The sequence below is a fragment of the Babylonia areolata genome, chromosome 1 (genome assembly GCF_041734735.1).
Source record: "Babylonia areolata isolate BAREFJ2019XMU chromosome 1, ASM4173473v1, whole genome shotgun sequence".
NCBI lineage: Eukaryota > Metazoa > Mollusca > Gastropoda > Neogastropoda > Buccinidae > Babylonia > Babylonia areolata.
The window spans coordinates 24,720,993-24,833,751 of NC_134876.1; the positions used below are offsets into that span (position 1 = coordinate 24,720,993).

Consider the following 112,759-nt stretch of genomic DNA (forward strand, 5'->3'; position numbering starts at 1 on the left):
AAAAGGACATTATCTTATGTACAGATGGCTCACACATCAAAGACCAATCCGGCTGGGGATTTGTGTGTGTGTGTGTGTGTGTGTGTGTGTGTGTGTGTGTGTGTGTGTGTGATGGGAGACGCGATATGTAGGTGTGTTTGTGTTTGTGTGTGTGTGTGTGTGTGTGTGTGTGTGTGTGTGTGTGTGTGTGTGTGTGTGTGTGTGTGTGTGTGTGTGTGTGTGTGTGTGTGTGTGGTGGGAGCTGCGATATGTAGGTGTGTGTGTGTGTGCGCGCGCGCGCGCGCGCGCGTGTGTGTGTGTGTGTGTGCATGTTTGTGAGTCGGAGTGTGTGGGGTAATGTGGGAGATGGAGAATATATATATATATATATATATATACACACACACACATATACATCAAGGCCTGACTGAGTGCGTTGGGTTTCGCTGCTGGTCAGGCATCTGCTTAGCGTATGTGGTGTAGCGTATATGGATTTGGAAAGTGAACTGCAGATGATGGGGGCAGAAAAACAAAACAAAAACACAATCCCCTCCACCCCCCACCCACCCACCAAACAAAAAAAAAACAAACAAAAAACAAAAAATCAATGGTCATCTTCAGCTTCAAGGAGGTCACAAGAAAAGCAACGACCACGCCCACAGCGCAAATTGAATTGGATTTAGTGAAACGACGCGGAACGGGGTTTAATCCTGTTTCAAAAAAGCATTGACAAGACCACCATCAATAGCTTAGACAAAAAGGTGAATCAAACAATCAAATCAAATACAAAAATAAGCAAACAAGCAAACAACAACCACAAGACACGTTTTAATATCTTAGATGGGGGAAAACTGAGCAGAAGCTTTCATGTCCTTGTCTACCTGACCGTCTGTAGACAGGTCTCGCTTTTATCCGCCATCAACGGATTGTATTTCTATTGATGGGGCCTCTTGGACTGACCGACAGAATCAGATACCTGACATCTATTGAAAACAGCTCGGCTGTTGGTCTGCAGCCTGGGGCGATTGTTTTCTCTCTCTTTTTTTCTCTCTCTCTTCTGGACTCTTGGATGCGAAATGAATAAATGAATAAATAAATAGATAAATGTTGGGTGTTTTGTTTTTTTTTAAGAAGCGGCCCTGCGTTCGGTGAAATCCACATGCGCTCTACTACATCTGTTACGCAGATTTTTGACCAGCAGCATAACCCAACGCCGCTTTAGTCAGGTCTTCGGTGCATGCATATTATGATATGTGTACCAGAGTGAATTTCTTCGACATACTTTTTGCCAGAGGACAACACTCTCGTTGTCCACAGGTTCTGTTCTTTAGTGCGCCAAGTGCGTGCTGTACACGGGACCGCGGTTTATCGTTTCATCCGAATGACTGGACGCTCAGTTTGATTTTCCAGTTTAACCGTGGGAGACAGGGTGAGACCGAGATACAAACCCAGACCCTGTGTTGACGGGTGAACGTCTTCACCACTCTGCCACCTCCCTTCTTAAACAAACAAACAAATAAATGAATAAATAAGTATATATAAAAAGAATAATAAAATAAACTTCCCATATTCTACCTCCCATGTAATTGATTAAAGTGAGAATAAGGAAGATAAAGTAGCTGATAAAATCAAATCAGGATTACATCCAACTGGACGTGATTTTATCAAAATGAAATAACACAAAACAAAATAATATAGAATGAAATTAAATAAGATAACATAAAATAAATGTGTTTTTGAACGAAGGTCAATCCTGTCCAGTCTTCGAAAACTACAAATATTAGAGCTATTTCAACTCTGACAGTTTCAGTTTTCAGTATTCAGTAGCTCAAGGAGGCGTCACTGCGTTCGGACAAATCCATATACGCTACACCACATCTGCCAAGCAGATGCCCGACCAGCAGCGTAACCCAACGCGCTTAGTCAGGCCTTGAGACAGCAAGTTTGTACTTCAGATACCATTAACTGTAATTCCTTCAATGGGGGTTTCAGTTTTCTTTCTTTGTATCTTTTGTATTTATGTGTGTAGCCTCTCAGAGCCGTAATAGCTTGAAAATATGGACTATTAAAAAAACATTAAGTTGCTATTTTTGTTTGTTGTCATTCACCATGTGTGTGTGTGTGTGTGTGTGTGTGTGTGCGTGCGTGCGTGCGTGCGTGCGTGTGTGTGTGTGTGTATGTGTGTGTGTGTGATGGAGAAAAGTTAAGCTAATTCTTAGAACCCCTCACCCCCCCCACCCCCCACCCCCCAACACCCCGCCCCTTGCTTTCCGTCGACGCAACACGAAGTTGAAGCAAGGAGTGTGCATGTACATGCAGACACGATCCGCCGAGCCACAGAACACACACCAACAGTCTGTGACCCCTACATTTTTCAGTATACCACCAGACTGGGGCAGATCGAGCGGCCCCTCCAGATTTCTCATCAAGCGCCATCGTGGAATCTCAAGCGGTGGTGACATGTCCCATGACTGACTGAATCTTGTCTCATCACCCCGCCGCCCATGTTGTACACCTCACAGCACTGTACGATGAAAACAACACATGACCGTCTAGTAGCAGACCTCCTTCGGTCATGGCTGACAATGGATAGAGTATATTCGACCTAATGTCTAATTGGGCTGTCTGCTTGGACCAAGTATCGTCGCCTGTGACTGTAGAGACCGATGCAAGAGAAACAGTCTCTGTCGCAGTGGTCACATGTGTAAGCTGATGCTGGTCAGTTGGCTGCCGTCCCTTTTCTGCAAGCTCCCTTTTCTGCTGCAGCAGCTGACAGTTTGTCTTCACCAATCCGTAGCTGATTCTGGATTCTCGTGCTTCTCCATCTGTTGCGGTCATCTGCAAGGTCCTCCCAGGACTCAGTAGTGATCTCAAGCGCCTTCATGTCACGTTTGCAAACGTCTTTGTATCTCAGCTGTGGCGGCCGATGCTTCTCTGCCGTCTAAAGGGATCAAACTATCAAACTCATTGACACTGTTTTTCGTATTCAGATTTCACATCGTACCAGAGATAATAGAAGTTTTACTATATTTGTTTTGTAGTTTTGTCTGCCTCTGTTCTGTGTGACAAATTTAGGACAGAAAGGTGTCGTAATTAATTATGACTTGAATGAATGCTCATTTGTGCTCGCATAATTCTTCTGCTGTAAATGGTGTTACAAATGATATCAAACAAATGACAGAGGTGCATGAACGGACTTGGAAGCTTGCTGTTTGGGGTGGTGGGGTGGGGGTGGGGTGGGAGGATAGGGGGGGTCCTCCCCCCTATGTGGGGTTGTTTCTCTGTGCTTCTTATTTACCTGTCTAGCATACAAGCTCATAAGAAGCGCTCAACAGCAATGGTTTACCACCGCCACCACAACAACAATAACTACTACCACTACCAGCACTACTACTACTACTACTACTGCTACTGTATTTAAAGAGTATTTGAAGCTGTGTGCCTTCGTATAAAACAAAACAAACAAACAAAAAACCCCAAAACAGTCAATGCTCGAACCTGCGTGAGATGCCCAGACCTGAGATCCCGCTAACCACACGGAAGGTACAGCCATGGCCATTCGTTTACTCAGTTCCGTCCGTCCTCACATGGAGTGTGTGAAATACTTTTGCCCAGTATCCACCTGAAAGCAACCCTGACGAGCTCCAACTGAATAATGAAACCGCTTTCCGATCGCACTCCGTGTGAGTACCGCACTGGTCACTTTTGAATAATAGTTGCTGGGTGATGTTGATAAGCTTTTGCAAAGGCAAAGGTAAAATGCCCGATGTTAATTTTCTTCATTTGGACCAATAGTGCTTCCTGCCAGACTGTCAAACGCTTTTGTGAAGTTCATGATGACATGGTAGATTTCCCTCTAGCGTTGAAGCTGTTTTTTTGCAAAGGGTACGCGGTTTAAAGATCTGTTCGATGGTACTTCTGCCTTTGTGGAATCTATCCTGTTCTTTAGCAATGATGGTATTCGCTTGCAGATGTGATCTGATCAAATGATTTTGAGCATTACTTTGTTAGCATGGCTGATCAAACTTCTGGTGCGGTAGTTCTGGCCGTGCTGGAGATTTCCTTTCTTGGGGAGTGTGATGATAAGTGACTGGTCCATAGCGTGGGCCATTCGATCACCTGTGTGCCAGATCCTGTTGGAGATGACAGAATGTTAATCACTGACACTCCACCACGCTTCAAACGTTCTGCAGGGATGTTGTCGGTGCCTGCAGCTTTGTCACCCATTAGCAACCTCACTTCTGTACAATCTTAGAGAATTTTTTGTGACCTTGCCGTTATGCTTTGGTGGTGGTTTTTGTTTGTTTGTTTTGTTTTGTTTCGTTGTTTTCTTTTTTGTTCATTTGTTTTTGTTTTGTTTTTTTTTGTGTGTGTTTTTTTCTCAATGTCTTCACACTGCTGTTCAATCCAATTTCCCTGTGCGTTCTCCATTTCTTGACCAACCTTCCTGTTTGTAGCACATGTCAGCACACATACACAAGACCAAATACAGCCTTTACAGAACCTATAATCCATGTCAGCGTTCGGTTGGTTATGGAAATAAGAACAAACTCAGCATGCACACCCCCAAAAACGGAGTGTGGCTGTCTACAGGGCAGGATAAAAAAAAGGTCATGCATGTAAAAGTAATGCACACTGATACACACGAACGAACGCGGGAGTTGCAGCCCACGTGCGCAGAACAAAGAGGTAGACGTATGGTTTGGGAAGAGAAGGTGGTTGGTGTATGGGGTTATGGGGAATGAAAGGGAGGGAGGGAGGTGGCGGGGAGGTTGCCAGAAAGTAGGGCGAGAGGAAAAAAGGGAGGGAGCGAAAGGGTGAGGGTTGGGGTGGGGACTCTGGGGATGGGAGGAAGGAAGGAAGGGATGGGGAGAGAGGATGCAAGGCTGGAGGATGCTGACTGAACCTTTTGGACTGTTAATTTGGGTTTGTGTGTCGCCTGGTGGCACGGAGCGTGTGTGCCCGGCCAAACCCGTGTGCGGCGAAAAATGAATTTTGGGGTCACAGACTGGTGAGACCGGAGACTGAGAAGGCGTTATTGTCGCCGTGTGTGGCCGGCCGGTCCTGTTGAACGGTAAGTTAGTATGCTGTTGAAGAAATTAAACATTGTGTAATGTTATATGGGAATGATTTACTTCGGGTGGAATGGTATGTTTTGTTTGTTTGTTTGTTTTTTGTTTGTGTGTGTGTGTGTGTGTGTGTGTGTGTGTGTGTGTGTTGTTTTTTTTAATTTAATTTTTTTTTAGGATATATTCAAATGACATATACCTGAGTTGCAGTACCTATTTTCACTATTATGTACGTCGTCATGCCTTATGTTTCATTTATCATATACTCTTTCTTATCCTATTTATGTATTTAAGTACTTATGTTAAATATATATGTGTAATCAAAATTGAAAATGAAAAAAAAAAAAAATTTAAGAAAAAAAAATGTTAGTATGCTGTTAGTACCTTGATCATGAAATGATGTGAACTTAAAAATTTTTTAAAAAAAGTTATGATGCTATACTGCTTCGTCTTGCTGTCAGAAAAAAGGTTTCCAGGCAGGCCTGGCAAGAGCGCTGGGTTCATGCCCAGGTCAACCATGTATCTGCTCCTAATTTTTATTGACTCACTTGTGTAAACAAAGTGAGTCTATGTTTTAACCCGGTGTTCGGTTGTCTGTGTGTGTGTGTGTGTGTGTGTGTGTGTGTGTGTGTGTGTGTGTGTGTGTGTGTCCGTGGTAAACTTTAACATTGACATTTTCTCTGCAAATACTTTGTCAGTTGACACCAAATTTGGCATAAAAATAGGAAAAATTCAGTTCTTTCCAGTCATCTTGTTTAAAACAATATTGCACCTCTGGGATGGGCACAAAAAAATTTAAAAAAGAAGCCTAATTATATGCAAACTGCATTTACTGTTATATTTATATTTTTTGTATTCTCTGAACTTGGCACTTTGACCTCTTACTCTGACACAACAACAAGAGAAGTCATTATTATCATTTTTTGTTCAAACAGGAACTTCTTTTGCTAAGCATGGAAGTTTTATTTATTTTGCAAACGTTTTGGTGCAGATAGTAAAAAAGGGAAATTACTCTGTAATTAATGCTAGGGGACTTAATTTATCACAAGTGAGTCTTGAAGGCCTTGCCTCTCTTGTTATTTTATTTTTTTAATCTTTTACTTTTGAGGCAGATGTTGCGTAGCGTATATGATCAATTAGTCCGCACGCTATCATAGCTGTTTCAAACTGACATTGAACTGAAACTGTCACTGCGAGAGAGACAGACAGACAAACAGACAGAGACAGAGAGACTGAAATATGATGAAACAAGAATAGCACAGAATAAAACAAAATAAGATAAAACAAAATAAAACAAATTAAAATGAAATGAAAAATAGAATAAAATGAAACTGAAACAAAATAAACAAAGTAGAAATATTCAGTCACTTTCTTGCTTTGATAAGTTTCGCGATAAAAGATGAATTTTTTTTTCTTCTTCATCTTCTTTTTCTTCTTCTTTTTTTTTTTTTATTTCTTTTAATTTTTTTTTTAAAACCAACGGTCTTATTTAATTTAATAATGCACGCATTTGTAAACCGTGTTGTAATTTGTTTCCAAGCATTCGTTTCAAATGTTGGTGAAACTGAATAACTGTTAATGGGGGCTTTGTTTGCTTTTGCTTTGTTTGTTTGCAATTTGTTATTTTTGTTACGTGTGTGTGTGTGTGTGTGTGTGTGTGTGTGCGTGTGTGTGTGTGTGTGTGTGTGTGTGTGTGTGTGTGTGTGTCGAGGCTTGCAAAATTAAAGGTGCTCTATTTTTTGCTTCCCCGGGGCTTTTTGTCAGTTTGTTTTGAGCTATTTTTGTAATGAAGACGGTCACGTTGTGTGATAGGCAAGTGAGCAGGTGTTGTGCTGCTCTGTTCAGTTCTCGGTATAAGCGATTCCCCCAAGGGAAAAGAAACTAGATTGTCCAAACTGAGCATATGTCTTCTTCATCATTAGCTTATTATCATTGTCTTTCTTGCTTTCTTCTTTCTTTCTTCTTCATTTTTTCTTTCTCATTTTTCTTTCTTTCTTTCTTTTTTTTTCTGTAATTCTATCTTCTCTCTCTCTCTCTCTCTCTCTCTCTCTCTCTCTCTTCTTTTTCTTCTTCTTCTTCTTCCAAAATGTCAATAATAGATTTATAGAAGATCACGCTTATTCATTTAAAGAGCACACACATGAGGTGATATTTGTAGGGGTTAATTGCAGTACTGCATATGTATAAAATAATAAAATATAAATTAAAAAAAGAAAGCTGTCACGACTGGCATTAGATAGCAGGCAAGTTAGCTCTACAAACAGGCAGACAGACAGACAGAGAGGAAGAAGAAGAAAAAGAAAAAGGAGAGAGAGAGAGAGAGAGAGAGGTTATGTAAACTTTGGAAAAATCAACTTTGCGATTGTCATATAGCTTGTGCATTATACTTCAAAAAGATTATGAGAGCATCGCAAATGTAATCAACAATTGTTGTGAAACGAACAGGAATGCAATGTCATCATTTAACCATACAGGTTTGCACTGTCTGATTCAGCACGAACCAAGAGCACTGTGTAGCCCAAATTTGCCGCCTGCCGAAATTGTCGCCAAAACGAAAATTGTCACCCTTTGCGACGATTTTTCAATTTTTTATTTTATTTTTTATCATCATTGATTTGGGAGGGATGTGAAATATTTGAGAGAATGGACAAGTGGGTTGAAATCGCTTTTGTACGGATCTTACCTAACACTATCTCATTCTTTTACTTTAAAGTATGTCTACGTCTCTGCCTGTCTGTCTGTCTGTCTCTCAGACTCTCTCTCTCTCTCTCTCTCTCTCTCTGTCTCTCTTTCATCTCTCTCTCTCTCGCTCGTTCGCTCGCTCTCTCTGTCAGTGTTGATGTGTGGAAGTCTCTCTCTGTATATATATCTGTGAAGTCTCTCTCTCTCTAAATATATATATCTGTTTTTGTGTGTGTGTGTGTGTGTGTGTGTGTGTGTGCTTCCTTGCTTGTGTGTGTGTGTGTGTGTGCTTGCTTGCTTGCTTGTTTGCATGCTTACAGGGGTAGAGAGGGGAGAGAAAAAATTTTCGCTGACAGTATTTTTCGTTTGGGCGACAATTTTGGGAAGGAGGCCCGCCAGAACTGAAAGTGTCACCGGTGGCAGTGTTGGCAGGTGACAAATCAGGACACGACAGAGCGCCCTGTGAAGCAATCATTGTAATGTTCGCCCTCAGCCCACAACACTTCAACTGGAAAACCGCCACTGATATCCCGTGCTGAACGTGTGGACGGCAAAACCACTACACTCCAAGCAGAACTGTTGCGTGGGCACGTGATTACACTGCTAAACACACACACACACACACACACACAACAAAACAACAACAGATGGACAGTCATTTCAGAACGGGTTTGAAAACCATTTGCATCAAGGCACAGATATTAACGGGCAGAGTATGCATTCCAAATGAGCATAATGACTGGTGGCACGGTGATAAAAGCAGCTCTCTCTCTCTCTCTCTCTCTCTCTCTCTGTGTGCACTTGTCAGATTATATTAATAGTTCTGCTGTAGTAAAACAAGGTGATGTATGTAGCCCGGTATTATTTTCTATCTTCATAAATGAGTTAGCATTGCACGTTATTAATAATGGGAGACATGGAGTTACTTTGATGCCGAATGCTTTTGACTCATTCATTCTTTTGTTGGCTGGTGATGTAATTTTGTTTTCAGAGACAGTTGTGGGTTTACGAACTCAATTAAATAACTTACATGTTCAAGACTTTAATTAAAAGTTAATATGGGGAAAAGTAATATTATAGTATTCCGAAAGGGTGGATAATTAGGTGCAAGGTGGGTGTATGATGGTGTTCAAATGCCTGTAGTTAATGTCTACAAATACTTGGGAATATTTTTCTCCACCCGTCTCAGTTTTGTTGTCGCTTGTAAAGATATTGCCAGTAAAGCTAAGAATACCTTGCTATGTATTATACAGAAGTTGTATTTACTCAATAACAAATCCTTAGAACTGTTCTTCAAGCTCTTTGATTCAGAGGTACAACCTATTATGCAGTATGGGTCGGGATTATGGGGCTTGGATAAAGCAGCAATTCATTGTGAATCTGTTCATCTGTTTGCTATTGAAAGGTTTTTGGGACTAGATTCGAGAACGGCTGATGATTTAGTTTATGGTGAAACCAATCGTTATCCAATAAATGTGAATTCTGCCGTTAATTCAATTCGGTACTGGTTAAGATTGGTACAGACAGAAAATCATAGACTACCATATAAAGCTTATAAGATGTCATACCACTTAGATGCAGATGGCAAGAAAAACTGAGTTTCAAATGCACGCCTTTGTGTGAAAATAGATTTAGACATGTATGGTTAAATCAGGGTGTCGGTTGTTTTAAAAGTTTTATACTTACTTTTCGTCGGCGTCTAGTTGATTGCAGGCGACAAACTTGGGATCTAGCCTACATACTAGTACAAATGAAAGGTTTAGTCTTTATAGAACATTTTGCAGTAATCATGATATGAAGCCCTATCTGTCGTTAAATATTGATAGACATCTCAGGTGTATTACAACAAGATTCAGACTCGGTATAACTGATTTAGCTGTCCATCGTTTAAGATACAAAACATATAAGGAATCTGATTTATTGTGTCCATTATGCAAGAAATCAAAAGAAGATGAAGTACATTTTGTCCTTTGTTGTGAAGCACTTAGTAATGTTAGAGAAAGACTCATTCGACCTGAATACTACAAACAACCCTGTGTTTTTAAGTTGAGTTTATTGTTGTCAAGCACTGATGTCACTGTTGTTCGTAATTTATCTCTGTACCTGTACAAGGCTTTTAAGTTTAGAGAAATAGCTACTTCCTAATCTGTTCTATTACTGTTAATTAATGCTTAGTTTTTGTTCTTGGTTTGATTATTATATGATTCGCACTTTATGTTGTGTATATTTTGCATTGTTCGTGCACTCCTTCATAAGGGACCATGGCCTATAATGAATAAATCATCCGTATCCGTATCCACTATGATAAGTACACAAACATATCATATGCAGGCACTCGAGACCTGACAAATCGCGTTGGGTTATACTGCTGGTGAGCAATCTGCCTGGCAAGATGTGGTGTAGCGTATACGGATTTGACCGAACACAGTGACGCCTCCTTGAGAAACTGAAACTGAAACCGGTTCTGTGCTGGTCTCGCCAGTGACTGGTCGTTGTGTCATGTGACTTCAAGCGGTCCACCTGTGCATCCATAAAACGATCCACGCATCCACCTGTGTGTTGGAAATGGCGAAGGAAACGGAAAGAACGTAATCAAAATACGATTGGGTAAATGATTCGCTAAATGTGAGATTAATGTTAACTGTTAAACGTTAAATTTCCCATTGCCTTTTACACCCGTAGGAATAATGAATTCATATTCAGTGTCTAATGTTCGGTACAATCCTCTCACTTCCGCCGCCTTAACCTACCCCAGATTGAAGTGAGGTAGACTTTCCTTTCAGACCTGGGTAGAATAAGGGAAATCGTAGGGAAATCCCTTTCCCATTTACAATAGAACGTCGAAAGGCGGCCTCGAACTTTGATCACTGATAAACACTGGATCACAAGGCCAATGCCTTACCAACTCTGCCACCTTCCCCGCCCCCGCCTGCTCCCACCCCCCCTCCCTTCCCCACAATCCATGAGCAAGATCTGGCATCTGATCCAGTGATTGCACAATTATATGATCTCCAGTTTCAGTTTCACTTTCTCAAGGAGGCGTCACTGCGTTCGGACAAATCCATACACGCTACACCACATCTGTTGAGCAGATGCCTGACCAGCAGCATACCCCAACGCGCTTAGTCAGGCCTTGAGTGCATGCTTACATATTTGTGTACCTATGAAAGTGGATTTCATTTTACGTAATTTCGCCAGAGGACAACACTCTCGTTGTCATGGGTTCTTTTTCAGTGCGCCAAGTGCGTGCTGCACACGGGACCTCGGTTTATCGTCTCATCCGAAAGACTAGACGCTCAGTTTGATTTTCCAGTCAAACTTAGGAGAAAGGGCGAGAGCGGGATTCGAACCCACACCCTCACGGACTCTCTGTATTGGCAGCTGAGCGTCTTAACCATTCTGCCACCTTCCTCCTTGATCTCCGCTCGTGGCAACAATCATTGTTTAATCTGCAAACAAGGATCTGTAACACACAGCTGCTGTCTTCCTCTGTAATGTTCCCCCAACACGTTAATTAAAAATAAACGATAGCAGTGGGAAGGGAAGAGCTGGACCATTGATGTGTGATGGAGGGGGAGGGGGGGGGGGAGGAAGGGGAAGGGGGGGGGACATGGCAGTGATTGGATCATTCCCTTGTTTCCAGTTTGCTTTGTATGTGGATTGCAGAAGGCGATGCAAAAAAAAAAAAAAAAAAAAAAAATTAACGGGCAGAGTACGAATTACCAAATGACCATTGTGACTGGTGGCGCGGTGATTCAAGTAGAGCTCTCTCTATCTGTGTGTGTGTGTGTGTGTGTGTGTGTGTGTGTGTGTGTGTGTCTCTCTCTCTCTCTCTCTCTCTCTCTCTCTATATATATATATATATATATATAAAGTATGTACATATGTATATAGCCAGAGCGTCAGAATCAGTTGGCCTTTTGACACACTGATTCGCTGGGGATATCCTTGTGATTCCTTGGTATCAATGTTAGGTCATATCATTGTTATCATTGTTATTTATATGTTTTTGGTTCTTCATTATTTATCAAACATTTTGTTATTTTTCTTGATGTAAATTGGATTACTGAATAATTTCACTTGTTAGAAAACTCGTTTCTGGATTGTTTGGTGATTGTTCATTTCCACTCCCCCGTTTTTTTTTGTTTTTTTTTGTTTTTTTTGTTTTTTTCAAGGCCTGACTAAGCGCGTTGGGTTACGCTGCTGGTCAGGCATCTGCTTGGCAGATGTGGTGTAGCGTATATGGATTTGCCCGAACGCAGTGACGCCTCCTTGAGCTACTGAAACTGAAACTCATTCAAACGATAAAGTGTTATAATTATTTGTATTGTCAAAATATGTTCCTTCAGGTTGTGCTACTTAAGTTTGATGCTGCACATTACAAATACAGTTTATGTTTATTATATTGTTTTAGGAATACTTTTTGTATGTTTTCTTAAATGGCGGTGATGTATTTTTTTTGCAGAGGTTCACGCACTGTCGCGCACTGTCACGCACTGTCACGCACTGTCACGCACTGTCACGTACTGTCACGCACTGTCACGCACTGTCGCGCACTGTCACGCACTGTCGCGCACTGTCACGTACTGTCACGTACTGTCATGCACTGTCACGTACTGTCATGTACTGTCACGTTCTGTCATGCACTGTCGCGCACTGTCACGCACTGTCACGCACTGTCACGTACTGTCACGCACTGTCGCGCACTGTCACGCACTGTCACGCACTGTCGCGCACTGTCACGTACTGTCACGCACTGTCACGCACTGTCGCGCACTGTCACGCACTGTCACGCACTGTCACGCACTGTCGCGCACTGTCACGCACTGTCGCGCACTGTCACGTACAGTCACATACTGTCACGCACTGTCGCGTACTGTCACGCACTGTCAAGCACTGTCACGCACTGTCAAGCACTGCCACGCACTGTCGCGCATTGTATTTGAAGAGACCAGAATAGAGAACCTCTCTGAAAGGACACCCCTGTGTGGTCTTCATTCCCCTGTCTTCCCCCTCTTGTCCTCCTCACCCTGTTCTTGAAAGTAGTTGACTAGAAGACAGAACCCACCCTCAACAATATATATATATATATATATATATGTGTGTGTGTGTGTGTGTGTGTGTGTGTGTGTGTGTGTGTGTGTGTGTGTGCGTTTTCCATTAAAAAAAAGGGTTAGAAGCGTCAAAAACAAGTCTGGTTTAACTTTAACCTTCATAAAATTTATATATATGTCTATGAATATGTTGCCATATCATTCTATTGTCAGTTACGGCGCATCAGTTCCATTCGGAAATATATGTCCGCCGACGCAACATCTGGACTTGTCGTTTCTCTCATTCTCTCTCGCCTTGACTACTGTAACTCTCTATTGTCTGGTTTGCCTGCTTCATCCATTCAGTCCCTTCAGCGCATACAAAACTCTGCTGCCCGACTCGTCCTCAGAAAGAAAAGATCTGAGCACATCACTCCTCTTTTCCAACATCTTCACTGGCTACCTGTTTCACACAGAATAAAGTACAAGATCAGCACTTTATGTTAGAAATGTATTCACAAAACTGCCCCTTTCTATCTCTGAGGCTGCCTTCACCTCTACACCCCATCTCGCTGAACGATAGGCTTCGGATCCACTCTGTTTGCGCATACCCAGATTCAAACACTCCACTGTCGGCCGCCGTTCTTTCTCTGTCTCTGGACCTTTCATTTGGAATGAACTTCCTCTTTCGCTTCGTCAGGTCTCTTCACTCGGCTCTTTCAAGTTTGGTCTTAAAACCCGCCTCTTTCCCAGATAGCTCACCCACCCTGCCTTTTCTGTGTCTTAAGTTTCTCAAGTTTAAAGTTGTGCATGCGTGTGAATGACTGGTGTGAAAGCGCTTTGATTTGTCTCTGCACAAAATCCAGCGCTGTATAAATACTTATCATAATGATTATTATGAAGAACACTTTATTTCAGATCAATCGATCAAATCAAAAACACTTTAACAATCCACGAGGTAATTGATCTGTGCTGAAGCTTCGCGTCGTTCCTTGGCATCGCATGGGAGGATCATTTCTGTGTGTCTTCTTCTTCTTCTTCTTCTGCGTTCGTGGGCTGCAACTCCCACGTTCACTCGTATGCACACGAGTGGGCCTTTACGTGAATGACCGTTTTTTACCCCGCCATGTAGGCAGCCATACTCCATTTTCGGGGGGGGGGTGCATGCTGGGTGTGTTCTTGCTTCCATAACCCACCGAACGCTGACATGGATTACAGGATCTTTAACGTGCGTATTTGATCTTCTGCTTGCATATACACACGAAGGGGGTTCAGGCACTAGCAGGTCTGCACATATGTTGACCTGGGAGATCGTATAAATCTCCACCCTTTACCCACCAGGCGCCGTCACCGTGATTCGAACCCGGGACCCTCAGATTGACAGTCCAACGCTTTAACCACTCGGCTATTGCGCCCGTCATTTCTGTGTGTCAACAAGCAGGTTGACGATCATGGCTGGTATAACAACGTCCACAGTGACCGTATCGCTGTCCCCTGCCCCGCCCCAGGCTGACGGCACAGTGCTGACCACAGGCACCAGCACGGCCAGGAAATACGAGGATTTCACTGAGGTCAAGGTGGCTGTGCTGATTGACAGGTAAACAGGGATCAAATGTCAGCACCAAATAGACAGTATTGATCTGACTTTTGATACAGTCACACACAACTTCCTTCCCTTCTTTCTTTCCTTTTTTCCTTCTTTTTTTCTTTCTTTCTTTCTCTTTCACGCACAAGTTCATATATTGACATGAACATGTGTCTCAAGTTCTACTGTATGTGCGAATGATTTTCGATTTATGTTTGTATCTATATATGTATTATCCCCCCTCCCCCACACCCCGCCCCCCACATCCCCAATATTCCTTGTGACCCCGGTACACTTCGTAATAAACACAAATTCTATTCTATTCTGCTCTATTCTATTCTTTCTTTCTTTGTTCATGGGCAGCAACTCCCACATTCACTGTACATAATATACATTATATATCTACAAGAGATTCAGACACGTGCAGTGAAATTTGAGTGGCACTCCCACAGAACGCTTCCCGCGGGAAGTGGATCACCTTCTACTGAGTGGTCCCAGTCTTCTCGTTACTCCGTGTCACCATGTCCCAGTCTTCTCGTTACTCCGTGTCAACATGTCCCAGTCTTCTCGTTACTCCGTGTCAACATGTCCCAGTCTTCTCGTTACTCCGTGTCACCATGTCCCAGTCTTCTCGTTACTCCGTGTCAACAAGTCCCAGTCTTCTTGTTATTTCGTGTCAACACGTCCCAGTCTTCCCATTACTCCGTGCCGAATTGTCACAGTCTTCCCATTACTCCGTGTCAACACGTCCCAGTTTTCCCATTACTCCGTGTCAACATGTCCCAGTCTTCTCTTTACTCCTTGTCAACACGTCCCAGTCTTCCCATTACTTCGTGTCAACACGTCCCAGTCTTCCCATTACTCCGTGCCGAATTGTCCCAGTCTTCCCATTACTCCGTGTCAACACGTCCCAGTCTTCCCATTACACAGTGTCAACACGTCCCAGTCTTCCCATTACTCCGTGTCAGCATGTCCCAGTCTTCTCGTTACTCCGTGTCACCATGTTCCAGTCTTCTTGTTACTCCGTGTCACCATGTCCCAGTCTTCTTGTTACTCCGTGTCATCATGTCCCAGTCTTCTTGTTACTCCGTGTCAACATGTCCCAGTCTTCTCGTTACTCCGTGTCAACATGTCCCAGTCTTCTCGTTACTCCGTGTCAACATGTCCCAGTCTTCTCGTTACTCCGTGTCAACATGTCCCAGTCTTCTCGTTACTCCGTGTCAACATGTCCCAGTCTTCCCATTACTCCGTGTCAACATGTCCCAGTCTTCCCATTACTCCGTGTCAGCATGTCCCAGTCTTCCCGTTACTCCGTGTCAACATGTCCCGGTCTTCCCATTACTCCGTGTCAACATGTCCCAGTCTTCCTGTTACTCCGTGTCACCATGTCCCAGTCTTCCTGTTACTCCGTGTCACCATGTCCCAGTCTTCCCATTACTCCGTGTCACCATGTCCCGGTCTTCACGGAGACGGCATTCTGACAATACAGCAAACAGTCCAAGCATACCTTTTTTTTTCTGTCTGCGAATATTCTATCTTTTAAAGTAATTTTTTTCCCCTATACATCGCAGTTGGCTAGGTTTATTATTATGCCGCTCTCCCCCCCCCCCTCCCCGCTCCCCCCCTTTTCTTTTTGGTGGGGTGGGGGATATAGAGAAGGGGGGGGGGAGAGGCGGTGGTAGTTGGTTGTGAACCCGTTGTGTGTGCGTGCGCGCGCGCGCGCGAGTGCGACTGAGGTGAATGCTTTTTTTTTTTTTTTTTTTAAACCACGACACCTGTCACTGTCACGCAATCGCCACATTAATATTAAAAACCATGCTCTGAAAACCACGTATCAATGGATCCGGCTAGCTCGTGAGGATACACTGACTTGGTTTTGTCGACGTGGAAATGATTTCGTGGTGCATTTCGTGTGCTGGACATGACTGCCTGTCTATCGGTTTGTCAGTCTGTGTTTGTCGTGTGTGTGTGTTTGTGTGTGTGTGTGTTTGTGTGTGTGTGTGTGTGTGTGTGTGTGTGTGTATCCCCATGATTTACATCCCTGTGGTGATAACACTGGGTGTGGTGGACAACACGCCATATGTTTGTCTGTCTTTCTATCTACCTGTCCATATATCTCTCTATCTATCTCTCTGTCTATCCATCTATCTATCCACTGTCTATCCTTCTATCCCCAGGATCTACATCCCCCTGGTGGTGACGTTGGGAGTGGCGGGCAACACGCTGTGTTTCCTGACCCTGGTCTTCTCCCCCCTCCGCCACACCTCCACCTGTGTCTACATGGCCGCCATCGCCGTCCTCGACTGCGTCATCCTCGTCCTTGACCTCTGCGTGCTGCTGAGGGGCTACATGGGCCACACCCTCTTCTACCTGGCCAATGACTGGGCCTGCGGCTTCCACAACTTCCTCTTCTACTTCGCCATCCACTACGACGTTCTGCTCCTTCTGGCCATGACCGTGGACCGGTTCGTGGTGGTTCGGTTCCCCTTCAGAGCCCACACCCTGTGCACTCCTCGTTCAGCGCTCAAAGCCATCGCCGCTGTCGGGGTGTTCTCGTTCGCCCTAAACTTCCAAATCTTCTTCACCAGACGTCTAGGCGACTCCGGGAAGGCGGACGACCCGCTCAAGTGCTGGTACCCGGACCCGGACGTGGCCTTCTTCATGCGGAAGGTCTACACGTGGATCGACGCGTCCATCTACAGCTTCATCCCCTTCGTCTCGCTGCTCGTGCTCAATGTACTCATCATCAGGCAACTGAGGTCCTCGCGCAAGTTCAGCAGGCAGTTCACTGAGGGTCCCGGGAGCCGGAAGAATGCTGATCACAGTTTGAAGTGTGAGCCTAGGCAGAGTACGGCCAACAGCGAAATGGAAACGTCCAACACAGAGCTGAACTGCAGTGAAGAACTCACCAACAGTTCTGACAAAACGTTTCCCAGTAACACGGTGAACGCCAACCCCGAAGGTGGGAAAACTAAAATCTTCACCATCAGCCAGAGGGGAAAGAAAAGCTCAAGACTTGACCCCGGGTCTGTCCGGAGGAAAAGAACCAGCAGCACCAACATCACCGTCATGTTCCTGCTGGTGTCCTTCACCTTCCTGCTGCTGACGTCGCCCGTGGTGATCGTGCTGCTGTACAAGCGGTACTACTGGCTGCCCGACACGCCCCAAGCCCTGGCCTCCGCCAGACTGACCCACGCTGTGGTGGACAACCTCATGTACACCAACCACGCCGTCAACTTCCTGCTCTACTGCATCAGCGGCGCGCGCTTCCGGCATGAGTTGAAACGGCTGCTGCTTGCCATGTGCTGCTGCTTTCGCCGTTGACGCATTTGCTCTCTTTGTGTGTGGAACTCCCACGTCCACTCGCATCTAAGCGGGCTTTTAAACGTGTAGCGCCGCTTTTACCTCGACATTTAGGCAGCCGTGCTCCGTTTTCGGGGTTTTGCACACTGAGTATGTTCGTGTTTCCATATTAATCCATTGCATAGTGATACCCATTATGGGGGATATGCATAGTTGATGCTCTGCGTGTGTATACATACGTAGGGGGTCCGGACACTGATGCTGACCTGAGAGAGCGGAAAGAAGTCTGCACTCCTTACCCACCAGAGTCTGTCAGGATTCGAACCCATGACCCAAAGATTGGAAGTCCAGTGTTCTAACCACACGGCTATCACGCCCGTCAGTTCAGTTCATCCCCTCAGTCTGTGCTCATACAATTGTTTGTCAGTCTGTCTATCAGCCGGTTTACGCAAATCGGCGTGGATGAATTTTCCAGAAATTTTGAGGAAGTCTTGACCATGGAAAAGGTCCAGCAGATGATGCTTTGGGTGGTGGTCCGGATCGGTGTCAGGATTCAAGGAGTTTTAAAGGATTCTCCAGCACTGGCAGAGACAGGGCCACAGAGAAATAGTGAATTAGATCACTGTTACACTCTGGCACAACGTGTGTGCGTTCTATAATGGACTTTCACTAGTTTATCAGTAATTAAAACAAAAGTAGATAACATTTAAAAAGAATAAGAATATATGGTTTACACACTGATATTATTCTGCGCAATGATACAATCATGGTGGAGATAGGCATCAGGACAGTAGCCTACATGGACAGAACAACACAGAACGGGTCGTTGTTCAGCTTGCACACTGCTGTTTCAGTAGGTTCCAGTTCTTTAACATGACTGGATGTTCATGCACTGTGGTTCGAGAGTGTGTCGCATTAGGTCGCCAAATTGATATATAACTGCCAAATTTTCAGTAAGATCCTGCCAAAATCTTGCTTTTTTGTGCCATATCTATGACATTTGGTATTTTTTGTTTGTTTGTTTACTTATCTTATTCGTTTCCGGTGTTTCTTGCTGAGAATATGTGTGCTTTTGTTGAGGAAATGGGGGCAGGTTGTGTGCAATTAGTTTGGTGAGAGGGAAGTATTGTTGACAAGTGCACGCTAGGTGGATACAGATTGTGTGTGTGCGTGTGTGTGCGCGTGTGTGTGCGTGTATGCTCGCACCCGTGTGTATGTGCGTGTGAGTGTGTGTATACATGTGCGCACACTGTATGCCTGTATGTGTGCATGCGAGCGTGCTCGAGTCTGTGTACACAGGTTTATGTCAGAAAAAAGGCAAACATTTTGTAAATTATATTTATCCCTTCTGTTTTATTTAGAGTTTGTTTCCATTATTTACCTGTTGTTACGCTCAACTGGAACACTGATCAGGGTCTGCATAGGCCTGTGTTACCTGTATAGCCCATGGACCAAAAAATATGCCTCATAGATGTCAGAAATTGCTTTCGAAATCTTCAGAACATGTAGTGAAAATGTCTGGAACACCGCTAATAATAATAGACTAAAACAGTATGTGAACCTGAAACTATTTGTGTGTCCATTAATAGAAAGGTTGTCATACAAAGAGAGAACGAATGAATAAGTATTTTTAATGATGGAAGTGGAACAAGCACAGAGAGAGAGAGAGAGAGAGAGAGAGAAGGAAAAAGAATTCTGATCCACCTTCTCCACCTCATTTTAATGCTGCAGTAACATGTAACTCACCCGGTTGATGTATACATACATATTCATGACCATTACTTTTTAATGTTCCATTTGTGTGCATCTCATTGTACTATGGTTAAATCATCTATTTGATGTCATCAGTTCAACTACTGGGAATGCTCACCCCTCGATAGCCGCAGCAGCTAGTTTAGTTTCAATGTTTGGTGAAAATTAAAAAAAAAACTGAAATTTTAAAATTATATGTTACTGATTTATTTGATTATATGTACTAAGGTCATACATCAAATCGATGACAGGGTTCTGTCATGAATGTTAATTTGATATGGGTCAAACACACACACATACAGATTTGTTATTGTTGTTGTTACACAGAGAAGCATGCACACACACAAACACACATGCACACACAGAGATTTGTTTCACTTTTATTAGAAGATAGACAATGCACACTCAGACATTTCTACGAAGTCATCTACAACAAACTTCACTTTCTAACTTCAATCAGTCTTGCTTTATTTCACACCAAATCAGGTTCTTTCATGTACACATACACACTCACATCTTTTAATCAATTATCATTCTATATCTGTTTTTAAAATAAAAGAAGTAGATAATATAATGCAGTGTTATTCTAAACATTTAACCTGTAAAGAAAAAAGTTTGAAATGGCCAGTCAGATTCAGTTTGCTCATTCAATTTCTTACTGAAGTGCCTGTGTGTGGTTTGGCATGCTTCCGGCTGTGCTTGGTTTATAAATACAGCCAGTCTTCAACTCACTGAATCACACAACACAAACTCTAAAATATTACTCTCCAACTCTTCATCAGTATAAAAAGCAGTGGTACAATAATGCACTGAACAAGGAGCATTTGAAAACACATCCTGCAAAACAATGCATTTTTCCTCACAATCACTCACAACCAGCAGAATCATAGAAAGCAAGCAGATTGCCTTATTGCGGTGTGGGTATAATCCTGAGTTGATTCTGCTAAACTGACACTTCATCTTGTGATTTACACGTGCATAGAAATCACCCTTTTTTCACACCTTAAATTCTGTCTTGACATTTGCAACATACTTACTAACTTACTAACCAGCAGATTGTTTATCCTGAAGAAATAAAACAAAAACAAAACAAAGAGAGAAAGAAAAACACAAAATATAAATTATCATATTCTCATGTAAAAAGAACCATGTTGGCGTCTTATCAACTATTACTTAGAAAAAGAAAAAGAAAAGAAAAAAAAAGAAGCTTTCAAACTTTTTATCAGTTTCTCCATCTTTCTTCTTTTTCTGCATTTGTGGCCTGCAAGTCTGCACTACCAATGTCTCTTACAGGAGTTGCAAGCAATGTCTGCAGCTGGATCACCAGTGTTTCAATCTTTCAGAGAACTGACATCTGAATATCGAGAACCAATCAAGGTCTGAATCTGAAGAATCATACAGCATCTGAAGCCAGTTTGCTTGGAGAAAGATGAATTCCTATGGAAGAAAATAATGAAATGATTTTAACTCCCACTGTCCTCTCCCATTCCCCCTACCTCGCCAACCCTCACCTATCAGAGAAACTGTTTGGGCAAAATCATCAAACATGAAAAACTATCAAAAGAATAACATTAAAAAAAAAAAAACCCTGAAAAAACATCATTCAGTTATTTTCCTAAAATTACAGGCAGTGAGAAAGTTGACACTTTCAGATGTGTGTTACCCCTGCACTTCCTTGCTCTAGATGTTTTTGTGTCGTTTTACTGGGAAACAAATTTTTTAAATAAAAATGAATGGATAACTTGGAAGTTGCATTTTCCAATGTCTGACCTCTACGGCATATGAGGCATGCCCCTACACAAACAAAAGTTGTACAACAACAAAAATGACTTTTAAGTCATGAATTTACATTGCCTGTGTTCATGATCTCGCAGTCTCAACATCAGAACTGTTCCTAAATGAGATCAACCGAAACTCAAAATTACAATGACTCTGAAACCAAAGTCACATTACTGAATAGAAACAACTGCGAGGAAGATAAGCAAATGTACCAATAGTCAAACAAACATTTCTACACATATGTGCACACACACACACACACACACACACACACACACACACAAATTTTCTACCAGATAAAGAAGATAGAAATGAAACATATTTAATACGCAATGAATTATAAAAAAAAAATATAGCACAAACACTTACATGACATATCAGTGACTACAAACAGCAATACCATAACTTGCACAATTACCATTCTGCATGAAAATTCCACAGCTAATACACATACACCCTCACACAGCTGCACTGCATAATGCCATGTTCACAAAGTATTCAGTCAGGGAAAACAAAAAACAAAACAGCAAAATAACAAAAAAGGACCTTACAGTTACACTGTTAAATTCAGCTTTACAGCTTATGAGAAAAACAGCATCTCTTGCACGATGCACTTCACAATAAAAACAACAACTAAACAACAACAGTAGTTCTGTAACCTTACAGGAACACACACTTTTTGATCAATTTTAGCTTTACACTACCTCATCAAATACTTATCACTTTAAAACAGTGTATATTGCCAGACAGTATGATATGAGAAAACAGGATCTAGATTCTTCACCAGAACTGTCTGTAGCCAGAGAACTCTCAAAGATGAACAGACAACTTCAGATAACATACAAACAATACAGAACATACACACACACACACACACACACACACACGAGCAGACAATATACATTTTAAGGTTTCAAAATATAGGCCAGGGGTAAGGGTAGTTGGGAGGGGGAGGGGGTAGTTGGAAGGGGGAGGAGAGAACAACAGAGAGAAAATAATAAATTCTTTCATGCAGTTAAAAAAAAATCCTTTCTGCAAATTGATACCAAGCACCTAGAGCCCTATTTGGAGAATAGGCACTTCATAAATTCACATTATTTTCCTTATTATTATCATCATTATCATCGCTACCATATTCAGTGAACTCCCCATAACCCAAACATAATCAAGCAAAACGATCAAATACAGGGGAGTGAGAAAGAAAGACAAGAGAAAGGACACATGCAACACTGACAGGCACACTGAAGACAAGAAAGGCAGACAGGCCAATGGGAATACAGACAAGAAAGATGGACACATAACTACAAAAAGAACACAAATCAGCTAAAGCCTTTTATGGCAGTAGGGACTGTGAACTCATATTCACTGTGTCTAGGGCTGGGGCACAGGAAGGTGGGGCCTCATATTCACCGTGTCTAGGGCTGGGGCACAGGAAGGTGGGGCCTCATATTCACCATGTCTAGGGCTGGGGCACAGGAAGGTGGGGCCTCATATTCACCGTGTCTAGGGCTGGGGCACAGGAAGGTGGGGCCTCATATTCACCGTGTCTAGGGCTGGGGCACAGGAAGGTGGGGCCTCATATTCACCATGTCTAGGGCTGGGGCACAGGAAGGTGGGGCCTCATATTCACCGTGTCTAGGGCTGGGGCACAGGAAGGTGGGGCCTCATATTCACCATGTCTAGGGCTGGGGCACAGGAAGGTGGGGCCTCATATTCACCATGTCTAGGGCTGGGGCACAGGAAGGTGGGGCCTCATATTCACCGTGTCTAGGGCTGGGGCACAGGAAGGTGGGGCCTCATATTCACCATGTCTAGGGCTGGGGCACAGGAAGGTGGGGCCTCATATTCACCATGTCTAGGGCTGGGGCACAGGAAGGTGGGGCCCAGTCCTCTCATTCCACCACTTTAAAACTTCCCCGACTGAAGTCAGACACCCATTCACACCTAGGTGGAGTGGGGAAAATCAGAGCAATGTTCCTTTCCCAAGGACAGAACCCCATGCCAAAGCTGGGCCTCGAACCCTGATCATTGGTGAACACTGAATCAGAAGTCCCGACAGCTAACCAATTCTGGCATGGCGCCCGCCCCCACTCCAAGCAAAGCCATCAAATATGAGGCAGTGATAAAAACAGACAAGAAGCAGAACACATACAATGACTGTTCAAATGTCTGAATCAAAAAAACGATAAAAACTGAATTGTCAAAGAGGGTATTCTTGATGATAACTTATGCTGAAAATGAATAAATGTGACTTAATTTTGCATGAAAAAACATTGGTTCCTGCTCTGCTGCACTGTAAACTGAAGTACTAAATCAGGTTTCTTATTTAACAAAAGAACATGTTTGTCGATTATGAAGTGTGCATGTGTGTGTGTGTGTGTTGTGTGTGTGTTGTGTGTGTCTGTAAGTGTCTGTGGCTATGTGTGTCTGCACCTGTATCAATGCATGTCTGTATGTGCACACATCCATTCTCTTCATATCATGTCTTTGTTGTAAGCTTGTGAGTAAGCCTCTTAAACAAATGTTACCAACATTAAATAAAGTTCTTTGTACAGTATGAACAATCAGCACAAAAAGGGTAAGGACAGAAACGTCTGTACTTCACATTGCAACCCACACACACACACACATCCTGTTCCCCCCACACCCCTCCCCCCCCCTCCTCTCTCACAGCCACCCCCCCCAACCCCCAACCCCAACACACACACACACCGCAAGCATGCTCAGCAACCAGGTGCAAGTTTGACAGCAAACCATCTGAGTGTCATTCAGCGATGCACAGCATCAGAAGAACTTCACGCCTTCGTCCATCACAGCCGCTTTTCCGGCCACCTCCAGTGTCTTCAATGCCCTGACCAACAACCATTTCTCCATGCCATGGAACTCTGCACAACACAAAAGTTTCGGTTTCAGTTTCTCAAGGAGACATCATTGTGTTCGGACAAATCTACATATGCTGCACCACATCTGCTAGGCCGACGCCTGATCAGCAGCATAACCCAATGCACTAGTCAGTCCTTGAGTGCATGCATATATAGTTCTGGATCTATCGGAGTGGATTTTTTATACAGAATTTAGCCAGAGGTCAACACTTACGTTGCCATGGGTTCTTTTTCAGTGCGCCAAGTGTGTGCTGTATACAGGATCTTGGTTCATCATCTCATCCAAATGACTAGAAGCTCAGTCTATACTAGGATTCAAACCCAGACCCTCATGGACACTCTTGGCAGATAAGCATCTTAAGCATTCTACCACCTTCCTCCTCCAAAATTTCAGACCATAGAAGGAATGGCGATAAAACAACAGATGACTGCTGACCCTATAGAAATTAACGCAAGTTTTGTTTTGTTTAAGACTGTGGCAAGAAAGCCATGTTCCACAACATGCAAAGTATTAAAGAAGTTTCAAGTTGTTTTTAATCCTGAAAATGATATACAGAACTTTCCTTGTAAACACGGACAGGTCAGGCAGTAAGTGAGAAGACCTATGCAGATTGTCACTCTTTTAATATCTATATCATCTAAAGATTACAGTTAAAACCTCCCAGGCGTCAGAGGCTGTGCAAACCAAAAGCTGTCACCCCCACAGTGCGGAAAGGGTCAAACAGCATGGGAAACAACCACAGTTCACTGCTGGCTCTTCTCTTGTGTCAAGATTGCTTCCCCTTGAAACTTGCCCCTTTTTTCCACATGAATTCTTTATTATTCCCAAGTGGTGACAGATGCCTTGCTGTCTCTGGCACCAGTGACAATTGGTTATAATGAATGTGCAATATGTAGGAAGAATAATGTGCAATATGCAGGATGAATGTACAATGGAATATGTCAAATGCAGGTGTGTGCTGATTATCTGGTTGTGGTTTTCCGCAATTCATCTTTATTCTGATCTTATCTGTTATAATCAATGTGCAGTATAGTAGGCTATGTTTATAATTATATTCAAATAATGTTTCTTAATTCTTTCTGTTTTTACATTAAGAATACTAGTTATTACCTGCAGTGTGTGTATGTATGTATGAAACAATGTATGTGATATTTTTTACATTTGTATCTTCGTAATATTTGTAGGGGCTGTTGTTGGCTTTTACAGTTATGGTCCCCATGTTGTTTACTTGTCTATGTTGTGATAATGCACCTGACCAAATTTCTCCAGTTGGAGATAATAAAGTTATTCTTATCTTATCTTATCTTCCACTTGTCACAACTGTGTTTACTTCTTGCCATAGATTTTTTTTTCTTCCCCAATTGAGCTCGTTTTCGTTTTATGGCACACGTTTTTTTCTTTGTGAATTTTTGGCTGCTCTTTTCCGCGAAGTTTGTAAACTATCCTTGTTCATCCACACATCATATTTCTTCTTCTTTTTTTTTTCAAGCAAAATATTCTTCACAAACCATAAACAAAACCTATAGAAGTATGAACAAACAACAAAGTCATCTGCAAATCTGCAGCAGTTAACTGGGAAACAAAAAATAGACAGCAACTTTGTACTGCACTGATCATTAAGGCTTCAATGAACAAAATGTAGAACAAACACCTATTCCGTATTTCACATCATTCAGTATATCAATCTCATTAAAACTTTTTTTTTCTGCATTCATGGTATGCAACTCCCACATTTACTCATACTCACAAATGGGCTTTAACATGTATGATAGTTTTCCCCCATGATACATGGGTAGACATACCCCATTTCTGGGGAGTGCTTGCTGGGAATGTTTGTGTTTCTGTAACGCACAGAACACTGACATACATCATGTGAACTGTTTAACATGCCTACCTGATCTTTTGCAAGTGCATATACACAAAGGAGATTATGACATGGTAGGTCTGCTCATGTGCTGAACTGGGAGGTCAGAAAAATCTCCCCCCACTAACTCACAGTACCCTAATACCGGCACCGGACCAAGGACCATCAAATCGAAAGACCAACACTTAACCACTCAGCTATTGGGCACTATCATCATAACGATTATAAATCTAATGGATCAGGTGCTACCTTGATCAACTGAGAAGTCGCCGTCAGTGAGTTCGTAAAATGTGCACACTGTGTTGTTCATGGCATTTGCTGAAATCTGAAACAGACATAGCAGTTGTCATTTCCTCAGCTTTTGCTGATTCTATAAACTGCACTGTACATAAAAAATAACAAGAAAAACTTCCACCACTCCCATCACTTAAAACAAATTGAGAACATTCTTCTTCTTTTTCTTCGTTCATGGGCTGCAATTCCCACATTCATTTGTATGTACACAAGTGGGCTTTTACGTGTATGACCATTTTTACCCCGCCATGTAGGCAGCCATACTCCGTTTCCAGGGGGGTGCATGCTGTGTATGTTCTTGCTGCCATAAACCACCAAACGCTGACATGGGTTACAGGATCTTTAACATGCATATTTGATCTTCTGCTTGCATACACACACAAAGGGGGTTCAGGCACTAGCAGGTCTACACATACATTGACCTGAAAGATCGGAAAAGTTTCCACCCTTTACCCACCAGGCGCCATTACCGAGACTTGAACCCGGAACCCTCAGATTGAAAGTCCAACACTTTAACCACTCAGCTATTGCACCCATTAGAGAACATTCCTTTTCAAGCAGTCTCTTCACACTAAAAACAATCCATTCTACATCTGAATACTGTGGATCCACGTCTGTTCCTTACATGCATAACATTTGTGTGTTAGTGCCTGCATGCATATGTGTAAGATCTTGTGTGCTTAGTGCCTGACTGATCTGTTACTGCGAAGTTTGAAAATAATTCATACATGCACTAAACTACCATCTAAATTTTCTTATTACCAAAATATTATTGTTACATATAATGTGCTAGAGAAAGTTAATTACTTCATGCAATGGCAAAATGAGTCTCCCATTACTGAGGAATAGGTAACAAATTCTGCTCTCACGTCAGTAGTACGCATAGCCACTGCATGTGTGTGTGTGTGAGTGTCTGTGTGTGTGTGTGTATGTGTGCCTGTGTGTCTGTGCTTGAGTGTCTGTGTATGTGGATGTGTATGTGTGCATGGGTGTGATTGTGTGTATGTGTGGATGTGTATGTACATGTATAGTGTATGTGTGTGTGTGTGTGTGTATGTGTGCGTACTTGAGTGTGTGTGTATGCGTGAAAAGTCCAAGTGCAAACTGTGTGAAAAAGGCAATACAGCTAAATAATGCAATTATAGAAATGATAAATGACTTGTATCTATTATTATTGTTGACAATACCATCATCAAAATTATTATCATCATCAACATTATCATCATAAAGGAAGATATAGTACCGACCCAGGAGTAAATCACTTTGCCCCACTCGTCAGGGGTACGCCACATCACTAGACACTGCTTGCGAACCTTGTCCTGCCACTCTATGTGGCCTGCAACAAAGGAGCAAGATGGCACAATGGTTAAGACGTTCATCTGCAATTACAGAGAGTCAGTCAGGGTCTGCGTTCAAATCCCGCTTTCGCCCTTTCTCCCAAGTTTGACTGGAAAATCAAACTGAGCATCAAGTCATTTGGATGAGACGATTAACCCATGTCCCCTGTGCAGCACACACTTGGCACACTGAAAAAGGACCTACAGCAGCGAGAGTGTTGTCCTCTGGCAAAATTCTGTAGAAGAAATCCACTCTGAGTGATAGGTATAAGAAATACATTTATGTATGCATTCAAGGCCTGACTAAGCGCGTTCAGTTAAGCTGCTGGTCAGGCATCTGCCTGGCAGATGTGGTGTAGCATATATGGATTTGTCTGAATGCAGTGATGCCTCTTGAGAAATCGAAATTGAAACTGAAACTGCAAAAATAACAGAGACACAGGTCACACAATCACCATGCAGAATTTTTTGTACCACACTAAGAACACTCTTTTTACTTCACAAGTTGACCATCATACATGTACACAACCAACTCATGCTCACAAACACATGCACTTGTAATGAAGCACACACACACACACACACACACACACACACACACACACACACACACTGCTTGAAATGGAGATCATTTTCATGTTATGATTTTTTTTCTTCTTTCTTCTTCTTCTTGTTGGTATAGTGTCTATTAATTACGAGGTGATTTAGATTTGTATGCAGTCATCCTTTTCAACACACACTTACACAAACCATACATGGGTCTGGACAATGGGGGGTTAGATGGAGTTGTTGAGAAAAAAAACACAAAAACCGAACTAACAGTGAAGTGGTGGGGCACTGGATGGAGGGGTCATCAGTCTGTGCCGGTACAAGAAATTACAAGCTACCCACCACTGAAAGGTGTACGACCTAGGCGACTGATTCAGTTTGATGTTACAAATTGCTAGGATTTATACAAAATGCCTGGAATATCGCCGCATCTTGCACTAAAATCTGTCCCCCTGTTCATAGATTGGGTAGTGAGATTTGGACAGTGAAATAACAAATGATATACTGAGATTAAACTAGGGTAACTACAGGCAACACTTTTAAAATGTTTTGTATTCCAAGCATTTAGTTTTAACTTAGCGATAGTAATTTCTACATTTCATGGAAATGAGAATGATTTAAAGTGACTTTTCGCTTTCCTTTTCTTTAAAAGATAGTCTTTTCAGTTTTCTTTCTTTTTCTCAGAGCAGGATGCAAAAAAAAAAAAAAAAAAAAAAAAAAGGCTGTCAAAGCTTACTCTTTTACCCCAAGTAAAGATCATTTTGATCTGACTTGACTGCATGTGAATGCTTACTTATATAGAACACACACACACACACACACACACACACACACACACACACACACACTTTTCTCTCCCAAGAGGCTTTTACATTCAATGTGTTCTATAGTGACATCATTTACACGTAAATTGTATAAACTTTACTGGGATGGAGAACACAAAAATTCAACATTAATTACAATCAGAAATTTTCACAGAGAGGGATAAAAGCAAATAGTCTTTGATGATTTTTTTCAGCACACACACACATATATATATATGTATATGTGTATATATGTGTATACACACACAAACACACACACACATATATATATATAAAAATATATATATATATAAAATAATATATATATATATATATATATAGAGAGAGAGAGAGAGAGAGAGAGAGAAATAAATGAATAAACTGATAAATAACACGGACATTTGAATGGTGAATCAATAAATAAAAGCTTAACCCCCTACAGGCATTAAAAAAATGAATAAATGGGGGCAGGGAGGTGAGCAGGGGGGCAGGGGTGGGGAGTGGGGTGGGTGATGACTGTGAAGATGTACTACTAGCACTTAAAAATAATGAGGCTGGAGACTGCAAACTTCTATGCACACAACAAAATTCATTTTGACAGCAAAAACAAAACAAAACAAAACAAAGGAGCTAAATCATACCTCTCTTCTTGAGCTCATCCAGTATGGTGTAAATGGCATCCAGTGACAGTTTTCCTGTTCTTATTTAAGGAATAACCAAATGCCATCAACACATAACTAACTGTCTTAATTCATCTTTTGAATGAGATAGTCACACTCACAGATCCTTTTACTTCCAAATGAATATCATAATCAAAATAAAAATAATTATATAATGTTTAAAGAGAAAACAGCCACATATCTTTATCATTTTTTCTTGTTCTTCTTTCCCCATTTTGAAAAAAAAAGAAAAGAGAAAGATATAACTAAAAATCTCTCTCTATACATACATACATACATACACACACACACACACACACACACACATATATATATATATATATATATGAAAAACCAGTCAGTTACAGTTCACACACACACACACACACACACACACACACACACACATCAACATTTTTTTTTCCAGCTGGTATGAAAAGCAGATTACTTATGAACACTTCTGTTCTCTCACATATTTCATACCCAAATAATTACAATAATTATATTTTTAAAAAGTCAATGAATATCACTGATAGTATCAGACTCATTCCTTTGATATAAAGAGGCAGCTGTTACACACTGACACTAAGAGTCATTGTGTTTCTACTACCAACTCAAGCAAGACAATGTACAAATGTATGTTGTCACCAACACCTAAAGTTTGAGCTTCATCAAAGTCCAATTCACACTGCACCAATTTCAGAGTACAACAGCTTGCTGATATGGAGGCTATTTGGTTGACTCTCTTCATGAACAACTCACTGTAACTGTGACTGTAACAACCAAGACTAAGAGGGTTTGAATGATAATCTTGCTTTTGCATTCACAAGAACACACAACTAGTGATTCAAGCTTTCAGTTTTAATCTTTTAAACTCTTCTTCATAAATTACTCTTTTTTTTTCTTTTTTACAATTTGTCTCCCTGCTCCTGAAACTCACGTTTTTACAGCTCTTTTTAAACCTTTCAATGTACAATCTAGCCTGCATGCACACCCCATCCCCCACGCTCCTTTTGTCACCAAGAATGTCAGTGAACCTTGTCAGCTCTGAGGTACTTGCAATATAGGGGAGTCAACCCTGAATTTAGAACACTGAATGCTGCTGTCAGCAGTTGTTTCCCTTATGGTTGAAATCTCTTCATGAGCAGAGGGAATTATGGGGTAATATGCAGAAGATCAGATTACCATGGATGACTAGTATGGAAGGTAGCCAGGTTCAAGGAAAGCAATTCTAAAGCTTTCAGAAATCATAATATTGTTGTAATCCAGTAAGGAAGCCATCCCCAGAAAGACATGAAAGCAAACTGTGAAACAGATGCACACCAACAAGGAAAGGATACTGCTAATAGCTTTGTTGTAAAACAGTGGTGAGTTCTGAGCTTCAGTGACATCCAGACTGTATTTCTTGGTGTGGCGCTGGTAGGATAGCACCAAGGTGCACCATGCTTCCAGCTGTTTCTTGCGGGTTTCAAGGTTTGGCTGAATTCTGAAAGTGCAACATTCCAACATAGATAAATTCATACAACTGTTTGATCACAGTGGAACTGAAATATTGTTAAAACTGTTAAAACTATTATGGAAGAATTCAACTGAATAAGGGTACTTGGGGAAAAAAATAAAGAACAGAAAACCATAGTAAATCAAATGACGTGGTTTGGTTTATTGGAATGCAAAAAAGGCTCATTTAATGATAGAACTGCTGCACATGGTATAAAAAGATATCATGTTAAAACAAACTGTGGAGTCAAAATATACTTGAAATCCACTTTCTAAGTTTCTTTCAGTATGTTCATTGTTATACTTATAGGTCTTAATGATTTACATTTTCATGCATCTTTGTGTGTGTGTATGTGCGTGCACGCGCGCGCTTAGAGTTGACTTATTATTATTATTATTAGTAGTAGTAGTATTTTTATGTATTTATCTATTATTTTTAATTATTCATTTAATTTAATTTATTTATTTATTTATTTATTATTTTTTGTTATTTTATTTTTACTTACTTTTTTTTCTCAAGGCCTGTACCAAACCAGTACCAAATCCTGTATTTACAGTCACACCAAAAATTCTAAAATAGGAATAATATATCATAGTGACCAGCAGTTCAATAGAGATGATTGATTTAATTTATCAAAATGACTAGTATGCCGTGGCTTTGGCCGAAATAAAAATGGAAGTGAGGCGGTCAAGGAAGCAGACGAATTCCAAAACAAAAATGATGGATAACAGGGGATAGTCAAATGGAACGGCAATCAAAAACTGTGTCATATACATTTGAATCGACACCGCGGTGCAAACGGTTTATAATATTTCAACATGGCAGAGAATGTGATACATACGTGAAGAAAGGTGGAAACTTGTATTGCCACGGCCATTCGAAGTCCGCCATTGCAAATATAAAGATACATGGGAGATAATTTGCAATAGCTTGACAAACGTTTCCAACTGACTATACGTACAGCATATCTTTTTGTTGAACGAACGTTTTGCAACACGGAGAACGTGATGAACACAGATTGACCGTGCTTTTGAGTGTGTGTGTGTGTGTGTGTGTGTGTGTGTGTGTGTGTGTGCGTGCGTGCGTGCGTGTCTGTGTGTGTGTGTGTGTGTGTGAGTGTTTGTGTGTGTGTGTGTGTGACTTGACTTGACTTGACTTGACTTCATTTATTGTCATAAAATCCCGAAGGATTAATAGACACAACAAAGAACAAAGGGAACAAAGAAATAAACGGTCATCTAATACGCATGCACTGAAATACATACTTGGCAAGTGTTTTTTGACAGTCATCGCAGGTGAATAAATCACTTGGTTTTAGTATATTGTTTTGTATTTTTCTAGAGATCACATTTGATTGATGATCATACTGCTGTGTGTGTGTGTGTGTGTGTGTGTGTGTGTGTGTGTGTGTGTGTGTGTGTGTGTGTGTTTGTCGTAACAAGCAGCAAATGGAGCTGTAAAAACTGCTTTAAAAAACAACAACAACAACAAAAAAACAAAAACAAAAGAAAACACACAAAAAAAACACAACAACAACAACCAAAAAACAACAACAAAAAACCCCAACAACAACAACAAAAACAAAACAAAACAAACAAAAAAACACACAAAAAACCAACAACAACAAACAAACAAAACACCAATGTCGTTTACAAGAAAATCCCCAAAATGTAGGTTATAGGGGGCCTACCTACTGGTCACCAGTAGGTTTGTATTTAATGAAGTCTGCCGAATGCACCTATCATATTGTTTGGCAATGTTCTCAAACGGTTGGTTTATAATGAAAATTTAACTGTACGAAATAAGGAGGTGGTCAAGTTATGGTTTCGCACAGTTATAGCGTTGTAGCAAGGAAGAACCACAAACCTGATCTGATGTTCGTCCTTCGGATTTGAAGATGACCGTGGCTTAAAAAATCAGATGGAAAATCAGTCGGTGACTGTGGGCCCGGGGGTGACTGATGAGGTCAACACGGGCCCTGATGGCTCGCTCACATGTGGGACTGACGCAAGTGAGTGCCGGGTGCTGTCGTGGCTACTGTGGAAGCTGCTCGGGCATTGCCCGGCACAGCGCCCATGTTTTCGTTGCGCCTCAGTGATGCGCCTGGCTTCAGCTGCCGTGCACGATCTCAGACCAAGCGTCTCCTACGTGTTGATGTCGATTGACGCCCAGGCCTTTGAAGGACACTTTGAGACAGTCTTTGTCCAAAACCTTAGGAGGACCACCGCGGTCAGTGGCACCCCCCCCCCTCCCCCGCCCCTTCCGGTTACCCCCTTCTCCATTCAGACCAGCGACTCGGAAGCGCACAGCAGTGCAGATATAGCACTTAGGGAGCCCCATTGTCCCCTGAGTATTATCATTGAAACACACACACGCGCGCGCGCGCGCATATGTTGTCAAGGCATAGTCAACCTGACTGCATCAGTTGTGAAAACTGAGTTTATTGTTAGCTGTGGACTCGGGTCCAGCCGGTTGCTGGCTCGGCTGTAGACCTCAGTTCAGCAAAGGCCGGCCGTCTTCAGGGCCACGGTGCAGCCGTCTTCATGCTCCGTCGACGACCCACACGTCCCACGACGGCAGACCACCAGCAAAGGGAGCGACAAAGCCATGGGCCGCCATCCGCCCTCCCGCAGTCGTCCGTCCTTTTGGCATACGGTCACGTTTGCAGGCCGCCCGCGACGGACGCTGGAGAGGAAGCGTATCAACGCTGCCCGGCCTACCATCAACACCCCGTAGAGAGGCGTTGGCAACTTTGGTCGGTCCTTTTACCACAGACTTTATAATTTAGATTTCTAATCAAAAGCCCATGCCCAAAACCACTGGCCCAGCTATCCGCCGGCCACTGAGGGCTCAGTGTTGGTCGCTGTTGCATAAGCCCCTCTCCAATGTCCGTCCGTCAACCGCGCCGAGCGGGTTTGACTGAAACTGCTACAGGCTGAGTTTAACGACCTATTGACGTGATGTCCTTGAGTTAAGTTCATCGGGGCTACGGTCTTGCTCTGTGAAAGATGGTGTGGTTCGAGGCTTGTGGTCCAAAAACTGAAACTGAAACTGACACTGACTTATGTATTTATAGCCACTGATGTCCCACACGCAATTATATTCAGGGGAAACAATTATCACAGCAAGTGTCAAGTCATTTTCGTTTTGCTGAGGTGTCCAGGCTAATGGGCACCAAAACGCCTTTCAGAACTCACTCAGCGTAAATTTAGGTTTATTACAAGACTACTTGCTTCCATTTCAACATGAACAAGTGCCTTTTGTTTTTGGTTTTCGGGTGAGTTGCATGTAAATGATACTGTTGAAACTTTGCTTGAAGATTTTTTTTTTTAACGTGTTATTCCTTTATCAGTTTATGATGACGGTACCAGGATGTAACAGAATAAAATCAAATCTGGGTGGGCAGTCCAGCTCGTGTTGATAAATCGGAGTTAAGTGTAAAACGAACGACAAATACGTTATCTTGTTTTTCGATATTCCGATACTTGACATATTTTGCCATTCAGTCTGTGATGCAACATTGTTGTGGCAGCTTGAACACAAGTTGAGTCTTAAGGATTATTGGAACATCCCAGTAATGCAGTGTTCTGTACTGAAGTAAAAACATATTCAAAATTCCTAAAAACTCTAGGAGTCCGGTGGAACTGTATGGTATAAGTTTCGGTTTCATTCAATACAAGGAAATATTTCTGTAGGCTGTACTCTGATGCAGCCTGAATGCTTCACATTTCTAAAATAAAATATGAATGTTCAGTCTTGAATAATCTTTGCCAGTATGCACCAGATGTGTGTCTGCGGGAACTTCCTCCTCACAGTCTTGAATTTTTTTCTTTGTTTTCAGGATCCTTCTGTGTGTGGACAGAGGAGGAACGGACAAGGCACAGAAATTTCTAAACAGCCTGGATCTTGAAGAGGTAAATTTCAACAGATTTTTTGTGTTTTGTTTTCCTCTACCATTTATCAACTAACCTGTATAAAACTGGAAAATTAAATGTCCAGTTAATTTCTGCTACATTCATTTTAACACTTTCTTTTTTTTCTTCTCTGCCACTTTTATTACTGACTTGCTTATTCGTATTACAGGAAAATTATATGTGCAGTTAAATTTTGACTGTCTTCAGGAATAAAACTTTCCCAAGTTGTGTCAGTCAGTTCATAGTTCATAAGCTTGCTTGGGTCGTTTTTACAGGGTTGGTTAGCTTTAACTAAGAAAATTATCAAATTCATGTGTGGAATTTGGAAATCAGTTTATTATTACCACTGTTATTGTTATGACGATGGGATGTGAAGATCTTTTTCCATCAGCAGATGTGGTGTCGTGTATTTATAAACCGTCCACACGATGTGACACCTCCTTTAAACTGAAACTTTTATGACAGATCTCTTCATTAGAAGTAAAAGAGTAGCCTTCACTGCGGACAGGCTACTTAAATTTGCACATTGTACTTAAACTTGTTCTTGTTGGCAGTTATTTCCCATAGGAAGTACTTTGTGGAGCCAGTACCACTGGTGTTTCCAGGATTTAATACAGAAAGGGGTTAGGATGGAGGATGGTTGGGAGGAATACCATTGAACCAAAGTTGACATTTTATATGAGATGAAAGTTTTAGGAGGCTGGTGTACGGAAAAAGAAGAGATTTTTTGATTAATTTTCAACTGATTGATACAAGTGTATATTCTTTTGCAGGTTGTTTTTTTGTTGTTGAAAAAAAGGTGGAAATCATTGTTTAAAAGTATGTTTATTGAAACCACGTATTTCCCCAGGTATAAATGTGCTTATCATTTATATTTCATTGTCTTCCAAGCAAAAATTTATTTTCGTTTTTTTAAATTTTATTTATTTATTTATTATTATTTTTAATGACCTTTTATATTGTGATGATATTCCAAATTTCAGTATTTCCCATGAGACCTAAAACTGTACAGTGTATAAATCACTTAAATACTTCAGACATTACAACTACAAGTCTTATAGTTTCTTCCATTGTATTTCAAAGGAAGGGCTAAATTAAAAAAAAAAAAAATAATCAAGCTCCCCATGGTAGAAACATCACTCTGAAGTAACCAAATACAGTTTGGTGTTAGATAATTCCTGGTTCTTCCCTGTTTTCTTTTCTTCCATTTTTTTTTTCTTCCACAAACATCGGGTAGGCTCCCAAGACCTGACCAGTGCATTGAGGTTTTGTGAAGGTTAGGTATCCACCCCCCCTCCCCTTTTTGTTTAATTCCAAAGCAGAGGTGATGTAGCATATTATATGGATCAGTCTGCACACCTTGACACGTCCTTTTAAACTCAAACTCAAACTTCATGCTTCTTTCACATTTACGTCTGAATGGAAACAGAATACACTGTTCCAGTACAATCTTCCCCTCAGTTTTGCTTTGCACTTTCACTTCTTGGTTTGTGCCAAGTGGAATGTCTCTTACATGGAGTTGACATCTCTTCAGTAGTTTGCGCAACAGACCGTAGGTTTTATTTTCTTTAAAAAAGAGAAAAAAAGATTCCTTGTTATCTCCAGTGCTAATGCCACTTTTTTGTCTTTCACCTGACTTGTTGATATGTGTGATTTCAGATTGTTGAAAAACTATTAGAGTTCGACCTAAACCAAGATGGACAGCTGTCGGAGATTGAGGTGGAGCTTCAGCAACCAGAAATTCAAAAATACCTGGACAGGTATGCAGAGCTTCAGAAAGCTGAAGAACAGGAGGAGGAGGAGGAAGACGAGAAGGAGGACACTGACAAAAAAGCAGTTCCCCATAATGAAAAGACTGCTCAAAAGAGAGAGACTGAAGGACATCATCATGCACAATCTCGGGAAACACAGCAGCAAAGACATTCTGCACAAAAAGAGCAGACCAGTCAAAAAGACACCGTTACACCTTCAGGTTCACAAACTGAGCAGAACCAGGACAACCTTGATAAACATGAACAAGAAATTCCAGACACCTTCACAGAAAATGCTGCTGTAGAGGATGAAGATGATGGTGTGGAAATAGAGGTGATAGAGGACCTCCAGTTTGTTGAAGACGATGACACACCAAACTACGGCAGCTTCACATTACCTGCAATTGTTGTGAGTTTATCATTAGGCGTCCTGACTCTGCTGTATGTTTTGTTCTCCAGAGCAAAGGCTGATCACCTAGCTAAGCATCAGCAACGACAAGGTCAGTTGAATATGAGAGAGCTGTGGTGAACTGGACTTTATTTTGTTTGTGGTTGATGAGAGCGACTGGTGTGTTGTGTTGTGTTGTGTGAGTGGGTTTCCGTGATGTTAATCTGTTTCATCGTTTCATAAATAGTTGAAGCGTCTTTGCATCTTTGCATTGAGTCACCATCATGCATTTTTTTCTTATCAGTCATTCAGTGTTACTGTATTAGTTATTAGTTCATTAGTTTATGTTTTTGTTTGTTCATCAACTTGTTCGTCCATCCCTTGTGATTTTATTCATTTGTTTCTGTTTTCTGTTCCCTTGTTGTGAACAATTACCAGTATACATTTTTTGTGTGACAGGACAAATAAAATTCATTATTCATTCCTTCCTCCCATACCTAATTTTCTCTTCTGTTCTTTGATAAAGTTTTTATTTGTTTTGTTCTTTTTCTTTCTTTTTGCTTTTGCTTTAACTAAGGATTGGTTTGACTGATATTCATGAATGCTTGAATGGTTTTTACTTCAGATTCTTCTGTGAATAAAAACCTGTTGAAATGCTAGCAGTTGGTTACTTTGCTTTGTTCTAGTATATATATATATATATATATATATATATATATATATATATATATATATATATATATTGTTTTTGTTTTGTTTTTTTGATAGATTTATATAATCATATTACTGCCAGTGTCTCACAGTTCCATTATGACAGTCTGTGCTTTTGTTTTACTGTTTGGTAGATATCCGAACATTGTACCATTGGGCCTTGTCTCATTTTTTTTCTTTGTTGTTGTTGTTGTTGTTTTGCTTGTTCTGGATTGGTGGGATTTTATTGTTGTTGTCAATTTGCTGATACAGTGATTTGGTGTGAAGTTGTGTAGCAGTATCATGGCTTTTAAAGTGAATTGTGATTTCTTGTTCTGTCTGTTGATCTTTAAAATCATGAATATTCAATCAGTAACTTAAATTTGAAATTTGTGCTCAAAGAATTGTTGTTGTTTTTGTTTTGTTTTTTAAATCTAACACTCAGTGGAAACAGGTGAAAAGCTCTGAAAATATAATATGGTACACTAATACTTCAGTTATGAAAAAAAAAAGATAAAAAATAAAAATTAGTAATCATCCAGTTATATCACCCAAATATATTGCTGCCAACCTCCGTACATTCTCACACTGAAAAGAAAGTTTAGAGAGCAGTAAGCACCACCACAACCCATTCACTTGACAAAGCAAATTTTAAATATCACACACACACACACACACACACACACACTGCACAGTAGACCAAATTTCTGCAAGAAGGAATGTTTTCTGTCATGCAGTGTGGCCATTTTAATTAAACAATGAATGTATCCTTTTGAACATTCTTTTTTTTTTTTTATTGCTTTTGTTATGATATCATGATTAAGTCTCTTTTGTCTGGTCACATGAAATTCATCATGGTCTGTCATCAGGGTAACAGACAGTGACAACGTGGCAACTGATAAGCTTGAAAAATGATACTTTGTTTTGCTGCTCACAGTTACAGTAAAACAAAAAAGAAAAGAAAAAAGGTTCAAACAAGAGGCAAAAAAAGACAAGCAAAGAGCATAACCAGACGGCTCTGACAATGAATGTGTGGGAAGTTGAACGTATACAGTGTCTTAAGTGCACAAATGATTTACCTGCTTGCGCTTTGCATGAAGTCCACTGTGGACATTTGTTAAAAAAAAAAGAAGAAAAAAAAGTTTTTACATGAAAAAAACAACAACAACAACAACAAAACAAAATGAGGACAAAAACTAAAAAAAAAACCCCCCCCCCCCCCCCCACACACACACCCCTTCTAAAAAAGAAGAAAAAAAAAAGTCACATCATTCAAAATTGGGGAAGTTTTAACATCACCTTACTGATCTTTATTATCAAGTGTACATGTATGCCTGGGTCAAAAAAGTATACATGTCTGCTTGGGTCAAAAGGAATATAAATAAAATTAAAAGGGTCTTGTTTAACTTAAAGGACTTTGTCTCTTCTCTTATTTTGTTTTTGTTTTCTGTCTGTCCATGTCTTTTGTCTGAGATTCATCCTGCCCAGTCAGGCTTGGGATCAGTCTGTTACTGCTTCATGCATCGACATGTTCTCTGTGTGTGTGTGTGTGTGTGTGTGTGTGTGTGTGTGTGTGTTGGGGAGGGGGATATATGCATGTGAGTGAGTGTGTGCATGCACAAGCACTATATATGATACATATTCATTACATATATGGATATATAGATGTCTACAAATCCTACAGTAATTTATATACAATTTTGATTCATGTTTTTACCTTTTGTTAATGAAATATCCCCAACTCCCCCAAATTCCTTGTGACCCTGATAGTGATAAACCTGGTCATAAAGACCTATTTCTATTAGGTTCAATTCCAATCTGTACTGCCAGTTCACAGGAGACAGTTTATCAGTGTTAATGTTAGAACAGTTGTGATGAGGCCTGTTTTTTTGTGTGTTTTGAAGTGATTCTGTGTGGAAGGTGTGTGTGTGTGTGTGTGTGTGTGACTGATGATTGTATTTTTAATACTCCTTGTCCATACCAAATTTTTGTATTCAATGGCAATGAAGAGTCTTGAAGAGGGGACAGCGTAGTGCTGCTGTGTCACTCACTGGTGTTCACCTATGCCTGTTCTGAGTCAGCATACATGGGGAAACAATATTCCAGACTCTCCATCGAGGACAATTACTGCTTTAGTGTTCAGTTCCTTCTCTGATCTGTGGCCTCATAATGGCACTAAATTGACAGATCTCCCTTTGGGATTTTGGCACTAAAAGTTTGGCAGATAAACCCAGGTATGGGAGATTTGGGATGAACAGTGCAGGGTATTCAATGTCAGTAAAATGGTACTGATGAAGGGACAGAAATAACCCCCCAAAAAAACAAAACAGCTTAGTGCTGGAGCCCGAGTGAGTGAGTGGCCCCTCCAGCCTTGAGCAGTGGAGTTAATTTTAATGACCAAATGGCTGATGCACTTAAGGTCAAGTTGTTCAAGCTGGGTTCTTTATTTAGTGAAGGTTGTGTTGTTCGAGTGGTTCAGTCTTGAAACTCCTCCCCCCCCCCCCACACCCACCCCACCTCAGTTCCCCCTTTTGTTTCCTCCCCTCTGACCCCTCATAGTGTGGAGCACCAGCATGTTCTGCCCAGTGACTGTGTCCAGCATGAATCTGCTGACACCAAGGACTTGAGGCACTGCTCACCACACAACCTGAAGTGAAGGGAATGTTAAACTCAGCTCACCATGAGAGCAGTCAGCCGTGGCTGAATGGCCACAGATTCTGAGACAGTTTTCCACACTGTTTTTAATGACCAAATGGCTGATGCACTTAAGGTCAAGTTGTTCAAGCTGGGTTCTTTATTTAGTGAAGGTTGTGTTGTTCGAGTGGGTCAGTCTTGAAACTCCCTTCCCTGCCTCTTCCTTTTCTTTAGTTTCTCCAGTTTTAGAGTTATGCGTGCATGAGAATGACTGGTGCGAAAGCGCTTAGATTTGTCTGTGCACAAGATTCAGCGCTATATAAGTACCATTATTATTATTATTATTACTGTGTTATGTTTTTGTGATAGTGGATGGGGATGGTGTTACTGCTGTGGAGATTTATAGGTTGGAGACTGCATGACAAGGCTGCACTCTATGCTTCGTTTTTTATAACTGTATATCAGTGTCAACAGAAAAAATACAGAGCAATATCCACAGTTTTCACCCTCCAGACAGAATGAGTAGTGTTCACTAGGAGTGAATGTTCCTTCTGCCAATCACACAGAAGAGTGGAGGGGAACAAATGTGGATATAATCAAATACAGACATTTGTGTTGGTCAGAAAATCTGAGCAACAATCCTAAAGACGTCAGTTTTCCCATTAGTTAAAGCTCATAGCATGCTCAGCTCTGAGCAGGAGCCTGCCATAGGCAGAAAAATCCCACAGCTTTTATTCTGCCTCTGATGGGGTTCAAACCCCAAGATTTTAATGAGAACAGAAATTGACATTTTCTGACAGTGGCAGGAAAAACTTTATTTCATTCTGTCTTTGTGGGAGGGGAGGGTGAGTGGGTAGTGGGGTTGGTAAAAAAAAAAGAAAAAAAAGAAGGAAAACCCGGGTAGCTTTATGGTAAAATCAGACATGAAGAAAATTAAAACTTGCTTCCGAATCAGTTTTTTTTTTGTGTGTGTGTGTGTGTTTTTTGTTTTTGTTTTTTTAACTCTCCAATGATCAGTACTGACACCCCAAACCCCACCAAGAGTCTGAAAGAAAAATGTGGACGGTCTGCATTCCACTTCCTTGTACATAGATGTGTTTTCATTCGCACTTTGGCAACCTGTAAATAGATATGTTTTCATTGGCACTTTGCCAGCCTTTCACATTTATATATCTATAACATACACACACACACACACTGTCTGACAATGGTGCACCATCCACCAGAGTGGTAAACAACTGTGTAATCGACACAGCTAAAGTGAAATCTGGAAAATGTTGATCAAACTCGTCGCGATACATTGCGTGTGGTGAAGTTATTTGTAGTACTTGCTGGAATACAGGGAGAGGAACGAAAATGGGTTGCTGTGCTTGTAAAAGAAGTAGAATTTCAGCATCTAATGATGACTCGGACAACTGTTCCACAAGGCCAAGAACGGACGGCATATCAGCTGGAATGGCAGGCTCACTTCTGCTGCTTGCAGACCCAAATAAATGCAGAACTGCTGCTGTTCAAGAAGTCCCTCACACTGACACAGTTGTTTCTCCGCTTGGAGACCCACCAAATAACAGTGCTTCAACCACCTTGCAGGAAGTTTCTCACACTGACACAGTTGTTTCTCCGCTTGGAGACCCACCAAATAACAGTGCTTCAACCACCTTGCAGGAAGTTTCTCACACTGACACAGTTATTTCGCCAAGAGGTAAAACGTTGAGAAGCATTGCTTGGCCTGTGATAGAGAAGAAGATTCACCCCAATACCCAACACACGGCTGTAATAGTGGTATTGCGGTTTCGTTTTAACAGGTTCAGAATGTCGGCAAGCTGGATGACGGCTGTGTCCACATTTCTTCCCCTCCTCTGTGCAACTGGCGGTGTGAACGTCACGGACGTTATATAATTTATTTGGCAAGCAAAATCTGTTCGATAAAAGAGAGGAGCCCACAATGAAGGTCCATTGCCGTCCAGAGTGGATGTCATTCTGTCTTGAACGAGACCAGTACATTCAAAGGTTTTGCCACGGTCTCTTTCTCTTCAAGTGGAAGACATCTTTATTCTTCTTGATAGTATATTTCGATTAATATTTGATTTTTAAAACAATTTTTGAAAGCAATTGTATAGCGTAAATGAATCAGCCCGCACGACGAACATTGACGCTTGCTTAAAACCGAAACTAGCGTAGTCGCCTGTTTGCCTAGTGCGTTACTTCTTGAAAATAAAATGAAATGAAGAGTGCAAAAACAACAACAAAACACCTACCGCTTGAGCCCAAGAAAGACATCTAACGTCGCGGCTATCACTTGCGCAATGTGTGGCCTTTTCTTCGGTCAGCCAGCAGACGTGGTGGGTCTCATCGCTCAGCTTTTGCACACAGCTGAAAGCTCACAGCCACATTCCCACCACCCCCACCAACCCCATCCTCCCCCACCCCTTCCCTTCGTCCCCCACCTTTGTCTCACCCTCATCCCCACCCTTCCTCCCCTTCCCCACGCCTCAACTCCCACCCGCAGGCGATGAACGGTTTTCGTGGTAGCGAGGTTCAACTGCCGAGGCAAGCAAAAAAAAAAAACAAAAAAAATCGCAAATAGAATTTTTTTTTTAATCAAAACTATATGTTGTAAAACTAAACATTTTTGATTAAAACCTACATTTTTCTGTATTTGTAATTTGCGAGGTTTGGCTTGTGTGTTTTTTTTTCAATTGGTTTTTCACTTCTGGGTGAGTGAGAAACAGGAGAGTCACGTGTCACAGCTTTGGTCAGCTGTTGGGTGATGGGTGGCGCATTGAGTAAGACCTACCCCACCAGTTCCGTTGCGATTTCTCGTGCCTCCGATGTGTTGTAGCTTTGTTACCGCGAAGACCGGCCGGCTTGAACTGGATATCTTGTTTGACGCGGGCCACATGTACGCAGAAGAAAGGTAAGGTGTTTGTGTGCAGGCATGGAGGTGTTTGTGGATGTGCATGGAGTGCGAGATTGTTAGTTCCGATTCTTGTTCGGGACCAACGAAGTGTGCTGTACACAAAAACTTAGAAAAAAATAATTTTTCAGGCAGTGTACATGGCCCTTGTGGAGCTGTAGTGTACGCGTGTTTCTTGTGTTTCAGTTTCTCACTTTCCGTTTGTTTTTTTGTTTGTTTTCTCTCTCTCTCTCTCTCTCTCTCTCTCTCTCTCTCTCTCTGTGCCTATCTTTGTCACTGTCTGTCCCACCACTCTCTTTCAGTTCTTTTCTCCGGTCCTTTCACTCTGCTTCTTTGTCCACTTCTCACAGTCTCCACCCCCAACTTCCCAACTTTGACCATACAGTATGGGGGAAGATCATACAGACATTCTAAGTAAGAAACATGTGTTCATCTGATAAGATTGGGAATTTCATTCTGTCATTTTCCACTGTGGATAGTCCCACAGATCAGAGATATTCAGGTAGGAGACTGAAGCCCGTGCAGTTCTGCATGACTCGTACAAATGTTAAGACTTGAGCAAACTGGACTATTTTTAAACTTTGAATTTGAAGCCAAATTAATCACCTTTGTGTGTGTGTGTGTGTGCTGCAGTAAATCTGAGTGATGAGGATGTGAATCTTTCAGTCAATGCATAAATGATGGAGTGGCTGAAAATAGATCATTGTCTCTAGTATCAGGATGTTCATGTCTCTCCCAAACTGACGTGGCAGAGATGAAATGACAAAACAAAAGCTTTCATTGGTCAATCTGGTATATAAATTAACTGCGCAGACACGTATTCACTATTTATTACGGATCTTTTGAATATCATACATCCATGAAAACTATTTGCTTTGTAATAGATATAACTTTTTTCTGTTTAGCTTGCTTGAAAGAGTGAAAGAGAGGCAGTATGCTTTTTTTTTTCTTTTCTTTTTTTTAAAATCACTTGTTCTCCCCAGGGAGAGCGCGTTGCTACACTACAGCACCACCCATTTTGTTGTATTTTTTCCTGTGTGCAGTTTTTTTATTTGTTTTTTCCTATCGAAGTGGATTTTTCTACAGAAGTTTGCCAGGAACAACCCTTTTGTTGCCGTGTGTTCTTTTACATGCGCTAAGTGCATACTGCACACGGGACCTCAGTTTATTGTCTCATCCGAATGACTAGTGTCCAGACCACCACTCAAGGTCTAGAGGAGGGGGAGAAAATATCAGCGGCTGAGCCGTGATTCGAACCAGAGCACACAGATTCTCTGGCTTCCTAGGTGGACGCATTACCTCTAGGCCATCACTCCACTGATGTGAATGTAAGAACATGAAAACTGTTTTAAATGAGACAATTTCTTTTGCCAAAGCAATGCCTGGGTGCAGGGCTCAATGAGTAAAAATGCTGTGCATTTATTGATTATAATGTATTATATGGGTTTATCAGTGTTTTTGTCATTTGCCATCAGTGTTGAAACTTTTCATGACTTCCTTTTCAGACACAACACAGAGTGAAACATCCACTGCTGTCGTAGACTTTACATTATTAATCAACAAATCCTGAATCAGCCAGAAAGATGGAGGACGTGAACAACCGAGTAGAGGAAGAACACTCGCCAGAAAACGCGATGGAAGTGGAAGAGAGTTTGACATCAGACACTGCCGCCAGTGTTCCTGCATCATCAGAAGCTTCTAGCTCCAGTTGCACAACAAAGGAGAAGAAGGAGGACAAAGACCACGCAAATGGTGATGCTGAGATGAAATCACCTTCCTGTCCTCCTCAGCCGAACGAAGAAAACAAAGATACTGCACCCGAAAACAGTGTTGTGAAAACTGAGCGCAAAAAGCGCCGTTCAGATGAAGGGGTGGATGAAAAAGACAGCCAGGGTGACGACGGCGCCAGTAATGTAGACTCTCAATCCAGTGCTTCCAAAAAGCCAAACATGAAAAGGACAAGGGCTGGGGATGGTAGGAGGAACAGAAAGTCGAGGGGCAGTGGGGCATCATCGGTCCCTAGCAGAGCAAGGAATGGGAAACAGGGCTACAGGCTGTCAGATGGAGCAGCATCGTCAAATGGTCAGGTGTTGTCACAAGGTGAGTTGCTGTCAGCAGTATTTTTTTTTTTTTAATTCATTTTTATAGCTGTTTATACATTGTTGTTATTAATGTGTCATTATGGGCCATATAAAGTTTAGCACTATGTTTTAAACATTTTGTTTGATATTGTTTTCTGACATTATAGTTTTAAGAAAAGATATGTATACATTTGTCTCTTCCTTTTTCTATTATTTGTCTGTGATTATATTTCTCTCTGTCTGTCTCTGTCTCTAAGTCTCTGTCTCTGTCTCTCTCTCTCTCTCTATATATATATATATATATATATGTGTGTGTGTGTGTGTATGTGTGTTTTTGTGTGTGTGACTTTTCCTTTCTTCTTCTTTCCCTCTCTTTCTGCATGTATGTGTGTGTATAGTTGTCATATAGAGTGTCATCATAGGATGAGGTAGCAGCAAATTATGATGGATGCAAAATATACATGCACATTGCCATTATGGGTGTTCTTACAAGTTTTGAACCTGAAGACTTTAATCAGAAATATCAGCATCATGTTTTATTTCATTTTTCACAGAGGAAATGCGGATGAAGAGACTTGCCATGCTGGGTGTTTTATCAAGCGGCAGCAACAGCAGTGGTGCCAGCCCTTCTGCAGCCAGTAGTGGCACTTCCAGTGCAACCAGCATCAACACTTCCTCTGCTAGCTCAACCATGTGTGACACTTCAAGTGCAAATGGGAATAATATTTCATGTGCAACCCTGGGTAACACTTCCTCTGCAGCCAATGGTAGCATTTCCATTGCACCCAGCAGCGGTGGTACTTGTTCTCAGAACAGCAGCAGCAAGACACTTTCTGGGGACCAAGTATCATCGGGATCTGTGGAAATGACTGAGGAAAGAAAAAGTATTGTGCCAGCTTTTCATTGCCCCCACCCCCACCCCCCACCCCCTTCTCTCTCTCTCTACTGGCTCTCTCTGCCAGTTTTTGTTGAGATGAATCCTTTCTTTGAAGTGTTGTCCATTCTGCCATTAACCATTGCCTGAGAGTCTTGGAAGTTAAGTTTACTGGTTGGTTGTCAAGTACGTAGGTGGTGATAATTTAAAAAAAAAAAAAAAGTACTTGTTGTGCATCATTTAGTTTTGTGGAAAGGATGAGCATTGTGTTGAAAAATGTTTGGGTCACTTGCCAGTCTGCATCTTTTAATGTATGATTTGAATGTTGAATTTCTCTTGTGTTGAAAAATATTTGATGCTTTATTTTAACTCTGTATCCTTTTGATACTGGTCACTTTTTTGTATACCTTTTTTGCTGTGTTCATTTCTTTGGATTATTCATCTTAAAGATCAAGGAAGAGTTTTACACATGGTATCACCATGTGTGTGTGAGAGAGCGTCTTTGTGTCGTATTCATACATATTTCTGTCTGTATGCCCATAGCTGGAAAAAAAAAAGTACCGGTAATTAGCTTTTGTTAGTAATGTCGTGTGTGTAATGTTTATCATAAAGCGCTTTCAGCTTCATCTTTAGAAGGAAAGCGCATAACAAGTTTCCATTATTATTATCATTATTATTGTTGCAATTAAGAACTGTGATCTTGTCTAGATAATTAATTTTCATCTGCCAGAAATGGGGATTTCTGTATTACCTTTTTTTTTTTTTAATATGGTGTATGTAAGATGATTATGATTACATCTATTTCGGTGGCAATGTGAAAATTAATGAAAAGGCTGGTGTAAAAATATAGTATCTGTGTCACTTCCAGAACAAATTATTCAAAAGAGAGAGGCGTGGCTGAACCGATTGGCTAACAACCAGCGGAAGAAAGATCCAGAAGATGACCAAAACTCCCCGAATGCAAAACAGCCGCCATCTTCAAGCTCACCTGCAGCATGCTACTCCCCCAAGCCTGCAGAGAAGGTGAAAGACTGTGCAGCAGTGTCCCCCATGTCTAAGAAACTGGCAGCAGATCTGACCATTTCTTCCAAAGCAGATGCCACTGGGGATAAGAGTGGAGGTCCCAGCACACAGTCAGACAAAAGCCTTAATGATTTATCCAGCCCAAAATCCGTTCCTCATGATTCTGGTGAACCGTCTCCCAAGCTGTCTAATTCTTCAGTTCAGCCATCTTCAAAGGCTTCAGAGAAAGCGGACACACCTGAAGAGTTGGGACAAGGTTCTGGAAACAGACCTGTGTCCCAGAGTTCTGCAAGTGTTTTAGCTTCTGAAGCCCCTCTTCCACCGCCTCCGGAGAAGACGACTGACGTGGAGAAACTGAAGGGATTCTTGGAAAAAGTGTTCAGCTGCTCTCTGACCCTGACAGACGACGTCCCCAAGATGCGTTTCTGCGGCGGAAGGATGCGGATCCCCCCCAGAGACTTCCCCACCTCCTTGGTGGATGTGGAGGGCAAGATGAAAGTGCTGGTTCACCAGGCCTTCGACAAGCAAGTCAACAAGGTAGGTCAGCTTCTGTTCATGGATCAGAACCAGTGGGTATTTTGTTTGTTAGTTTTCAGAAAGTTCAGGGGAGTGGGAAGGGGGTCAGAGGAAGTTTTACAGATTTCATCTGTGGATGGTGATGAGGATTAGAACAAGTAGTATGTAATGTGTCATTGCAAGATTTGAATATTTGTACTTTTTCACTTTGACACTGTGTGTGTGTCTGTGCATGTTTGCTGAGGTGTTTGCTCTACATCAACAACAAAGACAAAAACAGCAGCATTAATAACAAGTACAAACTTGAAATGGGGGAACGCAGATGACCCTGCATGCCTACTCTGCCATGGCAAACAAACAGTAGAACATGTCCTCAGCTCATGCAATGTGGCGTTGAGCCAAGGACAGTACACACGGAGGCACAACGAGTGCTAAGTGGTTAGCACTGTCCAAGGAGCACCCACACCACCAGAAGTTCCAGTAGAGTGCCGCTCTGCAGAACACAATAAAGTCTGGCCAGGAACAGCTGTAGCATGCAAAGCATGGAATTGAACGTGGGCTGCTTGATGGTGCCAAAGAATGGGAATGCACAGTTGACCTACCAGAGGGGAAGAAACACCCGGAAATCATCAGCAAGAGCAGCATGAGACCTGACATAGTACTCCACTCAAGGCAATGAAACAGGCGATTCTTATTGAGCTCACTGTGCCATATGAAAGCAGAATGGAGGCAGCCCACATCTACAAGACCAAGAAGTATGCTGGTCTAGCCAGCATCCTGAGCGAATCTGGCTTCCAAGCCAAAGTCCTCGCCGTTGAGATTGGTGCAAGAGGGTTTGTGAGCGCATCTGCCTACGGTCTCATGAAACGGTTTTCGGTTTCTAGCACAGAGAGGACATGGTTTCTCAAGGCAATGGTAGAAGCAGCAGAAAAGAGTTCCAGCTGGATCTGGTCAAGGAGGAATGAAAGTAAACTTCAAAAGGATTAAATTTCCCTACTCAAACTAGGCATATGATAGCTCAGAAAAGGTGACTCAGTCCTGAAGTGGCGACCACCCTGGAGGCGTGGGTTTGAACCTGCTGAGGACCAGGAAAAGAAAAGAAAAAAAAGGCGGCAGTGCAAGGGCATACAGGAGTCATGACCTGGGTGTGGCCCGGCCCCCTTAGAGTGTAAGGAGTTAAGGACCAAAACACTTGACTGATGGGGGCTTCTCTTAAGACCTTATACTGTCCAGCTCTCCCTAGAGTTTCTAATCACCAATGATAATAATGATAAAATGTATGCATATAGTGCAAAATCTTGTGTAAAGACAAATCAAAGCGCTCTCACACCAGACATTTATATGTATGAATAACTCTGAATCAGATGGATAAAAGACAGAATGTTTTATACAAATACATGCAGATAGAGCAATAGAGAAAATGTAGAGAGAAAGAAGATGGATAGAGAGGAGCTGTTCAGAAAGAGGTAGACCTGTCTTAATTTAAGGCTGTAACTTGAAAGAGTTGAAAACAGAAATATAATGAAGATTTGAAGAGATTTTATTTAGACTATTCATATTAGTAATTTAGTATCAGTTAACTTTGTCATTGATTTTGTTCATTTCTTTTTCCATCAGGTGAAGTTTTCAGTCAATACGTACAACATGTGTGAATCCTCGGGAAGCGACTTCCACGATAAACTGGTGGATGCTACAATGACCGTCATCATGAGGGAAGCTGTCAACACAGTGCTCTCCCATTTCCAGGAAGGTGAGTTTGAAAAAATATTTTTTAATGAATGTTGTTTGTTGAAAGTTCAGAAACGGTGAAATGATTATTCATCTTCTGTCCATGAATTACTCTAGCTTTGTGCCTTTTTGTCTTTTATTGCACTCTTCTGTGCTGCCTGTAAGTGTAAGCAAATTACAATTTTGAGAGCATTTGAAGTACAAAGTTTAGAAGCAGTAGTATCAGAAAGCATTTTTGAAAAAAATGACTGCACACTATGTTTAGTGTCATTTTATTACTGTACCATGTCAAAGTGATGTAAACTAGGACTGTTGGTTTGCTCTATTTGGCCAAAATTTGTGGCAGCTCAGTGATAAGACATCTTGCTATTAGTCTGCCGTCTGCTAGCCAATCAAATGCCATTTCTGGCTGGAGCTGAATACTCATTCACAATGACCACCATTTACAGAGATATGTCCATTATCTTGTTGCTGTGTCTTTGCAAATAAATAGCTCCAGCCAGAAATGGCGTTTGATTGGCCAGCAGATGGCAGACTAATAGTGGGATGTCTTCAATGAGTTGCCGTGAATTTGGCTAAATAAAGCAAACCAATAGGCCTAGTTTGCACCACTTTGATTTGGTAAATATTTTTGAGGGATTGGCTAGCAGATGGCAGTCTAATAGCAAGACGTCTTATCACTAAGTTGCCATGAATTTTGGCCAAATAGTGCAAACAAATAGGCCTAGTTTGCATCAGTTTGACATGATAAGTTTTTAATACTATATTGGAGGAAACTGGAAGAAAAATACATACTCCCCATTTTTGTGCAAGTGATTTCACACAGGCACATGGGGGTCCCACATGACTGCAAGAAAGACATGGAGTCCACAAATACCAAAGTAAAAGATTCACTGACTCCATTCCATCTCGGACAGAATGCAGATTTCTTTGTTATCTGTAAAACAAAAGAGAAATTAATGTGTAATGTATGGTGCATGATGTATGGATGAGAATCACGATTATTTGATGTGAATACATATTAAAAGACATAAGATACTCAAATGCAAAGTTGACATAAACCTCACACACAATCATCATAAACATGAGATATTTTCTTGTGAAAAAAATCGGCACCAGCAAGAAGGCTGACAGCTTCCAGCGACAGATTGTTGCTGAAGTGACGATGTGCCAGATGATGGCAGAACTCAACTTTACTCTTTTTTAATGCATCATTGTATATACCCATGATTAGTATTTTGTTTGCCTCAGGTTACTACTTTTGGCTGTTCCTATTGCTTATTGCACAGATGTAAACAGGCCTGGACATCATGAGACAGAATTATAAAGAGATGCAGTGAATATATGTGTGTGTTTATGTATGCGCTTTAAGATCTTTTGGTGTCAACCTCAGTATATTATATGTAGATCGATCTGAATGTAATTTGTTTTGTGTTGCAGAGAGTAAAAATAACAGCATTTCTGACTCTGGATTGTGGGACTCCAATGATGGAGACTTCGAACTGGTTAGTGAGTTGTGTCATGAGTCATATGCTCACCGCGCGCGTGTGTGTGTCCCTATGTGTGTATGTGTGTGTGCATGCACATGCATATTCATGTAAAGCATCAGTGAGAAAGATTAACAGTGAAGGCTTGATAAGAAAAAGTAGAATGTTTAGACCTGATCTGATTAAAAGTGTGGCAAGATTCAATTAGCTTGGTGGTTTAGAATTTAGACCTCACCTCCAGTGTTATATTCAGTGTCATTTTATAAGCGCACATGAATGACCTTCAAGTTCTTTGTCTGCAACTTTTTAACAAATAGACTTATATAGTCTTTGTATGCACTTACTCTGTCCTGGTTGGAAGGGCTATAAATATAAGCAGTAATAATGAATGATAATACATTCTTTTGCACAACATTTTAACAAAATGTCATCAGTCTGTATTTGAGTTGGGTTTGCAAGTCCAAACCAGTTTTTGTACTCTGATTTCACTTTTTTGTTGTTGTTGATGTCATTACCATTAATGTGAAACCAGTATATTTTCACGCAAGTACAAACCATAACTTCTGGACTTAAGCCAACAAGTATTCATTCTTTTGGATACTCCCCTGGCTCCCCCTCATACACACACACACACACACACTCACACACTCACACACACACACACACACACACACACACACACACACACACACTCTCACACACACACACACACACACACACACACACACACACACACACACACACACTCTCACACACACACACACCTAACACAAACAAAAAGATTTTGGTAACTTTACTTCCAGTCCAGGGGAGCCAGACACACACACACACACACACACACACACACACACACATACATACAGACACACCAAAATAACCACAGTCAAAAAGATTTTGGCAATTTACTTGCTCTGTTCCAGTCCAAGAGAGTGAAAGAGAGATTGTGTAAATGTGTGCGTGTGAAATGCAGTTCATGGTAACTCAAAATGTTTATGATTCGCTGCACATGCTGATAACTATTTTGGTACGTACTGGTTTCACTGAAGCACATGCAGTCAGTATTTTTTTTTTTTAATCATATTTTAATTTAATTTAATTTTATTTTATTTTATTTTTGTTCTTCAGAACGTATACCAGTACGAGACGTACAATTTTCTGCCCCGTCTGATCAACAACTCGAGTGACGGGGTGAACATCTCCCCCTCCCTGCTGTCCCGGATGCTGAGTCACGACAAAGCTGACCTCATGGTGTCCAGTCTGCTGCACGCCGGGGGGGCACGTTTCCTCGCTTCCAAGAGGTGAAATAAACAAAACAAAACAGACAAAGCAAGAAATCTGACAGTTTACCAAGCAAGTGCTTATTCCTCAGAACTTGCTCCAGACAAACCACAGTAATAAACAGATCTGCTGTGATAAACCCAGCACTTGCACAGAAATGGTTTTATTAACTTTTTACACTGCCAAGTTTCTGTTTGAAAAACACTAAAAAGATTGTTGTTGTTGTTAGGTGTTGAGTGATTTCATGGCAAAAATTAGAAATAATTCCTGGGGACCAAGATAAACCTGAAGGCAGCAGGTTAAAGAGAATATCACATTGTGCTTTAAAAAAATATTTTGTAGTATCCAAACTTATACTCTAAAAGTAACACTTGAAGAATGTTGAAACATACATGGTGAATGAGAAAGCAATCATAATATTTTGCCTATAATATGATTATTACTTACAAATCATAACTCTTAAAAGACTCTTCCCATTCAGAAGTTTTAACTCACTCAGTACGGCCAGTCCTCTCTTCCCCTCTACACAGACCCCTCGGATGTCCAGTGGGTGTCTGAATGACCCAACCTTTAGCTTCTGTCGTCAGAATTGTGGTATTCTTTGTCAACATTCACCTCTTCAGTATAAGAGCCTTCCACTTGCAATATTTTGATGATGGTAATTGGGGTGAAACGCTGTTAACGTCGTCTCTTTCGCCGTTCATATGGAGAGAGTTAATGATATAGAAACATTGTAACACAAAACTAAACAGAAAGTGACATGTTCTTTTGTATTGCGATTCACTTCCTGTTGTGAGTACACCAATTTGAAAAAACACACCTTTTTTCTTTTAAGCCTCAGCTGTATGCAAGTTCACAGAACATTTGATGTTTCTTTTCTAAATTAAACATGCGCATGCGCGCGCGTGCGCACACACACACACACACACACATACACTCGCTCACACACAGAACCATTCACATTTCTCTGTCAGCATGTCAATGGACAATTCTTTTGTGGTGATTAGAGTTTCACAGTTGCTTACATTTGTCTTTTTATCATCATCATCATCATTATTTTGGTGGGTTTTTTTTTTGACTCACTTGTGTAAACAAAGTGAGTCTATGTTTTAACCCGGTGTTCGGTTGTCTGTGTGTGTGTCTGTGTGTCCGTGGTAAACTTTAACATTGACATTTTCTCTGCAAATACTTTGTCAGTTGACACCAAATTAGGCATAAAAATAGGAAAAATTCAGTTCTTTCCAGTCATCTTGTTTAAAACAATATTGCACCTCTGGGATGGGCACAAAAAAATAAAAAATGAAGCCTAATTATATGCAAACTGTGTTTACTGTTATATTTATATTTTTTGTATTCCCTAAACTTGGCACTTTGTTCTGATATTCTGTCCCAACAACAAGAGCAGTCATTATTATCATTTTTTGTTCAAACAGGAACTTCTTTTGCTAAGCATGGAAGTTTTATTTATTTTGAAAACGTTTTGGTGCAGACAGTAAAAAAGGGAAATTACTCTGTAATTAATGCTAGGGGACTTAATTCGAATCTGGTTAGGACTTTTTTTCTTTCTTTTTTTTTTAACGCGAAGCTTTATAATAACAAATACAGAACACATTTTAACGATTAGATTTTTTTTTAAAGTGTGTCACAAGTGAGTCTTGAAGGCCTTGCCTCTCTTGTTAAAATTTTTTTTTAGTGCATTGGTGAGTGTTGCTTGCTGTTTCGTACATGTGTCTGTCAATATCTCCTGCTCTCTCTTGTTTGTTTCCTGTGCTTCTGAGTGTGCTTGCTTACATTCACTTATTATTTTTTTGACTGATGAAGATGAACCTTTTTGTTTTGTTGACAACTGAATTTCAGGCTGGATGAAATGTTGCTGAGTGAGATGGTCTCCCTTGAAGCCTTGGAAGTGCTGATGTCTGATGTGAGTCTGTTTGAAGTTTACAGTTCTTCCCCTTTCACATCTGCTGCCATCATGCTGCACTTCCTCTTCTCTTTTCCTTCTCTTCTCCACCCCGCTCCCCCTCCCCACTCCTCCTGCCAACACCCTCCAAACTACCTATCCTCCTCTGTGTGTGTATGGAGTCTGTGAGGAAGATGTGGTACAATTCCATTCAACTGAATATGCCAAACAGGTCCTTTATGAAGGACAAATGAGCGCAAACCCCCAAGCAAGCAAGAAAGCAAGCAAAAATATAGCAGGTCTTAGGAAAAAAAAAAAATGAATTTGTAATTCATAATGACTTGAATAATGTTTGAAAGGTGAGAGAAATACAGAGAAACAGACAGAGAATTTCTTGATATATTTTACAGATGTGACTCTTCTCTCACTCAGCCATTGCATTTGATATAATGAAGTGAAATACAGCATAAGTTTGAATTCAAATGGTTTAAAACCAAACAAAAGAATTTTAGGATGGTTCAGTCATTTTTTTGTTGTTATTAGGGCTTCTGGTACATGTAGCATATAAATATGTGTCCATGACATGTTGAAAACAAAAAGAATGCACAGCATATCAACTATACAGATCCCTGAGATGTTTTGAACATGCACAAAAAAAAAAAAGAGTAAGAATCCAATATGGGACCATCAGTATGGTGCTCGGAATGTCTGTAATGAAGAAGAATAATTTCCTTTCACTCCTCCTTGGCCCTTGATGACTAAGACAAGAAGGCATGTCTGCCTTTATATATGTGTAGCAATGCAGATTTGATAAGAATGTGCAGCATTGGAATGACGCAGTGAAGGAAGCCCAGACCCCCAAGATTTGTGGTAAAAGAGTCCCCGGATCTCCCCAAGATTTTTAACTTGTCAGGAACCCCTGTGTTGTTATTACTGATATGCTGTTGCTGTCATTATTTCTCTTTGTTGTTGTTTTATTATTCTTTCGTTTATTTGTCATGATTTTATTTTGTGAAGTGAATATTTTGACAGCCGTGTTATGTTTTCTCTGTTTCAGACACACTTTGTGGACTGCCTTGCTAAGGTTCTTGCCATGGAAACGGAAAATGCTGTCAAACATAGTCTGGTATGATTTTTACCACACTCTGACATTGATTTTTGTTTTGTTTTGTTTGTTGTTGTTTTTTGTCAAATATGGTAGCATGATCACATAAGGATATCGATATGTCTCAGTTATGGCATGTTGGACTGACACTGAGTCTGAACATGAAAGTACCACTTCTAAGTATTTCACATAGACTATGAACATTGAAGTATTAGTTCTTTTTGTTGCAAGCATACGGCCTTTTACAAGTAGACGAATTGGTTGCACACATTTCTGTGTTTATGGGCTGCAACTGCCATGTTCACTTGTATGTACCAGTTGGCTTTTTAGGCATATGAACATTTTTACTGTTCCATGTAGGCAGCCATAATCCTACAAGGGTGTGCATGCTGGATGTGTTCTTGTTTTCCTTACGCATGGAACACTGAAATGAAATTCGGGATCTTTAACTTGTGCATTTGATCTTCTCCATACATAAAACAATGGGCACATACAGGCACTATGGCAGGTCTACGTATCTGTTGACCTGGGAGATCAGAAAAAATCCTCACTGTTCATGCGCCTGGTGCCGTGACTGGGATTCAAACCCAGGACACTCAGATTGAAAAGCGAACACTTTAACCAATGGGCTGTTGCACCCCATCACCCATTCGTCTCATACACTCATTGAATCCTCTTCCCCCAACCCCTGAATCCCCATCCCAGGGAAAGAAAACTTGCATCTAGTTTCCAGTCATGTACCTTGTATGACCGTCCTAAAACCCTCTTGGCCGAGAAAGTGGGGATGTATCCTGGGCAAGACATTCTCTGCTGTAATCCAGTCCTGGCCCAGATAGTTGGGACAGCAGTTGCCTCCTCTTCTGTTCTGATGGTAATAGTCAGACATGACAAACTGTCATACATACATACCTTGTTATTTCGACCCTCTTCTGAAAAAAACAGCTCTGTCGCTGTTGCTGCCTGTCAGTCTGTGCTGTTCACTGGAATTGTATTACTCTTTTTGTCACAACAGATTTTTCTGTGTGAAATTTGGGCTGCTCTCCCCAGGGAGAGTGTGTTGCGACACTGAGAGCGCCACCCATTTGTTTGAATTTTTTTCTGTTTTCCTATCGAAGTGGATTTTTCTACAGAATTTTGCCAGGGACAACCCTTCTGCTAATTTTGGTTCTTTCACATGCTTTAAGTGCATACTGCATGGGACCTCAGTTTAATGTCTCATCCAAATGATTAACATCCAGACCACCACTCAAGGTGTAGTGGAGGAGGGAGAAAATACTGGCGACTGTGGGATTCGAACCAGTGCACTCAGATTCTCTAGCTGACTAAGCAGACGCTTTACCACTAGGCCAGATCTGCATTGGAATTGTTTCTGTGGCAGGGCAACTACTTCCAGGACCAGGCAGCACTGTCAGAACTGCTGAAGGTCAGCACCATACCAGGCAGCATCACGGGGCGCCAGAAGTACCAGCCGCCCCAGGCAGCCCTGGAACCTTTCCGCAGCATGCGTACCTTTCCTGATCTCAGCCGTGATGACATCAGCACTGCACAGGTGAGGGGCGCGCCATGTGGTCTGTGTCTTCTTCATTCGTGGGCTGCGACTCCACAAGTGCATGAGTGGGCTTTTGCGTGTTTGGCTGTTTTCACCCCTGCCGTATAGGCAGTCATACTCTGTTTTCGGGGAGGTGCATACCAGGTATGTTCTTGTTTCCATAACCCACATGACATGGATTACGGGATCTGAATGTGTGTATTTGATCTTCTGCATATGTATACACACAGAGAAGGTTCAGGCAATGACAGGTCTGTGCATCTGTTGACTCGAGAGATTGGAAAAATCTCCACCCTTTACCCACCAGGTGCCTTGACCGGATTTGAACCTGGGACACTCAGATTGCAAGTCCAAAGCTTTAAGTTTAACCACTTGGCTGTTGTGCCTGTCATGTGGTCTGTGTGATGGATGTGTGTCACAGTGATGGGCGATGAGGGGGTCAGGGTTCACACTGGGTCACAGAAGTCTGGAAAAGTCTTGGGGAAATGTGAGAATGATTTCCAGGGTTGGAAAAGTCATGGAAAAGATAATTATGTTTTGCTCTTCAGGGTCAGGAAAAGTCTGGGAATTTTCATTGAAACCATTGACCAGTACTATTCAGCTCAATACAGTTGTGCTGAGTGCATTTTTTAAAACCAACAAACCATAAATGATGGAAATAGAACACTGGTACCAGGATATCAGCCAGTCTCTGTCATAAACAGTGTAGGAGGCAGATTAAAAAAAAAAAAAAAATTCAGTATGGCTTTTTCTTTGGTATGGACATTTTTCTGTCTGATGCGGTAAAGGGTTTGAAGAAAAAAGTATGAATGTTTGGTCACATCTTTGAGAACCCTGGCAGTGGGGGGGTGGGGTCTTCTCCACAGATGTTATGAATAAATTTCTGTGGATCGGATTCATCCTGTAATAAATAATGACGGGTATAAATGTAATGATGATAAATAATGAAGGGGGTATTTATAATGTGCTCCTCCTGCTCAGCACAAGGACAGTCAACATGGAAAAGGGGGAAATGGTCACCAAACTTTACAGCATAGTGCACGTTAATGTTTGTGTGTGGATGGTTAAAAAAAAAACCCACGTTTTTTTGTTATTGTTATTTTTACTATTATTATTATTGTTATTTTATTTTCTTTTGATAAAAAAATGATCCAGAATAGCACCTACTGCTGCAGCAAAAATTAACATGACAGCATACAGATATGTTTGTGTTTGAGAGGTTTAAAGATAAAAGAAATTATTCATTAGAATTTTGTTGTTGTTATTATTATTTTTTTTTTTACTGTTTCATTATCTCTGTTTGATTTTGTGTTGACAGGTGATGATCCAGAAGGGCACCAGACGGCTGCAGCAGCTGGTGTTCTCGATTCTGCGTCGTGTGGTGAACAACAAGGCGACACGGGACGTGGTGCTGTCATGGCTGGCCACGCTGGTCAGTCTGAACGAACTGCGCACATCGTCTGTCCTGCAGGATAACAGTGACGTGCAGCCTGTCTGCTCCGATGGTGTGTGCTCACTTTGCTTGTTATGATGATAAGAAGATGACGACGACGACGAAAAACAAAACAAAACGATAATGGGCATTTATAATGCGCTCTACTTCTTAGCATATGCTAACAATCAGCATCAACATGGGGGGAAAAAATGGTTACAAAAATAAGATAAGATAAGAATAACTTTATTATCTTCAACTGGAGAAATTTGGTCAGGTGCATTATTACAACATAGACAAGTAAACAACATGGGGACCATAACTGTAAAAGTCAACAACAGCTTTTACAAATATTATGAAGATACAAATGTAAAGATACAAATCAGCACCATAGGGCACTGTAATTAAGACTGTCGGTGACAAAGCACTCACCCAACCCACCCATCGACACACCACACCCACACCACAGCCAAACCAACTTCCAACAACACCCACCTTCACCCCCACGCCCCCCACCCCACACACACCACCCCTCCCACACACACTGCCCCTCCCTCCCCCCACACACACAATTTGTGTGTGTGTGTGTGTGGCAGGAGGAGGGTGGCAGATTCATCAAGACGCTGGTCTGCCAGTACAGTGTCCATGAGGGTCTGGGTTTGAATCTCTTGCCCCCCGAAAACGGAGTGTGGCTGCCTACATGGCAGGGTAAAAACGGTCATACACGTAAAAGCCCACTCGTGTGCATATGAGTGAACATGGGAGTTGCAGCCCACGAACAAAGAAGAAGAAGAAGAAGAAGAATCTCTTGTCTCGCCCTTTTTCCCAAATGTGATTGGAAAATTAAACTGAGCGTCTTGTCATTCAGGTAAGACGATAAACCCAAGGTCCCTTGTGCAGCATGCACCTGGCTCAATGAAAAAGAACCCTTGGCAAATAGTTGTTGTGTGGCAAAATTCTGTAGAAGAAATCCACTCTGATACACAAAAGATATATAATTTTTATGCATACACTCCATATAGTTAATATGCACACACTCGAGGCCCTGCTAAGCATGTCGGGTTATGTTTGCTGGTCAGGCATCTTGCATACCAGATGTGGTGTAGGGTATATGGATTTGTCCAAATGTAGTGATGCCTTCTTGTGGAAACTGCTTGCTGGTGTGTGCAGAGTTCATGATGAACTGTTTGTGTGTGCAGGGTTCATGATGAACTGTTTGCCTGTGTGTGCAGGGTTCATGGTGAACTGTCTGTGTGTGCAGGGTTCATGGTGAACTATTTGTGTGTGTGTGTGTGTGCAGGGTTCATGGTGAACTGTTTGCGTGTGCAGGGTTCATGGTGAACTGTTTGTGTGTGTGTGTGCAGGGTTCATGGTGAATGTGTGTGCTGTGTTGCTGGAGCTGTACCTGCCCATTGGTCAGAGCGTGGAGAAGCTGGAGAGGGTGGACCTGGGATACTCCGCCTCCCCCGCCTGTCGCCTTGCCTACGACTTCCAGCCCTGTCTGGCCGGGGGACAGATTGGTCAGTGTTTTTTTGGGTTTTTTTATTTTGTTTTGTTTTGGTTTTTTTGCTGTTGTATGTTTGTTTGTTTGTTTGTTTCCTTTGTGCTCAGTTGTCGTCCACAGCACCCGTGGATCCTTTGCAGACTTTTTCAGGGGTGGTGGGGGCCTTAGAAAATAATATTTTCTGCAGAATTTTCGATTTAAAAAGAAAAATGTTTTTTTTTTTTTAATGGTATGAAATATTGTCATTGGGCTGAATTTAGCTGTATTGAAAATGAGGCTAGACAGTCACGCAAAAATAAATGTGAATTAAAAATAGGGGGTAAAATGATTGATTGATTGCTGTGGATACTTAACTATCCTCGGTCAGAGACCAAGCTCTAAGCACCTTCCTGGGTAGAGCCAACTGACAGCTGCCACTGGGCACTCATCATTCGTTTCCTGTGTCATTCATTCAGATTTCAGGCATGCACACATACACACGCAGACAAACTTGTAACATTTAACATTTTACGTGTATGACCGTTTTGTTTATTTACCCCACCAGCCATACTCTGCTTTCGGGGGTGTGCATGCTGGGTATGTTCTTGTTTCCATAACCCACCGAACGCTGACATGGATTACAGGATGTCTTTTGTGTGTGTATACACACAAAGGGGGTTCAGGCACTAGCAGGTCTGCACATATGTTGACCAGGGGGATTGGAAAAATCTCCACCTTTTACCCACCAAGTGCCACTGATATATATATATATATATAGAGAGAGAGAGAGAGAGAGAGAGAGAGAGATCTATTAACCCTTTTAACCCTTTGACTCCCAGTAATCTCTATTTTTAAAAAATCACAAAATCTAACCAGAAGAAATGCAGCAAACAAGAAGACATGACACTTGTACAGTGTGTTGGACGTTTCAGTGGGGAAGAAAGGGGGCCAGGGAGGGAGGCCAGGAGTGTTGCCGGCATCACTGCAGGGCCAGCACACCTTCATCACGGAGTGCTTCCACCTGACACAGCGCGCCCTCTCCGTCACCATCGTCCCAGCCATCAAACACTTCAACAAGATGCACAGGTAGATCCACAACAATATGCACAGGTAAGTTCACAAGATGCACAGGTAGGTCCACAACAAGACGAACAGGTAGGTTCACAAGAGGCACAGGTAGGTCCACAAAATGCACAGGTAGGTCCACAACAAGATACACAGGTAGGTTCACAACAAGATGAACAGGTAGGTTCACAAAATGCACAGGTAGGTCCACAACAATATGCACAGGTAAGTTCACAAGATGCACAGGTAGGTCCACAACAAGATGAACAGGTAGGTTCACAAGATGCACAGATAGGTCCACAAAATGCACAGGTAGGTCCACAACAAGATACACAGGTAGGTCCACAACAAGATGAACAGGTAGGTCCACAACAATATGCACAGGTAAGTTCACAAGATGCACAGGTAGGTCCACAACAAGATGAACAGGTAGGTTCACAAGATGAACAGGTAGGTCCACAAGATGCACAGGTAGGTCTACAAGAAGATGCACAGGTAGGTTCACAGAATGCACAGGTAGGTCCACAACAGTATGCACAGGTAGGTTCATAGCAAGATGCACAGGTAGGTCCACAACAAGATGCACAGGTAGGTTCATAGCAAGATGCACAAGTAGGTCCACAACAAGATGAACAGGTAGGTCCACAACAAGATGCACAAGTAGGTCCACAACAAGATGAACAGGTAGGTCCACAACAAGATGCACAAGTAGGTCCACAACAAGATGAACAGGTAGGTCCACAACAAGATGCACAAGTAGGTCCACAACAAGATGCACAGGTAGGTCCACAACAAGATGAACAGGTAGGTCCACAACAATATGCACAAGTAGGTCCACAACAAGATGCACAGGTAGGTCCACAACAAGACTATTTCTTTTTTTTGTCACAACAGATTTCTCTGTGTGAAATTCGGGCTGCTCTCCTCAGGGAGAGCGTGTGGCTATAATGAGAGCGCCACCCTTTTTTTTGTATTTTTTCCTGCGTGCAATTTTATTTGTTTTTCCTATCAAAGTGGATTTTTCTACAGAATTTTGCCAGGGACAACCCTTTTGTTGCCGTGGGTTTGTTTACATGCGGTAAGTGCATGTTGCACACAGGACCTCGGTTTATCGTCTCATCCGAATGACTAGCGTCCAGACCATCATTCAAGGTCTAGTGGAGGGGGAGAAAATATTGGCAACTTTACCGTAATTCGAACCAGTGCGCTCAGAATCTCGCTTTTTTAGGTGGACGCGTTACCTCTGTGCCATCACTCCACTGATGCACAGGTAGGTTCACAAGATGCACAGGTAGTTCCATCAGATGCACAGGTAGGTCCATAACAAGATGCACAGGTAGGTTGCTTTAAACAATGTTTTTTCAAAGAAACAAAATGCATTAAATGTGAAAGTGCAAAAACCATGGGAAGGACACCAAGCCTGGCTTTTTAAGCTGTGCCCAGTACAAGGCAAGTACACACAGAACTTATGCAGACATGTCAAAGGAACCAAAGTAAATGTGATCACATTGACATGTATTTTGTACAGACTGTACAGAAAGTTTGGTAAATCAAATATGAACCAAGATTCTATATTAAAGAGACACAAAATTACAAAGTATTATGTGAAAACAATGACAGTGAGAGTCATGGTGACAAATTGCTTACAGAAACTGCGTTCTTGAATCCTGTATTCTTATGAAGTTCATTTAGAGAGCTTCTGGTGCACCATCACATAATTGTTATAAAAGAATTCAGTGTTGCCCAGATTTCAAAATCAAATTGTGTACAACTGTACTGGTACGTTTTTAAATTTTTGTTTTCTTTTTCGTGTGTTGTTTTGCGTGTCCTGTTTATGGGGTGCACCGCCCATGTTCACTAGTGTATTGGTGAGCTAGCTGCTTGTGGGAGGGAGTAAGAAAGCGTTTGTTCTGCATGAGTCAAAATCTGGAGACACCAGTCCTGGAATTGTTGGTCATTGTGACAAGAGCATGGTGGCACAGAGAGGGGTCTTGGTGCCCCAGAATTTGAGACATTTTGTCTTCTCTATTTTGATGATAATGATGGTGATGATGATGATGCTGTGTAGTAGGTCCATTAAGGTTTAGGACTACTTGTCAAGGCTGTGCTCTTATGTTACATCCTGTTATCATCCAGGCATGAGAGATACAGACACTTGCAGTGTCAGTCAGGAAATTTGAGCACCACTCCCAGCGATGCGTCCATGAAGTGGACGACCATCAACTTCATGGTCCCAGTCTTCCCATTTGAGCCCAAATCACACTCATCTCTAGATAGGAGCCAGCAACTGGGCCGAAAAGCCTCACCTCTGGTGTGGTTCGAACCTGTGTCCTCCCAGTTTGTCTGTGATGCTAACTTCTTCCTCAGCGGCTTTTTTTTTTGTTTGTTTTGTTTTGGTTTTTCTTTTGGCTTACTTTGTTTCAGTATTTAAACATGCACTTTGGGTTAGTGGCTGTAAACTTTTCTTTTCAGTGTTAAAAATCAGCCACCTCCCCTCCCCATGTTAGAGGTACCACTATAGAGAGAAGTGTGCTAGCCGCAGTGTCTATTAATTGCCATTTGTTGATGTGTGCATTGCACTGTTGCAGTCACTTCAGCAGCCAGACGGAACAGCTGAAAGACGTAAACAAGGCCAAGGAGCAAGAAGTGCACAATCAGCATGTGGTATGTGCTTGTGTGGGTCTGTGTGTGAGTGTGCATGTGTGTGTGTGTGTGTGTCAGTGAGTGTGTATGTGTGTCAGTGTGTGTGTCAGTCAGTGTGTGCATTACTTATATCAGAATGTTTTTATCACATTCCCAAGTATTCCAGGGTCACAAGGAATGTGGAAGGGATGCCCCGATGGGTGATGGGGTGAATCCCGATGAAAGTGTGGGGGGGAGGTAGCACATGAAAATGTACAAACACAAATTAAGAATGCATCATGAATTACAAATACAACAGGAATTTAGTTAAACAGCTGTGATTATATAATATGATATGATATGATATAATATATAATAGTGTGCCAGTGAGTGTGTACCTGTCAACAGCTGGTGAATATGTCAGTTAGTGTGTATCTGTCAACAGCTGGTGAATGTGTCAGTGTACCTGTCAACAGCTGGTGAATATGTCAGTTAGTGTGTATCTGTCAACAGCTGGTGAATGTGTCAGTGTACCTGTCAACAGCTAGTGAATATGTCAGTTAGTGTGTATCTGTCAACAGCTGGTGAATGTGTCAGTGTACCTGTCAACAGCTAGTGAATATGTCAGTTAGTGTGTATCTGTCAACAGCTGGTGAATGTGTCAGTGTACCTGTCAACAGCTGGTGAATATGTCAGTTAGTGTGTACCTGTCAACAGCTGGTGAATGTGTCAGTGTGTATCTGTCAACAGCTGGTGAATATGTCAGTGAGTGAACCTGTCAACAGCTGGTGAATGTGTCAATCAGTGTGTATCTGTCAACAGCTGGTGAAAGTGTCAATTAGTGTGTATATGTCAACAGCTAGTGAATGTGTCAGTGTGTACCTGTCAACAGCTGGTGAGTGTGTCAGTCAGTGTGTATCTGTCAACAGCTGGTGAGTGTCAGTGTGTATCTGTCAACAGCTGGTGAAAGTGTCAATTAGTATCTGTCAACAGCTGTTGAATGTGTCAGTATGTACCTGTCAACAGCTGGTGAATGTGTCTGTCAGTGTGTACCTGTCAACAGCTGGTGAGTGTGTCAATCAGTGTGTATCTGTCAACAACTGGTGAGTGTGTCAGTCAGTGTGTATCTGTCAACAGCTGGTGAGTGTGTCAGTCAGTGTGTATCTGTCAACAGCTGGTGAGTGTGTCAGTCAGTGTGTATCTGTCAACAGCTGGTGAGTGTGGCGTGGGAGACGAGTCTGATGGACCCGGACCTGGTGTACAGCATCACCACGTTCTACATCAGTCAGGCCACCCTGCTGCTGAAGACGGTGAACAACATGACAGAGGTGAGGACAACCACCCGTCCACTGGAACCTTTCACCTCTGCCTGTTGGAGAAGAATAATGTAGTGCAAGGATACACTGTGACCCGTCCACTTTTAATGCTGAATAGGAATGTTATAAACCAGTATGTTGTATGGAAAACGACTAAAGGGACACCTCATGGGGACATGTTGGTTGTTAAATCAAATGTTATGAAGCTGTATTTTGTGTGGAACGACTAGGGGAAGCCTTATGGCGGTCATAATGGGAGCATGTATGTTATATCAAATGTTGTCAACCTGTATTTTGTATGGAAAGTGACCATGGGAAATTTAACAGGGAGTCATAATGAAAACATGTTGGTTGTGAAATCAGATGTTAAAAAGCTGTATTTTGTCTGGAAAATGACAGGGGAAGCCCAGGGAGGGTCATAATGGGAACATGTTTGTTATATCAAATGTTATAACCTGTATGTATGGAAAACGACAAGGGGAAATGTTACGGTGGGTCATAATGGGTATGTGTTAATGTTATTTTATTTTATTTTTTTATATAAAAATTAACTATTGACTATGAACATTTCAGCTCTTTTTGTGAGTAGATGATCTATTTAATCTTTTTTTGTGTGTGTGTAGGTGATCCATTGCATTTTTTTCTTTTTTCCAGTTTGTGTATATATGTGTATGTACGAAGCGTGTTCAAAAAGTATCCGACCTTTTGTTCATAAAAACTACTTGTATCTAGATACAACAAACTTAAACTAATCTTCAAAGTAGTCTCCTTGGGTTGCCAGACACTTCTCCCAACAGTTCTGCCACTGTCGGAAGCAGAGCTGGAACGCCTCTTTTGGGATGGTGTGCAGCTGGTTCGTCGCATTGTGCATGATGTCTTCTCTGGACTGAAATCTGGTCCCTTTCAGGGGCATTTTCAGCTGTGGGTACAGTAAGAAGTCACCCAGAGCCATGTCGGGAGAGTAGGGAGCCTGACCAAGCACAGGTGTGCATCACCAGGGTCCTCAATTGGTCAATGACGATTTCATTTCGGGATGTTGAGGGCCTACCAGAACGTGCTTCACTCTCCACTGATGTACGGCCATCTTTGAAGCGGTTGTACCATTCCTTTATCTGTGTGGTGCCCATTGCTTCGTCCCTGAAGGCCTGTTGAATGTTGCGGATCGTTTCCACTCGGGAATCACCAAGCTTGACACAAAATTTGATGCAGTAGCATTGTTCAAGTTTTTCAGCCATTTTGTCAAAAAACGAAAATCTAACGGCGCTTACTTAAACTTCCTCACTCATTGGCGGTCTGCTGTCGAAAAAATTCACATCAGGGTCACCTACATACATGCACCAAACCACGCCTCCCTAGCTTCATTTGTTTACGCATGAAAAATTAAGGTCGGATACTTTTTGAACATACCTCATATGAGTTATGACTGTTTTTATTTTCTCTTTTCTTTTAATTTTCCTTTAAATGTTTGTCATAAGATCAGAGTGAAAATGATGTGCATTCATGAAGAGTTTCAGTTTCAATTTATTGAGGAAGCATCACTGCGTTCAGACAAATCCATCTGCACTACACCACATTTCCAACACGCTAGCCAGGCCTGGAGTACAGCTTATATATTTGTGTACCTGTCAAGAGTCGATTTCTTCTACAGAATTTTGCCAGAGGACAACACTTTTGTTGCCATGGGTTCTTTTTTTTTTATATTGTGCTGCACACCAGACCTTGTTATATCTCATCTGAATGACTAGACACTCCAGTCGAGGGAGGGTGAGATTGGATTTTGAATTTGAACCCAGACCCACATGGAAAATGTATTGGTAGATAAGTGTCTTAACCACTCTGCCACCTTCCTCCTGTGAAGAATGAAAATTCAGTGAATTATGGAAAACATCATTCAGTTTTTTTCATTTCATTTCATTCCATTTTTTTTTTTTTTTTTCCTATCAGGTATTTGTTTATTTATTCATTTTGGTCTAGTTACACACTGATTGGTGGCCTAGTTGTAACACGTCTGCCTAGGAAGCAAGAGAATCAGAGCACACAGATTGAATCCCACTCCTGCCAGAATGTTCTTTCCCTCCACTATACCTTGAACGGTGGTCTGGGTGCTAGTCTTTCAGATGAGACAATAAACCGATGTCCCATGTATAGCATGAACTTAGTGCAAAAAAAAACAAAAAAAACAAAAAACACAGCATGGCAGCAAAATCCATGTCCCTGGCAAAATTCTGTAGAAAAACCCACTGACAGCGTGAAACCACTAAAATGTACAAGCAAATTCAACTTTTGATTCAGAGAAAGGAAACCTTCTTCTTGATGATGGGTCATTATGCTTCTGACTGACGTGTGTGCAGAAGCAGAGTGGGAGGAGTGTGGAGGAGGTGCAGAAGGCCCAGCAGAAGGCACTGTCGGTGGTGCCAGAGTTCTGCATCAAAGACATGGCCCAGTGGTTCACCTTCCTGGCCACCCATGTCCTCAGGGTCAACCCCAACATCACCAAAGGCCTCTCAGTGAGTGCCTCTTCTTGCCAGACTTGTCACTTTCTAACATTCTGTCTTCTGCTGTTGTTTTCGTTTCCAGTTTCTGCAAGCAGGCAGTTGCATGTTGTCAAGAATGTGTCATTAAATTTTGATCTGTGTAGTTGTGGTGGGAGCAAAATCATTCAACTAGGCATAAACTAAATGTATTATTATTAGGTTTGTGGTGCACCTTACGTTTTGTTACATTATGAAGCAGTGCACATGTAAACTGATTTATTCATCCACTCCTTGACAGACAGCTTTATTGATGGATAGACTGGTGGACTGATTTATGGATTTACAGATTGACTTACGGCTGAACAGGTAGATTGACTCATATAAGAACTGATAGACTGACTCATGGACTGACTAATTGGTTGATGGATTGATTGATATATTGACTCATTGATTGACTGATAGATTATGTATTGACTGAATACATTGATGGGTTAACTGATAGATTGACTGATGAATTATCAGATTAACTTGACTTTATGAATTAACATATTAACTTTTGGATTGATTGACAGATTAACTGATGGATGGACTGATGGACTGACATATAGACTAATTGATTAACTGATTGATTGACAAATTAACTGATTGATTGATGGATTGATCGCTGGATTGACTGATGAATTGATATCTGTATTCTGTGGTTCCACGGCTATTTCTTCCATCATGTGTGTTTGACTTAGTGAGTGCATGTATGTGTCTATGCGTGCGTTCATACATGTGTGTGTGTGTGTGTGCGCATATGTGTATGTCGTGTGTGCTTGAACGTGTACATACGCGAGTGTGTGTGTGTGAGCATGCGTGTTCTGGTGTGCTGTGTGTCTGACTGATGTGTTATTTTACAGCACCTCCAAGGGTGTTGAAGCACCACTGTTGTTATTTATTGATGAACTGGGTGACTGTACAGCTGACAGCCTTTGTGGACTGCTGTGTGATGCTGCTGGAGAGACCAGACCTGATGCCGGGACCTGTGCCGGCCAGCATGATCGTGTCCGCACTGCTCGCCTTCATGAAGGACACGGACAAGACGCGCTTGTTAGGGTCAGTTAGTCTTCTTGCTTCTTCTCTCTTCTGTTTTCTTCTTTTTCTTCTTCTCCTTCTTCTTCTTCTTTTCTTCTTCTTCTCCCTGAGTGTGTGTTTGTGTGTGTGTGTGTGTGTGTGTGTACAACTCTATGAGTGTTTTCTTTTTATTTCTCTAAGTGTGTAAGTATTTGTGTGTGCAATTCTCTATGTGCGTGATTGAATGTGTGCTTGTATATACAGCTCTTTTCGTGTTTCTCTCTCTCTCTCTCTCTCTCGAATTGTACAACTGTGTGAACATAACGCATACATAAGCCCGTTTCCTACCAAAAAATTCCATCACCGCCCCCACACTCCTCACCCCCCACCTCCCAGCCACCCACCCCTCCACCCCACACTGATTGACTGAGGGTGCTGTGTGGCTCAGCGGTGGCAGCACTTGGGGCAGTGGGGTGATGTCGGACCTGGCGGCCATGGTTCACACCTGCCCGTCGGCCCAGACCCAGCTGGGGCCCGCGCTGCTGCGGACCTACGTCACCGTGGATGTGGTGGAGGGGCTGGACGTCGACAAGGACTCCTTCGACAAGTTCAACACCAGGTCTGTCTTGTCTTGTTTTGTTAAGGGTAGGGGGCTTGGGGGGGGGGGGGTGTTGATTCCATCGACAAGTTCAACACCAAGCCTGTCTTGTCTTGTTTTGTTAAGGATAGGGGGCTGGGGTGGGGGTGGGGGGTGTTGATTCCATCGACAAGTTCAACACCAGGCCTGTCTTGTCTTGTTTTGTTAAGGATAGGTGGGGGGGTGTTGATTCCATTGACAAGTTCAACACCAGGCCTGTCTTGTCTTGTTTTGTTAAGGATAGGGGACTGGGGTGGGGGGGTGTTGATTCCATCAACAAGTTCAACACCAGGTCTGCCATGTCTGTCGGTCTTGTTTTGTCTTGTCATGTTAACTCATTCTACGCCACAGCTATATGCCTGCTGCAACTCCCCTCAACCAGCACTACATGAAACCACTGCAGAAAAAAAAAAACAGGGTGGCTCACTAAAACAGTGAAAATCAATGGAGAATTTTTGATTTAATCGGTCAAACAAAGCTTCATTTTCGTGTTTCCGGATCCATAAACGGTTCAGTTTAGAATGCCAACTGTACCAAGCAAGAATGAACGAAATTGGAATAGTGTGTTGGTATGAGAATACTCATACCTGGTCCACAGGAGAAGTAATCATGGTACGAGTTATCTCATTCCTGGAGTACAATGAGTTAAGAATCTGGGGGCTTGGGGAAGTTTGATTTCAGTGTGTTTGACGTAACTTATTGCAGAGATTTGACATCAGCAAATGCAGTGTTTAGAGACAGAATGTGCTACAGTGATGTTAGTTGTTGGGTGTACTGTGTGGAAAAGCAAGGGACCTAAAAGGGAACCTTGAGGTACTCCATACTGCACATACACACTCTCTCTCTCTCTCTCTCTGTCTCTCTCTCTCTCTCTGTGTCATCTTTACAGTAGGCTGTGTGCAACTTTCAGCGGAAGGAAAACTTATTGATATTCAATGTGTGTATCAAGACTTGTGAATGAATACTTCTGCCTTAATTGCAATCACGTTACTAATGTTTTCAGCGGTGGCAGTGTTGAGTAAGTAGAAAGGTGGCAGAATGATTAAGATGCTTGTCAATTATCTGCCAGTACAATGTCCATGAGGGTCTGGTTTGAATCTCAGTCTCACCCTTTCTCCTAATTTGCTGGAATATGAAACTGAGCATCTAGTTAGTCGGATGAGACAATAAACCAAAGTTCTGAGTGATGCATGCATTCAGCACACTGAAAAAGAACCCATGGCAACAAGAGTGCTGTCCTCTGGCAGAAATCTGTAAAAGAAATTCACTCCGATTTGCTAAGAGGTATAATGAACATGCATTCAAAGCCTGCTTCAGCGCATTGGGTTATGCTGCTGTCAGGCGTCCTTCTAGGAGATGAGGTGTTGCATTTATGGATTTGTCTGAACACAGTGACGCCTCCTTTAGACACTGACACTGTCTGGTGTGCAGGGTACAGATTGGTCAGCTGGTGGAGAAACTGTGGTCACGCAACGACTGCCGTGCCTCCATCGTCAGTCAGTGTGGGACAGACATGTTCCAGGTAAGCGTCATTGTCATTGTCATCGTCAGTCAGTGTGGGACAGACATGTTCCAGGAAAGTGTCACTGCCATCGTCAGTCAGTGTGAGACAGACATGTTCCAAGTGAGTGTTACTGCCATTGTCATCGTCAGATGTGTCACAGACATGTTCCAGGTAAGTGTCACTGTCATTGTCAGTCAGTGTGGGGCAGACATGTTCCAGGTAAGTGTCACTGTCATTGTCAGTTAGTGTGGGACAGAAATGTTCAAGGTAAGTGTTAGTGTCATCATCAGTCAATGTGGGACAGACATTTTCCAGGTAAATGTCACTGTCATCGTCAGTCAGTGTGGGACAGGCATGTTCCAGGTAAATGTCATTGTCATCGTCTGTCAGTGTGGGACAGATATGTTCAGGTAAATGTCACTATCACTGTCATCGTCAGTAATTGTGGGACAGACATGTTCCAGGTAAGTGTCACTGCCATTGTCAGTCAGTGTGGGACAGACATGTTCCAAGTGAGTGTAAATGTCATTGTCAGTGTGGGACAGACATGTTCCAGGTAAATGTCACTGTCATTGTCCATCAGTGTGGGACAGACATGTTCCAGGTAAATGTCACTGTCATCGTCAGTGTGGGACAGACATGTTCCAGGTAAATGTCAGTGTCATCGTCAGTCAGTGTGGGACAGACATGTTCCAGGTAAGTGTCATTCTCATTGTCATCGTCAGTCAGTGTGGGACAGACATGTTCCAGGTAAGTGTCATTGTCATTGTCATCGTCAGTCAGTGTGGGACAGACATGTTCCAGGAAAGTGTCACTGCCATCTTCAGTCAGTGTGGAACAGACATGTTCCAGGTAAGTGTCACTGTCATTGTCATCGTCAGTCAGTGTGGGACAGACATGTTCAGGTAAGTGTCACTGTCATTGTCATCGTCAGTCAGTGTGGGACAGACATGTTCCAGGTAAGTGTCACCTGCCATCTTCAGTCAGTGTGGGACAGACATGTTCCAGGTAAGTGTCACTGTCACTGTCATCGTCAGTGGGGGACAGACATGTTCCAGGTAAGTGTCACTGTCATTGTTAGTCAGTGTGGGACAGACATGTTCCAGGTAAGTGTCACTGCCATCGTCAGTCAGTGTGGGACAGACATGTTCCAGGTGAGTGTCACTGCCATTGTCATCGTCAGTGTGGGACAGACATGTTCGAGGTAAGCGTCACTGTCATCGTCAGTCAGTGATGTACAGACATGTTCCAGGTGAGTGTCACTGTCATTGTCAGTCAGTGTGGGACAGACATGTTCCAGGTAAGTGTCACTGTCATCGTCAGTCAGTGTGGGGCAGACATGTTCCAGGTAAGTGTCACTGTCATTGTCAGTCAGTGTGGGACAGACATGTTCCAGGTAAGTGTCACTGTCATCGTCAGTCAGTGTGGGACAGACATGTTCCAGGTAAGTGTCACTGTCATTGTCAGTCAGTGTGGGATAGACATCTTCCAGGTAAGTGTCACTGTCATCATCAGTGTGGGACAGACATGTTCAGGTAAGTGTCACTGTCACTGTCATCGTCAGTAATTGTGGGACAGACATGTTCCAGGTAAGTGTCACTGTCACTGTCATCGTCAGTCAGTGTGGGACAGACATGTTCCAGGTAAATGTCACTGTCATCGTCATTCAGTGGGGGACAGACATGTTCCAGGTAAGTGTCACTGTCATCATCATTTTTTACTCACCTAGTCATGTTGTTACTGTCCTGTTGGTGTTTGGTCATATAGTTTCCTGGACTCCTTGGACACATTTATTTATGTATTTATTTATTTATTCATTCATTTATAATTATATGTTTATGTAGTTACTGTACTGGTGGTTTGTGGTGGTTCAGAGTTTCCTGGGCTCCTTGGACATATTTATTTATTTATTTATGTATTGATATAGTCAATGTACTGGTGGTGTGTGGTGGTGCAGAATTTCCTGGACTCGATCCTAGACACCTTGCTGTACATGCTACATGACAGCCTGAGTCGCCTGGCCAACGTCAAGAAGATTGAGACCCTCAAAGCCAACGGTCAGTGACTGTTTTTATGTTCTGTGTGTGTGTGTGTGTGTGTGTGTGTGTGTGTGTGTGCCCCTGTGTGTGTGTGTGTGCCTCTGTGTGTGGTGTGTGCCCCTGTGTGTGTATGTGCCCCCGAATCTGGGACATTCTGTTTTCTGCATTTCAATGACAGTACTGTACTACCTTTGAAACACCTGCAGGCACCTGCGGAGCCATTTGTGCTCTCATCACTGAGAATCCAGACTGCATTATTATTGTTAATTCGATGCATGTTAAATACTGGATTTGTAGAGCTTGCTTCAGCTTAAATTATAGCACTCTCTAAAAGTATGTTATTATTATAATCATTATTGTCATTATTATTGTTATTATTATTGCTGTTGTTGTCATTGTTGTTATTACTGTTATTATTATTATTGTTATTATTATTATTATTATTATCATTATACCCCTGAAAGCGGAGTAAGGTTGCCTATATTGCGGGATAAAAACGGTCATTTTTATAAAAGCCCACTCGTGTACATACAAGTGAACATGGGAGTATGTATAAAGAAGAAGAAGAATTATTATTGTTATCATTATTATCATTGTTATTATCATCATTATCGTGATACCCTTGGTGGCTGTACAGAGGCGGAGTGGAACGCCCTGTCCCGGAGACAGCAGGCGGAGAAGGATATGTTTCTGCGGAGTGAGGAAAACGTGGGGTCGGGCTTCATGAGACAGGTGAGTGTCAGCGCTGCAGTTCCTACTGACAGGAACATGTGTTCATGGTTGTACAGGCTTTCCATGGCCCATTGTTGTAGATACCAGTGTAAGAAATTATAATGATAATGACGATAAAGTGCATTGATGCAGTGCTTGCCTTGCTACTCCAAGCGCTTTTGACAACAAATACATGTGGTATGAATAAGACAGAGGAATAAAAATATTATAAAAAAAAACCCCAAAAAACAAAGAGAAAAAGCTTGTATAAACTTGCTAAAAATACCTTTACAAAAAAAATAACAACAGTGTAACATCATATAGAAAACTCATGAGGATTTTTTTTTGGTGGGGGAGGGTAAGGGGTTGTATGACTCATAGTAATCTTTATCATAATTGTTTGTTGTTGGGTTCTCACAGTGACACAGTTTCTGTTACTGTTAGTATTGGTTGACAAGATCTGTTTTGACAGGCTGGAGACTGTGTTTGCAGCATGGGGAGATGTCTGGGACTGCTGTCAGGTCTCACAGGGGGTGTTGCTTGTTGCTGATTGTTCATTTTGTGTCGTTTCTGCACTGGCACCCATGGGTCGAGTGGCGTGGCTTTTCCTTCTCATGCCCTGTTTGTGGTTGATGTGGGAGGGGGAGTGGGAGGGTTGGGGGGGGTAGTCTTTGTTATCTGTTCCTTGTTAATTGTTAGTCATTATCCCATGAAATTCCCACGAAATATTTTTTTTGTGCATTTATTTTTTCATGGACAAGGAACATGATTTGACTATTTTGTCTTGAAAGTATTTTTTTTCTCATTGTCTTTTTTCTTTTTTTTAAAATTTGCAAATGGATAAATAAAGGTGTATTGTGAATGTGCCATTTGACATGGACGGGTTCCCTCCCCCTTCACTGGATGTCAACACTGTGCATGGTTTTCAGGCGAAGAAGACTCTAAAGTTCCTGAACCTGGTCAGCCAGTCGGACACAGTGGCCCACTGCTTCACCCGCCAGCCTCTGGCCACCCGGGCCGCTTCCACGGTGAGACCATGTGCTTTTTTGTCAGGGGCGTCTGGTGATCATGGTCCTTCTCAGGGGCGTCTGATGATCATGGTCCTTCTCAGGGGCGTCTGATGATCATGGTCCTTCTCAGGGGCGTCTGATGATCATGGTCCTTCAGGGTTCGCACAGTCACAAAAGTCTGGAAAAGTCATTGAAAAGATGAGAGCACCATTTCTAAAGCCGGAAAAGTCATTGAAAAGATGAGAGCGCCATTTCCAGGGGTGGAAAAGTTGTTGAAAAAAAAAAAGAGAGAGCACCATTTCCAGGGCCGGAAAAGCCATTAAAAAAAAAAAAGAAGAGAGCACCATTTCCTTCTTCTTCGTTTGTGGGCTGCAACTCCCATGTTCACTCGTATGTACATGAGTGGGCTTTAGCATGTATGACCATTTTTCACCCCACCATTTACTAATTAGGTAGCCATACTTTGTTTTCGGGGGTGTGCATGCTGGATATGTCCTTGTTAACATAACCCAACGAACGTTGACATGGATGACAGAATCCATAGCATGCGTATTTGATCTTCTGCTTAACACCATTTCCAAGGCCAGAAAAGTCATTGAAAAGATGAGAGCACCATTTTCAGGGCTGGTAAAGTCTTGAAAAAAATGTTTTTTGCCTATCAGGGTCCAGAACAGTCTTGGAATTTTAACAAGAGCCTTTGACCAGTACCATTCAGCAAACAACTTGATCCATTCAGCCCTGGGGGTCTGCAGCCTCAGCAGGCTCGCCTCCCCTGCCATACTTGTGGAGGGAAAAACAGGGAAAATGCTGCAGTCAACCAGATTTCCCTCCAGATTGACATTACGATGTGTGGACACAGGCGGAAATACTGCATGAGTCACTTCCCTTTGCTTGCAGTTTATGCACATGTAGGAACATGGAAACACTGAAAGAATGTTCGATACCAAAGCGTTGCTTGGGAGCAGGGCTGAAGCAGATAATGCATTTGAAAAACAGTCAAAAAACTGAAAAGCTTGGGTATCCACTAATCACTTTTGTCAGCGGTGTTACATGTTTTTGTTAATAGTTGTACAAGAACAAAGTTGTTGTTTTTTTTTGTTCCATAGATCTGTGTTTTGGTGGGTGCAATTTTCGAAAATTGTTTTATTTATTTTGTTTGTTTATTTAGATATTTCAAAAGTAAATGTGTTTCTGTCAATATTTGTATCAGGCTGATGGTTCAGTTTCTATGTTGCACAGATCAATGGTTTCCTGGACTCTCTGTGTGGTGCCAAGGCAAAGAACTTCAAGGTCAAGGACATGGCGAAGTGAGTGCAGAAAGAAAAGAGTTATTTATAAAAAAAAAAAAAAATAATAGTTTTAGTGTCTGTGTGTCCATGTTCATATTGTGCAAAGGTGTAAATCTATTGGGGAAAAAAAAAAGAAATAATAAAGTGAAAGTTTAACCAATGAATAAAAAGAGTGTAAAGATGTACACAAATATGAACAAACTGATGGTAATTGATGAAACAGCGAGTAATTGAATATGTTTTGATATTTATGTTGTGCATTGGCATAGATCTGTGAAAAAGATAAATAAAATCTTTAATACATAGATGTACTGTCATTATCATCAGATAACAATTCAACCCAAAGGAGTGGAGAAACCACTGATATACATAAATCTACTGTCATTAACAAATAGCAAAGAGCAGCAACTCTCTCCACACACAAGGTACACAACTCCAAACCAATGCCGCCTACGCCATCGACTCAGCCAGCACACAGGTAAATAAAAGGTACATTGGAACAAACCCAGACACTTGCCCAAAAAAGGAAGCGCCGGGCCTGTCCTTATACCGATCATTTGACATGTGCACACAGCAGCAATGACAGAAGAAATGTGCAAACACAAATTTGCTTTTATTCAAGACTGGCATAGCCTCTTTAATCCTGAACAAGCCACACAGAACACACGGACAATACAGAACAAACACGTGGTTGCCTTGGTGGCATCAGATACCAGTTCAACCCAAAGGTGTGGAGAGACCGTTGAAAAATAAATGTACTGTCATTATCTTCAGATACCAATTCAACCCAGTGGAGTTGCTGTCGGACATTGTGAACGTCATGCTGAGGATTGCTGTGGAGGACGTGTCCCGTACTGACGGATACCTGGTTTCCATGGTGAAGGACCCTGACTTTGAGCTGGCCAACCTGGAGAAGGCCCAGTCGGTCATCGTGGGCAAGGGGTTCGCTTCCGAGGACACCACCAACAAACTGGCACAGCTGATGGAGCAGGTCAGTGTCATAGGTCGACATCTTTTTTTTTTTTTGATTCGCACAAACAACATATTTACAATATCATTTCAATTATTTAAGAGAGGTTAGTGTCATAGGTTTACTTTTTTTTTTTTTTTTTTTTTTTTTCAATTCTCACAAACCATTCACTTACATATTGTCATTTAAATTAATTAAGAGATCGGAAATTTTTAATAAAGGGGATAACCAGAAGAGAAAAAAGAGACAGGATCATACTCAAACACAAACAGCAGTAGTATCCTTGGGGAATTCATCTTTGGTTGGTTGGTGCTTGTTTTTGTTTCTTTGTTTTTTGTTTTGTTTTGTTTTTTGTTTTGTTTTGTTTTTTAGGTATTACAAAAAATGATTAAACAGAATACACTGATGACATTAAGAATAGTTACACCAAGCAAAACAGTACCGTAAAGTTCGGTCTATAAGCCGCGACTTTTTACCCCAGCTTCAACCTCTGCGTCTTATACAATGATGCGGCTTATTTGCGGATTTTAACGATCCCGGGGTGTCACGTTCTCATCTATTCTTAGCTGCCCTTCAACTCACCAAAATCATGATTTCTGTTCATGAATTTTTGGATGAGCTTCAGGATAGTATGCTAACTGTTCGCGTTTTATAAATCAAATCTGCACACATTAAAGCCTTCAGATCAGCATTCAGTTCTACTCTGCTCAAGTGTACACCCTCATAATGCTGAAAGCGCAAAGTTATGCCTGTGATGCAGCCTTCAAATTGAAGGCGATTGAACTAGCAGACAACAATGCAAGCGATGAACCAGCAGCAACCTCCACCTTCATGTTCATGAAGTGAAAGTGAGGCTGAAGTCTGTGACAGGAAGCCGTGCTGGTTCTCTTCAACTCGGACACTGAAGACGAAGATTTCAGTGGATTCAGTGAGCAGGATGATGTTGAATAAATGTGACTATCCCTAAATTATGGATCTTATTTTCGTTGTGTGTGTTTATTATTTTTTTGTGGCACTAGCAGTATTTTCGCTTGCTTTTCTTTGTGTTGTTCCCGCTTGTGTTTATTTCATAACCTACAGTATCGACAGCTTTTCTGTAGTATCAGAATGTGTTCCGGTACCGGAAATAAGTGCGGCTTATAAACAGGTGCGGCTTATGTATGTATAAAGTTCAATTTTTTCCAAAATTTAGTGGGTGCGGCTTATATACCAGTGCGCTCAACAGACCGAACTTTACGGTACTTGTGTACATTTAAATGAACCCACGGCAACGGAAGCATTGTCCGGTGCAAATTCTGTAGGAAAATTCACTTTGATAGTAAAAACAAATACGCTTGCAGACAGGAAAAAAGGGGAAATAATACTAGGTGAATTTTCACTGCTGTGACACACTCCCCCTGGGGAGAGCAGGCTGTATTCACACAGAGAAATCTGTTTCAACAAAAAGTAATAAATTACGATACAAATCAAGTATTAGTACAATAAAATGCAATACAGTACAGTACAATGCAGTGCATACAATACACAATGCAATGCAATTCAGTACAGTACAATTCATTACAATACAACGTGATGCAGTACAGTACAATACAATGCAACACAACATGGTACAATACAATGCAGTGCAATACAATACAAAACAATACAACACAACACAGTATACGGGTACAATGTAATGCAATGCAATAAAACTTAATATAGTACAATACATTACAGCACAATGCAATGCAATGCAATTCAGTACAATAAAACACAACACGACACAACACCTGTAACAAGTTTCCATGTCTCACTGATCCCACCATAGGTGAAGAAGCTTTTTCTCTTCTTGTTTTTTGTGGGACATTTTCCCACTTAAAAAAAAAAAAAAGAAAGAAAATTTTAGGGTCCTCCATCCTTTTATTTATTTTTTTTTTTTTTCCATTTTCTTTCTTTTTTTCATTTTTTTATCTTTTCTTTTTCATTTCTTCTTTTTCCTTTAAATTTTTTTTTACATCTTCAGTTGCATGAAAAATACAAAATAACATAAAAAAGCAAAAACGAAGCTGCATATCAGATGTACAGCATCATTCAAAATTATCTTCATGCATTTCTTCAGATGGACAATTTTCATTTCTTTCAGTGTTTGATGAGCGTTTAACGTTTGCCAATGTCTGCTGTGTGTTTTTCTTGGCAATGTGTCTCTTGCATTCACTTCACTGTGTGTGTGTGTGTGTGTGTGTGTGGACAAGTCAAGTCCGTTCTAAAATCACTAATGATTCACAAAAAGGTGAGGAAGCTGGCGGCAGAGCATTGCCCGGTCCTGCCGACGTGCGGGGAGGACGAGAACAACTGGAGAGACGCCTTTGTGGACCTGGAGATCGAAGAGCAGGAGCTGGAGAAAGGGTACGCGTCCACCATGGAGGGCCAGCGCTTCAGCTGTGCTCGCCTTCTCCAGTCACACTGCTTTGCCAACAACGCACAGGGCGCCATCGACTCCAGGTGAGGGGAGGGTGTGTGTGTGTGTGTGTGGACTTGCAGCAGTTGATGACAAAATGTTGTAAATCATTGTGTCTCTCTCAGTCCTTGTGGCTGTGTGTATGTGTGTGCGTGTGCGTGTGTTTGCATGCATGTGTGTGTGTGCTGTGTTTATGTGTGTGTGTGTGTGTGTGTATGCACTGGCAGCAGTGTTAATGTCAAAATCTTGTACATCATTGTCTCAGTCTGTGTGTGTGTCTGTGAGTTCTTGCAGCAAAGCTGATGGCAATGTGATGACTTTCAGGTGTCCCAAAGTGAAGGCGCTGGTGAAGGAGTTAAAACAGCTCAACACCAGCCTCCCTGTCCACGCTGGCGCCAGCATCTTTGTCAGACACGTGCGTTTTTTTTCCCGTGTTCACCTGATTTATTCCTTTGATTTTGTTGATTGATTCTACGTGGCTTCTTTTCTTTTCTTTTCTCTTTTCTCTTTTTTTTTTTTCCATAAATTATTTGTGTACATGATTTGTCAAATGTGTTGAATTTGTGCAGAGATGCACTTGTGTACTTTTTGTCTGTTGATTTAATGCAGAGTTATTATGATAATACTTATGTAAATTTATATAGTGCCCTTTTTCTCTTAAGAGCTCAGGGTGCTTTACATGAAAGAAAAAGTTACAAATTACATGAATCATTCTTATGCTAAGCAAACTTAGCATTGCAGAGATCATGAACGCAAGCCGGCCCAGATCTCTGTGTGTGTATGTGTGTGTGGATTGATCAATCAGTTAATAGAATAATTAGCCAGTTAATCAAACAATTCATACATCAGTTAACTCTGAGCAAAATTAGAAGATTATTTCACATATTTAAGAACAATTAGCAGTTGAGAAAATAAACAATTAATGAATTTAACCAGTGAATTAAACATATTAATGAATTAATGCTGACCAGCCATGTTTCACAAGGACGTATCCATGGCAGATTCAGTTATGTGTTGGACTTCTGATCCGGTGTTCATCAGTGATCAGGGTTTGAAGCCCAAATTCAGCATGGTGTTTTGTTCTTGGAAAAGGCACCTCACTCCAATTTTCCTCACTGCACCCAGGTGTGAATGGGTACCGGACTTCTCTTGGGGAAGGTAAAAAAAATTGTGGAAGGAGAGGATTGGGCCCAGCCTTCCTGTGCCGAGCCCAAACAGTAGATATCAATTCACTGCCCATGATGGCCGGAAAAAGCTATGGGATGTTAAACCTCAACGTGTAATCATGATTGTTATTATGATAGTGTGTGACTGCAACAGGAACAGGATCATACTGACGTGATGTGGGCTGTGTTATGATGTGTGTTGTGTGACCAGGACAAGGATCACATTGATGTGATGTGGGCTGTGTTATGATGGTGTGTTGTGTGTATGCTGACAGGACAAGGATCACATTGATATGATGCGGGCTGTGTTATGATGGTGTGTTGTGTGTATGCTGACAGGACAAGGATCACATTGACATGATGCGGGCTGTGTTATGATGGTGTGTTGTTTGACAGGACAAGGATCACATTGACATGATGCAGGCTGTGTCATTATGATGGTGTGTTGTGTGTATGCTGACAGGACAAGGATCACATTGACATGATGCAGGCTGTGTCATTATGATGGTGTGTTGTGTGTATGCTGACAGGACAAGGATCGCACTGACGTGATGCGAGCCCTGGTGACGGGCCCCGTGGGAACGCCCTACAGTCTGGGCTGCTTCTGCTTCGACGTCTACTTCCCTGCTGCCTACCCCAACGTGCCCCCGCTGGTCAAGATCATCACCACGGGCAACGGAACTGTCAGGTCAGTGGATGATGACATCATGTGGTAGTTAAGCTGGGTGGTTGTGGTAAGGGTTAGCAGGTAGGAGGGGGGCAAAAAACAACGCTTTGCACAAAACAGTGGAAGGAGAACTCCAGACCCTGAAGCACACCAAGATACCGTTCAGACTGGCCTAAAACAGACATGAGTCACAGATTTTTGTTGCTACCTTACATGTCAGAGGGTGTAGCAGGTAGTAAGTGGGTAGGAAGGAGGGATCAGGGGGAATAAGGAAAAAAAAGAGGATATTAGGGATAAAAGCATTAATTTGTTCAGCCCCTAACCCCTGGTACTGCCCTGGCGTCAGCATTCATTCCATTAAAATGCTTTACATGTTCCTCCTATACATGCATAAACTGCAAGCATAGACAGCTAGCTTCTATAGGATTTCCAGCTGTGATCTTACGTATTAATTTGGAGGAAAAAACAGTCAATTTCGGTAAATTTTCTTGGTTTTTTCGCGTCAGTGTCACAGGGGAACCTGCAAAAGCTGTGAGCTCCCAGGGCCTGAATGGGTTCACAGGATCCACATGCAGTCCATGGATATGTAAAGGCCAGTCACAAAGGGGTTTCTGCTGGTTTATTTATTCTGTAGTCACATGAAAAAGAATAAGAAGACAGTGCAGCGAAAGTTAAAGTAGACGGGCCATGTGTGACGCTCACAGGGTATGTGTGAGGGGCGTCATGTATCGTCTGCTATGGTCCGTGGCTGTGTCAAGTCTCAGGGAGCCATGGCACTCACCTGGTGACATGATAATCCTTAACTTTTTCAAATGCCTAGTATGAACTAGTTAAAAACAAACATTAAAAGACAAACATGAGAAAACATAACCTTGTATGACAACACAGCAAGAGGAGGTGGACATGGATGGTTGGGGTCTGAAGTTGAGTAAACTCAATCATGCTGTTTGTCATACATATACATGGAGTGCGACCTTAGCATTGAAGATGCTCATGATTTTAACTGAGAATGTAACACTTAAAGGGACGTAATACATATTTGCAAATGACAATTTGATGGTTCTAAATGGATTTCCCTCCCTTGACCGTGTCCGACGCTTGCCCCCCCTTCATGGCTGCAGCACAAAGAGCCAGTGTAATATTGCCTCCTAATTTCAGAGGCATAGTCCTTCACAAAAGACTAAACTGTAAATGACGTCCCATTGCAGTGGAGAAACCATTGATCATACAGTTCTCACTTTGCTGTTGGCCCTGGTGTAAGTGTATGTTAGTTTGTGATATGAGCAATACAGTGCAATACAAAACAAAGTAGCAATACAATACAATACAATGCAGTGTGTTCAGCAGGTTGATGTGGCTGTGTTGGCAGGTTCAACCCCAATACATTACATTACATTACAATACATTACAATACAATACAATACAATACAATGCAGTGTGGTCAGCAGGTTGATGTGGCTGTGTTGGCAAGTTCATCCCCAACCTGTATGCTGACGGCAATACAATACAATACAATACAATACAAAGTAACAGTATAGTACAATACAATGCAGTGTGGTCAGCAGGTTGATGTGGCTGTGTTGGCAGGTTCAACCCCAACCTGTACGCTGACGGCAAAGTGTGTCTGAGTTTGTTGGGGACCTGGCATGCTGGAGATGCCAGTGAGAAGTGGAACCCCAGTAAATCCTCCCTCTATCAGGTCAGTGTGTGTGCGTGCACGCGTGCGTGCGTGCATGAGTGTGTGTGTGTGTGTGTGTGTGTGTGTGTGTGTGTGTGTGTCTTAGTTTCTATTTTTTGCACATGTGTGATCTGCATGTTTAGGCGTGTGTATATATATGTGTTCCTGTTTCTGTGTTGCACATGTGTTGCATGGATATGCATGTGTGTGTGTGTAGCTCTGCGTGTGTCTTAGTTCATATGTGTTGTACATGTATGGATCAACACCAAGTGTGTGCGTGTGTGTGTGTGTGTGTGGATGTGTGTATGTTTGTTTACATTGTCATGATTTTGTGTGTGCTTGTCTGTCTGGCTTTCATTTGTTTGTGTATTTGTATGAGCATGTGAGTGTGAGTATAACAGCATGTGTGTAGTGTGTGTGTGTTTTTGTGCATGTGTGTGTGTGCGTGTTTGTGTATTAAGATACATACACATGTATGCTTGTTTGCATGCATGTGTACTTACAAACTGGAAAATGTGAATGGTTCATTTTAATGGTTTATATTTCCTGTTGCTGCCATGTTTTTAGCTTCAACTGAAAGCTGTAAATCTGCAAAAGTGCAGCCATTATCTCTTTGATCATATATACGTTCCTCTTATGACATAAACAGAAGTCAGTGTTGCTGCATTGCTTGTTGCATACGTTCACTTGTATGTATCAGTGCATTTTTACATGCATGTCCATTTCTTTACCTTGCACCGTAAGCAGCCATACTCCATTTTTGGGGGTGTACATGCTGTGTATGTCCTTGTTTTCTTTAACTGACTGTTCACTGACATACATTATGGGTTTTTGAAAGTGTGATTTTGATCTTCTGCTGATGGGCGCAACAGGCTAGCGGTTAAAGCGCTGGACTTTCATCTCAGGGTCCCTGGTTCAAATTCCAGTCATGGTACCTGGTGGGTGAAAGGTAGAGAGTTTTTCTTAGGTCAACAGGTGTGCAGACCTACTAGTGCCTGAACCCCCTTCATCTGTACACAATGCAGACAATTAAATCTGTATACTAAAGACCCGTAATCCATGTCAGCGTGCAGTGGGTTATGGAAACAAGAACATACCCAGCAATCAACCCCTGAAAATGGAGTATGACTGCATACTTGGTGGGGGTAAAAACGGTCATACATGAAAAAGCCCACTCTTGTTTACACGAGTGACTGTGGGAGTCACAGCCCATGAATGGAGAAGAAGAAAAAGAAGAAGTAATCTTCTGCCTTCGAAGATGCACGAAACGAGTTCAGGCACTAGAAGGTCTGCACATCTGTGTACATGGTAAGTTAGGAATAATCTCACACGAGCTTTTGTAAACTTAGGACGCTCACTCAAATTGAAAGTTTGACATTTTAACCACTCTGCTGTTGTGCCCGTCATGGTGTCCATGGCGATATGATGTGGAGCTGTACAGTGTGTTTGCAATGTGTTGCAGGTGTTGGTGTCCATGGTGATGTAATGTGGAGCTGTACAGTGCATGGTGCAGTGTGTTGCAGGTGTTGGTGTCCATGGTGATGTGATGTGGAGCTGTACAGTACATGGCGCAGTGTGTTGCAGGTGTATGTGTCCATAGTGATGTGATGTGGAGCAGTACAGTGTATGGTGCAATGTGTTGCAGGAGTTGGTGTCCATGGCGATGTGATGTGTAGCTGTACAGTGTGTGGTGCAATGTGTTGCAGGTGTTGGTGTCTATCCAAAGCATGATCCTCACTCCTGACCCTGTCTTCAATGAACCTGGCTATGAAAGAATCAAGGACACTGAAGAAGGAGAGGTTGGTGAACAATGTTGCTGTGTGTGTGTGTGTGTAAGCTAATGTAGGTGGAAGATGCTACTCTTGTGTGTGTGTGTATGTGTGTGTGTGTTCATATATTCATTTATTTTTAGGTGGGGCTCTCATCCTATGTTTTCTCCACGTTTTTTTTTTGTTGTGTGTGGGTTTTTTTGGGGGTTTTTTTTTTGGTAATGGCATCCATCCTTTTTTTCCCACTTTTTGAATTACAACAAAATTATGCTATGTTATTTTATTTTTATTTTTAAGGCCTTCCCTTCTTTGTCACAGGTCTTTTTTGTTTGTATGTTTGTTTTGATCGATATTAATCTTTCATGTGCACACACACATTTACTCATACCTTTCCCTCATTACTTATCGTCTGGTGCAGCCATTGGTCCAGTTGTCTTGTGATACATTACTTCTTCAAGCTTTTCTGTGATTGAAGGCCTAAAGGTTTGGTCAATTTTATAAAAATCTTATTAATATTATATCATACTTGTCTGGTTAACAATTCAACATTGGTGAATTAATTTGTTTAAATCATGTACGGATGCAAGATATAAACAGAATACTGGATCCAACACTAGACTAATGACAAACCCAGACAGAAATAATCACTTGACACATACTTGTCTTTTCAAATTTGCTTAATTCATTGCTGTGAACACCAAGCAGTTAAAGACAGATTTAGAACCCTCCCAGCTCTTAGTGATACAACAGTTTCTGTTTCCAAAATATATGTTCTTGTGGTTGTTAATATTATTTTGATTACAGGGTTTGTGCATGGTCTTGGAAGTATAGAAGAGTCTTTGAAAATATGAGAGGACCGTTTCTAGGGCTGGAGAGGTCTTGGAATTTTAATGAAACCCTTGACCAGTACCATTGAATAAAGAGCTTAAAGCAAATTATTGTAAACAAACGAACAGAGAATGGTGAAAATTGAACATCGATACTGGGATATCCACTGCATGTGTGTGTGTAAAGCTGCATTTTTATGGTTTTTTGTATACATATTGAATGACTGCCATTCTTACATTGTTTATTATGTGTTTACATGTTCACACCAAAAATTAAGTTCTCTTATTGGAGACAGTAAAGTTTTCTGTATTCTGTATCTTCTCATGTGTCTGTGGGTCTGGGCGGATTGGACAAACATGAAACAAACAAAAACTCAGCATCAAGATGTTTGTCTATGGATCTGGGCAAAGCAGACGAACAAGAACTAAACATCATTTTTCTGTGTGTGTGTGTGTGTGTTATTGTGTATCTCACAAAGTAAGCATGGCTAATCCATGCCTCTGACATTACACAGCACAGCTAGAATGTATTCACCTGATGGAATGGTGTAACTTTCAGGTGCAGAGTCGTCAGTACAACTGGAAGATTCACCTGCACACCTTGCGTCATGCCGTCCTGGGTCAGCTTCGCAATCCTCCACCAGGTATGTGCTTTTTTCCCCTCAAACAGTTCTTCTATTCAAATCAAGCATTATGGTAGACTGACAGACACACAATAACAATATTAATTGTAATTGTGTACTGCTTGAACTATGATTGATTTTTTATTGGGGGGGGGGGGTATATATATATATATGTAGGTATATATATATATATATACGTATGTATATACACTTTTTTTCCTTTTTTTCAAAGGCTTAGTATTTTTCCTGACATTTTCCATTACATTTTTTTTCTCATAATTCCCTGCCTATGTTTTTACCATTTTTCATGGGTACATATGAAAACACATCCACCAAGACGTATGAACAAAGAAAGCAGGTGTGCACTTTGAAGACTAGTGTCTTGCAGTTTAGTCATAAGTTAGTTTGTAGTTGATATTTTATATATTATCTCCATGTACATCATTATTATTATGCATGCACAACAAAATGCAAAATATGATTTATAGTACCAGGTATGTGCTTTGGTGGCTTTGAGGAAATGGGAGTATCAAGTGGGGACAACCCCAACATTTCATGCGTTACACAGTTAGGTCCCTTAGACCATCATCTGGTTTAGTTGATCTGTTGCTCTTGAGTTGGGTGTGTGCTGTGTTGGAGTTTGTTTTGTTTTTTACCCATGCTTTTGAACATACGTGTGGAAAGTGAATCAGTGCTTTAAGCCTGCCAGTAGTAATAAGATATTTTTACACATTGGTTTTGGTTGGTGTTTTTTGTTGTTGTTGTTTTTGTTTTTTTGAATACTGTGGTTTGAAGGACACAGGGTTTGAACCGAGTCATGGAAGTCTGGAAGTCTTTGAATAATGAGAGAACCATTTTTAGGGCTGGAAAAGTCTTAGAAAAATATGATTTGCCTTTCAGCGTCTGGGGAAAAGTCTGGAATTTTAATACATATATAAAAGAACCCTTTGACAAGTATCGTTCAACAAAGAGCTTATTGTGTTTTAAAAAAAACAACCAAAAACAGATAAAAAACAAAGAACTGATGAAAATTGAACATCAGTACCATCAGTCTCTTTCATCAGTGGTGTAGCACATGAAGTTTTGATTCAGTATGCCTTTGTATTTGGTGCAAACATTTTTGCACTCTGGACTGGAAAAACTCTGACAAAGCGTTGAATTTTGTTAGGAGAATCCGGGAGATTCCTTGGGTAGAGAACACTTCATTAGCTGGAATTATGATGACAGTCTGGAGGATCTATGCAAATTATGAACTACTTATATTTTTCTATAATATCATACAAAAATTATTATAATTTTATATGAATCCTTTCAGGTTTTCAGCATCTAATGGTGACAATGCCTGATTTGTGCAAAGCAGCGTATTGCTGCTTTTAGGTATATATGTGTGTGTATGTGTATATGTGTGTGTCATAATTCTTATAAAAATATCTTACTCCTTCCAGGCTTTGAGCGCGTGATTCGGCAGCACTTTGCCCTGCAGAGGGAGATGGTTCTCAAGCAGTGTGCTGAGTGGGTGAAGGGCTGCGAAGACCCTGACCTCCTGAAGCGACTGCGGCAAGTGTCGGACGCCATTTTTGAGGAAATCATGAGTCTGGATGTGGACTTCAATGAGGTGGAGATGGACAGCGAGGATGAGGACGAAGAGGAGGAGGGGGATGAGGATTGAATTTCAATGAGTTTATTGGAAAGGAGTGGAATGAGCAGGAAGAGGGGGTGTGCGTACCCTGAAGTCTGTTCTACACCAGAATTTTTTTTTCTTTTTCAGAGTAGGGAAAGAAACATTACAGAGACAGGTTGACTGTAACTCTGCATGTATACTTTTTCATTATGTAGTCTTTTGTGTTTTAACATCAAGGTATTATTTTCATTCAGCCATGCAAAACATGAATGGTTTGGTGTTGTTATTGTTTGTGGAAGAAAAACGTTTTGGGGGCATCTGTTTTTGTTTTTTTTTTGTTGTGTTTAATGAAGCAAACTTGTACAAGTTTACACAAACACTTATTCAGGCATGAATGTGCATGTGCCTGCGCATGCACACACAAACACACACACACACACACACACACACACACACACAAACAGATTGATCCAAATGGACATTGTCTATGTTCTGTTTTAATTTGCCTGAATGATTTCTTCCCTGTTAAAATCATCAACAAAAACTGCACCAGACATCCAGCCCATGAATAAGCGCAGACTACAATTATTGAACATAAATCATTCTGGTCATTGTCTTTGGGAGTGGGTTATATGAATATGAAGGGGTTGAGCATTGGGATGGACATGACACCAGTGTTCAGATTGTATGGCCCTTGAACGACACATCAGCATTGAAGCCTGCAAATGACTTGTGACAGTATCTCTGCTTGGGAAGAGGGTTGAGGCTTTAAAATGACAAAGCTCAAGGGCTGAAAATTTTTTAAGAGTCTGCTTTTCTTTTTCTCGCTCTTTTTTTTTTTTTCTTTCTCTCTTGCACAACAGCATTAAAACCTTGACTACTGTTGACGAGTATGCTCGTCCGTGAAGAGTTGTCATTTTGCTGTGATAACTTGAGATGAACGGTCAGGATGTCTGTCACCACTCTGTGTATCTGGACTTCTCCCCCTTGGGACTGCATTACATTTGATCAGCAAAATCAATTACCTGTTAAGTATGGAACCAGTTGTGAATGCGTCAAACCGATGCCACACTGACCTCAAGATTCAGCAGTCGACTAAAACTCAGCAAAGGAGCTGCAGCAGATGTTTTCATTCTGAAATGTTTGGGTTTTTTTATGCAATATGCCTCACAACTAATTAAGTCATGTTATATTGTTCTTTTTGCTCAGATTTGTTCAGAAAAAAACAACAATTGATTACGTATCTCTGTTGTGTATGTGTGTTTTGTGGTGTTTTTTGGTGTTTTTTTTTTTTTTCTTTTTCCAGTGCAGTTCCACCCCCTTTTAATCCTGTGATTGTTGATGATGTTGGTTGTAATCATACAAAAAAAAGTGGCAGCAGTTTTAACTTGGCGGCTTCGTGTAGGCTTCAGTGACCAGAGTGAGGCTGTGCATAAATTTAACCACACAGACTGATGTGAGTGAGTGTGTGTCCATATGTGTGTGTGTGTGTGTGTGTGTACATGAATGAACTGATGGGCTTTCAGTTTTATGGAGAAGTGGGGCTTTTTAGTCTGCAACAGTCTGCTTGCTGTCAGATGGAATCTGTTGGTGGAAGATAGTGGGTTTGATTTTGTAGAACAGAGTGGTAAGGGGTAAAAAAGAGAAAACAAAACAAAACAAAATATTCTTTCTTAGATGATGTGCAAGTTTGTTTTATCATTTATATGTTTGTTTGTTTTTTTTTCTGCAACATTATGCAATACACTGAATGATGCTTAATGTTATGGTTTTTGTTTGTATTCTTGTGTGACCCTGTGCAGTCAACTGAAAAATAAGCAACGTCAAATTGTATACTTGTGTGAGTGTGTTTGAATATTATACTGGAATCATTTCTTTTCATGTGCTTGTCTGTCTCTCATTGCTTTCGTGGTCCCATGGCGCATTCCAAATAAACTGGTGATCATGGAAATACGTGTGAACGTACTAGTGATCATGCGAATCATTCCTCTTCTCCCTTCTCTCTCTCCCTCTGTCCCTGTCTGTCTCTCTATTTCCCGGTCTGTCTCTCTTCTGCTCCTCTGTATTTTTTGCCTGTCGTTCTGTTGTCCAACTTCATTCAATCAATCTATCAGCTCCTTTGTTGTCTAAGACGCACAGTGTACAGAAATTTGCCTTCGGGCTCAGCATCTGCTTAGCAGATGCAGTGGAGTGTATATGTATTCGTTTGGACGCAGCAATACTTACTTGAGCAACTGAACTGAACATAAAAGAGGGACAAAAAAAGTTACAAGCTATTTTGAGAAAAAAAAACTCAGTCATTTCATCATAATAATAAATCGCATTCAAAGAGGCAAGGCCTTTAAGACTCACTTGTGATACACTTAAAAAATGATAAATAAGAAATATAAATAGAATTAAATTTTTAAAATCTTAGAAATTGTTAAAATGTGTTCTGTATTTGATGAAAAGTTTCGTGTGAAAAAATAAATGGCATTTATGCAGATTCCAGCCAAGCATGTTCGGGTCATGAGTAAGTAAACTTATTCACAGTGCTAATGCATTCTTATAAATAACGTTCAAAAATTAATATTTAAACTTTTTTTTTAGCGTGATAAATCGGTTTCGGTATCTGAGGTGTTAACGCCGTTTAAATCATGTTGTTTTGGTACATCTAGGGCATTGAAATTATTTTAAAATCCGCGGTAAAGGAGACGTTACCATGGCCTCAAGCACACCACAAAATTTTCCGCTTTCTCCACATCTGCGAGATCGTGTTCGACAGGCTCAGTTACCAACAGAAACTTCACATGGTCCATTCACTTTTTTTTATGTTCATTCTAGTTAATTCACTGTCCACTTTAAATACTCATATGCAATAAACACGTCGATGATATAATCAGTGTCACTTTAGGTGTTCTGTCCAGAATTTGAATTTCTTTTCTTTTAACTGAAAAAAAAAAGAGGCTTCAAACCCAGCCATTTATGGGGGGCGGGGAGGGGTAGGGGAGGTTTTTTTTTTTTTTTTCTGACCGATGAAGTTTGCACGAACACTGTTCGGCCGATCGACAAGACAGACCCACACCGTTTGCTAAAATGCTCCACGTTTGGATAACCAAACTAATTGAGATTTAAGTGTTCCGTTGCTCCTCTGTCATCATTCAGCTTAACCGTATTCGGTCGTGATTTCACAACTTTTGTTCGCGGGCTTCACGACTTGCAAAGATTCCTGATTTCGTCGATCGTCTTCAATCATCGACAAAAATTAATGAGAAAACTCACAAAGGATAATAAGATTTTTGCAGCATAGATCGATAAAGGAGTGAAAAATAAGTGGAACTGGGCCTGGCAAGATGAAACCGTGAAAACAGAAGTGAAGAACAAAAAAGTAACTTTACGGGAAGGCCCTGGCGACGCCAATCACAAAATCAACGCCGCGGTCAAGGCCAAGTGCGATTAGTGTCAGATTGTATGGGTGCAACTCTTCAGTCTAGGCACGGAAATCTGTTTTCAGATCTACATCGAAAACGAAGCGTCCGTTTCTTGGCCGGTGGGCCGCCGTTCTAAATCATTTGCCGATAATCTGTCAAAAATGAAAACGGAATGCTCTTTCGAAAGCGTCGTTTGTTGACCCCTTGAGAGGCGATCCAGTGACTTGTCAGAGCACCAAAATCGAAGGCAAAATGTTTCCAAACAGTCAATTGAAGTGTCAAAATGCCGATAACAATAGGCGATCCCTACATGGCACACATTGATATCACTGTGAAAAGCATGCACTGGCACGCGCGTACATGCACACACATGCGGGCGAACACACGCACAGACTTGCGCGCGCACACACACACACACATACACAGGTGCGCGCACGCACATGTACACGTAAGCCGCCGGTGCACACGATTTCCATCCCTGTCAAGCCACTAAGGCCGTGGGTACAACTGCTTGACCATCTGTTCATTCAGCAAAAGCTGCAAACGTTTTCAATCCAAATTTTGTATTGGCAGACAAAGTATTTGTAGAAAAACTGGCAATGTTAAAGTTTACCACACACACACACACACACACACACACAACCGAACACCGGGTTTTACGTAGACTCACATTGTTTACACAAGTGAGTCAAAAAGCACTCGCATGATCCGTGGAAGGATAGGGAGTAGGGGAAGGGAGGCAAGTCCGTCGCACAATCACTATCGCAGTCAAATCATCACACTGTAATATAAACAATAAAAACACAACAACAAACTAATAGAGATATAACAGTTTAGATAAGAATTATACTTTAAAAACTGAGCTTGGTTTCGAATCGCCAAATGGGGGATAGGCTGGTGTGAGTAAGAATAGAAAATAACCATACACGCGCGCGAGCGCGCATGCACACACGCACATGCACGCGCGCACTTACACACACACACACACACACACACAGAGGTAACCTTCTTAAAGAGGTGCACTCCGACCAGAATTCTGCGCATGGCAATAACTCGTAGCTGAAATCGTGTTTACTTTGTCCTCTCTGAAGAAAAAAAGCAGACAAAACACCTAAGTTATCATTACACAGCTCATGCAAAAATCGAATGATCACACAAAGTCAAATCAGAGCTGAATCATCTTTATAGCTCTGGCGAGCCACAGACGGCAATACTGTATAGGCAACCATTTTGAGAGAGACTGATTCATCGAACAAACAAAAAACCCGCCAAATTCCAATTTCGATCAATAGAATTTTCGACACGAGAGAAGACTTCCTGGGCTCTTAATTTCTTCTAGTTAAGATTATTCAAGAGGGAGAAAGCAGTCCGTATCTGTTATGAATAAAAGCTAATATATAAAATAACTTGCACGAAATAAACATTGCAACCTTAACCGAGCCAAGACCCAAGCCCTGTTCAGCTTGACCTGAAGAGCTTTTCGCCAGCACATCGTGAAACTTTAGTCTTCAGTGAACTGAAACAGGCCGCAAAGCTCCTCTTCACGACACAGCACTGCACGTGCAGTATCCATGTGTTTCTCAATGTTGTGTTACTATTTAAAGCCACAGACACGTGGCCATGACTGGGCTGCAAACATTCCTCAGCGAACACGCACGCACGCATGCATGGGCGCGTCCACACACACACACACTCTCTCTCTCCCCTATATTTTTTCCTCTTTTTTCTTTTTTTTTCTCTCCCCCCCCCCCCTTCTTTTTCCCTTCTTAAAATTTTTTTTCATTGATGGCTTGATGTAAAAAAAAAAAGAAGCAATTGTTGCTTATTCAATTTACCACCATGAAATAAAATCTTGACTTGACCACACACACACACACACGTTTTCAGAAGAAAACAAATCGAGCGCATAAAAACATGACCCCGTTAAACTTGAAATAAAATCAAAAGGAAAAATGGCACGATCACAGTTGTTAAAATCCAAGTATGTAAGCTAAGAACATGCATCTGATGTTGACCATTCCTTTCATTTTGTCGCAAAAGATGCACACACAATTCTTTTTATAATAAAAAAGCAAATAAACCACAACAAACTGAATACAACCATATCATTACATATAATACAATCAAATACGTTTGGGTAGTTCCGCCGAAAAAATGCCAGTGGACAACTTACAATATTATTGTCTAGGCGCTAGAGCCTAGAAGGAAGAGACAGAAAAGAGGAGGAAACAAAGAGAAAAGAAAACTGGAAGAAAAAGCGGAGAAAAAGACTGTAATAAAATATTCAAAAATGGAGACAGTTTTCCTGAAGGTGGGGATTACATTTACTCTATGAGCCCCCTGTCCTCTGATGTGACCGACCACCGCTTTTGACTTTACATCGGTGAAAAAGACACATGCAAAATATGGGAAATATGAAGTTGGAGGCCCCATAACCACTCACCCCCTCAAACAAACAGAAAAGAGGAAGAGAGAGCTGAAAAATATTAGACTGGAGCGTCCCCCCCGTCCCCCCTAAAGAAGAAATCGATAGATGCTGACGGAGTACCTTATCACCTGAAAACAACATTCATTGACAAAAATATATAATTAAATTACGTCGAAAAAATTACAGCCTCACAAGTAGCACCTTTGATTCGCACGCACGCACACACACACACACACCACCACCACCACCACCGCCAACAACCCCAATTGATTCAGGCGACTTCAGTACAGCAGTCACTGGCACTTCACATCACCGGTTGTCAAGGGACCTCCCGTTCCACCCATCTCATTTTTGTAAACGTCCGTTTGAAACTTCTGTCGATTGTGGTCGTCTGCCCCCCCCCCCCCCCCACCCCTCCCTCCCAAGAGTAAAAGTAAATTGTGGCCAGGTAAAACCTTCAGCTTGCCAAGTCGTCTAATTACCACGTCCAAAACCACGCCCTACCGTCCCAAAGCCACGACTTCTCTGTGGTTTCTGACACAATCACCCGCCGCCTTTCTCGCGTGGACCGGAAAAGCGACCAGATAACTTTTGATCAACGAAGGGAGGTAACGCCCACACTTGTTGCCCAGGCAGACGACAGCGAGAGGGGAGGATCCACGAAGAGATGTGATGTAAGTTTCCTCCGCGCTTGGGAGCTTGGTCCTCTTTCTGTAACTTCTGTAACCCTTGTGTCCTGGACGGCTTAATGAACTGCAAAGATTGTTTGAATGTTGGTTTGTGGCGTGCCACTGTCTGAATGGATCCTGACAGCCCTTCACTGATGGCACAATGCAAACGAGGTGGTTGAACCATCTAAACTCTCTCTCTCTCTCTCTCTCTCTCTCTCTCTCGTGGTGTCTCTCTCAGCCTCGGACAGTTTCTCAGTTTATCTTCGATTCAAATAGATTTTAGCTTAGAAAGTATTGTGAAGAAAGGGTACAACATGATTCTATTCGTAAAATATATGTTGGATTTATTTGACTGACCAAATATTCAAAGTTGAATGGATTGGCCAATGATATGTTAGAATTTCTCCTCTCCCCTCTTCCCCCTCTCCCACCACCTTACCCACCATTCTTCTAAATTTTCTTCTTCTTCTTCTTCTTTTTTTTTTTCCTTTTTTCCTTCGTGTTTTTCTTCTATCAGGCCAATTACTCTGGTGATAATAAATTTAATCTGATGTTAATATTGATATTAGCATTATTTTACTATATTATGTACTGTTTGTTTATTTGTTTTATTTATTTATTTCATTACTTACTGCTTATGAATGTTATTTGATACAATTCATAATATGGTTCATCAGCCGTCATGATAAAATTGAAGTGCAACGTTGTGAGCACAGTATAAGCTTTAAGCTTGTATTGTTGAATAATTAAAGATTATTTAAACCAAGAGTGTGTTGTCTTGTGAAGGGGACAACGTGGGACGATGTTTGTCATCCCTTTTGTTCAGACACCTTGTATAAAATGGTATTTAAAAGAAAAAGAAAATCAAATCAAAAAGCAAACCACGGTTCACCGCAAACAATCGAGTCAAAAAAATTCATCCTCAGGAGCCTACAAACGTTCATTTCACATGTGTGTGTGTGTGTGTGTGTGTGTGTGTGTGTGTGTGTGACTTATAAACATCAGACACACTCATGTCTGAAACATCACGTGCATGCAGACACACAAAGCCAATTTAACTCCAGGTTACCTGCCACGACAAGGATGACGATGACCATTGCTTGAAGTTCTTGATTGCCACACAAGAGGAGGAGGAGGAATTTGTGTAATGTCCCGTCACACACACTGATGATTGTAGACATTTTGTTAAAGTATTAATTTTCGAATTTGAGTTTCAGTTTCAAGGAGGTGTCAGAGCATGCGGACAGATCCTTATAAACGCTACAACATATCCACTGTTGAAGAATAAGAAAAGGCAGCAGATACCCGACTTTCGCATAAACCGAACGCGATGATCAGGCTTTTAACGTATGAATGTTATCACCTTAGTATCAGTATCAGTAGCTCAAGGAGGCGTCACTGCATTCGGTCAAATCCATATACGCTACACCATATCTGCCAAGCAGATGCTTGACCAGCAGCGTAACCCAACGCGTTTAGTCAGACATTGAAAAAAAAAATTAAGAAAAAAAAAAATAAAATAAAAATATAAAAAAAGGAAAAAAAAAAGATTGATAAATAAATAAATGAATAAATAATAAAAATTTAAAAAGGGAGGAAAGGAGGTGGGAGGTGAATGCCGAGATGGAGGAAACAGGGTAGAGGGATGCTGGAATAGAAGGTGAACTTTTGAAATAAATAGAAATACTGCGACACGAGAGAATCGGCAGTGATGAGACAGACAGTCCCGAGATGTGCAGAGGAACTGCCTACCGGACAGGCTGGTTTTCCAGGGTTGACAGTGTGCAAACTGCTCACCTATGTTCAATCAGTGTCAGGAACTGTGACACAGGCAATATTGTGGACACAGAGTAAACCCAACAAATATATCACCCTTGTCTACAGCACGAACTTAAAACATATTCTATTTATGTCCGTGGTGTATACTTTGCAATTATAATCGCGTCCGCTGAAAATAAGCGTTTCGTTAATTACTCGTTGCATGTGGCCTGTCTTTTCTGTAACAGAAATTGAAATTAACCAGAATTTTGTAATGCACTGCGAACTTAACAGACCGATAAGGGAAAAGTATTTAGCTAAACATACAGGCTCGATTGTCCAGTCGATGTGTTGTACTGACGAGCGCTTTGTAACTAAGCCACAAGTGTTATAACAGATGCAGCAATGTATATTTGAAACATAAAGAAGAATATATCACTACCACGCGTGATTTTTTTTTTCAAGCCACTTGTTAACGTACACTTATGTTAACGGGCCAGAGGCCCATATATTAAAAGTTGTGCAAATTCGAGAAGAAAGAAAAAGGAAGAGTTCACAATTTGCAATGACAAAATATTGTCCGCTTGTTTCTGCCACGGTTTAAGGAACTCTGAAGAGATCATGATGTGTCCCGACTGTTCTGTTTTTTCTGAAACAGGGAAAACTGTAGGACGGGTAGTCAGTGTGTAAACTGGGCCGTTTCGACAAAATACCTTTTTGTCCCCCTTTTAGACGGGCGCGATAGCCGAGTGGTTAAAGCGTTGGACTGTCAATCTGAGGGTCCCGGGTTCGAATCACGATGACGGCGCCTGGTGGGTAAAGGGTGGAGATTTTTACGATCTCCCAGGTCAACATATGTGCAGACCTGCTAGTGCCTGAACCCCCTTCGTGTGTATATGCAAGCAGAAGATCAAATACGCACGTTAAAGATCCTGTAATCCATGTCAGCGTTCGGTGGGTTATGGAAACAAGAACATACCCAGCATGCACACCCCCGAAAACGGAGTATGGCTGCCTACATGGTGGGGTAAAAACGGTCATACATGTAAAAGCCCACTCGTAAGCATACGAGTGAACGCAGAAGAAGAAGAAGAAGTCCCCTTTTTTTCATAAAAGGAAATGAGTTCAGAAGATTGGCTCAGTAAAATGTTATTAAAAACACCGTTTTCCTGCACACTGCATTTTTGTCTTGATAGAAAGGAATCTGAAGGCTCAGTGGGAAAGTGCTCATATCGATTTATTATCATTTGAAACACAGTAACGAGAATTTAGACAGCTGTGAAATATTTTTCCTTTTTTTTCTTGTACAACAACACTTCAATACTACTAAAAGCTTTTATCTTTAACTAATCTATAAAAAAAAATCTCATCAGGAATGAGAAGAAAACAAAGCACGGAAAAAGATGCAAAGTTAAAAAAAACACATTTCACATTTGAATTCAACAACAGTTGCATGCCGGTTCGTTACCCTTTCATCCTCAAATTCAACTGTCACATGCATCATATTGTTACATATTTTACAGACAACAATCCGTTTTCTTGACAGTTGTGTTGTATCATTGTTTCATTTTATTTTGTATTTTGTTTTATTTCATTTTCCATATTTGGATCTTCCTTGTCCAAAACGTTATGCAAGTCTCGTGGAGAAGGAATGTTGGCTTATTTGTATCATTACTGATGAATATCTGTCTGTCTGTCTGCCTGTCAGCCTGTCTGTCTCTGTCTCTGTCTCTCTCTCTGACATTTGTTTCATTCTTGATAAATCTCTGTTTCTCTGTCTGTCTCTGTCTCTCTGTCTGTCTGTCTCTGTCTGTCTCTCCGTCTGTCTCTCTCTCGCTCTTCCTCCCCCCCCCCCCCCCAACACCCCTCCTCCGCCCTCTCTATCTCTCTTTCTCCTCCCCCCCTCTTTCTCTGCGGACAAGTCTTGACTCACACACAGCTTCCTTTGTCGACACTTCACTTTTCATCTGGGAAGGCTAGTGAAGAGGGGGAGACCTGACAATTTGCGTGTTGTGTTTTATAGCTATTAATCCTATTATGGCGGCAGGGAGAGCAATTTCTCGCCGGCAGAGCCCATTGAGAGCTCTCCTCTTTGTGTCCCCACTGCTCCCACCCCCGACCCCCCAACCTCCTTTCCTCCCATCCTCCTTTCCCTTCCCCTACCCCCCACCCTCTATGCTTTCCCTTCCCCTACCCACCACCAACACCCGCCCCTCCTTGTCCCAGCCGTATAGATGTGGGGAATCCTCAATACCTTGTGGGATATGTGTACTAACTCAAATTACTGCTGAATGGTATACTGTTATTGTATGTCTATGTTTACTTTTAGTTTGCCATTTTATGCCTATCCTTAAACTGTGATTATTATTACACATGTATGGCTGTGATGATGTATGTGCGATTTACTCAAAGTTACCTTTTAAGGAATTTTGTTATTGTATGTGTGTGTTTACTTTTAGTATGCTGTTTTTGCCCAGCCTTCAAGTGTGATTATTTGTACACGTGCATAGCTGTGATGATATATGTTTGGTTTACTCTGTTATCTTGTAAGGGATCTTGTTGTTATTGTTGTCTACTATGATTATTGATTATTGAATGGTTTCCTCAGGGTTGACAAAAAAGCATTTTATGTCTTTTATGTATATGTATTGAATGACTGTGATTCTCTTGTATTGCTTTTGTGTTTTACACCGCGAATGAATTTCTTTTCTTGAGATGGGGTAAATTATTCTGTATTGTGTAAAGCAAGTTGTGAACAGGTGAAATTTTCAAAGTCAGTGTTTCGATGGACAAGTATAATTTCAAGTTAACTTTATTATCTCCAAAGAGAAATTCACTGTAGACGTGTTTCTAATGCTCACAATACAAACCTAAAATATACATTTAAAAGACATGTACATGATCGGATAATCAAGAGATCACATACAATTTTAGAATTGCGTTACTTTGACCACATCTAAGAACATTTTAGATATTGAAAACAATGACGGTATTTAATAAACATGTACTTGTTTGAATATTTAAAGAGATGACATAAAATTGCATTCACAAAACACATAATGTTTTATATATTCAAGAGCAATAAACAGTTTTTAAAAACCAATCATACAAGAACAGTTGAGTTTGAATACATGAATGATTAATTATACAGATCTTTGTGACAGAAACGAATGGATGAGAGGCACAACAGTTATGATCTTTTATGTGTTTGTATTTATAAATGTACTTTGATGTGTTTTTTTTAAGAAATGGGGTTACATGTGTTAGTCACTGACTGTAGACAGAAGTGAATGGGAAACTGTCAATATTACACTTAAAGGGAACCCCCCTCACACTGTGCCTTCTGCGATAATTCATTTTAAACCTGTCGGAATTGTTTGAAACAAAACAAACTAAATACAAATTGTTACAAAATGATTATCAACAAGACTGAAGGGGGAGGGTATAAACAGGAGAGATAATTTTTGTTTATTTTTTTTATTAGTCTGGTGACAAAATCATATCCGTCTTTTTCTTCTTCTTCTTCATTTCCTTTCCTGTTTGTCAATCGCCCAGTTTGGTGCTTGCCTTATCTCGAGCACGAAATCCAAACAAATAGTTACACCGAATATTTTGTTAGACTCTGGTGAATTGCTGAATCAGCTTTGACAGCCGTTGGTGGTGTTTATGTATTAAAGAGCAAATCATGCCATGCAGTGCTAGACCTATTTCTCACCATTTGCTCTTCGTTCCTCTCTTGTTATCTCTGACTGACGGTCATAAACATCGTTTTGTGGTTTGCTTTGTTTTGTTGTTTGGTTGGTGGTACCTTAAGATTTATCCCAAATGTGACGTCCACGATCTCATGGGCTATAAAACACACGAACAAAACAGGACTTAAGAGTTTCTTTTCTTATTAAAAAAAATCATTTTTTTAAAAAGCGTCGCGTTCAGAATGCAAAGGCTTTGCTGCCCGTTCAGTTCAGCTAGCTGCAGTTGACTACCGACGTTCGGTTCATTGAAATCTTGTTCATTCTTTTCGACTGAAAACTACATTCCATATTTAATTAGCCACGCTGCATTAAACGAGAGTGGCAGAGGACACTACTTCAAACCAACCAGTCCTCTTGGAGGAAGGAAGGGGGACGGGGAGGGTGGTGCGGAGGGTTAGAGAGAGTCAACAGAGGGGGGTGGGGGAAGGGTGAGAGGTGCCGAAGGTGGTGTGGGGAGGTTTCTTTTTAGAGAACTCTAACTACTTTAATGGGCCTCATTACTTAAAACTCAATATTCCCCGCCATGTTGTCTTGTGCTGAGGCTGAATGGATCGTGGGCTCTTTTCTCCGGCCGTCTGACTCCTGCTGCGTCCTATTTGTCCAGCTCGCGCTCTGGCCTGGGCAAAGGGAGCTAAGCGACGGCAAAGAGGTAGTTTCCCTTGGAGAGATGAAGCGAGATAGCGCAGCGGTCTTCCCCGTTTCGTCCAGAATAGTTGAATACTCTTCTGTTGATGCAGTACAATCTCTAGCTGTTTTCTTTATTGTTTTCTAAAGCTCAAGGAAAACTAGAATTTGAAAGAATGGAAAGTCCATATAAAAAAGAAAGGTGATGATCCATGGTGGTGTTTAAACGGTTTTAATTTCAAAGCTTGCCTGAAAGCGTCTCTGAGTCAGCTATAAACTAATAGAGTACTTTCCCCTCGTACCCCTTCCGCCTCTGCTGACCGTACAGTGGGTCATCGGACTCTGGTTTTTGAGCTATGTACCAGTCATATATCATGCATTATTTTGTTTAACACCTGTGGGACATCATCCTAATATCAGCCTTAACACACACACACACACACACACACACACACACACACACACACACACACACTTCTGACTGAAGCTACCCGCTTTTTTCTACATCATAAGAAATGAGTGTGATAGACCAGGGATAAGGTGTTGGAGAGGGAGTGAGGAGGAGATAAATCTTGATAACTCCCCTTGGAAACTCACTTGGGCCTCAAACCCGGACAGACGTACAGGACTCCACCCCGTCGAACAAAGAAACCTTCACAAAGCCAACATCCGGCACTGAGCAACGAAACCTTCACAACACCAACACCCCAGCACTGAACAACGAAACCTTCTCAACACCAACATTACAGCACTGAACAACGAAACCTTCACAACATCAACACCACAGCACTGAACAACGAAACCTTCACAACACCAACACCACAGCACTGAACAACGAAACCTTCTCAACACCAACATTACAGCACTGAACAACGAAACGTTCTCAACATCAACATTACAGCACTGAACAACGAAACCTTCACAACACCAACACCCCAGCACTGAACAACGAAACCTTCTCAACACCAACATTACAGCACTGAACAACGAAACGTTCTCAACATCAACATTACAGCACTGAACAACGAAACCTTCACAACGCCAACACCCCAGCACTGAACAACGAAAACTTCTCAACACCAACATTACAGCACTGAATAACGAAACCTTCACAACACCAACACCCCAGCACTGAACAACGAAACCTTCACAACACCAACACCCCAGCACTAAACAACGACACCTTCACAACACCAACACCCCAGCACTAAACAACGAAACCTTCTCAACACTAACACCCCAGCACTGAACAACGAAAACTTCTCAACACCAACATTACAGCACTGAACAACGAAACCTTCACAACACCAAGACCCCAGCACTAAACAACGAAACCTTCTCAACACTAACACCCCAGCACTAAACAACGAAACCTTCTCAACACTAACACCCCAGCACTGAACAACGAAACCTTCTCAACATCAACATTACAGCACTGAACAACGAAACCTTCTCAACACCAACACCCCAGCACTGAACAAGGAAACCTTCTCAACACTAACACCCCAGCACTGAACAACGAAACCTTCTCAACACCAACATTACAGCACTGAACAACGAAACCTTCACAACACCAAGACCCCAGCACTGAACAACGAAACCTTCACAACATCAACACCCCAGCACTGAACAACGAAACCTTCACAACATCAACACCCCAGCACTGAACAACGAAACCTTCACAACACCAACACCCCAGCACTGAACAACGAAACCTTCTCAACATCAACACCCCAGCACTGAACAACGAAACCTTCACAACACCAACACCCCAGCACTGAACAACGAAACCTTCTCAACACCAACATTACAGCACTGAACAACGAAACCTTCACAACACCAAGACCCCAGCACTGAACAACGAAACCTTCTCAACATCAACACCCCAGCACTGAACAACGAAACCTTCACAACACCAAGACCCCAGCAATGAACGACTCAGCCTTAACGGCGCAAGCCGGTGTTACACTCAGATTTTCCGACTGCTGATTCTCAATGTGTCCGGCTCTGAAACCACAAGTGTGAAATAACGCTAAAGCCAGCGATCCTCGATATCGGACCCGGGTATACGACAACTCAGATACGTAACGTACCTACAGGTACCCACACCCCCAATGCATCGCCAGGAGAACAGCCAGGACTTCACCCCTTTCAGACAACCAGGATTCCCCCTTTGGACGCCAGGCAGACCTCTCAACCAGCACTCACCCCGTCGATCAACGCAACCTTCAGTGTACCAAGACCCAAGCTTTGAATAAGTTGATCTTAAAGGCGTCAGCTCATAGGTCGTAAGACTTACCTCCGCATAGAAATCGTGATACATTTTTTGAATGTTAATTCACAACGCTGTTTAGTTCGTCATCACCACACGTGCAAACGCACGTGTCTGTGTGTGTATTAAAACTGTAACTTCTATATAGCTCGATCTACTGAAAGTTTTCAACTGTTCGACTGGAGCTCAGTTGCTCGTTCGAATATCGGAAATATCACAAATTATCGGAGACGACTCAGTTTCAGTTTCAGGAGGCGTCAAAGTGTGCGAACTGACCTGTATACGTTACACAACATTTGATTAAAAAAAAAAGAAAAAGAAAAAAGAAAGGCACACACACACACACCAAAAAAGATTCCTTACCTGTGCATAGACCCCAAGCGCTCGTCAGAAAACATAAACTGACTGAGATTTGAAACACGAACATATCCCACTGGCATGGCGCGCGAAGGGGCGTACACCGAAACGCTGAATCAACCAACGTCAGCCACAGAGTCTGGAAGAAAATGGGGGGAAGAGGGGGGAAGAGAAGAGGACCCCCAGCCCAGACTCCCCTTCCCCCGCCAATTGAGGGGCGTAGGTCCCAGGATTGCTCAAACAGACTAAAGTGCCAGCGGGCATCGTCAGCGACCCTTTGAATCCCCCCACCGATCGGCACACAAGGTCTTCCTGGGCCATTCGTGGTACTCGGAGGTCGCCCAATCTCGTCGGCAGGCCCCGGCACTGTTTACTCTTCCCATTTTCCCTTTCTTTGGCATGTCTGTAGAAGTGCCCGCTCCGTGGTCCCTTTAGAGAGAGAGGGGAATGGGGAGGGGGAGGGGTGCAGAATTGGTGATGCTACTCGTGGAAGGGACAGGAAAGGGTGTGTGTGTGTGTGTGTGTGTGTGTGTGTGTGTGTGTGTGTGTGTGTGTGTGTGTGTGTGTGTGTGTGTTCTTACAATTTCTTTTACCCTTCCACTTCCATCACCCAATCTAAACCCCTTTTATTGTCTCCGAAAGACTTGAATCGTGTGTGTACAACTCTGTGGGCAGCGGACTAGACAGGAGGGTGGGGGGGGGGGGGAAGAACTCCTGGGTGAGGAGGGGACAATACCTTCATATGAAATAATAACCTTATGTTTGCTCTCTGTACCCCCCGCCCCTTGTTCCCTTGTCCACACCCCTCTCGGCACATCTCGCCTTCCTTCCCCCTCACCCCTCCACTGTCTGCCTGTCTCTTCGTCTGCCTCCCACCACGTAAAAAAAAGGGACATTTTCTGGCGTTTCTGTCCCAATCAATGTAGCGAGTAAAGAAAAAAGTATTAAAAAAAATAAAAAATAAAATAAAAAATAAAAAAAATCCCCGAATATCCTAACCCAAAGCTGTATCGGTTTCTTGGAAGCGTCAAAGTGTGCGGAGTGGTCCATGATTGTACGTCACACAACATCTGCTTTGGAAAAAAACAAAAACAAAAACAAAACAAAAATGTTTTTTCACATACCATTTAACCCCTAAAACAAAGAGACACAGAAGAGTCAAATGTTTTGAATATCAGTGGCAGAAATGAATGTTACAAGTCAACACAATGAATGAGATTCATCTACGAAACTGTTCTCAGATATGACAGGAATATTTTCTGGTTCGATTGCGTTAAGTGAATGTTTTGTGTGTATGCGTGTGTTTTGTTTGTTTGTTGCTTTTTTGCGGTTATGTGTTGTTTTTCGTGTGGGTTTTTTGTTTTGTTTTGTGTGTGTGTGTGTGTGTGTGTGTGTGTGTGTGTGTGTGTTTTGTTTGTTTGTTTTTTGTTTGTTTGTTTGTTTTTTTTTTTCACGATTCGCACCGTTTGTTATCCCCCATGCTATTTTCAATCTTGATTTCGGAAGTTGCTGATGAAGTTAATGAAATTGGAAACAAAAACATGGTTTTCTTTTCTTTTTCTTTTTTTCTCTCTTTTTTTTCAAAATATTTTTTATTCATTCAATTTTTGTTTACAATGCACACATCTTAATATAACTAAACAGTACGAATACAATACATTACATTAACTTAATGCGTAACAGGAAAAGAAGGCGTAACAAGACAAAGACGTATACAAAAGAAGAACATAGGGCATGCATGGTTCATATTCTGCACAAATATTTTGTCACTGTTCTAAATATGCATTTCGTTACAAACAAACAAACAAACAAAAAAAGAAAAAAAAAGAAAGAAAGAACAACGTGGTCACAAATAAATAAATAAAATAAATAAATAAAATAAAATGGAAAACAAATATATATAAAAAGACAAACTAGGGGGCACTTTCTTGGTATGCACAGGTGGGAAATTTCTTCATATGGGTGTCAATGCTGCATTTTTTCGTCATCTAAATAGGCAATGTAATACATTCGAGATCTGAATTTGTATCACCACAAGACAAAGGACATTACAGGCAGAGTTAGCATAAAAATATCAATAAAAAAAATAACAGAATAAAGTAACATAGGGGAAACAGAAGATCAGTTGCCTTTAACTAATGGATTGTGAACCTAGTTTGACAAAGTTCATTGTTCTATCAAGTTCATGTATGGCAGCCATTTTATAACAAATTCTTTCTTTTGCATGTTCAGTAGGTGTGCATATTTTTCAGTTTTATATATGATCTTTAATTCTGTCAAGAACATTTGGATATTTGGTCTAAGTTTCTTTATTCTGCGTCTGTATATAATTTTTTTTCCCCAATTAGTATGATAAGATCTAATACGTCATCAGTTCTACTGTTCTCTTCAGTTCCAGATAATATAAGCTTATTATTCAGATTTAGGTCAGCACAATTTTGACAATTTTTCATGGTGATACTTTGAAAGTCTGTCCAAAAAGATTGTGAGTACTGGCAGTCATACATGTAATGGTTTACAGTGTCCTTCTCTCTACTACAGAAGTTGCATTTATCATTATCTATTAATCCCATGTTTTTTTAGAATGGTATTTGTCACCAGGATTCTATGGCAAATTCTAATTTGAAACCATTTTAACTTAATATGGTTTATTTTGCAAATCTTTTTCAATATTTCTTCCCAGTCTAACTGAGTATTTAAGTTCTCCTCCCATGTTGTAAATGATTTAATGCTAGATACTTTTAATTTATTCATTAATATTTCGTAATACTGTTTAGATCCTTTATTTACACTCATTAGGAGGTGTTTAGCTTTTATGTTGATTTCTGCTACATTGCTTTCAATCTTAATGTCATTCTTATTCAAATAATATTTAATCGAGTGAATGCAACTTGTAAATTCCATGGAATTAATTCTACATCTTAGTTTTTGTGAAAAGGACTGGTACCTTAAGAATTTACCATTTTCATCAATCAAATGAAAACATCGTTTTCAGTTTCTACCTGTTTGCAGATGAGATTGGTTTATTTTCTTCAACTCCAGCTGGATCACAAAATCAACTGAACAATCTTGAAAAAGCATAACAATCTCTCAGACTATAGGTAAATCTGAACAAAAGGAAAATAATGATTTGTAGAAAAGGTGGTCATTTGTCAAAAGCTGAAAAATGGTTTTATAATGCTGAGGAAGTTGAAATTGCAAACAGTTAGAAATACTTAGGTTTCCGCTTGACTACCAAACTATCTTTTGTTTCTGCGTTAGAAGAATATGTGGGCAAAACAAAAGACAGCGCAGTCGAAATCATGCGTACAATGTGGAATCTTGGGAGTATGAATAGAATTGTATTGTTTAAACTGTTTGTTGCACAAGTAAAACCCATCTTGCTGTCTGCATCAGAATTATGGGGAACTATGCGTTTTAAAACACTAGAATCAGTTCATTTATTTGCATGTAAACGATTTTTGAATGTAAGTCCCCAAACGCCGAACGCAATGGTATACTGTGATACAGGTAGGTATCCTCTGTACATTGATAGCTGCATTTACGCACTATGATACTAGTTCAAACTGCAACAGATGCCCATAACGAGAATTCCAAAACAAGTGTACATCATGAGTGTGAACAAGATGACCAGCTGCCAGAATGCTTATTTAAGATATTGAAAAAAAAAAGAACAAGAAAAAAAAGAACCGTACATTTTGTGGAGGGTAAGAAGACGAAATTCATGTACTGGCAATTTGTCCACAATATGATATTCTGAGAAAGTAATATTTATCCAAACATGTGCACAATTTAAGGATTCCCCTTTTACCACCACCTCCCCCCCTCTCTCTTTCGCGCGCGCACACACGCATTTTCACCCGCCATCACCCTCTCTCTCCCTCCGGATTGTAGGCCGGTGCCGCCTTTGATGTATCAGGTCCACCAGACAGTACCTCAGTAAATCTCAGACTGCTGAAGGCAAAGCCCACAGCAAAAAGCGCCCACGGGGGAATACAAAAAGGGGGACCATTAAAGTTAACAAGAACCGGGTGCTGAAACTCTCTCTCTCTCTCTCTCTCTCTCTCTCTCTCTCTCTCTCTCTCTCTCTCTCTCTCATCTCTGTCTGTCTCCATCTCTGTCTGTCTTTCTCACATCTATGTTTCCTTTTTTTCGCTCTCTCCAGTCATTAGTCCGTGTGTGTCTGGCACTCACTTTCCCTGTCAACATACTTTCTCTTTCACTCTCTCTCTTCTCTCTCTCTCTGTCTGTCTCTCTCTCTGTAAACATCTGTCTGTGTGTCTCACTCATAACTTTTTTTCTCTCACTTCGAGCATATCTTTTTCTCACTCTTTAACCCCCCCTCACCCCCCAAACCCCCACCCCTCTCGCTCTCATTCGTCATTTCTTTTCTCTCTTTCATTCGTCTCTCACTCTCTCTCTCTCTCTCATTCTCTCTTCTGTCTCTCTCTCCTCTCTCTCTCTCCCTACTCTCTCTCTCTCAGTCTTTTTTGAAAGCTAATCGCAAGCATCCATGCAAGAACCAAATGAGCGGAGCCGGGTGAATAGAAACGGGGGAGGGGGGTGTGGGGGGGTGAGCGCTGTGGTGAACAGGAGTCTTCTCCCTTTCTCCCGTCAATTCCAGCCAATCAGCGCCTGCATAGATCAGTCCGCCGCCCGCCATTGTTTTGAGAGAAAAAGAGGGAGGGAGAGAGAGAGAGAGGGAGAGAGAGAGAAAACTCTTTGTGGCCGGGATGACTGGCCAAGTGAAAACAGATGGGACAATAATTTAGTTCGATTTTCGTTCTCTCTTCCCCACTCTTCCCCCCCTCCTGGTATTCTAATGAAGTGTTCTTTCTTTTCGCGAGTCGAGTGAGTGGTGGGCAGAGTGCATGAAGGCTGTTGAAGGTGGTTGTGAGCTTGTATGCTGCTGCTGCTGTTGTTGTTTTTGTTGTTATTGTGGTGGTGGTGGTGGTGGTGGTGTGTGTGTGTGTGTGTGTGTGTGTGTGTTTTCGTATGTTCATACGTTCGCGCGCGTGCATATGCACATGCACGCACATCACACGTTTGAGCAAATGAGTAAAAAGCAAATGTCTAAGGTAGTTATTCTAAAACAAAGGACGTAAAGCACAAACAATGCACAAAATATAGTCATTCATTATGTATGCCTAAAAGACATAGAATACAACAATGTCAACTTGAAGCAAGGCATTCATACAATAATCACAGTCACAGAAATGCAGAACTCATATTATGATTGTCATAAAAAAATATCATAGACATGTAACAACAACAGACTGCTCCTGATTAGATCAAATTCATATCACGTTACGCACAAATACAAATTAGATACATTTTATGAGTCACATCATTACATTTGTTTAATTTCGAAACAGAGCAGTGTTTGCCTGAAGGTAGGAGGTGATGACTATTTACTGTAGCGTGAAATGCACGTGACTTTCTGCATTGATCTGACATTGTACAACACACTTCGGCTGCTCTGGGTCACACACTCTACAACCTTCCTGTATGCATTCACAACATTACTCAGGATATTCCTGTTTTCCACACAAATACTCGTGTACACGCAGGTAAACGATAATGTTAAAACATATAAAGCATCGTCTGAATTACTGAAAGAGTTAACACTGATAATATATATATATATATATATATATATATATATATATACATATATATATACTAATTTCGTGAGCGTCCTCTTTCAACGCCAGAAAAACAGCCAGGACTTCACCCCAAATGATACAGCAAGGACTTCGCCATTTGAACGTCAGAAGGACATCGGGGCTTTACCCCTATTCAGACAGCCATGATTCCCCTTGGAACGCCAGAAGAACAATCTAGGACTTAACCTCATTCAGACAGCCAGGATTACGCTTGGAACGCCAGAAGAACAGCCAGGACTTAACCCCATTCAGACAGCCAGGATTCTCTTTGGAATGCCAGAAGAACAGCCAGGACCTAACCTCATTCAGACAGCCAGGATTCACCTTTGGAATGCCAGAAGAACAGCCAGGACTTAACCCCATTCAGACAGCCAGGATTCACCTTTGGAACGCCAGAAGAACAGCCAGGACTTAACCCCATTCAGACAGCCAGGATTCACCTTTGGAACGCCAGAAAAACAGCCAGGACTTAACCCCATTCAGACAGCCAAGATTCACCTTTGGAACGCCAGAACAGCCAGGACTTAACTCCATTCAGACAGCCAGGATTCCCCTTGGAACGCCAGAAGAATAGCCAGGACTTAACTCCATTCAGACAGCCAAGATTCACCTTTGGAACGCCAGAACAGCCAGGACTTAACCCCATTCAGACAGCCAGGATTGTCTTTGGAACGCCAGAAGAAAAGCCAGGACTTAACCCCATTCACACAGCCAGGATTCACCTTTGGAACGCCAGAAGAACAGCCAGGACTTAACCCCATTCAGACAGCCAGGATTCACCTTTGGAACGCCAGAAGAACAGCCAGGACTTAACTCCATTCAGACAGCCAGGATTACGCTTGGAACGCCAGAAGAACAGCCAGGACTTAACTCCATTCAGACAGCCAGGATTACGCTTGGAACGCCAGAAGAACAGCCAGGACTTAACCCCATTCAGACAGCCAGGATTCACCTTTGGAACGCCGGAAGAACAGCCAGGACTTAACCCCATTCAGACAGCCAGGATTCACCTTTGGAACGCCGGAAGAACAGCCAGGACTTAACTCCATTCAGACAGCCAGGATTGTCTTTAGAACGCCAGAAGAACAGCCAGGACTTAACCCCATTCAGACAGCCAGGATTACGCTTGGAACGCCAGAAGAACAGCCAGGATGTAACTCCATTCAGACAGCCAGGATTACGCTTGGAACGCCAGAAGAACAGCCAGGATGTAACTCCATTCAGACATCCAGGATTACGCTTGGAACGCCGGAAGAACAGCCAGGACTTAACTCCATTCAGACAGCCAGGATTGTCTTTAGAACGCCAGAAGAACAGCCAGGACTTAACCCCATTCAGACAGCCAGGATTCCCCTTTGGAACGCCAGATTAACCTCCCACCTGAACAGACATCCAGGACTCACCCACTGGAACAAGAAACCGCAAAACCAAGACCACAGCCTTGCATAGTGCCGTCAGCCAATGGCCGTTAAAGTCAGTTTAACAGGTTCCGATCAAGACTACCAATACCGAACAACTTTACCTGAAAGAGCACAAATCAGTAGGACATTAACCCCCACTTACTTCCAATTTGAATTAATTTTCTTTTCTTTTCTTTTTTTTATATTCCTTTCACATTTGTTTTTTTTTCTATTATGATCAATGGATATCACTTACGGTGGTAACAATGATGTAAAGGAGATACGTTTAGTTTTGAGATGACATGAAACTTATAGGGCTGCTAGCCGTCACATATGCTGGCAATAACCCCTATTTCCATCACTGCAGTGCCCTAGTAATGTGTATGAAGCAACGCTCATCCTCTGGGTGAGCTGTCATCACATCACAGTGCTTTTCCTGTTGATGAACAGTAGTCACATGCCATTGTAACACCTGCAATCATAATGCTCTTTTACTCTCTCTCTCTGAAAGGGAGTTGGGATGGGAAGTGGAATGGGGGTGGGGGGGGTGCGGCTCAAAACTTTTCCTTTTGATGAACAGTAATCACATGCCGTGGTAATACACTTACGAGGTTCTCTCTCTCTCTCTCTCTCTCTCTCTCTGTGGGGAGGGAGGGAGGAAGGATGGAAGGAGGGCGGGCGTAGGTGTGTGCAACAAGAAGTCAACAAACAATGTCGCATCGCTTTCACGGCGAGCAAACGTCCGGGGCAGCATTTCTCTGGGGCAACATTTATCCGATGAACTTTTTTCCACGTGCTCCCAAAATGTCCGAAATACGATAGTCAGTTGATAAATCCCGTTCTGATCTATGTGCGTGGCTGGACATATTCATGTGAGGAATTACTTAAACCATCACAGACCCCACGCAGTAGGCTACCTTGATTATGTCTACAATGGAATGTTGCGTTGGACGTGAATCACTATTTTATTCCTGATAATTCTTCAGGATCGTCCCAGTCCAGTGTCACTTGTCCGTGTGAGAAAATCCGCAGATAGAGATCTGTCTCTCAGTCGTTCTTGTGTCGGAGAGAAATATGTCCGCACTAAATCAACTCTTTCGGTGTGCCCCTTTTAGTTTCAAGTGGTGGGGGTAGATCTCTGTCACTATTAAACTGCAGTCAAAAGGAGGGGGTGGGAGGGGAGGGTGTAGACAGGTGGAAATCCAACCCGTGTGTATAGGGGTGTGGGGGTGTGAGTTAGAACGAGACGAGGACTCAGCTGTCTGGGTACTACCCGGGGTGCGGTGATGAGCCTACAACCAGCCAAGCACACAGTGTACGATGCCTGTGGAATGAGAAACTCCCCTCCCCGTGTCGGCTTGGCTTTCACACACTGCACAAACATCCACATAACTGACACGATCAAGATTTGCCGGGGCGATAAGACACAGCCCCTGATGCTGAACGCGGCAAAACTTGAGTCCTGATCTCTTGATCCCCCTCACCTCCATCCACCCTCCTCCCTCCGTGCTCCCCAACACCCCCCACCCCTACCCCCCGAATTGAAGGTGACTAGATTAGCACCGCTCTCTACCACTGCCTACAGACACACGGTAGCTTTGCCCGCGAGATAATTAGAGCCAATCATCGCGCATGGTTTGTGCCGCTGAAAGGCCTGTCGGGGTATTGAAAGTTTTGCAGCTCTTGAGGCAAAAAGAAAGAAAGAAAAAGAAAAAAAAAGAGGGTGGGACGGAAGGGAAAGAAACGTCCACAAGAAGCTGGTCCGACCATTCAAGCCAAACGCCTTGCCTCCTCCACCCTGTCCCCCTTTTCAGAAAAAAAGCCTCCTTTATTCGTGAATTGACCGGAAAATTGTCAAAGTTCAGATGTTTTTCTGGTGGCGGCGTGGCCCCCGAGAAGAAGGGACAACTATGCCGAGGCTCTAACGAGGGGCTCCCCCGAGCAGGGACCGGTCACAGCCCACGGGGCCAAAGGAGCCGTGAAGGGGACCCCTGACTGCGCCCAAGCACCCGTGAAGCACGTTGGGTTGTGGGGGTGGGGGGAGGGGGAAGAAAGGGGAACAAGTCAGCGGAGCACTCAGCGCCCTCTTTTGCATTGGACTCCCAACCCCGTCTTCCCCTTATATTACCTCCACAGTTAGTCTGAAACCAGTACTACAACCTGACCGCTGACACCTCGCTCCTGTGGTATACAGTAGTGTGGCGACATCCAGTTCAGCAGCTGTAGTGTAGGGAGGAGGAGAGGTGAGGCTCTTAAAGCCCTGACCTGGCCACAGCATTGGGTTTCTTTTGATATATGTACTTACTGAATTGTATTGTGTTGTACTGTGTTCCATGGTATTGTATCACTCTTTTGTCACAACAGCCTTGGTCGTTTCAATTTCAGTTCAGGAGGTGTAAAAGCGTGCGATCTGATTCATATACGCTACATGCCTCTGCGTAAAACAAAACACAAAAATTATAATATAAAGGTTTGGGGGTGTGGGGTGTGTGTGTGTGTGTGTGTGGGGGGGGGGGGATAAAAGACAAAACCAAAGTCAGAGCAAGAGGAAGTCAATCAGAAAACAGAGTCAGCTTTGAAGAGAAGAAGACCTTCGTGAAGGCAGTGCTGGGACCGAAAACCGCGAGGGATGCATATCACCTTCTTGAACGCTGGCAACAGGTGGTGATCATAAGATTACGAACATCCATTGCCGTCTCAATCCCCACCTGTACAGGAGGATGAAGCTGGCACCATCTCCCACATGCTCCTCTGTTCTCGAAGACCAAACACAAGAACATATTCTCCAGTCATGCCCCCTCCTGAAGGGTCTCAGAGACATCGTATGACCGACACCAACCCTGCTGCACACCAAGCTCCATGGCTCCAAGCAGGACTTGGAGAGGATGACCTCATTCGTCTGACGGGCTGAACTGACACTGAAGAAGAAGAAAGACAAAGCGTAGAAAAATATATGTGATCAGAAACTTAGAGAATTTGTCGATGTTTTTCTTTGCTTAGATTTTCCCATTTTTGACTCACTTGTGTAAACAAAGTGAGTCTATGTTTTAACCCGGTGTTCGGTTGTCTGTGTGTGTGTGTGTGTGTGTGTGTGTGTGTGTGTGTGTGTGTGTGTGTGTGT

The 112,759-nt window shown here is 41.8% G+C and overlaps 3 protein-coding genes across 5 annotated transcripts; 2 read left to right on the top strand and 1 right to left on the bottom strand.

The window, feature by feature from the left end:
- The first annotated feature begins 14,214 nt into the window (after positions 1-14,214).
- Positions 14,215-17,672, top strand: LOC143291284 (uncharacterized). The gene is made up of 2 exons (XM_076601480.1): positions 14,215-14,360; positions 16,526-17,672. Exons 1-2 carry the CDS (start codon positions 14,215-14,217, stop codon positions 17,670-17,672), a joined length of 1,293 nt encoding a protein of 430 aa, XP_076457595.1.
- Positions 17,673-19,769: 2,097 nt separating this feature from the next.
- On the bottom strand, positions 19,770-31,967 carry LOC143280986 (vacuolar protein-sorting-associated protein 25-like). Its single transcript, XM_076585840.1, has 6 exons — positions 31,911-31,967; positions 30,912-31,057; positions 29,554-29,607; positions 27,471-27,559; positions 26,179-26,254; positions 19,770-24,067 (listed from the first exon to the last, which is right to left on the bottom strand). Exons 1-6 carry the CDS (start codon positions 31,958-31,960, stop codon positions 23,967-23,969), a joined length of 516 nt encoding a protein of 171 aa, XP_076441955.1. The 5' UTR covers positions 31,961-31,967; the 3' UTR covers positions 19,770-23,966.
- Positions 31,968-34,185: 2,218 nt separating this feature from the next.
- On the top strand, positions 34,186-89,251 carry LOC143280995 (uncharacterized). 3 transcript variants are annotated; one of them, XM_076585862.1, is made up of 31 exons: positions 34,186-34,346; positions 34,911-34,983; positions 36,643-37,234; positions 47,187-47,878; positions 49,475-49,607; positions 51,026-51,090; positions 52,198-52,370; positions 54,208-54,271; positions 55,308-55,376; positions 56,734-56,904; positions 58,223-58,409; positions 59,701-59,856; positions 60,752-60,905; positions 63,473-63,548; positions 64,718-64,834; positions 67,174-67,329; positions 68,261-68,394; positions 68,801-68,971; positions 70,421-70,511; positions 72,451-72,550; positions 73,170-73,264; positions 74,173-74,271; positions 75,493-75,560; positions 76,317-76,533; positions 78,782-78,993; positions 79,274-79,364; positions 80,646-80,803; positions 82,370-82,481; positions 84,167-84,259; positions 85,616-85,700; positions 87,125-89,251. In XM_076585862.1, the coding sequence occupies exons 1-31, from the start codon at positions 34,315-34,317 to the stop codon at positions 87,346-87,348; spliced, it is 4,860 nt and encodes a 1,619-aa protein (XP_076441977.1). In that variant the 5' UTR covers positions 34,186-34,314; the 3' UTR covers positions 87,349-89,251. The 3 variants fall into 3 exon arrangements, with proteins under 3 accessions (XP_076441977.1, XP_076441987.1, XP_076441967.1); XM_076585852.1 differs by lacking the exons at positions 34,186-34,346; positions 34,911-34,983; positions 36,643-37,234 and adding exons at positions 44,932-45,463; positions 45,999-46,328; XM_076585872.1 differs by lacking the exons at positions 34,186-34,346; positions 34,911-34,983; positions 36,643-37,234 and adding an exon at positions 41,677-42,148.
- The last annotated feature ends 23,508 nt before the right edge of the window (positions 89,252-112,759 follow it).

Excerpts from the sequence above, each read along its gene's own strand:
- LOC143291284 (XM_076601480.1), top strand. The coding sequence starts at position 14,215 with ATGGCTGGTATAACAACGTCCACAGTGACCGTATCGCTGTCCCCTGCC. Across the intron at positions 14,361-16,525 it reads GTGGCTGTGCTGATTGACAG|GATCTACATCCCCCTGGTGG; the intron begins GTAAACAGGGAT and ends TTCTATCCCCAG.
- LOC143280986 (XM_076585840.1), bottom strand. The coding sequence starts at position 31,960 with ATGGCGGACTTCGAATGGCCGTGGCAATACAAGTTTCCACCTTTCTTC. Across the intron at positions 27,560-29,553 it reads GGATGAGCTCAAGAAGAGAG|GCCACATAGAGTGGCAGGAC; the intron begins GTATGATTTAGC and ends CCTTTGTTGCAG. Across the intron at positions 24,068-26,178 it reads CGACTTCTCAGTTGATCAAG|AGTTCCATGGCATGGAGAAA; the intron begins GTAGCACCTGAT and ends TGTGTTGTGCAG.
- LOC143280995 (XM_076585852.1), top strand. The coding sequence starts at position 44,947 with ATGGAGGACGTGAACAACCGAGTAGAGGAAGAACACTCGCCAGAAAAC. Across the intron at positions 68,972-70,420 it reads TTCGACAAGTTCAACACCAG|GGTACAGATTGGTCAGCTGG; the intron begins GTCTGTCTTGTC and ends TCTGGTGTGCAG. Across the intron at positions 70,512-72,450 it reads GTGGGACAGACATGTTCCAG|AATTTCCTGGACTCGATCCT; the intron begins GTAAGCGTCATT and ends GTGGTGGTGCAG.